This window comes from Thunnus thynnus, chromosome 12 (assembly GCF_963924715.1).
Source record: "Thunnus thynnus chromosome 12, fThuThy2.1, whole genome shotgun sequence".
Lineage (NCBI taxonomy): Eukaryota > Metazoa > Chordata > Actinopteri > Scombriformes > Scombridae > Thunnus > Thunnus thynnus.
Window position 1 is genome coordinate 17149174 of NC_089528.1, and position 144179 is coordinate 17293352.

General features: G+C 39.6%; 1 protein-coding gene across 1 annotated transcript; it reads right to left on the reverse strand.

Annotated features, from left to right (window-relative positions):
• Positions 1-35915: 35915 nt before the first annotated feature.
• cdh2 (cadherin 2, type 1, N-cadherin (neuronal)) lies at positions 35916-95980 on the reverse strand. The gene is made up of 16 exons (XM_067605962.1): positions 95651-95980; positions 93799-93907; positions 57949-58169; positions 53720-53887; positions 52338-52493; positions 51029-51173; positions 50473-50645; positions 48874-49011; positions 48224-48409; positions 47247-47500; positions 46294-46436; positions 44989-45222; positions 43798-44031; positions 43426-43565; positions 38995-39159; positions 35916-36283 (listed from the first exon to the last, which is right to left on the reverse strand). Exons 1-16 carry the CDS (start codon positions 95708-95710, stop codon positions 36077-36079), a joined length of 2733 nt encoding a protein of 910 aa, XP_067462063.1. The 5' UTR covers positions 95711-95980; the 3' UTR covers positions 35916-36076.
• Between the last annotated feature and the right edge of the window lie 48199 nt (positions 95981-144179).

A 144179-nucleotide genomic window follows, 5' to 3' on the forward strand; every position in this document is an offset into this window, starting at 1 on the left:
GTCACAATGTTCTTGAATTTCAGACTAAGATTAATAGTGAAAATGGTCTGCAGAAGGATCGATAATGAAAATAAATGTCAACTGCAGCCATAGGAAGAAGTAGGCATAATCAATGACAAAACTCAATATACTTAAACTGCATTGAAAATCAATCTTCAAAGACAGATGAAGACCTCGAACAATGTGATCAAATTTTGGGATTGTGGGATTTTGGGGCTGTATTACATACTTTGATTTTCATCTTTGTAAACCAATGCCTACCAAACTATATATCATTTTCCTGAAAATGTTGCTTATAGTCTTAATTGCTTGTTGTTGATGCCTACAAATGTTGACTGACACATAAAATAATTGGATGGATAAGGGAAAGAAGAAGAAAGGAAGACAAACTTAAAAAATTGGATATAAACAGTACATTTTTAGGAGCATATCTAGGTTACAAAATGCATTACTAGAGTGCAGACTGAGACATATGGGGAAACCAATTCACACAGAACACTGAAAGGTTTTGATCTCCTTCAAGAGCCATTTTCTCTGAACCTCCTACTTAATGTTTTGACACTGTTATCCATGTAAATGCTCAGCGCAGTGCTTATGAATACTGAGAGTGCTCTTTTGCACATGAATTGTCAGTGGTTGGAGATCATTTAATTCTTAGGAGATGGTGATTAACACATGCATTCATTTCAGGTTATGCACCTCTTTGATGCCAGAGGAGGGAGGGAGACCAAAAGAGGAAGAAGGGGAAGATAGGGTGGGAGAGAGAGGAGGAGGAGGAGAGAGGAAAAGAGGGGATGGGAGGAAAAGATGAAAGAAAGAAATACAAAGAGACAGAATGAAAGCCACGCAGGGATGGGGGAGGCAAATCCCTCATAACCATGTATTACTGATGTGTGGCAATGCGCAGGAAAGAGTCTTCATTAACACTGCTGATACTAAGCACACTCGCATTCAAAAGCACAAAGAGCACTTTGCATTGGCAGACATTATCAGCAATTCTCTTAGCTCAACAAAGACCAGAATCAGAAAAGGCAACCATACATCGTACAATAAAAGCTGCCAGTAATTACGGTACAATGTCCTCTTTAACAGCATTGTCACTCATTGACATAATGTTCAATTAAAGCAACATTTCTGCACATTTCTATGCAATCAATGCGGTATTTGTGATGGGTGCCTGAGTGTGTGTTGGGGGAGGGGTCATTTTTAATCATACGTGGTTGTGATGAGAAATGAGCGAGAGTTGATGTACGGAGGGATGATCAATGAGGGACAGATGAGAAGTTTGATGGTGGCTTTGCAATACAATGATAAGATTTAACCATTTACAGGGGTATTGAGACAGTCATTATCTTCATCATAAAGGTTTCAACCAATCTGAATGGAGATATTTTCATCGCTTCACCACTGATAATATGCCAACACCTTCCTTTGGGTAAATATCTCATTGTTTTTAAAGGTCATGTCCCAAATACTGATTCATAGCTCATGCAAAAGGGCAGATGTTCTTGAATGAAACCACAGCACAGTCATTTCCACAGAGCAACATCCACCCATATACTGCATCTGTTATCTATAATCTTCCAACCATCCATACATCTTATCTGTACGTCATCACTATGGATTAGCAGCTCACAGCAGCCTGATTCCAGCAAAGCACTTGAGTTATGTTTTCAACTGCAATAGACAAAACCGGACTTTATTCATTATTTAGTCTCTTGCTCTAGATCTCCACTGGTTACATTTTATTTATTGTGCTAGGCATACAATTGTGTGCAATGTGCTCTTGTTCATTTGTTATTGTGATCTCTTCAGCTTTAGTCTAAATGGTACCATTACCTCAGTTGTGCCTGCAAAATGAAACTTTGAAAATGATGAATGTATTTAAATATTCAGCCTTTATAATGAGTCACTATTTTATGAAAAAAAGTTTTATAGGGAGCCTGTTTATGACTAATGCACAGAAAACGACAATATGGGTAAGAGAGAAATACTCTGGTAGGTCTGGTTTTTGTCCTCTCACAGTATATATTTTAAGCAGAAGTAGGGTTCAGCATTTAAAATGACCAAAGCCAAATATAGATATTACTGTACATTATTGGATAGCTTTTTTCAAAGTTTGTAAAAAGTCTTTCACAAAACATTAACACAAGGCTTAGTTCCAAATCTCTTACGCCCATCATAAAGCAACAAATTGGAGTCACCTAATAAAAAGTCTGCTGAAAAGGACACTGACTTTATAGAGAATGTGGTAGAGTTTTAGTCTATAGATATAACATTTCTACTTCACAATATTATGGGTGTAAAACCTCAAACTGTCTAAAAACTATTGTTTTATCAGAACTTCAAAAAAGTCGCCCCTAGTTTTGTTTGAAGAACCTGGCAGTGAATCTTCCCCTTGAATGACTCACATAAAATAATTTACATACAGTATTAATTTATTTTTTTGCTCTAAATTTTTCTGTCATAGTTGGAGTCTGCTGGGTTAATTGCAATAATTGTTGGCCTGTGCCACAGACAAATACTATGATATATGCTTTTTGTAAAAGGAAACACACACTTCCAACCTTGTACATTTTGATCTGGGTCAAGAAATGAGATTAAACCATTTATGATGCCGCTGAGACATGTTGGCTTTCACCACATAAAGTTATAACCATTCACTCGAATTTGTCCCATCCTCTGCATTCAGAAGAATGCTTTCACCGCTGTGTATCTCTTTTCCAAAGGTTGTGTACATTTACAGAAAAAAAAAGTATTGCACTGTTTAGTGAGAAACCTATTTATATTTTACAAGAGTACTTTCTTTCACCAACAGCAGTCTTTATAAATCAAATTACATTGTGTCCTTGAATGTTGACGGTAGCGTTTACAGAGAGGGAAGAATGTAAAATGAATGCCAAAAAATGTCTGTGGGCGTTAAAATGTAGCACTAATTTAAGTGTTTATTTGCAAAAGAAATCCACGCTGAATAGTTTTATTATTTTGGAAGACAGAGGATGCAATTTCCTTTCATCAGTTGCACTCTGCTGTATTTGTATGTGATAGTATATTGAGGAAATGAGATAGTGATCGGGGACCTGGGGAACAGGAGGAAGAGGTGATGGTGCTTGTATCATCATGGCTGGCCTGTCACTACGTGTGGACAAACTGGGTGGGGATGATGGGGGACAAAGGAGGCGATTAGTTGGACAGAGCACTCGTAATACACTCTCAGGGGACCAGTAAGTCAGGCAGCTCAATGCTGCAGCCAGGTTCACTGAGCAATTAAGAGAGCTGGGAGAGTCAAAGTGGCTTAGCCTGATGCTCTGTAGCTCTGCGCCAGTGTTGAGAGCAGGGGGTCACTTTCAACCCCTATCAGTCCACCTGTGTGTCTTAATGCACCCATCCACACTGGCTAGAGGAGCTGAGAACAGAGCCAAAGGGACAAGTGGGGCCATAGCAGTACATGGGAGGAATTATTCTTCCCTTTCCCCATAACTGTGTCTGACATATCCTTTGGCTTCACTCCCAGATAACTAGCAATACATATATTTTTCTTTATACCCTTGTTATCCCCGGCTCCTTAATGAATTATTTATAGTGGGGAGAGTGAGGGGGTAGAGAGCATTTCCCTCTGAGTAAACATACCAATAAAGGGAGAGATGACTGCAATAAAATGTTATGGAAGGCATCATTTGCCCTTTTACCAAAATGGGTTTCAAAGTATTATGAGCTACGCACCATTTTTGAGCTTAAAACCATACTCGAAAAGAGCCAAACTCATTAACAACACAATTCTCCAGAAACACACAAGTTCTGAGTGAAACTGTAGAAACCTTGAATTAAAAGGGCCAGATTAGTATTGCAGACGCCCTTGTTATAAACTCCATCATAATTAATTTGTGATGCACAAACAATTGATCTGAACTGTAATAATCCTTGCTTCTGCATGAACTGAATTGATTAAATCCTCTTAAATATTCCATTTTCTAATGCAATTTGACCTCCATGTTGGAGTAAGTGCAAACATAGTCATCAAATTGTTACTGCCATCGCAGGTTTTTCCCCAATTTTGGATGAGTGTCAAATATTACCCATTACTACTTGGCAATCAGCAAACCCAATAAAAAAAACCTTACTGTACTGGAAGCAACAGTAAGGCCCCTGGACAATCCTCAATCCTCAAAAGTGTATTTTTGATTTGCTTTTTTTCCCATCACCAGACTGCAAGACAAGCAAGATTACAAGAATGAAGGCAGTGATGCCTTGAGGGGAACAATTTCCAACTTACCAGCAGCACATTCATGAGCACTCTCACCTAGGGGTCCTCAGAGAAATCTGTGCTCCAATTTACGGCTTCCACAAGAATGTGAGAATGACTGTCCTGAAATGAGGAATCAAGCTCTTTGTTACATTTCATTAATTTGAAGGAGAAACTGTCTGCTCATAGAAAGATCACAGGGCCAAAATTGAACAGCACCCAAAGGCCTTCCGCCTAAGCATGTATATGTCCTGAAGTCTCAATTTACAGCTACTCTTGTTCATTCTTAAGCCTCTGAATGAGATTCACACATGTGAAAGTGGATTATTCTCCCACATATGAATCAGCAATCCACAAGTTTTCACTCACAGAGACACACACTTGCTAGCAGAGTTCCAGTGTTTCAGAATTGCAGGAGAGGGCGGCGATAGGTCAAAGCAGAGAGCCTGTTAATTGAAGTTGTACATAATAAAAGACGGGGGGAGAGTGGAGGGGGGATCTGTTCATTAATAATTGATCAAAGAGCCGTTAAATTGAAATGTGTTTGCATCAATTAATCATCCCCCCAGATGCCACTAATCAGCATTTTCCATCGCATCATCATAGCAATACTGCAGACTACACCAGTTGTGCTGAGCCTAAGCCATCATTCATCATGTCTTAGTGTGCTCTTAAAGCTAGCCTCAAGTCTGTGACAGAGTGATTAAAACACTATTGCCATTGAGCGCTGCAGGCTTTATTCACAATCTCCTCTGAAAATTGGTTGCAGTCTATACTGTGTATGGCGTGAAACTTGATTACCATGTTTCTACGAGTTATTGATATTCTTTGAACTTCAACAGGATGGTGAGCTGTTCTGCAGCAGTCTGTGGTGACAGTTTCAGCTCTCAAAATGTTCAGTTTGATCATTGTCAGGCTCTGCAATCACGTGGTTTGTTGTGGGGCTGTTTGTGATTCTGCAAAGTAAAATGTACAGAAATGCAGCGATGTTATGTGTGATTTAATTATAGCTCATGGTTAGGGTTAGTATTACTATACCTTAGCAGGTAAAAAAGGTTGCATCAGTCCAACTATATTCATATTTAGCCATCCCTTTTTTGCAGTCAACAAGGTAAAAAAGGCCTTTTCACAAATATCCGAAATGCTCATGTGTTGGTGTCTTTGTTTGATTGACAGCAGCTTGTAGGCTGAGCTCTGCCAGCACCGGTAGGGGAATGAGAGACAAAGTAAGCAAACTTGCCCTGTAGCCTACAAGTTATGGGCAGACAGTGTTTTTTTAGCAGTGGTATTAAAAAGTAAGGACCACAACAGCATCTAAATGGACCAGTGTGACATTTACATGCTATTTAATGTGCTGCAGCTGAGCAGCTGATTAGCAATCTAGCCTGCAAACTGACGTTAGCGGTGCACTTTTCCCTGCTGAATGTTTCATTCGGCGGCTCATTCAACAAGCTAAGGTGCAGAGCAAGATGTATGTTAATGTTTGTAAGTTAGAAAAGAAGGAGACTAGCTAGAAAGCTAATGTGAGCTGTTGTGCTGTATAACAGGATGTTCACACAGGCTGCTCAGCCTACCATAGGCTGCTGATGTTACTGCAAACATTTGATTGGCTATATATATATATACATATTGCCTCCATCTAAAACGGAGCACCATTCTGTAGTATTCCATCAAATTAATGCAAAAAAAGGTGGCACCATCATGAAACCAAAAAATATAAAACATACATTTCATAATTTTGGTTTATATTTTTCTCTCAAAGTGAAACACAGCACAAGTGATTGAAAGAGCAGAGATGTATGCAGTAGCACACACACGCATGCAAATTCATTTCAGTTGGACTTTCATTCATCGTTAATGCTCTTATCAATGAGCATGCTAAGTGACCCAAATTGAACACACCTACTGTACAACTGTGCAGCCAACAGGTGCTTGCAATGTAAAATTGCTCGTTAGAAGAGGAAGACAGAGTGTTATTTGGAGCACAACATTTGAAAAATTAATAGACTGGATTCTTTTTTTTCAAAAATTGAAGCTGGACATAGAGCAGAGCAGATTGTGGAGGACATGCCTGGTGCCTTGTTGTGTGAAGCTCACAGAAAGTCATGCATATAGGTGCATTTACTACATTATTACTACATCATTATTTAGCCACTGGTGAGTTGCAAACCTGCTCTCCAGAATATCAACAACCACTGCAACATAACATTATGTGTGCACTACAGGCACCCTCTTTGTTTCACCGTGTTTGTGGGCTGCTCCTGCTGTGGTGTTGTTATGTGAACACTGCTGGTGATGCTCTGCTCTGTTCTGCAGTATATGTTATTTGATCAATGTATTTATACATGTGGCATATTAACTGTTGTTTAATGGCATGAGTTTTTTTGCTCTTTTTGCATTAAGTCTAGTGAGGCTAAAATGAAGAAGGTGGTTGCATCTTTATAATTGGTATTTTGTTGTATGCATAAGCTGCACAGTCACAAACTATATAAAAGGATTTAATATTTAATTTGGACAAATGGCACTGTGGTGCAGTTTGCAAAGCATGACATTGTTCCTCTATAGCCCACATACAGAGAGATTAACACATCAAACAGCAAGAATCATTATTGTTGTTTTCATGCATGTCTTTTTTTTATCAGATATGTATTTTATGTCTTACCTAAGTTATCTGAAAAGAAGGTCATGACAAATGTGATGTGTTCCAAAGAGTCACCTCCATCTAATCTCTGTGAAATCAGAGCCCCCATCTTTAATTAAGATGAAAGCACAAACTGATGCCTTTTTATATTTACTACATCAGTGAACATCCAGGTTAATCCAAGAAGGGATTATCTTCACTGACTGAGAGTGACCACTCATGTAATAAACTCACAGGTAAGGTGACTCACTTTCAGAGGGCCTGTGGAGTTGCAGGATGGCCCAGCCACAAGTCATGATAGTCATTCCACTAGACGCCATGTTTGGAAATGTCTCCATCATATTTATTTAAAGTTTAATATCTCCAGGCTGTGTCTTGGGCCCAATGCTGTTGACATAAAAATGATCAATGACAGTAGATCAGCCCCATGGGAAGTGCAAGATACACATCACATGATTAATGGCTTTGCCAGCTGTCATGAACTATACTGGACCAATACAGTGAAGGCTTCATAAATCATAAGTGTTCTGACACATGAAATTTTTGCGCTTTATAAAAGCCAACATTTGATGCGTTTTCATTTTTCTCCCTTTTGATTTCTGCAGTACTCTCCGGAACATAATCGGATCAATTTTGCTTCCAATTGTGTGTGTTTATCGTAACTATTTTTTTGTTGACAGTATTCCTATTGCAAAATGCCTCCAGTCTAACGATGAATTAAACATGAAATTTAAGAGTACAAATGAGATGTCCCTCAGGATAGTCTGTCATGCGCTGTCATGCGCTAATGAATGTCTCTTAAACCTGCATTAAGTGTTTACCACTAGAGAGAAGAAAGACTCCAAAACAAATTCATAGCAGCAGAGCCCTTTTATACCATCAGCTTATCAAGTGCTTAGGGCTGCAGTATTAGGAGAAAATTGGCTGCTTAGACATCCAGCAGACACAGAGCAATATGGGCATCCCATCAGAGTCTTTTTTTTTTTTCTTTCTACCTGTCAAATAAAAGCCGAATATTCACTCACATTTCAGCCTTGGTTTGGACTGTGAATCCCTGAGAAAAATATCTGGATTTCTTTTGTTTGCTTCAGCAGATGTTTTTTCATATAAATTAGCTTAAAGGGGCTGAAAGCTTCAAAAAACTATAGATCTACAGGTGTTGATTTTTAACTTGATTAGCATTACAACCCTTTCACCTTTCAGGAAGTCATTTGATTCAGTGTAATAAAAAGAAATCACTTACAGGAGCTTTAAATAGTCTGTAATGTTTCATCGGTTGTCAGTTGTATTCCTTCAAAGTGCATGGTGTTAGTTCTCCAAATCTTACAGGTGATAATAAGTTTCTGGACCCAACTTTTTGCATTATTTTGTGTGTCTATGTGTAATAAACATTTCCTACTGCTCATTATATTTAACTTGAGATGCTCTTCTGTTCCATTTTTGCACATTTGCATTCCACACGAATCATTATGCTGCCATGTGGTCACAATAACTCTCCTTAATAGCCGTATTAGTAAGACAGGTCACCAGGGGTACATCTTGGGAATGATTACACATCCACCCTCCCACCACCTACACATACTGTGTGTCCACAAGTTCATTACTCAAACATGCATGTGTGTGCCCAGTCTGCACAGACACCAAGAGGCAACAGAAGGAGGTGATGTTGAGAGAGGGAATAAGGAAGGAGAGAGAGGTAGAGGTCAGAATTAATAGAACACTGAACCTTTAATAACACTGTACAATGGAGAGGCCATTACGATTATAATTATACTCATTAGCCTAATATCTCCTCCTCCATCCTGTCCAGGGTGATATGCAACTCCATTGAGATCCATCATCTTCATTCCCGTTGGGACTCAACGAACATATGGTGAATTTAACAATGTGAGGGAAAAACAAAAATAAATTAAAAAATAACTTCACATAAATCTAAAATAATTGTTTACTTGACCATGCCTTCAAGAATGTTCAGCATTTCTATGAACACTGAGAAATATAAAGAAATTAACTTTGGATTTAACAGCAAGCACAGATACTTTATTAAGTCTTTATAGTGCACATTCAATCTTCACAGTAAAAGACAAGGATGCTTGTTTCAGCATGGGATTGTAAAAGATTGAGGGAATCCTATTGATAGGATGTTTTCTAGTTTTCAAGCGTTCGATGAGAATTGTGTCTTAGTGCTGAAAGATTAGTCCTCAAACCATCTTTTCCGCTACCTACTCAATCCAAACAACATCTTGTGTGAAATTACCATTGCCTCAGTTTTAATCTGACATGGCAAGGTCAACACACAATGAAGAGCAGCCACTACTATCACTGAGCAGATCTGCAAAGAGGCAGAAAAAAAACAAAGCAAAACAAAAAACACTGGGAAGACATCACAACTTAAAAAAAAAAAAAAAAAGCCAAAAGCTAAATCCAGTTTTTTATGACTTGGTAAATGTAAAAGGGAAGCTTCAAATGCTGTATGCTATGTTATATTTTTAGACAGTATGGCAACCTATTCAGGATATACCCTGCCAGCCCCTTGAGACTCTATAAGCTGGTATAGAAAGTGGATGGATAGTTGCAATGGAGTCTCCCAGGAGAGAAGATGTGTCCTCTCTGTTATGAGAATGGCAGGCAATCTGTTATTAGAGCTACAGTCATGCCCGTACATAAACAATGCATGTTTGTTATGTACTGTTGGAAGGGTGGAAAGAGACGGTTGGGTGGCAGTTAGTTATTTGGGGCTTATCTTGAGATGCCTTTTAGGTAGCAGCTAGCACAGCATACCTTTAAAGTGGAAATTAGCAGCAAGCAGACACCAAGATAGCACTGTTGGTACGTTACTGATATTGGCAGCTAAGACAATGGCACGTGCATGTTAGCACAAGCAGGAAATAGTTTTGTGAAGAGAAGTGGGCATGGTGATGTGAAACAGTGATCCCTGGCTTCTTATTAGAGACCCATAGGGGAGTTGCGTTGATCTCTAATTGCCACACCATGCAGAGGAAAACTTCTGGCGTGAAAACAATCCTTTCTTTCTTTTACAAAGCCACCTGAAGTGACATGATTGGAGTCATAGCTGGTAAGCTTTCTTATAGAAAAGCAACATGAGGAGTAAGAGGTAGCAGCAAGTATTTATGTGTAACAGCAGACAATTAAGCAGTGCAGCCCAACATCCTGAAAGCCTAAGCAGACCACCCAGCAAGAAAAAAATGTGCCTTGGATGTATATTTCAGCTAGTGGAGTAAGTCATGAATGAGTGTGGCAGCGCAATTTAACCCTTACATACTTTTCAATTCCATTTTGACATTTGAAAGCAATAAAAACACTCTGAATGTCAGTCTGTAAGCCTGAAATTTTATGACTTTTCCTAAAGTGGCCCAGAACATATAAAAATGGAAATATTTCAAAAAAAGTTATTTTTGTGCAGCCGGTATAAATATTTGCACATAGAGGATGTTCCAAGTGAAATTTGACCCATATTTATTCAAGGGGGATTTTATAGTCACTAGATGGGGTCAAATCAAGGTAAGGAGTGGTTATTTGGAATCTTAAAACAGTGAAACTATAAACTGGCATGTCTGTGTAGTTGTCATTGGGACAGTGAGGACAGCTCTCAAGGGGGACCTTGACACTGTCACAAGAACTGCTTGTGTTCCCACCCTATTGCTATATTTGCTAGGGTTCCCACCTAAGTGGGCCTTTGCGCCTGCAAACAAGCCTATACAAAGTCACAAATCAAACCCATCAATTCCCACACAACCAACATAGTGGTTGCCCATTCCTCCCTGTAGTGGAGGGCAGCTTTCATAGGACTATAAAAAGTACCTGAGCCCCTATTTCACTGATTATTCCAAGATGAAAAAGGAGACAGTGAGTTGAAGAGAAAGTATTAGAAGAGGACAACATAGAGAAAATGGAGGAAAAGACATTATGACTTTTCTCATGCAAAGGCAAAGCCACCTTCACCACATGCCAGCCACAGCAGCTGCAGCAGCACAGTAGTCCGGATCTTGTCTCGATCAGTCTGCAGGCCCACAGTCACTTGGCACAAGAGGACAAAAGAGAGGGAGATGCAACTTCTGCACAACAAAAACGACTGTAAAAATAATGTTTTTGTGGTTTTGTTTGTTTGAAATGTGCAAACCAGTTTGTTGTTTTGTTTTCTGACTAATACACCCAATGCAGAGTTGATTGTGTACAACTGACAGAAAAGGAGGGCATGTGGTTTGTGGGCAGTTTTGATTGATGGTTATAATGAAACCTACCATTTAAAAATGCTGTTGCATCCATCACTTTCAATAAAATTCATAGAAATAATTATGGCTGTTTTGTTCTCCTGTTTTAAATTAAACATGGGATCATAAGATAGTGTGATTGTGAGTGTTTTTTCTCTTTGAACGATTATTGTCAAACCAAAAGAAAACACTCTGCTCTCTGAAACATTAATGAAGGATTAATCTTCATTTATTAATAAAAATACATTTGTGGTTCAAAATTTGGTATAGGAAATAATTATAAAGGGATAATTGAGCTGGGTCAAAAATGACCTGCCCCATACAAAGGGTCAGGATATGAACAGTATGTAAGGGGTAAACTGTCTGAACCTGAATTGCCTTGCAGATTTCTCAACTGATATAAAAACCAAAAATGGAATGGTTCCAGTTTTTGGAAAAAAGACAGATTTGATGTGACTATAGGCATATTTATTTCCCATGAGTCACAAACATGCCTTACTATTCTGTTAGTTAGCGACTGTGTATGTTGTCCACATTCCAGACACAAACCACTACCAAGAAACCATGTTCTAGATGATCCTAAATTACTGGCTTTGTTGTTAAAGTGATCAGTGTATCCACAGGAGGTTTGATATTATAAACATAAAGAACAGCACAACCACACTAACAATTATATTGAAACACCACTTACTACAGGAATGTCTAGGTATTTAGACTCAGCTTTCTAACAATGAAAGGTCGTATTATCAAAGAAAACGTGAAAATAAAATGCTGTAATCAGCTCAACTATATGTCCAGTTGCAGACATAGAAGACAGTGTGACTGAGGGAGCCAGAAAACAACATCCTCATTAAATGTTGCGTCTCAGGCTGTGAACAGAAGGCCTGACCCTTTGATTACAGCCGAGCCGGGGACAAAGGCAATCCAAAAAACCTCCCTCGCCACTATGATTAATACTGCAGGAGGCAAGGCTTCCCTGTGCTTTTTTGATCATTTCAGATAATGTCTGTCATCGTGGCTTCCAAAATAAATAAATCAATAAAACAGAAAATGAAAATATAAAAACACTGTGAACCCCATTAGGCAACATGGGAGGAAGGGAGAGCAATCTCTTCAGATGAAGCAACTCTCAACAACAATGGACACTTGACTTTGTGAAATCTGCAGGCAATGGGCTTACAATGAACACATCTTATAGCATATTATATAAGATATCATATCATATACCGTATCATATCATTCTACAGGAACTGTGTGTGTTAATCAATATTGCTAGCTATGTATTAAAATGCACCACAAAGATGATATACTAAACTATCACATTAAATATTAAAAGTCCACATGACATTAACACATCTGAAACATATACAATAAAAATAGATTAGACTAAAGTCCGTAGCTGGATATGTTTGTTAAGGCACATTTTCTTTGTCCATGCTGTGTATGATATTCTGTTCTGGTGGCACCTGGAAGCTGCTTGGCGTCCTCTTCATCACATTCTTCATATATATTATAAATCCTTTATAATTTTGTTATCATGCTCAATGCTGTGTTCTGTAATTTGTGTTCTGTTCTGTACACACAACATCTATTGCACGTCTGTCCTGTAAGAGGGATCCCATTAAAGGTTTTTTTTAATTAGGGAGTCTTTCCTTATTCAAAACAAGGGTCTAAGGACAGAGGATATTGTATTGCTGTACAGACTGTAAAGCCCCCTGAGGCATATTTGTGATTTGTGATATTGGGCTATACAAATAAAACTTGCCTTGATTCTGTTGCTGGCAGATGAATGAATGAACAGGAATTGACCACGAAAGAAAAGTAGTGGCAGAAGTGCAACTATTGCAGAGATGAAAGCAGTGAGGAGTTAAAGGAAATGCAAAACAATGCACAAAAGAGCCATTTTGAGGAGTAACTATGAGCTTTAGTCCCACAAGAACAAAATGGATATACAGTACAATATAAATATTTTACATGTCTACCATATATACCAGATATGGATATATAATAAAAGGCTGAAGAAGAAATTTACCCTCCATGGTTGAACATTTTTGAAAAGGATTTATTAAAAACTCTTACATTTTCTCACATACCTACAGTATAATTAAATCTAAATGTTTTTTCTAAATGTATTCATTTTTCCCTTGTTTATGCTTCTAGGCTCATGCTTGCTTTTGCTAGCTATAAATTATTAGCTTGATTCATTAAAAGCATAGACTGAGGCAACTGTCATGAAGCGTGACAGTTGAATCTTGCCCTCTTATTATACAGCTGGATACTGGAAAGCAAGTGACCAATGCAGCCTGTTACAAAGATGATGAACACAACAGTCAAGAGATAATACAGAACTGAGATTAATTTTGTTATTGCAAGAAGGGTCCTGGCACATCAAGTCATACTGAAGAAAGATTCTATATTAAACAAAAAGTGAGAAGTTGGAATTGAAATTTGGGTCAAAACAAAACTTCAAATACACATTTAGCAGAGTTTAATTTAGTTTTAAATTCTGAAAGTGTGGTGATTGGTTTACATTAATAGATAACGGAGAAAAATAACCATTAAGCTAATGTCCAGTACTTTCAGTCAGATGAAATGTCCATGTAGGAACAAGCTATTATGCCTGAGAAGCAAGTAACAACAGAGAAAATTGTAGATAGTAAATATTCAAATATTTGAACAGATGTTTGGGCTGCTCAAAAATGGACAGCAATCAAATACAGAGGTGCTAAGAGCCTTTGTAAACATGGCTGTGTTCACAAAGTAGGTCTTGCCCTTATCTTCAAGCTCACAAATTGTCCATTATTTTCCTCTGGTTTAAGGAAATAAACAGTTCGTATTGAAATGGTCTCTCAAAGACAAAGAAATATATGTATTTGAAGCAATATCTGCTACTACATGTGTATGTTATTCACCTCTGAATACAAACTGATAATGGGTACAAAGATTAATGATATTTTAGCATTAAGGTGTCTTCTCCACAAATGAAGACAGGAGCAGCATGTCATTAACAATGCATGTCAGTGCTGAAACCAAAGTGCCAGAAAAGTGCAATATCTTCAATTTGTCTAGTTGCTATACTTAAATACTAATTCACAAACCCAAAGTTCTATTAAATAAATAATATAAAGTATTTCTGTTCATGGTAAATGAGCTAAATAATGTAAAGTTCTCAAACTAGACTTAAAAATACAAATTATTAATTGAAAAATTACTAAACAAATAAAGTTATTCCTGAATTCATCATTAGAATTTTTATTTAAACAGCATTTCTCAATGCAGTTATTCAAACCGTAGCATGAATGGGACTTTAGCTTTTCTATTTTTTAGCTTTTGCTGTGGTTTTGTGAAAATATGTACCACTGTTTCATCAAATAAAGCAGCCTCAATAGTAACTCCACTGTTGCAATTGATTATTGCATAGTTGTCCTCTGATCTAACCATGCTGCATCCGTGACACCTATTTGATCATTCCCTTCGGTATCCTCCTTGCACTAAAGAGACGTTATATAGAATATCATTTGTCTATTCATTACGGCGTACACTGCACTGAAAAGTCACAGAAAGAGAGTTCATGCAGGCAGCCCTGTACGGATGTGGTCAGGTAATTTCTATCCACAGAGGGTGAGCCACAGGAATGAAAGGGGGGAAACTGCTTCAGTTCATTGCAATGAAAAATTATCTGTGAACATTCCTCTGAAAGCAGACAAACAAAATTAGATCAAACTGATGGAAAAGGTGTCAAGGCTAATGCTTTCGGTTGTTAACACTGCTGATTTTGGTGACCAGACTCTGCCCCCGGTACACATGTGGCTATGATTATAAGAGGGCTTGTGGTTTTTGTAAAGCAATGACCCTAACTGCTTAAAAGCTGTTCTGAATCAGGGGCGAGGAAATATCCTTCCCATAATGTTTACTTTGCCTTTCCTCTGCTGCCTGCTCTGAAATATCTTAATATGGTCATCAAGATGCTCTGAAACCCACACAGCATATGCAATTACTGAATAGATTAGTGTGCAACATCTGGAATCATTAAATTTCACCTTTTTTGGTGTTTGGTGAAAGAGTTGTTAAAGTAAGCAGTGTGGTATAAAACTTGAAATAAGTTGGCAGGTGGATGTGACATGATATGTATGCTAATGACTCATCCACTGTGAAACCTGAATGAATGTGAAATATAAATATGTAGGAGTTCTATGCACGCCTGCTGTTTCAGGACACCTGGCCATTACACTGCAACATAGCTTCAAGTTAGAGTAAAAGTTTCTTCAAGGTTGCTTCTTGTCCTTACAGGCTGCACATCTTTATTTAGCATTTAACATTACTGAAGCTTTTACCTTGTACAATATAAAGAGCGTCTATCAGAGGATGATGCTCAGGTCTGAGATGTGAAAACATCCCAAGTAAAAAGCACATATCACTCACGGCAATCCATTTTCAGAGAGTGATATGTTCATTATACAACACAGAAATAAATACCTTTTTTTTTTATAAACACAGCCCAGCAGCAGCTGAAAAAAAGAGGAAAATAGATTTTTATACATTTTGCTTGATTAAGAATTGTCTCAGGGGAGCTGTACAGCTTCTCACTATCCATCATTAAACAGGCGAGCGGTGAGAGGATCAGAGGAGTTAGAATGAAAGCTAAAGTCTTGGAATAATTATCATCATTCTGTAACTTTTAAGTTTCTGCAGCAAGGCTCAGACTTGTCAGCATCTCCCCACATACACAAGAGCAGCTTAGTATATGCAGAAGACAGCTGTACTCTATGCAACGCACTGTATGGCCACCTAGTTATTTACTGGTTCCTATAATCTCTTCAGTATCTTAATCACTGTCTAAATACACAGAGAGAGTATTTTATTTGGAGGAGAAATCATTTGATGATGTGAATTGTTAATCAAGAGACTAGCAACCATTTTGGCTGGATTTAGACACTACAGAACTAACAGTGCGTTCGCCAGGACAATAGAAGCACAGATGCACATGAATGCACTCAAAACAAATGCACACACAATGCAGATGTAGGAAATAGGGACCATGGAGGCGTCCAAACACCCCACTAATCCTGGTGGAATATTTTGTCATTAGTGTGTGAGTGAGGATGCTGGAATGCAGCATCCAGTAAGTGGTGCCCTATAGCCAACACTGGGAGAGCCCCTGCCAGCCCAATGTGTTCTGCTAGCAATCACAGCCCACTGAGTCACAGGCCAGTGGAAAATGTCAGATAAACATCACACTGGGAATGAGCTTCCTCCCTCTCCCCTTCTCTCTGGCAGTATAAGTGGTTTAAGAATAGCACTAGAGATGGAGCTGCTTATTTTAAATGACACCATGAGAGTCAAAAGGTCAAATGAAATATACAAGGTTAGAGCAGGCGAATACGGTGCTAAGTAGATCAAATGACCGAAGTACACGCCAGGGTATGTTGTGGGTTTCGCTCTGATTCAAACGCTATGCCGCATGTTATTCCGTCTCACCAACATCTCTGCTGTCATCCTGTATTATGTAGTATCCAATAAAGGAGAGATTCTGTAGGAAACAGAGAGGAGCTGAAACCTGAGTCAGGGCTCAGAGTTCTGCTGCAGAAATACTGCATTAGGACTAAGCTCAGACTTGGCTCATTTTCAGCCATCCAATTCACACCTTCGCACAAACATTCACAAAAGCTTGTCGTAATTTCCTGTGAGACCTTAGAAAACACAGTCAGGAACAGCTCTCACTGCAGGCTGGTATTGTAAATCACACGAGGGCAGCTCTGATATTTCATTTTTGCTGAACATTTCTCTGCTTATCGACCGGTGGGAGAAAGTAGCCTATGAAACATCTCTTCCAGTTTCATGACGTATTGCACTAACTCTGTGCTGCACTGCAAGTGGGACTTACACTATCTAATAATTTTGTCAGGTGTAACAGCCTTTTACTTTTTAAAGTATTGGATATTAAAAATAAAAAAAATCCATGACTTTTAAGGTGGTGGAAAGTAAGTGCATTAACTCAAGTACTGTGCTTAAGCACAATTTTTAAGTACTTTGCTGGATTTTATTTCATGCTGCTTTTTACCTCTACTACACTACATTTCAGAGGGAATTTAATTTAACTTCATTCTGTGGGTTTGGATTTACGTACAAAACCTATATGATGGCTTGTTTAATATGATGCCCTGTGATAGATTATGCTGCTAGCAGTACATAAAGTAGTTAAAATGTAGCTCCACTTCACCACAATATTTAAATGCTGCTCACACATTGATGAATCAGAATAATAACCCAGTAATATAATATAGAATAATGTAATACTCTAAAAAGGATCATTCTTTATAATAAATATTTTTACTTTTTTTACTGTATAATTCTGCACTGTTATTTAGTTTTGAATGCAAGACTTTTACTTGTAATTGAGTACTTTTACATTGTGCTATAGCTACTTTTATATAAGCCCTTAGTGAAATTTTCCCCTTAAGCAGCTTTAATGTTGGAAAAATAACCTTTCTGACAATATCACATATATATTATTTATCCGCTCCATTGAAACTATATGGTGATTTCACCATGTCAAAACATTTTTTTTTAAATTCAGCCTGACGTGGTTGGTATTTTGGAAACTAAAATAAAGTACCATGAATTTGAACAATGGGTGGCACGTTTATAGGTTAAATGGGTTGAATGAAAAATGGCACATTATGAGGGTTCTATTAATTTGGCTTAATAATTATATCCTCTTTTCTGAACTTTAAAAGACTTGGCAAAGCCACGTGTGAGGTTCATCATCCCTAATAATTACTTATAAGGTCTTAAATCATTCTTTTCCAGTAGCAGAGAAAAAGCGAAGGTTTTGGTCCATGTCTTCATGATTACTCCATTGCTGTGCTGACCGAGTGCTGCCCGGTCCTTTACTGTATAGCTGCTGGGCAGGGATGAGCTACTCCTCCTCCTCCCTGGCATTCACTTGCAGTGGCAGCCGGTGATCATGGTGACGGCAGGGCCAGTCAGGTCTAGACTGGTCCAAGTTGCAGTAGTGTGCTGGCTGCAGTGCTAAGGAGCTGTGTTTAATTAGGCCCATCCTGCTGAGCTGCTGCTGTTTATTTCCCCTGTGACACTCCGCTGATCTCCGCTGAGAGAGGAAGACAGAGAATCATTATGCATACACGTCTGCGCAAAAGCACCTACACACTATATAGGCACATAAGATAACTCACACATACACATTTACACCCAAACACACAGAACAGCAATTCACTCATCAACCTGACTATACTTTGCTATATACACATTCATTTTCTGTAAAATTTCATTCTGTGCACACACGACCAGTTCGGAGAGACAGTATAGCAGCTCATAGTGCTCAGCCAGTGATCCTCTGATCTTAGTGTACATTCCCACATTATCACACTGCAGCAATGAACTAGAACTCACACATCTCTAAAACCAAAATGGTGTTGAGCCAATATTGTGTATGATTGATTATTTAGACATATGATCAGTCAAATGAATGAATTAATTGTGTGAAAGAAGTTGCAAGGCAGGGACTCCAGGAATTAACTGCCCCTGGCCAAGAAATAGTCCAGCACATAACCCTCCAAAGAACGTCAACGTGCCATTTTTACACATCAGTTTTTGTACAGAAATAAACAAGACATGTTGTGTAGTGAGCTTTAGATGTGCTGGTAGGTGGATTTTGTTACCTTTGGACAGAGGCTGGCTGTTTTCCTCCTGTTTCCACTCTTTGTGCTAAGCTAAGCTCATATTTACCATATAAATATAAGTGTTATTGATCTTCTAACTCTCAGCAAGAATTGAAATAAGCATATTTTTATTCCTTTACTTTGGCAGAGACATCCTATTTTATCACCTTTTGATCTGAACTTTTTGAAAAAATGTTCATGTAAAAAAAGAAAACATACACACACACACACATACACACACACACACACCAGACACACCACTCTCTGTCTCACATACACACATTTGAAAATAGAGTACATGTTATATGGGGGAAAGGGCAGCAGCCGTGTCTCACTGGTACAAAAATCAATCCAACAAAAAAACAAAAAAAGCAGTAGCCCTGACAGAAGTTAAGTTGGACCTGTGAGTTTCTCTGGATCCCTGCAGGGCAGCAACTCCACTGAGTTCTTTTAAACATTAGCTGTTTAATTTAAGTGTGGGTCCAGTGAACTGGAAGAGAATTACTGTTTATCTCTACTGGGTCTCCATGTGGCAGGGAGAAGCATCAGGTCAGCACAACGCTGCAGCCAAATGGATAGACAGAGATGGATGGATTGTCAGAATACCTCGGTACCAAACAATTCATACTATAGGACACGTTTTCCCTACATGCAATTTAAGCTGCTTCGCTAAACAAATCTGAAGCCAAGACAGACAAACAGGATAATGTGTCCACACATTTTGTTTCCTCCCTTTTGCTTTCCTTGTTGTGTTTCAGTAGCTGCAAATTGAGAACAATTGGAACACATGGTGTGTTAGAAAATCAGTTTGACTACTCTGGCACCTCCTATTGTGAAAGTAGGACTGGCAGAGCAACCATACGCTCTGTGCCAGGTCCTTCTTATTACACAAACACAACTGAACACTCTTCAGGAGAAATATGACTGATTTCCTACTTTAAGATATGATATGCCCTGTAGTTTTAATGTCAATCAAACATACAGCTCAATATGAAATGACAAACATATAGATGACAGTACCCAGGTTGCTCTTCTCACAGTTATAGTAACATAATATCAATATTTAGGTCATTCAGATGTTTGAGTTCAGATGAGTAGCTTATGAACCTACTGTATATATAGCTCCTGGAGTTAAATTATCATGCCATTCCAAATCATATTTATGTTTTCATGGTCTGCCAGAGACCATAAAAACATAAATATTCTGCTCTTATCTTTTGGGCCACGTTGGTCCAGAAGATAAGAGAAGAATATTTTCCTTGTTAAATGGAACAATTTTTCCTCTTTAGGCTAAATATATGTGAAGAATAATTCATGAGACACACTTGTATAGTATCTACATTGGGTTGTAATTCATCGGCCACATGGTGTCATTGTGTCTGGATGATAAAGTGACTGAATGCAGCAAAATGGACATCCAGGAATTCTTTTGAAGTGCACAGCTGTGCTCATATCAGTTGTGTATGAAGTATAATGAGGGACCTCCTTGTCACTGTCACCTGTGATAGACTCATCAGACTCCAAATCACAATGCTAATGGAGAGATCGCCCAGTGGGATACAAAGGAGAGATATTGTTGTACGAGGTTACAGTGGCGCCTGAGTATTGAAATGGGATGCATAATGGCAGATTTATTTATGGTGTTAATGTATTTTAGAGGAGCTCATTTGTCTGTCACTGTGTATACTTGACTGGAAAGGATGGAGATTAGCAGTGAAGTCACTATGACCTTTCTGTCTGTCATTCCTCTTCCCTTCACACCGTCTGTTGCACCCAGTTTTGGTATTTTTTCTCAAACTGTACGAGGGAGTGACCGTGAACTTGGATTAGGAAAGGTCCTTGGCAGCAGCAGCATTTCTGTTGGATGACAAAGAGCAATCTGAAAAGAGAAAGTGTTTCTTGATCCAGTGCCTTGGACTAAAATGTTTGGAGAATGCCTCCAGGAAGGAGATGATTGGTGCTGATGTTTACTTAACCTGATTAAAAATGCACTTATCATTGCACAGGCATATGAAAGCAGTTACAATTTGGAAAATGTGAATCTTGCTCTTGGAGTATTCGTTTGCTTTCGCCTGTCACCCCTAAATGTAATAAATATAGTGCAGATAAGATGAAATGAGACTAAAATTGGACTCTGGAAAGGCTCACGCTTTAAATGATCAGAAATAAAAATGATAAATAATGTTATATCATGATGCAAACTTTTATTACATCCAATTTTTCAGTGTTTACAATACTGGTTGAGATTTGTTTGGTGCCTAGACAAGCATCAGAATATGAGGCCAAAACAGATTCATAGCACAAAACCTTCTTGCCAAATGTTTGTAAAGATTAGCCACAGTCTAACTGGCAGTTTAATTATTTTTGATTGCACATTATTAGCAACTCCCTCAGTACACATTTATGTGTCTCTTGTCTGGCAAATGAGGCTCATTGTTGATTCCCTTTTTCTCCATGTCATCAGAGTTCAGGACAACATCATGTTGGCATTGAGAATGATTGGGAGAAGAGAAAAAAAAAGAGCAGTGACAGGCTTGAGCAAACAATCTCAGCATGATCAAAGCTGCTGAGTGGAAGAGAACACTGTGTACAATGACTGGAGAGGGGCGGGAGGAAGGCACTGTAGTGAAACCGATCACCTCGACACAAAGTTTCTCTGACACTGCAGTTCATGGGATGGAATAGAAGTGCAGTTACAATCCATTAATCATAACTACCATACTAATGTCAAGCCTATACGCTGACTTGTTGTATAACTTTACAGCAAGCAGTTGTGTCTGTAACTGCATCCTAATTAGACTGTAGCCTTTATCTCGCAAGTTATTGTACTATTACCTGAGGTGTGACAACAGACAGCAACAATAACAACAAAACAGTTGTCAGAATGTAAGGTCCGGTCATCACTCTACCTTGCAATCAAACTGACAAGGTAACAACCTCCATTCTGTATCACATTCACAATCTGCCTACTTGTACATAATTACCACATTTCTCCCCTGCAGTGAGCATTGCCGGTAGGAGCGGCATCCCCGTTGAGCCAGAAAGACGTGTGACACCCATACCCACCGAGCACAGTCATTAGACACTGAGTGGAGGCAAAGTTCAGCAGATTAGGTCTAATGGTCGCACATTGGGATGAGGAGCTGAACTGGGGACAGGGCAAGTAAAAATGTGTAATGGGGGGGTGGGGGGAGGTGGAATTAAATGGAGGCACTGTTCGCTGAATGTGATTTGGATGTTAGTCGGATTGTGTTTTGTGAGACTGCAAAGCTGTAAATAATGTTTCAATCAATTTCAATCATGTGATGTCATTCCTCTTCCTCTACAGCAGCTTGAGGCTTTTCTGATATTACACAAGCACCAGATTTGCTTTTTTCCCTCACATCAATTAATGTTTGACTGATATGATTTTTGTTAAAGGCATCATTTGTGGTTAAATGTAAATACTGTAAATTTCAAAAGAATGGATCTTACTATTATTCCAGAATTGACAGGTGAATTAACACAATAGACAACAACAAAATCTCAGTTATTGATATTTTCCAGTGGTGCTAAAAAAGTGTTTACATCAGTAATGTTCATATAGGACTGAAATAGACTTTTATTTTCAATTGTGATGTGCTAAGGCATTTTAAAGCTAAGATTAGAAAAGTAAAGGAAAAACAATCTGATGAGAGTTTAAGAGATAAGATAAGATAAGACTTTATTGATCCCTAGAGGGAAAATTTGCATGTTACAGCAGTGCAGGGAACAAGGAATCAGATAGGGTTCAGTATTGACCTGAAAATTCACCTGAGGTTTGGCAAAGTGGAAAACCTAAAATAATAGCAACAACAGTAATTGAAAAACATGAATGCATGCTCATTATTGTGCAATAAATATTCACAACATCACAAATCAGGAAATTGCATATTGATTTTTGACACTTTTTTCAGTGAATGCCAACTCTAAGTAATATGTCTGAAGCCTGTTGACTAAGTTTAAATTCGACTGAGAATTATGTGCTGTATCTTAGTGTGTGTTTGTGTGTGTGTGAATATATCATCCTGTATTCTTTACATATATGCATATAAGCCTGTATTCAGCGGACACTTCTGGGTCATTTCCTTGGCAAGATCCTAATCCAATCTGTTCCCTCAATGTACAATTAAAATACTGCTCAGCAATACTGCACTGCACTGTGTCCCAATTATATTTCTCCAAATGTTCCCAGCAACACTGCAACACTGCAGCGTGAGCTCCACTCCCACTCCTCCCACTTCTAAGTTTGGGTGACAGGCATCTGAAATACCTGGTTTGTCTGTAGAGCTTTTCACAATGCCCCAGATCCATCATTGCGGGGCCATTGAGGCTCATTGTGTGCATCCATTAACTGTATCTATGGTGGAACCTTACAAAGGGCCAGCTTGAAGAGGGTCATTGGTGCGTGGGCCCCCACTATCATAAATCTGGTGCAGTCTGGAGCTGAACCTCCCCTGTGCTCAACTAATGGTGCTGTAATCGCTGGTACTGCTTCTTGGGTGGGATGGAGGGGTGTGTGTGCGTGTGTGTGTGGTGGGGGGTCGGGGGCTTACGAGGGGACGGGGTGTATAAAGCATTACTCATTTGTTTCCAAGCTCCGAGACCAATGAGCCCTAACTAATCACCCGGCTTTTTGTCTTTTCCATAAAAGTGTTTCTGAAGAGCACAAATTGGCCAACTGTTTTAGAGACACTTTCTTTGTCAAGATACTGATATTAATCATTGTCTTTATCCTCAATCCAGCACAGTGTTAATATCCATATGAATAAAATATAGACTGCTCATAAGGGATGGTCAAACCCTTTCCCTCGTTTGCTTTCGGATGGATCTCATTGTTCCTCATTATTGAAGTGGGTCAGTGCCTCCTCACCTCTCTGCTCACCTGTAGAAAAAAAAACATATGAGTTTAGAGAGACCTGCAATATTAATGCCCCCATAAAGTAGGGGGGACCTTCTCCACAACCATATCCTACCATAAATATAACTTTAGGTTTTGTTTCTGCACCAGCCATGTAAACTATTCCTATTCTAGTGGATGTAGACAAGGGTTTAACAGCATTATAGGATTGTTGGTCCATATTTTGATGAACAATGTGCAATGATTATCACTAATCATCAAAATTATAAGAAATTTTTAGCATGATATGTAATATATTGCAGTCTTATACCCCAAGGCTCTTCATAATTAGGAGAATTTGGAAATATATTCATATAGCAAACAAATGCTCAAGGAAAATAGGCTTTTCAGAACTATTTTTCACTCTCTTTCACCGAAGAAAGCTGTGTCAATGTGTCAAAACTGGAATTTGTACCAAAGTCACAAATTGTTAGCTTGTTTAATGTGTTCCCCTGCGCTCTGAATGCTGAGTAGTACCCCTGTAAGCATTGCCATGCAGGTACAAGTGTCCACTAATTTGCCTGCAGGGGCCTGGGAACGACCATTTCCCACGTGCTATATAACATCATCTAAATTGGGTTATTTTGACAAAGCTATGCAGGATATGAACACATTCTTTAACGCCCAGTAGCCCACACTTCTTCTTCTTCTCTCCACCTCCAGCTTTGTAGGCAGCTCAGTCAGAACATCTCCCACTAGAGTCTGTGGGTGTCCTCTCAAGTAAGAGGAGCTCCTATTGGTTTTGCTCTTGCATCCTACCCACGCACTTCCAAAGGTTCCCTTTTCTTAGCCAACCAATCTCTGCAATTCCTGGCAGCTATCAGAGTGTCTGAAACACAAAGAAACCTGTCCACCTCAATCCTGTCCCTTAGTGCCGGGAGATGCAGAGTGTTGGTGTTGGCAAAAAGAGTGAGAGTGGCTCTGCTTAAGGGCCCCGAGTCCTCCTCTCTCCTTCATATGGTGGATGATCAAGCCTCAGAGGAAGATTCGAGTCGAGTGCTTAGAGTACAATGGCTCTTTCCTGCCAAACACTGCAGGGTTACCGATGGAATACAGCCAGTCATATTTTCACATCAATTACACCATTTAGACCAATAGACTGTGTCCAGTGCTTGATGTCCAATCATGGTATTTACTTATGGAGCCCCAAAGTGTTCAATAAATAAATGATTGTTATTAAACACTGTAGAAGAAGTGATAATTCTAATCGTTTAGTCATAATTTATGAAAGATTTGCTGAAATGTTTCTTTTGTTGCTGCAATACCATCATTAGCATCAACAATCTGAGTGATCTTTTATGATTCAGCCCTCATGCCACGGGTAGTGGGCGTCTCCATATGGTTAATTGTAAACCATATGGAGACATTTTAACCCTAAACTAACATTTACTGTTTGGAAAATGCATTTCTCTGCTGCACACATGGTATGCATCTACATAATAGCAGTTTCTTTTTTTTTTTTTTTTACATGCAAATCATAACTAAAAGCATTTTTAATGGTGCATTCTTTTCTTTCGTCCTTGTGAAATTGTGTCATAAGGTTTAAGGAAATGCTTTCTCTGATGTAATCCATAGTAGTAACACTTTATTATCACTGAGGTATATGGAGCCATATCAGATATTCATCCGAGGTCATTTCCAATGTGTAAATATGAATGTCATCCTTGATAAGGTTGCATCCAATAGTCCAGTGATGATGATAGATGGTCAGTGATCCACCCGTGTGTTATTCAACGCTCTTCCAGACATGCTCATCAACTGCAGGGATTAGCATTCTGCTCAGGTCCTTCTTCTCTATGTGCCAGGACAAAAAGCAGAGGCGCTGCAAAAATGTTAAATAGATATGCCAACAAACAAGCGAGCAAATAGATAACTAAAGAGAAATATTCATGCCTACCTGTTGGATGTTGTTTGGTAATGATTTTGAGATCATTCATGCATACAATGTGTTTTATTAAATGGAATTCCTACAGAGCACTTAAAGGAATCTCACTGTGTGCATTCAGTTGAAGATAAGATTATCCGTGGTGTTGTACAATGGTTCATTTTAGAGCTGGTGTAGATTTTGTCAAAAAAAGATTATGTGATTATCAAGGTAATCCTTTTTTCTTGGTTTCTCTGCTTGTGTAAAATACACTGAATATACATTATATACACATTCCAAAAGATTTGACACATTCAGGAGAGAAAATGCACCCACGTTAGGAAACCATAATTTAAATTTATCTCTCACATTGTGGTTTTCAGTTATACTCAACTGGACAGATAAGTTAAAATGATATTTTGATGTTTTATAAAATATTTGAACACCCCTATTACTTTCTGTCTTGATATTCACAATTTTTCTTCAAAATTTGCTGAGTGTCCTTCTTTCCCTCCAAGCTCTCATTAGTACAAAATCTAAGTGACCTGCCATTGGAAGCTGGGTCTGAAGAGTTACACTGTGACAGGTTGCTCCAGGTCTCAAAATGACAGCAGCATCTCCATAAAAAAAAGATCCACGACAGTCTCAGAAATGTGGGCTAAGAAATATCGACTCTCTGCTAAAACCCACTGCAGTACAATGAAGCAATAAAAAGCAGCCGTATGTGTCAGGAAGCAGACAAGGAGAATAGAACCGAGACAGGTAAAAAAGAGGGAATCGGGTGAAGGACTGGGACAAGCTTCGCCTCTTTCTTATTATAAGGTGTGATTGATCACAGTATCATGCCATTAATGGTGTTGGAGCTCACATCGAGACGCTGGGATAACAAGGTCATGCTACCACATTATTGTGCAGTGCTGTTCTTTGACAGGGTGGCAATATCCTCCACTTCTGACTCACACTTCCAAATCTTTTCATTCAGTTTGACTCGTGTTACTATTACAAATTTGGATCCTTTACTATATAATAATGTTGATAGAATTCTTGTGAAAGGCTGTTTTGCATATGAATGTTTAATGACTTGTTCCCAGCCAACTTTAACCGAGGAATTATTGGCTTTGCATAGTCATTTCATGACTAATGTGTCTTAATGACATCTCTATGGTTCCTATTTAAGACACTAATGGGCAGTAACACATCTCAAACTGTGGTGTGTTATATTAAATTAATTATTGATCTTGGCTTCATATGCAATTGATGTCTCAGTCCTTGGATACCTTGTTATTGATGTAGTTTTGCTGAGGTTGTAAAGCGTGTCTGAAGCCACAATGCATCGCACTGTGCCATGGAGCTTCATCCAGACTCACATCAACATGTGCAGAGATTTTCAGCATCGATGCAATTTGCACTCCGTATTAAAATTAGGGAAATCAATGAAAAATGCACATTTATTTACAGAATCTACAATGATTCATGGCTCAGCAATGTTGTCAATAGATGGGGATAATGAGCTGAAATTATTATGTCCTGGCTTTATTAACACCAAACATCATTTCTGTCATATTTTTTGCACTTAATTAGAATTAATTTGTGTTATTGTTGCAACATTTGCCGTCTAATTGAATTTGGATTTCTGGATGTAAAAGGATTCACAAGGTCATATGACATCATGTGAATGATGTCACAAATACACTGGATTTCTGAGGTAGAGAATTGAATGAATATGTTCACTCATCTGCATTAAACCAATTCCATTCACTTTGTTATTGTTTGTACATCTGACCAGAACCACTACCAGTGTGTTCTACATACTGATAATAATAATGTGGTTTTGTAGTTCTAAGTTCTGTTTGGAGCTTTAAAGCCGTGAAGATGATTTATCCATCTTGGCAAGCATTCATTTCTGCTTGTTTATAAACTGAAGAGTTTATGGGCTTCTTAGCTTTGGCTCTGCTGTCTTCATCTGTCTTTTGCTACTGCTTTTCCTTTAAAGAGGAAATAGTCTTTACTGCAGGAGAAAACAAACCTAAACGTTGTATCTTAAAGTCCTGTGTTTAAGGGCTTTACAATGCAACCTGACCTGAGCTTGCAAAGTTGCAGTTTTTTTCTTACATACACTATGAAGACTCTGTAAAAAAACAAATAGGCTAATACAATGTATTAATACAGATAACCGACCAGAGTGTGAAGGTATTGATATTGACAGTAAACTGGGTAAATGTTGTCATATCATGACTATTCTGGGGCTACAATCATTTCAGCTACAGCATCACACTGCACACCTATCTCAGCATTGTGGGATTGGGCAGCATCTGGCCCGTCTGTGTATTTGTTTGCCCATAATGCAATTCTCCCGCGTTATAAACAAGTCGAGTGAGGCAGTCCACTCACTGGTTTTGGTTGAGGATTTGTCTTTGTGCCGCTACCGTCAGTCTTGTTCTTTTTTTAGAGCTAAAAATACTTGCAGGGACAAACAGAAAACAAAACAAAGGAGAAAGAAACACATATTACGTAGACCAAGAACGGTTTTGAAATATTCAAAACTGTGGAGCAGCCACAGTCTTATTTCTGTCCTCATACATCCTACAGAGTAGGAGTCAGTAAGGCATTATTATAGCCTTAATAAAATAGAGAGCGGACTGTATACCAACATTAATCAACCTCTAAAGATTTCATCGAGTGCAGCAATAACTGGATGTATGTTTTTTATCTCTTCCATCCACAGGAGACATGCAAATGAGCCAGGTTAGCAATAAGACCCACAATGTGACACTTCCGAAATCCCCCTCTGAGTAAAATCTGTGCTTGGACTTTGGACTTCTAAAGGACACAGCTTGTAAAAACTTTCTGTGACAGAGAGCGAACACGATCCCCAGCATAAGCCGCCCTGCTTTTGAAGCTCCTCTCCACTTAGAATTGAGGGTAAAGGGTCAAATCAGGAGAAGGAGGCATTTGTGGAAAAAAAAACAAAAAAAAAAAAACGACGGCCTGAAGAGAGATTAGTAAGCGTAGGGTGAAAACTCATTCAACATGATCCAGTTGCCATGTAAATCTGTTTTACACCTTTTGAGAGTAGCTGGGGCAACGTCATATTAGGAAGAAACACCAGTATGAGCTATTTATTACAACATAGGAATTTTGTCAATTGAGTTTAAAGTGTAAAAGGATTAAAGGAAGCTTATAATCTCTGTGTTTATCACTACTTAGCCAATCACAGTGGATGGTTTGACACATATGTCAGTTGACTAATGATTTTGAGTCACTAATTCATTGCTATGTTACAGTAATGAGCTGTAATTCATGTAATAACTGACATTTTACAGATGTCAAGCAAATAAAAGGCTTATTAATACATACTTGAATTGAATCTCGCATCACATCTAGCATTCTTTGACAAAGTGTGAATGAAAGCTGATGTTCTTTAGACTGACTGTGCTCCAGAGTTTTGTTCCTGCCTGGCTGATGGCTTGTCACTGTAGCCTTTGGCTATCCATACGAATGGGTGACTACAATAGAGTCAGTAGACAGGAAAGACTGGCCTACCCAGTGGCCTCTTTTCTCCTCCATATAGACAATAATATAATGACCCCGTTGTACAATCAGCAGCACATTGATCTCAGGCAGTCTAGCCTTCCACACATTTATTAGCCACTGATCATGAAGTCCCTCGCAAGATAGTGTAAGACCAGAGTAACATGTTTGTTCTCATTGCAAGAAATTATCCACTTATTGTGTGAATGTGACCAAGAGACATAAAGCCTTAATGACGAGAGGGTGATGGAATGTCAAGTGTTTAAAAGCATGAATAAATCTAAAGGCTCTTAAGGGAGTCTTTGTTTCCTGTCTTTATTTTTGTTCTTCTTTGCCATTCTTTCTCCTTCCTCTATTTTTTGCATATTTTATTTCACATGAGAATAAAAAAAAAAAGAAAATCTAAAATATTTCTCTGGAGTGCAAAGTTGCCATTTGCTTTGGCTTAATGTAATTGTTTTTTCAAGTCGTGATAAAGAAGGTAAGTGCTTGTGTATGTGTGTGTGTGTGTGTGTGTGTGTGTGTGTGTGAGAGAGAGAGAGAGAATCAGAGAGACAAAGAGAAAGAGATGGCCTGGGTGTCTGTAAGTGTGTGTGCATGGTTTATGATTACATGTCCTTTGTGGAGCACATCAACCATTCATGCAAGAGGAACCACAGCGAGATGAGAAATGCCTTCCGCGCACTCGCAGGCAGCAGAAAGTGACATTGAACGTTCATATACAAGCTGAGAATCTCATGCTCAGCCGATATGCATCTTATGAAAGAAACAGCGTTCATCATTTTCGTCTCAATGCGCCCCCCCAACCCCCACCCCCAACACCCTCTCCCTCCCTCCCTCCCCCCCCAATTCTGCGACCACGGTGTCACGGTTGCGTGTGGACTGAGAATAGGCCCTAATAATGGCAGGATGGGGCCTGATAAATGGGACCTGATGAATCAGTATCGCAAACAGCGGCCGAACAATATCTGCTGAAACAGAGGGTGAGCCATTCGAGAGATATCTGCTTGCAGTCGGTGAGAACACGAGGAGCTGTAGATCAAGAGTGGAAGTCGGTGTGATCGCCGTGCAAAACCTGAGACTCAAGAACATGTGCCTTCCGCTCCCTGAAGCTGAAGAAATGCAAACAAATTGATCTAATATTATACTTAGAGGGCAACAGAGTAGAAATGAAATTGATTGATCCCACGCAAGTGACTAGGCCTATACACAAATACATTAAAGACTGCATGTGCCCTGTATGCATGCTCTATGTCATCCAGCCTGCTTACTTATTCATTCGATGGTAGCATGCAGGGGCTGGGAAACCATAAGAAATATGCTCTTGCTGCTGCAGGCCAGAAATTTCTATCGATAGCCTGGGTAGCATCCATCTTCCCAAAGTCCACCAAAGGTCAGGAGCAGCATAACTTAGAAGCTGGTTTGCATTGGATTCTAGTCTGTATTCTGCATGTTTACTGACAGTCCCCCCATGGAGACTGGGTGACGCTGTGACACTCTTGCTCAGCCATCCACACATACCAAGCCGAGGATGGCTGTCTTGTAAATCTGAGATGGCGAGGGGGTGTCAGTGAAAGCATTGTTTCACAGTCAATAAAAGGGGCCCTGGGTTGCTCATAAGAACAGCAATCTGCAGCCATTTTCCGAAGAGAACCTCTCGGGAGTACTTGGGAGGTTATAAGTTGAGTTCCTCCTTGTATTTGGAGTTAATATCTCGAATAAAAACTAAAACAATAATCAGCCCAGCACATATTCCAGTATCTAATGGGAAAAGATATGGAGTCAATGGAATACAGTGTGCATATGAGAGCCAGATTTCACTCCAGGAACGACAACAAAGCCCACACTGCTAGCCAACAAATGATATCACGTTCATTATTTATTTATCGCTTTGTATTCCTGAGGTGTTTGCTTTTTTTTTATGTGCATTTTGTATGTCAAAGACATTCACATAAACTGGCAGATAAAACCGATGTCATTCCCATCCAACTTAATTAGCTTTGCAAATAATTTCCTGCATATTTAAATTCCCTTGCATTACTATTTTTAATCCGTTTGTCAGCTGGCTAAAATGTGCAAATGAGATACTGTTTTGAGCAATTATTTCACCCATCCTTGCTGGACCATATGGCAAATAAATGATGAAAATATGCTTCTCACACAATAGTCATTCCAATTACTGTTCAGTCAGTCAATGTCAGTGATTATAATCCTCCAAATATATTGTCCTTTAATTTCCCATATAATAGGTCTATATTCCATCATCTCTCAAACTGAAGCATACTATTTTCCTTGCATTGTTCCGCAGTCTCTAACACGACATGTCTATAAAGAACTGTATGTTTTTTGGGTGTGGAGTGAAGGAGCCGTGTAGCTGCTGCCTTTATGTCCTGTGCTCTCTTAGATTGCAAGCGTTCCTTCGGGGATAATCCATGTTGTGAAATTGAAGTGCAGTGCTGGAATACAAGTTCTCCCCACTCCACCCCCACCCTCCTCTCCCTGCTGAGGGTTAAAAAATGAAACGGGACTTGACAGCTTGGTGGATATGACCCTGTTGGAGTAATCTGAACATCAAGATGACAGTAGTGGGAGGCACTGGCGCCAGAATAGGGGGGGCAGCAAGACTTTTTGTCCCCCCACTTTCAGGTGTTATGGTAAGAAGGTGGTAACGTCTAAGCCCGGTATTACAGTCAACGTCTTAGCCTACTCAAACATGTTGGACCTTTAAATACAATTATAATCAACTGTTGTGTAATTCAAATGAAATCAGAGTGAAAAACATAAGAATCTGTATCAACAGGAGCCAGAATGCTCCCCCACTTCAATATATAATTTGTGTATTTTATACTATATTTTACATTTTTCTTCTATTGTAAATTCTTTTTTCTTTTATATTATTTAAGATTTCTTAATCTTGTGTGTATTTTTGACTGCTACGCACCACAACAACACCAAGACAAATTCCTTGTATGTAACATGAGCTGTGTTCTGACCTGGAGCACAAGAAAAGCTAAAATGATGGGGACGTAGACAAAAAAAAAAGACATACTGGTCCTTTAAAGCTGTAAAAAAAACTTTTTGTACATTTCATGTACACTAAATTATATTATATAGGGATGTCTCCACAAGTGTTAACCAAGGAAAATAAGCCAAATCCATGCTTGACTAATGTGAGTTTTTACAATTCCTTATGACAATGAATTATTTTCCACCACGTAAGTAATTCAGTTAATGTACTGTAAGCCTAACATTGATACACACTCTTCTCTTGAGTATCTAGCAGCAGTTATAGCCTAGAGATTCTAAGTGGACACAAAACCTTTTTTGTACTCCACGTAGATGATGAATATAAAAACGACTCATTGAAATCGGTTGAGAAATGTAAACATTATAGAGCTTTTTATCCAGAAAAACCACAGCCCCCCTGGTTATTTGTATTTGTTTACAGGAAGTCTTGCCCGATTCAATATGGTGGACAATATGGCGACACTGACGTATGATCCAGCAGCCAATGCGGTGTCTACATATATATGTCTCGCAAAAAATGCAAAAAGCCCTCTTTAGAACCAGTGTTTGGTTTGTCCATTCTGGGTTACTATAGAAACATGGCGACATGCAACATGATGGGCTCTGTGGAAGAGGACCTGCTCCCTATGTAGATATAAAGGGCTCATCCTAAATTGACAAAAACAAAACAATTCTTATTTTCACGGGATTATACACTAATGATATTATACTTATGAATACTACACTCCATTTCTGCCAATAAATCCCTAAATCTTACATACTGGTCCTTTAAAGCTGTGGCAGGGGCAGTGTAAGTTACAGTGTTGCACTATGCTGCAGCTGCGCTATTCGTCTTTTGACATATTGCCGCAATTTGGGAAACACACTTATTTGCTCTCTGGTGGAGAGTTAGATGAAAAGATCAATCCTACTTTCTCGCTGTCAGTTATATATATGGCTACAACCAGGAGCTGGTTAGCTTAACAGCTAGCATAAAGACTGGAGACATGGGGGAACTGCTAGCCGGGCTCAGTCTGAAGATACCAAAATCTATCTAATAACACCTCTAAAACTAACATGTATCTCATTTGTTTAATCTAACCGAAGTTAAAAAAAAAAAAAAAGACACTGTAGCCTTATATTTCATGTACAAATATGAGAGTGGTATTGATCTTCCTGTCTAAGAAAGTGAATAAGCACATTCCGCAAAATATCTATCTGACTATCTTTTAATGGTGTAAAATCTCCCTTTGAAAATGTCCTGCTTGGCCGCACAGTTGTTAACTCTGGGAACATCTAAAGCCATAAAAAGGATTTGATGAAGCCCTTCAGAGATGTCGAGTCACTAACCACATCTGTGCATGCTCAAGATCAAAGCAAAGAAAGTAGTTAGGCAAAGGTTTAAGTGGAGTAACCCTTCTGTTAGGAACGCAGAAACAAAAGGAAATACATTAAAACCAGCCGTCTGGTTTGAAAACCTCAAAGTTAAAGGAAGTGATTTGGCAAAACAAATCTGACTCGGTTGCAGTTGAAACAACACCTCGAGGTCAGACATTTTGTTGTTTAACATTTCATCCGACTGCGCACCGTAAAATTTCATGTTGCTTCTGGCAAATGAAGTGCATAGCTATGCATACTCTGAGATAAGTGATACACACCAGGCAAGGTCATTTAAAAACAGCTCTGTGAGAATAACTTCTCCTGTGTATGAAAACTACTGGTGTTCTTAAGGGGTACAGGATGTGGAACTGATTAACACAGAGCAGCTACACTGATTACACCAGCTGAAAAACAAAAGGCAAGTACGGTTCAGTGATTATTCTCTAATGGACATTCATTGGGTTTTGTGTGAGGACTACAAAACCAAACTGGCTAATTTGGTTGAATTAATAAGCCATGTCTGCATCTATTCAACTGGGTGCAAGCGGTGGCTCTGTGAATTACAAGTCCCACAGTAATAGAGGAAAGAGGAAAGGAAGGGCAGGTGAAGGCTAAATGGCTGACGTTCCGTGACTTTCATCATCCAAAGACAGCACGCACGTGACAGCTGAACAGATCGTTACAGCTGCACCAATCCCACCGCCGCTATGCACATACAGTACACACACACACACACACACACACATATCATTCTTGTCTTCATCCTTCCACAAGTCCCAAGGGTCCACATACACGCAGTGTCCCTAGAGGCAGTTTTTGGAGGGGTTCTTCATTTTGAGGTCAAGCACAATCTGACCTACAGTACTTTACAGTACAAACCCCTGCGAGCACACAGGTACTGGATGGATTTGGTGTTTTTCATGAGCTTCTGACCTTGACTTGGTATAGGGACACATAGATAGTGTTATAGAAATTAGCTTATTGTTTTCATCTTAGCCTGCGAGGTACACAATTTATCATCTATGGTCTGGTATGGGCCATTAGCATTTTGCTTTACACAATGTGTGCAACCAACAAATAAGTAAGGGTGTAAATGATTTATTCTCCCCTGTGGTAAAATACTGTACAATGAACTACTTTTTGTTTAAAGCTTTTGTCCTTTGAGATAGATTGCACAATTCGCTATCTAATTAAGCCTCTGCAACAATGCTGAACTTAAGTAAAACAAATAAATAAAGAGGCAGTTTTTAGCTCCAAAATTAGCATTTTATTTCGATGGTTGGGGTCAGAGATGTATAATTTGTTTTCCAGTACATATGGTTATCCACACGGCTTAAGTCCAAAACCTTTTCCAGTCTTAAAGCTGATTCAGTAATTAGTGCCTAGCATGTCATGCCACCCCACCCCACCCCCCTTTTTGGTACAAATTCAACAGTTGTGCTGACAAGATCACTACTTTTTAATTTTTATCAATGTGTTTTTTTCATGTTTTATACAAAAAACTCTCTTAGCTTCTACACATTTAATGTCACCCAGATTTTTATTTTTTTTTTTCACTTTGTAAATAAATTTGGGAAACAACATTTGTCATTTTTGTTGTCATGAAAAGATAAAAACATGCAAAAAAATTTGAATTTGTAGTCCAAATTATACATTTACAAGTTTGGAACTTTTTGCACTTCTTCATATACTACATCAAAAGAAAAGATAAAGAAAAAAACATTATGTACACACATCTTTTTACAGTGAAGTAAAACTTGAAAATATCAGATGATGACTAAGGCAAATGAAGTGTACATAGATTAGACCAAAACAGTTTTTTTTTGTTGTTTTTGTAAAATACTACATCACTTCAGAAAAAAAAAGAAAACAAAAATCTGCTACAAAAGTATGATTCATAACTCCCTTTATTTGCAACCAGCTGCATAATTTTAATTTTTTAGTGAAAAAGTCTAGAAGTCTAGCGTACTGTACAGTGCTGCTCTTAATTGTTTTTCTTTCCAACCAAGCTAACAGATGATCCTTCATTTCTTCGTCTTTGTAGTTTATTTAAATAATCTTCAACAAACAGGAGCATTGTGTAACCAAAGAAAAAAAGCATGTAGAAGCATACCAGAGTGTAACATACTTTGTTTGAAATCACTCCAAAAGTCAGTACCATTAAAGCCTTGAACATAAAACTAATCATTTAGATCCAAAAAAATGTACAAAAAGGCACATTATATCCCAGTGCTTCTGTACTGTGAAATTCAAGTGTAACTGAGCGCATTCAATACCAACAGTCCAAGTGGTGACAGTCCACCAGTGTTCCCTCCCATATTCTCCATAACTGGAGCACAGCCTATGCCTAAGCTTTCAACAAGCATATGTATGCGTAGACTACAACAATAAGCCTAGGTTGGTTGTTTTTGAAAAAAATTCAGAATCAATGTAATTTTTGTTTCTTTTCTGTCACAGTTCCGTAACTCTCTTAGGGAATATCAGTATGTCAGAACCTGTCCGTGTCCATCAACAGGAAATCTTTCCTTTTCTTCATTTTTTTTTTCATCTTTTCATCCTTCAAGGAGTGGCTGTGTGTCCTACTCATCACTTCCACCGTACATGTCTGCCAGTTTTCTAAAGCGAGGGCCCCAGTCGTTGAGGTAATCGTAGTCCTGGTCGCCCCCGCTGCTGGAGGAGTTGAGGGAGCTTAGGGAGCCAGCTGTGGAGCCGCTGCCCTCGTAGTCGAACACTAGCAGGGAGTCGTAGGGAGGAGCGGTGGGGTCGTTGTCTGCTGCCTTAAGTCCCTGTACAGAAGGGAATAAAACCACGGTTAGATGAAAAGATTAAAACACTGCTTGCAACAAGGAGTGAGCCGCATCAACACAGCTCCCCCTCCCCCCCTACTGCTGCACACAAACAGGCTAATCTATCCTAAAACCAGTTGGTGCTTCTCCCTCCACTTGTTCAGGAAATCAGGTTCTTGTCCGGATTAATCAGGCTCTGGTGTTCATGTGAGTTTCCTCTGTGTTTTGGTTGGGATTCTCCTGATGTTTCTGGGTTGTAGGATTATCCAGTGCTTGATCAAAAGCCAATATTGAGCATGACCAGCAGCCTCAGACGACTGGAATCATCCTCCCTTCCCCCACTGACCCTTGTGCCAGCCCCCACCCTCCCTCTCTCTTCAAGAGCCTTGATACTGTGGCACTGATACTCCTATAATCATCTACAGATAGCAGTATCTTTCATATTTCATATTTATCTGTCTCCCGCCTAAACAGTAGCAGTATGCGCTGAGCTCATCTGTGGCAGAGGTGAGGCGATAATGTGTGTGTGCCACGCATGTGTTATCTAGGCGGCTCATGGTGCTGCAGGTGGGAGTGGTTCTATTTTGAAGATTGCGCTCAACATTCCCAGAAATCCTCATAGCATCATGAGAGGTCCTTATGGATTGTTATTGATTTTCAGCCTCATTCCCTAACAGGACTCTGGAGACTTGATGGATTGCTAATCTAGGAGTTGAGATGTGCTTTGACCATGAACCACTTTGGATCCAAGCCTGGTTTCTCCTCTCTTATTGCCACAACTGAAGACACCTAACAAATAATAAATGAATTAAGTGGAGCAACATAACACAGAGAAACGAGACCTCAGCTCACTGGGAACTTGTCAAAGATTTATGGTATCCTCTGCGCTGCCATTATGGCGCTGAAATGCTCTCAAATAAAAAGATGGATTGAATTAAAGTGCCTGGGCACTTAGTGATTATTTTCCACTTGTTAGCTTTCGTTAAGTATTTGCTCAGGGCTGTGGTGCTGATAATTTGGTGGGAAATATGACAGATGGATCGTTCATTACAATTACAACCATAATCGCTCTGCTGGTTATAGCCCCCTCCATCTACAACCAAAACCCCACTGGCAGTTTCATAAGGTTAGTCAATCACACAACTCAGCCCCGTAATTTCATTATAACTGAGTCATCCACTGTGCTGCAGACAATCACGACTCTCAGTGAAATGGTGTAGTGTCCTCACATTTCGGAGTCACTCTGTCCTGTAGATAACAAAAGAAATGTGTAATCAAACTGACTGGTATTTCTATTCACAGCAGACAACCTTGGCGAGGCTGAAACGAGGCACTATGCAAAAACAATGACTGCAATCACTTCAGCTTTGTCTCCCTCTGAGGCACTGTGTCCACCTGTGACCAACAGAGGTCACGTCAAGTTGGTGCTAATGTATTTAATGTTACCCCTCCCCCCTCTGTGGGAACTGACCAGGAGTTGACTAATAGACCTTTGTTTGTCTGACTGTAGGGTTAAAGTCCTTATGCTAAATCTACGCCTAATTTTTTTGTCCCTCTAATTTAATTAAGAGCCACAAGCTCCCGGGGCATGTGCACTTTTCAGGATGGAGATCAGACCCGCTACCCCCCTCCCCCCTCCTCCTCCTCTCCGCCTCCCTGCTCCGCTGGCAGCAAGCCCTTATCAGTTAGGTCAGATTCCAGCTCCATGTGAGCGCTGGAGCTACCATGACTGAGCTTTAGCAACAGTCAAATCTGAGACTAAAAACAGATCAACATTGCCTGGTTGCAGCGAGCGTTTCTGGGTCAGGACTTGAAACGGCTCTGAGGTCTGAGAATGTTAAAATAACGTGTAAAAACAAGTGTGTTGAAGAACGGTGTGCACTGTCAAGACTTTTCTTTATTGAACAGTGCAAGACATTACTTTTCACCCAATATCAACTGTTACAACAAGTGTATTAGGTGTATTCATGACACACGGCGAGAGTGAAAATGAGTGGTGCCAGGGTAAAAGGATCTGAGAGATAGATGGTTCAGGGAGCAGCGCTGAAAGATCAAGTTCTAATCTAAAAACATGGGCGCCATCCAAAAACTAGGAGAGAACTCCATTTGTAATGCTGTGAAACTCTTGTCTGTTGGAGATTGTGAAAAATACATGACTGCTCTTTTCATTTTACATTCTCCCTTCATGCTGGAGTCAATGATGGCCTCAGGCAAACGAGGGCACTCTGAACAGTGCACGCCAATAGAAAGCCAATGTATTGCTTCTCACATCTCCCATTTCTATGCTGACACATCTGTAGCTCTACTTTGGCAGAAAGAGAGGAGAAAAACAATTATATCTAAGTGAGTTAGCATCATGTACTTTTCTGGCTTTATACATGTCTGAACAGATATGTGTGAGATGAGAAAAGTTTCTACTTTCTGCTGGGAAAAGATGAAAACAATTCAAATAATTTATTCTGTTTTGAGTGTTTCTCTATTCCAGCTGGTGTGCAACTGTATGATAGTCATATGAACCAAAATGTTTATTTAGATACAAGTTTATTATAAGAAAATCATTGGACTTGAAAACTAAATTCAAGCTTTGCGACGGCACTGATCCTTTCGTTTCAGCTCTTTCTGTGGGATTTGATTTCACCATGTGGTAAAACAATCCCAGTTTTCAATAACTCCATATGCTGTGGTGCTGTAGCTGGCCTGTGTCTTTTTACCTCACTGATGAAGTCTCCGATATCTCCAGGGTGGGGTGCTGCTGATCTCATGGGGTACTGTGGCTCGGGGTGGAGGGGTCTCTCGTCTAGACGGCGGATCCCCACAGGCTTGATGGCATCAGGCTCTATCGTGTCTGGCTGCTGGAGCTGACTCAGGTCGTAATCCTGGGGAACACAGACAGACAGACAGATGGGAGTTACTGAGCAGCACTATGAGACCCCAACTTGAGCGTGGTGATTCAAATAGGTAAACACATCTTGTGCTGCGCAGAGAAAGAGAAGTTCAGCTGAGTGGAGGGAAGATTTTTTTAAAAGTTAGACTGCGGCGAGGAGAGTTGAGGGAACACGAGGGAAACTTTAATCTTCTTGTCTGTGAAGCACAAGCCCAGGGACAATTTGACACATTAAAAGAGCCAGCACTGAGGGGGTCCAAACTGAGGACCACATCATACGCTGCAGAGTGTTTGTACTTGTGCGGTATGCTGCAGGAAGGATGTGCAGGCGACTGTTTTGCTCTAATCAATGCCCAGACACGGGATGGTGGATATGCATAAGCCATTGCTAATCCTATTAACATTACCAAGGCAACCTGAATGGCTCGCAGTTTGTGCAAAGTCATGGGCAGGGAAGGAGGAGGAGAAAGAGTGAGGACAGGGAGAAAAAAAAAAAAAAAAAGAGGTAGGAGAGAAAGAGCTGTGGTGAAGAGCAGAGTAAAGCTGAGCTGAATAACTGGATGGTATCACAGTGACAGCAGATATGATAGAGAAAATGCCATTTGAGAATCAGGGTGTGTGCCTAATAAGCGTGCATGATGGATTGTCCCTCTTTAGAAGATTTTCGGTAATCCATCCATCTCTAATATCCCCCTTCAAAATTGTCTTTGCTCAGTTGCACATGTACCGACACACACACACAGACACTTGCTTGCTGACTCCCAGGGAAAAAAAAAGAAGGGCTGCAGACGCTCCAATGTAAAAAAAAAGAAAGAAAAAAAAAAGAAACATGAGAATAAATATAAACCTTGTGATGATGGGCAAACAACACAGATATATAAACGCGACAAAGCAATCGTGCATTTGACAAACACCAACTTCACTCCGCGCTAATAAGTTTCATCTCAGATGTAAAACAAACACATTGATTATTCATGTGTAATTTGATTTCATGGGCCATGACAGTAACCCTGAGGCTAGCTGGATAAGAACAATGGTCATCACACATCACGCAGTAACACCATCCATCATCTTTGGTCCATTTCAGTCTGACTCCTGTTTGACCTTCTTTGAGGTCATATACCGGAGGGGTCAGGAGTTGGTGACAGGAATTGCAACAGAGCCATATAATGGCTGAACTAAGCAGGAAGGTCTAATGGCATACCGGGCCCTTCAGGGAATTGATTCCTTACACACGTACAGTGGCCGGGTGAAATGGCTGCCCCTGGCACTAATGACCCACATTCAAACATGGGAGACTGAACACTGCTACGCCTTTCACACTTTATTGTTTGTGAGACGCAGCGCAGCAATTTAAAGCAGAAGTGAGATTATTTATAATCATGCCAAGGCAGCGGTTGGAGTCCAAAATCTCCCTTAAAATATAAAGTGAAGCTTAAAAGGAACATTTTGGCTTAATTTTTTTGTAGTTTTGGCCGTCATCCTTACTGGTAACAGTAACACTGTACACACTAGAATGTTTGGTGAGATCTAGGAAGGCAACTTTACTAACAATAGCTGTATTATAATACAGGTTTTAAACAAACTCAGTGTCAAACTTCTTTGGAATTAAAACAGAGACAAAACACTTATGAAAAGATCCATCATGGTTTACAGACCAACAAACTGGTCTATGTACGGTACCAGTCAAAAGTTTGGACACACCTTCCCGTTGACTTTAATGAGAAAGTGTGTCTAAACTGTTGACTGGTATTGTATGTAGTCTTATATCTGACTGCTCATGTTTCTTGTTTTTGACTTTCTGGTAGCGATGTCACAGTGATCCTCAGCAATAACGCTGGACAATACAATATCATTGTAAATGTAGGAAATGATTGCTTAAACTGCAACTCCTGACATATTATAAACTGAAATGACCCTTTAAGAGACCTCACAACTTCTCTTTATCTCAGCTGACAAATAAGTGAGGCAGTTATAGTATCTGCATAAACAGGTCTGATTCGTTTTGTTTCACTGACTGTATAGGATTGAAAAACAAATCAAAACAGTTTCTTCAAAGCCACACTTGCTAAGGTTAATGTGCATCAAATCACTCGGAGGTCATCTGAAGAAGCAGATGACTCATCTCTCTTTTACTTTTTTCACGCAAACATGTGCAGAACAACTTCTCAATTTGCTATTATTTCTGTATTATTTTTTCCACGTCTGGGGAGCACAGCCCGATCAGCTGTCTGCCTTTGATGAAATGAGTGTTTCACAAACCAATACAAACCAGGGCAATGGCAGCAGCAGCTAAAATCATATACTCTGAGAGCGCCCAATGGTCTGACACTTCAATTTCCTCCCCAGCGGGAGATAGGGAGAACAGAGGTGGGCATTATAAGACCACATCGCTGGGAAAGTCAGGTCCATTTTTTACCCAACACTGACTCCCTCGATTCCACAGACAAGACCATTTTCTCCTGGCGCCCTGCCCTCCCCTGCGCCACTCAAAATGGAAGCTTGTTTTCCCTCAATAAATCGCTGCTCTCGCTCGTTTGCCTTTGAGGGGTGTTATATCATGCAACAGTTTCCTTTTCAACATGTTCTGGTCCACAAGTTTGTGCATTTTGTGTGTGAAAGTGAGGATGTGAATACACAAGTGGGTACACTCCCTCCTGCCTAATAACTGGCAGATGTGTAATGGCTTTCCAGTCATATTGTTACCTTAGACAGAGCTTCATTATTGCGCCACAGCAGATGCCTGTCTCTAAATGACATCAGCTTACCAATTACAAGTCTCCAAGGCTAATTTGGCACTGTGCTGGGTCAGACCGGGGTCTCCCGCTTATTTCTGCTATACCTAAGCCACCGGAGCACTTCAGCCAGCAGCAAGAAAATAGCCCATTTGGTATATTACTGCCTTTTTTATGAAATGATTCCGTTCTGCTAACAAGGGGTCATTAGGACAATTGAATTTGTGTCTGTGCATGCCTGATCAGTGCAGGGGGATGCAGAGATGTGACTTTATTGATGCCTGTGGCATTGCTTTTTTATTATGTGGAATTTGTGTGTGTTTGGATTGTGAAGTTAGAACCAGTTCCAGTTGAGAAAACATTTCCAATATTTTCAGAACCAATTGGATCAAAATGTGTTTCCCTTATTGATTCCAAGTTTTGATTCTCTTTTCGAGCTCCTTTCTGCTCTTCCGTAGAAAGAAGTACTATTTCTGCTTTTCAATGAAACTGTGTTACTCCAGTATGAAACACTGTGAGGTGTATTCTAGAGAAGCATAATGAGCAGGACTAACATTAAAAAGGAAGGCATTGTAAGTATATGTATGCTTACAGAAAGTGTCTAGGTGGTCCTGTTTGTCATCATGCTGCTACATGCTTTAATTATACAGACTGCTACTAACAAAGACCAAACACTTGCCTTATGTCACCCTTGTATATGCTGTACAACTGTAGAGTGTGCATGGCTAGGTGTTTGGAATTTTTTGATACTGGTGCCGATATCATAGCTGAGTTTCATTACAGATTCAGATACAGAAGTTACACTTATTGAGATACTGTAATTTCCTGTGTTTAATAGAACACAATTAGAAAAATATATTGTTGATGACTTTTTCTAGTACATTTTCTGCCCACGAATAAAAAACAAATGATAATGTGAAAGACAGACAAATGGACAAATGAATTAATAACTGTTTCAATGCAGAGTGTTATTTAACAACCTGCAAGCATCTGTGGAATCACACACTAGAGCCATAGCTCCTGATTAGTAAACCATTATCCTCTGCTGCACAAAAATATCTGTTAAATATACACTATTTCTCTGTCATTAATGAAAAAACAGATTTATGGGCTAAATCCATCTACAGTTCACTCCCAATTAGACAAGAGGAGGCAACAAAACAGTTGTGACAAACTACAAAAACATGCAGACTAGTATGCTGATATTTATCAAAAGATAAGCTAATGTAACCTTATCAATGGCAAGTGAATGTAATGTTATGGCTATCTTTTGTGTTGCTATCAGAAGGAATAAGCAAGATCCTAATTCCAGGATTCAAATTCATATGTTGCTAAATCCTGATTGGTGCATGGAAGTATGTGACATCACCTTTTCTCAACAAGCCACGCCCACTTCAACACAGTGAGAAGACAGCACAGACACAAATCTTTCAACTGAAATAACCAAAAGTCTTCTAACTTTGGTAAAAAAACAAAAAAAACAAAAAAAACAAAACAAAGCTTGTGTATCACATCATTCTTACCTGATCCTCCTCTCCTCCACCTTCTTCATCATACTTGAGAATGTTGTCTCTCACATCGTCCTCAGGATCAATGAGGAGCTGCTTGGCCTGACGCTCTTTGTCGCGGCGCTTCATCCACACAACAAACAGCAGCACAAGAACTGACAGACAGACAGAGAGGGATCTCATATTACAAAACATAATAACTTACATATTTTCATACAAATGTAATCGGATCTGATGTTTTAGAGCCTGGATGGGGGCCTGATCAAGGCTATCTTTTTGATAATCCTACAGTAATCTAGTGGTATCTCGGATAATATTTAGCTGTCTTTATAATCCCCGTGTGTGTTAGTGTGACGAGCTATTTGAGAGGGGCACTGAGACACTCACTGAGGAGGATGATGATGCAGAGGAGGATGGAAATGATGGCGCCTGTGCCCAGACCGGCGGCCATGATGTGTTGCTGGTCAGTGCAGTCTCCGTTGATGTCGCACTGGCACACTTTAATCCGCAGGTAGGAGGTGTTGGACATGGGCAGGTTGCCCGAGTCTGTGATTATGATGGGGAGCTCATAGATACCACTTTCAAGAAAGCCGATCTTTAGGCTCAGCTGAGCGTAGTCACCTGCAAGACAAAGAAGAGAAACGACAGAAAGAGTGAATGAGTGATACACGATGGCTCTGTGTTTCATACAAAATATATTTGGAGTGGCAAGTGCAGAGATTAAGTGAATGTAAGTAAGTATAAGAATAAAATAACACCCTATTTCTTAAGCAAAGAAGTCATTCAGGTGGGATTAAATCAAAACTCTGAATAGTCACTTGTATAGACCATGTTCACACTACGATTAAACTCTTATTACCACAAACATGCAGCGTAAATTCCTACCTGGAAGTTGCATCAGCATATCTAATCCAAAACATGGCCAGGATTTAGATTTGGAGCTTACAAATCTACTGAATACCTTTTGATAATGCTGCTTAGGCTAAATTCCCAGCTGCGATAATCCATATGCCATTATCCTATTAAGATATATTCACTGTGTTTCAACTCACACTATCTAACAGCTAACACACAACAAATGAATTCTTCCACTCATATCTTTGCTTCAAATTAGCATAAACAATTAATGGCTGCGTGTTAAGGCTAACATTAAGGCTAATATTGTATTGCTGGTCACAGCTCTAGAGTACCTGCCCCCTCTGCAGCATGCTGTTCACACACATTTCCTAAGTGTTGCTCAGAAGAATCACACATCAGTGTCAAGCTTTAATTACAAAATAACAGACTGATGAATGTTGTACATATTGTTAGATATTCTACAGTTTTCTAATTAATTAATAAGTGCCACTAATTGAAAAATGATTGAAAAATGAATCAGCTCTTCTTTTATTTTCCAGTGATGAATACAAATGTGGGCCATAGCAGGCAAAATGACGATTAGGTGCATTTCATTCTCTTAAAAATAGCCCAGTAAAATGAATGCATAAAAAAAGATTTGCGCCGCTTGAATGCAGTGTATAAACAGCCTAATATGAATCTGTTTAGAGTCACTGATGTGATATGTACTCTGTGTCTTACCACTGATTCTTGTGATGGTCCAGTTTCTCCTAACATCAGAGGGCCGGTGGGCTAACTCAAAGGCGAACGGTCCAGCGTTGGGGTTCAGGTCTCCATCAATCGCAGTGATGTTGATGGCATTTGGCTCTGGCTTTTCGCATATCTCCGCCTCCTGGGGAAACACCCTAGGAGCATTGTCATTGATATCCAGCAGGAAGATCTGGAGAGTACCTGTACCACTTGCTGGAGGTATGCCTGCATGGGTCATTAAAAAAGACACACACAATCAGCACATACATATTTATGAGAAAAGGGATTATTAAAAATTACATATGGATGGGAGTATATACTATTGAAATGCCATCTCTCATTCTGCAATCATTATGCAGTCGACAGAGAAAAGTAAAGTATGAAGTTTATTCTTGGGGTCTCATGCTATAATAAGACACTCTAAACAGCTATTTACTCTAGTAGGAGAGGACCCATCCAAACTGCATACTGATCTGAGAATCTAATCTCAAGTGAGGAGGCAGACAGAAAGAGGGAGATATCAGAACATTTGGGTAGTGTGTGAGTGTGAGTGTGAGTGTGTGTGTGTGTCTGAAGAATGTCTTCCTGACGAAGGACACGGGATGGGAATACTAAAGTAGACAAACAGAGCCCACTGTCGTTCCTCTCAGGCTCCTCTATGTATTCACTCAGCTAAGAGGCTTTTTTACCATTCAGGCCACGCTCAAAGGAGCTAGTCATCCAATCCTGACCCATTAATGCTGAGAAACCTCTTTATTGATAGAGTTTTTAAGCCTATTGGCCTAAGCTATGCTCCGTAGAACAGGGTAAACCTGAACAGAGGTAAATCCCGCCAGTGCAGGGAAGAGGTGAATGTATCCACATGCTGGATGGTTCTAGGGATTGCTAGCACATTAACCTTCAACTAAGGTGGTCAGTGTTCCAGACATGCCAAGTGCCTGGTACAAGCTTGACCTTCAAACATGGAAGATGTCTTTGTGGCTGTAACTGAGATAGTTTTCCCTCAGCAGATATGGTGCGTTTGTGCACTGGCTTCAGGTGAAAAACATCACAGAGGTGGTCAAAGTGATACTAGGTGGAAGATTGACCTTTGAGAGGTAGGCTACATTAGACATCCGCTAGGCTTCCTTTTGAAAAGGCAGCATTATCTCCTCCTGAATGCTCTAACAATAATGGCCTAGAATAGAGTGCTTGTGTAACAGCCTGGCTAAAACACCTAGACCATGTAACCAGTGCATCAAAGGATCTCAACAAGGTATTTTTGGGAACTGCAGTGCCACTTGAATGGTTACATACCGTTGTCAGTAGCCAGGAATGTTGCATTGTACAAACTGTTCTTCACAAAGGGTGATTCTCGGTCCAAAATGGCAATTGTTGTGATTTGACCGGTGACAGAGTCAATCCTTAGCCAGTTGGCTGGATCTGACAGTTTGGAGTATCTGAGGAAAGACAAAAAAAAGAGTGATTCATAATCCTTACTATTCACATTATCCTTAATTTCAAGTCAGCAATTATCTCTTTTTTTTAAGTAGTCAGAAAGTTTAAAGGGTTCAATCTTATCTTCTGCAGAAGGAAATCTTGTTTTAAACCTTGGTGAATATAGTCTCCAATTCCAGTTTGGGATCTCTTTCTTCTAAAAATGCTTTTGTTTTTGTTTGTTTACATGGAATAAATATTTTAGCTGTCATGCATTTTGCATAATTATTCAAACTTTTGAGAACAGTCTCACAGGGGAGACCAAACTGGCTTGTTGTCATCAGTAGCTCAAATTAATTTGTAGGACAAACTGTGGAATTACAAAACTAGCTTATTTCACATGGACTGTTTTCAGGCAGATAAACTCTTCCACTGCCAAACAGCTGTGAGGCTGAGTAAGGCAAGGAATCTGAGGATGAAAAGGGGAAAAAAATTGGCCTTGTTCAACAAGAATGAGAAGGAGACGTGCTGACAGTGTAGTGTTATTTGAGGAGGATTGATGGCCAGAGTGAACAGTCAACTCAACCAATCATGTCACTCCAGTTTCACACATAGCCTACTAGTGTCCTCATTGCTGTGTTGATAAAACATGTGGGATTTAAACATCTGGCACAGATGTTTAAGAGAGAACAGACATTGCAGGATATGAAACTAACTTTAAATGCCAGAGGAATTCTTCAAATTTTCCACATTTGTGGACTGGACTTGATTTCTTTGAAGATGTGTGAAGTTTCAATCAGGCAGCTCTGCTTCTTTTTTAGTGTAAAATCTACCTGATGGTTTGCTGCATGAAACGATCAGGATCCTGTGCAGTGAAGGTAGTCAGCGCTGACTCAGGCAACACTCCCTCTTCCAGTTTAATGAGTTTGGGGTTGGGCTCGAAGTAGGGGCTCTCATTGACGTCTATCACTCTGATGGAGACTGTGGCAGTGGACTGACGAGGAGAGTGGATGCCTCTGGCAAGGGGAACCTCGTTCCTCGCTTCCACTGTCAGTACATACGTCCTACTGATTTCATAGTCAATAGGCTGGAAAAACAAAGAAGATATATATAGTCACACATCACAATTCAAAAAAAATTTAACAGAAAGAAATCACATTACTTTGTTGGTTATGTGAAACTAGTGAGAGAGCATTTAAAGAGTTAAAGTATTTTCTTCCTCTTGCCTGAAAATGGTATTGTGAAAGCTCACAACAGACAGTGAGATCTGATAGAGAAAATATGTTATTCTGTGGTCAGATGAAGGAAACAACAGAAAGCAAGCTGGTGTTAGAGTTGTGCAACCAATCAATTTAATTTGAAATGTCTTCTGAATTTAAAAATTATGTTCTGTGCTTGAAATATGTTTATTGCAAATATAAACATAATTCAAGCTGAGAATACAGGACTCAAATTAATTTGGCTGATAGCACAGCTCTTGGTATCTTACTAGTCATTATCAGTAAATTAAACTTCAGAAGAGGCTTCACACAAAATGCTTCAACTTCTTTACACAACAGGACAGTTGCATTGTTAATTGTGTTGTTTCTTGTGTTCATTAATTGTGAGCTATGATTCATAACATTCAAGACATATTCTATCAAACAAAAAACAAAAACTTAGAATAATTCCTGAAATAACATAAACCTAAACACAAAAATACAACACAGCTAACTGAATATCGTATCTACCACATTATAATGCAGAGCCAACCATCCCCAAACGTCATATAGTACAAGATAAGGGGTAGAGTTTGAAGAGGAGGCCTCACCTTGACTACTGTTACCAGGCCCTCGTTAGTGGTTGGATCAGTGGGCACAGAGAACCTGCCGGTGGGGTCGCCTCCGGTGATTTTGTAGACAGCATTCCAGGCCGGCGTGTTGGGCTGGTCCTTGTCAGTCACCGTCAGGTTGGCCACGATGACATTCACACGGTTTTCAGGCACCTCGCCGAAAAACTGCATGAATAAACCATGAACGTACACAGCAGCTAGCTGTTAGTGATACTGCTGTGGCAGCAGAAAATACACTGATCCCTGCCTCACACAGCACAGCAGGACCAATCTTGGGTAAATAGACATCTAAGGTAACTTATCATGTCGTCATGGTCATCTCATTCCCTGTCCTCCCCTGATAGCACAACAGTAGCATTACAAATTTCAGTGATTCACGAGCACATTAAGTGCCTCTTTCAGTCGGGCAGACATCCCCGTAGTTGCATGTGTCAACATTTGGAGGGGAATATAACACTTTACGCATGGCTGACTACTTGTGTATCTGTATGGTTTCTGAAATGCTGGGCAAGCAGAACCAGGTAAGTGAGCAGGACTGACGGTTGAGTGCATATATCTACATTGGGGTGAAATGAGGGTCCTTGCGGTGCTTAATGTGTGGATGTATCGGATATGAGTTTGTTTCTTACCGTCTCAGCAGTGAACTCTGGCGGATTGTCATTAATGTCAATGACTCTGATGACAGCAGTGGCTGTGTTGGAGAGGCCATACATGGGGTTGCCCTCCATGTCAGTGGCCTGGATGATCAACGTGTACTGAGGCACTTTCTGGAGAGGCAGGGAAGAGAGACAAAGATTAAAACAACAGATCTTTGAAAATAATACAACAATAATGTAGCCATGTTCGACTGTGGATATTATATTTATTAGGTGCATCTGTGTAATCAAATGAAATCCAATACAATAATCCAGTAATAATAATAAAAATAATCAATTTTTATCTATCATAACTTTAACTCTGGTATTTTTTAAGACTGTAGTTAATAGTTATGTTGTTTTCATCTGCATTATATTAAGAAGTGTTTCCTAACATTCTGCCCCCTCATGTGTGTTAATGAGGACAAAGGATTAAAAAAAAAACATTCAATATAATACAGGTAATTACAACACTATGATACTCTACAGCCTCCAAAATTATAATAAAGTTGAATTAACACCTTTCCACCAGTGTCAAAGAAACCTGAACTTTATAAGCTTCATTAATTTAAGATGCATGTTGCATGATACAGATTTTATAGGTGTCCCTAATAAGATGGTAACTTACTCTACATCAGTATTTATGTGTTTAACTCAAATGAAACAGATCTGATCTGGCTAGCTTCTTAATTATGATGACTAATGGTGGCTTTTTATATAAATCTGATTTATTCCCTATGGGGGAGGTGCGTTTGCGAGTGCATGTGTGAAACTTACACCTCTGCTATGTACACCATCGTGAAGCTAACAAATGACTCTTTTCACATTAAAAGCCACTCAGGTGATGGACCAGTTGCTAGGTAATGAGAATCGGGCAAATTACTTTCATGGTGGCAACTGGCGGACATAAAACGGCGGCCCCAGGGTGGAAGTGATTGAGCAGCCACCTAGCCAGATTGCCCTCACTAGAATTGCACCAACTGGCTCGAGCTTCATATATTATTTTATTTATTTTCTCACACAGCCATGCGATTCAATTAAATGAAAGAGTGCTAAAATTTACAGCACAGGAAAGAGAGAGATAGAAAGAAAATTTAAGGAAAGGTTTCTGCTTTAGAAACAGAAAGACAGAGAGAGAGAAAGTGAGGGAAGGGAAACATTTAGCTGCGCAGTGATGCGTGCTACCTCCTTGTAATAGTAAATAAGTGTGAAAAGGCCAAGTCCATTTTTACTTCACATTTAGTTGGTAATCAGCAAAATTCACTTTGGCTCATTAGTTCTAAGACAGCCTGGATATTAGCAAAGATACTCAGGCTGTGTTTTGTCTTCATATTTTAAAAATGCACAGCTCATTTATATAAAAGATAGAAAATGAATACAATGATAAACATCTACAGCAAGGCATTAAATGCAATATGAAAATGTATTAATATCATGGAAGGCCTTGCAAATGAAAGTCTTAAATACCAATGCAATCATTTTATAATATGTCTAGAAATAAAGAGTGGAGTTGCAACAACATTACTGTCTATGAAATAAAGACAAAGAAAGCTAAGTCATAAATAAAATAAATAAAGAAAAAGCATCAGTCACCTCTCGGTCCAGGCCTGCCGCCACTGTAATGATGCCTCCTGTTTTATTGTTGATGGTGAACATATTGGAGGTTGGAGTCTCGGGATTCTGAGACAGGATCTTGTAACGCAGCATCCCATTAGCTGTTTTGGGGTCATCTTTGTCAACAGCTGTTACTGTCATAACAAACGTTCCTATTGGATGGAAAGACAGAAACATATAACCATATAAATACTTTCATTTCATCTTTCTATGTTACTTCTATTTTGACTTAACTTTAGTAATCCTCACTGGCAATCAAAAGACATTAGAAGTCAACAGTACTGTGCTGTATTAAACACTACTAGATTTGCAGTGTTGTAATATAGAGTCCAGTGTTCTTCCTTGTGATCTTAAAACACTACTGATCACTTTAATACAGCAGAAGCAAAGTTAATAAAGTGGCCACCCCAGGAATGTCATCAATGCTGTTTGATCTGCTAACAGTATGGCAGCATGTGAAGTCGGGGGCTCAGACTACAGCCGATCGGTTGCTCATACAGTTTGATGCTGCGCTTGGCTTTATACGGTACATTACCTGGCTTGGAACCCTCTGGAACAGTGCCATTCCAGACCTGATGGGTGAACTCGGGTCTGTTGTCGTTCATGTCGATCACATTGATCACAATGTCAATAGGGTTTTCTACCTGGTTGCCGTTCAGGTCCACTGCATGAGCTCTCAGCTGGAAGGAAACATAAACATATCTGGGCTGTAGCAAGCAAATTTGGCATTCCCAACACGCACAAGGATGATCCTTGACTGTGCAAACAATATATTGGGACAAACCACAAACCATTCACTCAATGTCGTCCGTTAAACTGCTGTGATGATTAACTCCACTAACAATCACTAAAAGTCTTTTACTATATGTAGCAGACCAAAAAGTTCAGAATATCTTTTTTTCAGACAAGCGTGACCAAGGGAGGAATTTTGTTTTTGGTAAAGAACAAGTCTTTCCCACAACTAGCTCTACCATGTGCAGGGCAAAAGAGAAACAGATGTTTAGATTTAGTCAGATACCTGCCACAGAGTCGACAATACAAGCATTTCAGCTGCATTTTTATGGTTGTCTCTTGAAACAGATACGCTTTTTTTCCTGATTTTATTCAGTACTGTTGCCTACACTGGGTCAGTACAAGTTCAGTTCTGTTTTACAAAAACAGCTCTGATCTGCTGTGTTTTTTTTTCCTACAGACACATAACTGCAAGGTTGGTGCCTCAAACAGGTTTTCAATTCATGGATACATCTAAATTTTGATCCCACAGATTCATGCGCTAGAATAAATATAAAACAATACAGAATGTATTCAAAATTTACCTGTACATATGTACAATGTACATATACATACTATAGACCTAGTAGGTATTACCATAAAGTCTAGTTCCTATTAGATATGGGATATGTTTAACTCTAACTATCATTTAGCTTTACGTGCAACCCTGATTGATGTCTACCAGTTTGTGTTAAAACACATGAAAAACTAGTATTAAGCAGTAAGCTCTATAATTCAAAGACTAATGAATAAAGTAACTCTAGAAAGAGCCAGAGGTTTCCTTAATGTATCTAACACACACACACTCACTTCACTCAAAAACATCACGTTAAATCCTCTAAATTCTCAGACGGATAAGTCAGATTCCCTGGAGACCTTCATCACGCCCCAGTCTTTATTGAGTCTGAGAAGACTGCTTAAGCTACACATGACCACTGAGCACGTACCAATTGGCAGGAATGTACAGCAGCACCAGAGAAAACACTTTTCATTTCAGGCTGGAAAATCTTTCTTTCAAATCATAGGGAAATCATTAAAGAACTTTTATTTTTTAACTGTTATGTCTGACTTACATGGAAGTTGGAAATGTGCTCTCGGTCCAGGGGTGTGTTGACAGATAGCTCTCCAGAGATTGGGTCAATGATGAAGATGCCAGTGGGGGGCTGGTCAGCGCCGGGGCCTGTCACACTGTATCTTAGGGACCGGTTTTTGTCATGGTCCGATCGGATCTGTGGGTGTAAAGATTTGTTAATGATAGCTTCAGAACGGTACTAAATATAGTGTGAATGACACTGGATTTTTGAGGCTGATTCGGATATCACAGTTACATTTTTTTTTTAACATTTTTACATTAAAACATAAAATAGAGATTTTTAATAAGGATCTCTTATCGGCTGGCATATATGCTTATATGGATATAAGGATATATGGATATGTTTATAGTCAAAAAAAGTTTGTAAAGTCAATAGGGATGTCTTCAGATCACTTGTTCTTATCAACTGTCAAATCTGAACGTTTTCAGGTTCTAATTATAAAAAGAGAAAAGCAAATCCAACATTTTAGAAACGATGCCCAGCAAATCTTTGTTATTCAATTATTTATTATAATTGCTAGTGACTTTCTGTAGATTGACTGACTAAGACTTATCATTTCAGTACCAATCACAGTGTTGTTTTTAAAATAGGTTGCTGTGTGAGTAAAAGAGTGCATATAAAAGAGTGTGTGTCTATGTAGTATTGAAGTTCTGTCTTGGATGTGCTGTCTATGCTGTTTGCCGTGTAATCTGAGACCCACTGTGCCTACACCCTGGATCCATGCTGAGCAAGCAGAGTATTTCCTCATCCCGTTATCATCCACTAAAGCCCAGACACATCCCTTCTAATATGGTTGGATTAAATATAGTACATACAAATAACATGTACAAGACTTAACACTCGGTAAGGAAGTCAGCTTAATGTGCTGAAAAAGGATCTACTTCTTAACTGTCCAGAGTATTGTTTGTCCTCTGTCAGCCACCCACAATGAGCCCTGACCAGAGAATTGTCGCAAATGATTAGGGCCAAATGTGTCCTTCCGCCATGATAAAAGGGTTGTAATATCTCAACAGGTAACTGAGGAACAATTGAGCTGGTGAGCACTTCAGATTTCTCACTCCTTCTAAATAATGCCAGGTTACATTGGTACTGACTGTCCCCTGAAACAAAAGATAAATAATACAGCGGAAAAAAGAGCCCTGGCCTTTAGCAAAGCGCTGTAAATATGAAGCATTTTGTTGAAGGCACAAGTCTCATGTGTGTGACCCTCTGACTAGGAGCCCGGGGCATTGAGAACCTAGAAGGTTGTCATATCAAGCAAAAGGCATTTTCTTTGAAGTTGAGAGAAGGCTTCGTTTGTGTGTGTGCGTGCGCATATGTGTGCATGCATTCATGCATGTGCTTTGGGTGTGCAATGTTACCCGGACAAGCTCTTGTGGGAATGGGCCTCGTGAGTTCTCTGGAACATTGATTGGGGGGATGACCCAGTCTCTCTTCATCCGTTTCAGTTGGCTGTCCATGTTTCGTGATGGAAACACTATTTCCTTCAAATCCTTCGACATGACTGGAGGGACATCAACTTCCTTGACCTGGAAAAAGGAAATTATTTAGTTAAAGAGTTGGGTGATCACATCTATGCAGTAAACATGAGTACATACGTTTTTAGCCATGCATGGCCATACGGATGGCAATGTTGGTCGGTCGTTGGGTCCAACCCTTTTGCACTGCATATATGTATATATACTGTATATATTGTACATACCTATATTTAACTATGGAGGGACTGCCATTAAGTTAAATAGAGACATTCATGTTTCCCAGAGGATGAATCTTACTGACTTTGGTGTTCCCTGACCCTTTCCCCTTTACCTCAAGCACCTCCAAGAGGATGACAATTTGTGGTTTGGGGTGAAATGTCTCAACAAATATTGGATTACAACAGCCAGATTTCATTTTGGCCTGCCATCAAGTTACTCACAGAATTAACATTAATTAGCAACAGCTAATGTGATTTGCAGCCAGTGACGTAATTTTACAATTCTGGAAAGATATAGCTTTGCAGGTCTGAAAAGGAGCACCTTAAAATATGTTGCATGAGACTAAACACACATTTTTCAGCTGTGCCACTTTTCTTCCATTTTACTGGCACAAAACCTTGGTGCAGCCTTTTAATAAATAAGGACAAACGCAATCAGGCTGTTTAGTGCCTAAAAAGGGGCTGCAAATCCCTTGTAAATATCCCCACTAGGCCGTACTCAGACCGACATTAGCCCTGCGTGAAAAAACACAGCCCTCTCATTCATTTGAATGGAGCCAGTCTGGCGGGCAGCACAGCAGGGGTGCTAACACTGAGGGCTTAGGCAAAAAACGCAGGGTCAACCTGCAAAAAAGTTGGCTGGCTCAACATGTGCCGTAACGTGACATCATACAGCAAGGCGTCGCTTTGGCCAATCACATACATGCAAGCCATACATGAATTACTTTGTAACATGAGCATCTTATTTCTACTGTTTACCTTGCAACAGTCATGACAAAAGATAAAATAATTGCCGCTGTGATAACTTTACAGAGTTGCAAAATCCAGTATGTGAGCATTACCAACAGTTGTCCAGTGTTCTGGCACCCGATAAGCCTTCAAACGGATTTATCTATTACTCATCCTGGACTTGTACCTTAAACAACACACCACCACCCACGCGGCACCCTGCCTTGTTTAAACACAGGGCTGAATGTCTAGTCTTGTTATTATGTTTATCCCATAGAAATAAAAGCCTTAATCATGTAAACATTAAGCTATAATCAACAGCAGCACATGCTAATCCACTAACTGAAATGACACCTTACTATCTAGTGGTATTGAAGGCTGACCGATGACCTTTCCCTTTTTGTGTAAAAAAGGAAACAGGCTGCCATTTTCTACAACACTTAATACACTCTTCCAAATACCTACTCTAAATGTGTGTTCAATCAAACAATCAATTATTTTATGACTTTCTTTGTAGCTTAAAATATGTACAGTACAACATGTGACAATATGCCTTGAAACACTTTGGTGTGGAAACGGCAACCGCACACCACCAGCTCTGGTTTGCTTTAAATGGCACACCTCTTCTTATGTGCTGATAAAATGCACCCACACAGACATACCAGCTTCCATAATGGATCTGCCATCCTCCCTCGGCTGTAATGAATGAGATTTGAAACAAAGGAGGATGGTACCTGCAAGCCAGACACTAAACACACAGATGGCTCAAATTGCCTATGCTGCTCCAGAGACTGAGGAGACTGAAGTAGTGCCAGAAAAAGTTAAAATAACCTTGAACAAAACAAGGTAGGAAGGAAAACAGAAAAACAATATGTAAAATCCTTCTATGTCAATGAATGATAGCTGGGATTTCAATGGAACTGTCAGGTCCCTTGAAGAATCTTCCCTACTGCTGCCTGTAATTATTTGAATGTTGTTTGGTCCTACAAACTACTAAAAAGTGCCCTATGCAAACACAGAAATTAATTACCACTTTGCCACCTTATAACGTGACTCATATCCCGCACTCCCCCTCCTCTAACATCTGGGGAGCTGTTGGAGAGCTTCCACTAATCATGTTTGAAATCCGATTATACTGCTTTCACACATTGGAAATGCAGAGAGGCAAGCGGACAGATAGCGAAGGAGCATGCTTCAGAAATATCTATTACCCTATTAAAATGGGCACGAGTGAGAGCAGTAATTATTTGCAACCTGTGTCTGGAATGATGAATGGCATGGTGGGTTTGTTCAGCCCAATACGCATCTATCTCTTGTGTGCTGGAGGTCTGCACCCGTCCACAGTTTCCGAACCCCTTCCATCTTCTGACTAGGAGACTACTTCCCGAGTCCAGGAGAGTGTTAGGTTGAGTGATGGCCTGAGTGTTTGTGAGTGTCTGGGAAGGATTTTGCTTATGTGTGTATTTGCCCTTTTAGAAAAAAAATCCCTCTTTCAGATTCTGAAATGTTTTCTCTTCATGGACTGCTGTGGAGCTGAGGTTCTAATGAAGGTGGATACAGTGGGTGAGGACACTCTCATGTTAATGAGGATATTGTTTGGTTGTCATTGATTAAAATGTTTCCCCAAGGCTGTCGCATTCATGGCACTAATAAAAAAATGTAATCACTGATGTGATTAAGAGATGTGTGATGGCCGTCCATGACCTCATAAATGTGCAAGATACGGGAAAGTCAATCCCTGATTTCATTACGGACAAATCAGAGCAAACCCAACAGCTCTCAACAGATACAGATCAGAGTGTAGCTGCTGATGATACAGTTGATTATTTTTTTATACGTGTACAGTATACAGGGGTCATGGTGAGATTATGGCTCCTATTTAAAATCTAAAAAAACAGCAGAAAGTCTATGTTTACCTGTGTGGGAAAAGTATGCATTTGCCTTTGACCAACCAACAACAATGACTAATGGTATCATTAAAATCACATACCTGCAGGAGTCTCTATGGTAAATGAGTGTCAGTGGCTAACGACGGCATTTTGAAAAGCCATGAAATCATTACTGGCTACAAGTTTAATTTCGGCCCAGCAGACCCAACACCCGCAGCACTGACAGTAACTACACATAACTGTCAGCATTTAGTTTTAATCTGCACCCACATAAAGTACGATGCCTGCCTTTCCTGAGATTATCTGTGGTGCTGCACATTTAGAAATGTCCACTTACGGCCATTTGTTTAAGTATATTACAGGGATTAAAAAGAAAAGCACATTGGTCTTTGTAAAACAAACACGATTATTACATTTGGGGGTGCTCATTAAGACAACAGAAGGCTAATGATCAAAGATCTTGCAGCAATGATTATTAACATATGCACATATATGCTAAATTATAACCCTATAGAACGGGTCAGGATAGAGAGTAGGACACAGAGTTGAAAGTAGCATATGTGTGTCTATTTGTGCAGAGCGTCATTCCTGTAAGTTTAAGGCAACAGATATTATCTAATTGAGCAGGATCACATAATCCTCTGGCACTGAAGTTAAAACCTCTACAATAACACAGCCTTTAGAGCTTCCTTTCATTTCCTGGTTACAAGGCAGACGGATCGGGCATGTGCAGTTCTTTTTTGTGCACCTCCTCTGATCCTGGGCCAACGGCAATGTTGACATATGAGCACATGGTCATTCTAACTAATCGCAGATGACTGCACAACACGTCCAGCGGAACGGTTAAAACGACACTCTACAGCTCAGACAGATGCTTCCTGTCTTCCAAAACATTGAAAGAGTTGCGTCCCCTTTTGGATGATAAGGTAATAACCTCACAATCACGAGACACACAAGATATGCTCACTGAAATCAACTTTATGAGGAGCTATTTTGCATCTGCTCTTGCTACCCACTGACCATGTTCAGTATATGTTTGTGCTCCTAGTAAATTGACACATTAAATTTTAATTAGCAAGCATCCATCCAGTCTCTCGGAACACCTGCTACAATTTAGGGAACTAATCATCTGTGAATGTGCAGTGTGCCTGTTAAGCTTAAGTTATTTGATGCAAGGGCAGAATTGATCATTCCACATTTCTACTGCAGTAACACTAGTCAGACAATCAACAAACAAGTCAGAAATGTTATAGAAAAGTTATTGAGGTTTATTCACCTGCTGGCTGGAGGGTGCAGAGGGTGTCACCTGGACTTGGGTCACCCATTGCTGCTGAGTGGTGTCGTCACTGGCCTTGATCAGCAACGGTGACACTTGGAGCCCAGAGAGCTGAAGACTCCTGGCAGCATAAACTACTCCGTCGGCCTCTATCCGGAAGTCAGATGGATTACTGCATTCAAAGCGCACCAGACCACCTCGGCCACAGTCGAAAAACCTCACTGTAAGAGACAAGAGACAGATGGATTTAAGTTAAAAATTAGCCCAACAGTGAAAAAGAAACCTAAAAAAACCCCAAAAAACTAAAGATAGAGACGAAGGAGGTGGAAGACAGACAGCCAGACAAACACACAGACAGACAGAAGGTCCACAAAGGTTTTCTGATTCTCTCTCTCGCTCATACATTATTCACTTCAAGCTGTGCCCCAAAGGTATTGCTCAAAACAGGTGCAGTGGAGGAGAGAGTTGGAAGGAGAGAAAACTAAAGAAAAAAGAGAAGAGTACCCCTTAAGGGCTATTAAAGAAAACCCCAAAAAACATTTCATTTAAAATCTGATGTGTAAATTAGTCTGTCTAAAGTTGAAGTATATGGGATTAAGAAAACAGAATAGGAACTAGAAAGTATGTATAAAAACGCTAAATTCTCCTAGACTGTGAGTCTTCTTTTATTTCCAGCTAAGGCCATCGCATGCTAGCTTTGTCCCCCATGACATACAGGGATGCCTTCCGTGGATGACTACCGATCCTCAGCTCCTCAAGAGACACAAGTGAGTGCATGTGATGTTTATTTCATCAGCATGTGCACACAGAAAACACAGAAACTCACGCACGCATAAAGACACTGCAGACAGGTGGCTCATGGGGGCTCGAGTCCCACAGGTGCCTCAGTGGCAGTGGTACAACGCCGGTTCATGTTACAAGTGACTGACAGTATAACACAGCCTATGTACCTCCTACGAACACACACACACACACACACACCTAGGAGCTTCATTGTGTGATCTTTTTGTGTGTATGTTTCCCTGGCAGGCCCCCCTCATGTTTATAGCACACAAAAAGGCATAAAGGGAAAGATAAAAATTCCTCCCGGCCAGAGAGATCACAACGTTACCATATATCGTTTGTGTGGAGGCTCTGCTGGTGCTGCTTTGAATTATTAAAGCAGATGTGGAATTACTTAACAAAAGCCTTGAAGGAGGGTACCTAATCTTCCTTTGTGCTGCTACCTTGGGGACCCAGTGGTGTCTTCAGAGTATCTCATAGCCCATCTGATTCCTCTGGGTTTGAGGAGAGGATGCAGTAGATCAGCTTGGGGTCTAAAGGAAGTCATAAGTTTAACCTACAGGCCTAATTTAATAGTATCACCCAAACACTTGCAATCAATTCTCCCAAAGTGCACCACACCATAACACTAATAAATCTTTCAGTAATAACAGGAGAGAACTTATTACTTTTTTGCTGCTTGTAACAGCAGACAAGGCAGATGTTTTTAGGTAGATGCCCTTGGTCTCCACACTGACAAAGCTGTACCTGTTCAAGGTTCTCTCAGTGAGCAACAAAAGGCAGAATTCCAGAAAGCAACACTGCAGCGGAAAAGAGAGGGTAAATGTTCCTTTAAAAAAAAAAAACACTATTATTGAAAAGTGAATTTAGTGAAAGAAAAGTGAAAATACAAATACCTGAGCAGGCATCCTACACAAACTAAGATGTTTTGGATTGAGAGAAGTTGAATGCAAGTGAAAAAGAGAGAATCCAAAATGTGAGGTTGCCTACGTAAAGTTTAGAAAATGACATGCAGTGTAATCACAATGTATTCATCCTGATGAATGAAAATGCAATCTTGCTCTACTTTATCAAAACCCAAACAGGGGGAACAAATCATCTGCAAGGACCATATGCTGCATTCCATTCCACCCCGCTAAAAGATTTAAAAACTGACAAAACAAGAAATCTGCACTGCAAGCTGGAGTTTTTTTTTTTTTTTTTAAACCATAAGACTTGCCATTCATCTAAATTTTGCTCAACAGCACACAAGGTGAAAATGCATTGTAGGAGGGCCAGCAGTTCCAATAATGAAGATAGAAGATGACAAAGTCTTTCTTCTATACTGGAATTCACTTGATATTGACCATCTCTTTCCTGGCTGCTTTTGTGCAATTACCCTTGACCAATTAGTTTTTTTTCTGTTTGAACCTGGCAAAGCTGACATCAGATAGATGACCTTCTCTCTCTGAAGGTTTTTCCTTAAAGCCAGCCGCCTGTAAACTCAAAGCCTTCAGGCAATCACCAGCCAGCCCAAGTCAGCAAGATACTCAAACAGAGGTGGAATACAGAGAAAGGCTCTGTCAAAATAACTCACAATACAGCAGAAGACAGTCTGTAGATTTAAGAAGCTTCTCAAGTCAGTGAAGTCTAACTCACACTATTCTTAGTGAGATACTTGGATTAAGAATATTGTACAATGTTATTCAGAAAATGTAACCAGAGCTGAAACGATTAGTTGCTTAATCTTTTGAAAGAAAATGAATGCAACTATTTCGATAATGGATTAGTTGTTAAAGTCATTGTTCAAGCAAATATGCCAATCACTGATGGTTCCAGCTTCTCAAATATGAAGATTTGATTTTTGTAAATTAAATATTTTGGGGTTTTGGATTGTTGGTCTGACAAACCAAGCAATTTGAAGGCATCAACTTTGGCTCTAGGAAATTGTGATGGATGTTTTTCACAGATTTCTGATGTTTTATTGACCAAACTTAACATTAAAATAGAAGATAACCCACACTCTAATTGGTAGCGCTAATTGGTAGCGCTTGCTCGACTCACTTCTTTACTCACTAATTTAAACCATCCCTGAATGCGTTCAAGTGTCTCGCACTCTGCCAATTTTTGTTTTCACAGATATCCTCATCCTTCCCCTTGCGGCTGCAGCCAATGTGTTTTTCTTCTGTCCTACTGGCGCTTTTGACTATACATTTTTGTGAATGTGTTTAGCGGTTCACTTGACAGCAGTGTTCCCCCTGTGAGATTTTTTTAGCCCAAGCTTCTTGTTGAGCTGAGCTCTAGCTCTTTAACATTGTCTGAAATTTGGCCATCAGGACACCTCTGAGAGGCCCTTCAACAGTCAGCCCCCATTGCAATCACTGCACAAACTCCCAGCAGGCATGACCATTTCCAATGATAATGAATGGGAATGTCCCACATGTGTCTATTCATTTATCAGACACACTCTGGTGGCTTATAAAACCGCAGAAATGTGTAGTGTGTCCCCGCTTAAAACCCGGCTGCTGCAACTTATCTATATCTAGATGTATTGGCTCCCCAAGGTAAAGGGCTAAAAGAAATCTTGGCTGCCACGCCCTATCAGACATGTCGTCATGGGCACAACGATAAAGGCCTTTGGTTTGCACAGAAATGCCGATGCAGCAGGGGGACTGGGGGTTGGGGGTTAAAAAAAAAGAGGGGGAGAGAGAGAGGGAGGGAGAAACAGGCCTGTCAGCAGAAAGGCCTGTCCAACTAATGCCCTGCACCGGGGCCCAAAATTACCTCCGACTCAATGATCCTATTCACAGTTTAGATGCCCCCCTCACTGACAAGCAACACAAAAACCCCGGCTAACCTCTCCGAAGTGCGAGAGTGCCTCTCTATTGTCTGCTCCATCACGTGATAACTCTGACTCAGACAGACACAAATAGTTAGAGAGAGATAGAGAGAGGCAGAGAGAGAGAGAGAGATACATTTAATTTGGAACATGGAATGCGGAGTCCGTGACTTCACGGAGGCAAAGAAAATGTTCCACAGTCTCAGCTTTTATGCCTGCCTGCCAAATACACTGGCTGCAAGTGAGCAGGCTGAAAGTCCCTCTAATGTGCTGTAAATGTGACAAGACTGAAACCTCTCATGTGAGATCATCCCAATATACCATCATTCATTTCTGGGAAGTGAGTTTACTGACAGTTGAGAAATACTCAGCATAGGTGTTTCATCTGTAGCTGCTGATAAATGCAGACCCAGGCAAATACCCCAGTGGCCTCTCCCTGGCAAACGGTACAACACCCCTGACAAAATGCATTATTCACAAATGAATGTGACCAGGTTTAGTAGAGTGGCCCGCACTGGCAATGAGACAATGCAATATGAAGCAGAGGCTCCCACTGAATGTGCTGCGTGAGACATCCATGCCAGCACCACTGTTTATAAGATCCTGTTAAGCCCCAGTGGAGCTCGCACTTTGGTACCTCAATTCAAACTGCTGTGATATGAAATTCTAATCCCATCCAAAATTGGGGAGAACATGTTAAATTAAGGTCAGCATTCTCTAACAACGTACAGACTTTGTGCCAAACCACAAAAATATCCTTCACAGCATATTCTTTAATTGCCCAATTATTGCAAAAACTGCTAAAAGCAAAATACACTAATGTTTTTTTTTTTAAAATAAGATGGCTGCTTGCTATGCATAATTGCACATTCATATGTTATCCTTTTTAACTGTATTTTTTTTCTAATGCTATTTTTGAGAATGCATATTCTACAGCTTCAAGGCTGCTAAGTTAAAAAGAAACCAAAAAAAACCCTGTGATTGCACAACTTATTACATCATATTCTTCCCAATTATGGGTATTTGAATGTAGATCTGTCAAATGTGAAAACTACTGTTTGTGAGTAAATCTTCAAATGGAAAAGAACTGTTCTGTTGCTCTATGATTTTGCAGTAAAGATGCGGATCCATTTTTTGTACAAATATATAAACTATGCACATTTAAATGAATAAAACTACAATAAATTGCGTCAAAGATCAAGCAAATAAATCTGTGAGAAAACATCATCGATCCTTCACAGCACTGGTAGAGGGGCAATTGTGGCAATCAAGGTGATGCTATGTTCTGCTACTTGACTGAATCAAAACATTTCCAAATATCTATTTATTCAAAAGGAGCTGAGATGCAGACATAAGACTTTCGGTACATTTCTGTTTTCAGAAAATAGTGTATTCTTCAGAGAAAGTAAACTGTTTGTAGCTGAAGCTTGGATCTGGGAATGATGATACTGCCTTTTGCCAGACTAAGCCCTTGAAGGCGTTTTACTAATGCACTGCACTTCAAACGCGCAAAGCATTCCATGCATTTATAGCTGGGCCTAAAATATGTAAGGGATTTGCATGAAAAAAACATGCAGTGTTTGTAGTCTGTTCAGTGTCTAGCAATTAAGAAAACTAAAGAGGAATTGCATCAGAGCATACCCACATTTAACAAGCAGCTGGCTCATTTTCCTAGCTTGATTGCAGTGACCATTCCCCCAGCACTTGGTTTGTGTAGTTTGTGCATATTGTTGGAGCTATTTTCCTTCATAAAACTGCTGCCTCAATTGGAGAATTATGAGGGGACACACAATAAGTCTATTGACACCACCTTCTCTTATCACAGACACCCACATTGGTATACACACTGACAAACGTAAGCTCAAAGTGTACCATGAACGTTTGAGTGGCCGTAAGAGCTTGCTTTTTCTCAAACATAGACGTTTTTTTTAAGCTGCCTTGATCTAGCAAACTAGCCCTTAGGAGAGGGAAACAATTTTCAATCATCTTTCACATTTATTTTCTTTTTACACTTGCATTTATATCACATTAGCACATGGTCATTTGTTCTCCTCGAGCACAGCAAGTCTGTTTAACAATTATTGTACTCACTAAGACAATTACAAGGTGAAAATACTCCCCACCAGACCAAGAGTCACCTCCATTTCCTTTTAAGTGCCAAAGCATCTCCCTGTATCTGTCGGGTACAAAGGCTGTGTTTTGTCTCGACACTGATTAGCCACAACGAAACTACCATTAGCCCTCTCCACTGGTAGTCTAATGCCTACACATCAACTGCATGCTTGGTAGATACCTGCTGTTCTGACTGTGCAAAAAAGGTAGCTGAAAGCAACCAGCCTCTGTGAGCTTCCTAAACTGACATTTAACGAGAGCCTCTTATTCCAGAGGCAAAACAGGTTTATCTGCAAAGAATAAATATGTGGTGGCAGTTGAGCTCTTTTGAATAAATAATATTTGGCCTTTGAAAATTAGCAATCTCTATGGGTTAGTAGTGAAGGAGAAGCACAGGGGGACATCACAATTATTCTCAGGCCTTTGTTGGGTAAATGAAATGATTCTGTGTTTTCCAGTACAATGACAGCCAAGCATTGTGTGGATTACTGTGTCACTGGAGACAAGAGCTGATAAGGCTAAGCTACATCCTTCTGCAGTTATCAGCGCATAGCTACTGGGATTTTGTTCTGTGAGTTATTGAGACGAGCGGCTTGATACAGAGGCTTTAGTGGGGTATTAAACTGACCACATTACCGGGATGTCAAACGCTCTTACTTTTTATGATGCCTTTCAGAAAAGCTATGTGAACGCTGAAAATGCATGCAGGTGAAGCTCATTATAGAAAGCATCACATTAATATGCTGAAAAATAAAACAGATACAATTATGAAAGCTGATAGCTTTATAGATTGCAGGGGGGGGGGGGTATTCAGGAAAATGCATATCCTTTCTCCTTCAGGTTCAAATGACGAACATTGATACTTTTAAAATAATGACACTAAAAGGTAAATGTAACCATGTAATACCAATATAGCCTCCTGTCTTTTAATCACAATGCCTAGTCTACAAAGCCCAGGTGGCAGAACCTCTCAGATGTAAATCAAAATTATATGAAATGAGGTGCTGACTTCATGTCCATTACAGCTATTCATTGACCCTGGCATAAAAGGTCATAGGTCTTTAATTGTTCTCCATACCCTAATTCACCTTATAGCTGTTGGCATTGGTCACTTTGTTCAGCCTACAAAGAGATGAAGAACAAAAGCAGGTAGGGTTAAAACAAAGCAATCTGTGTGAGGTTGGAGGGCAGAAGCAGGTTGAGACACTGAGATGCCTTTTAAAAATCAGACTGTGAATAATAAGCCATTTCAGGTGTCCACATGCATCACTTTTTATTGTTCCTGTGTAACAGAGGTCATTCTCTGGTGACCATACACTGCAGTAACACACATTTTAAGAAATGCTCCACTGCACCGTGCATCCATCTCTGCTGTGCCATGTCGCTGTTACAGTGCTACTACATCTGAGGCATTTCCAACAGGAGAGACAGTTAACCCATTTCTGAGGCTCTTATTGGGTGAGAAATAACCATTAATAAATAAATAAAGAAATAAATAAATTAGTATAGCACTTTTCACACCAGGAGCACAAAGTGCTTTTTATAGACAGCACAAAAGAAACAATCACAAATAAAAAGAAAAACACAAGAAACAGCTAAATACAAGCACACAATTAAAAGACTGTATAAAAGAAATTTGCGAATAAATCATCCAAAATGTAAAACAAATTAAACTATTACAACAAACTTAAAATCAGCTCAACAGACAAAGATGTATTATGTAAACAAATAAAAATAGTTGTCAGACAAAAAGGCAAGTCTGTAAAAATATGTCTTAAGACAGGATTTAAAAGCTGAAACAGTGTCAGCAGATCGAAAACTAACTGTTTCAAAGCTGAGATGCCAGTACAGCAAAAGCTCAATCACCCTTTGACCTTAACCTGGACTCTGGAACAGCTAGCAGGCCTAACCCAGCAAATCTCAGAGGCCTTTTTGTACAGTAAGGAGTTAAGAGTTCACTGATGTACTCTGGCGCCTGGCCATGTAAAGCTTCGTAAGTCATGAGAAAGATTTTAAAATGGATTCTAAAAGAAATCGGTAACCAGTGCAAAGAGGCTAAAACTGGGGTGATGTGAGAAGAGTGTTTGGTCTTCAGAAGTCTGGCTGCAGAGTTCTGCACAGTCTGAAGTAGAGCTACAGCTTGTGCACTGAGGCAGGTAAACAAGGCAATAGTCAAGGTTTGAGGAAAAAAGCACAAATATTTTTCTCTGTATTGCTAAAAGATAACATCGCTCTGATCTTGAAAATATTCTTGAGTTGGTAGTAACATGATTGTACCAATTTCTTTGTGTTTTGTTCAAAGCTTAGCTCGCTGTCGAAGATAACCCCCAGGTTCTTAGTGGTGCCCTTAATATTTGGGATGAGGGGACCGAGCAGTGGCTAGACTTGATTACGGAGGTGCTCAGGGCCGATGATAAGCATCTCCATTTTGTCAGAGTTTAACTGCAAAAAATGTTCTGACATCCAGTCTCTCACATCAGCTAAGCAGCTTTGAAGTGTTGCCAGCTTGTTATATTCCGAGAGTTTAATGGAGAGATATAACTGTGTATCATCTGCATAACAGTGAAACATCAGATATTGATCACTTTCATTTATTATGCATCTACTGTAATTAAAGACGCTACTTAAAAGTAAGAGCTCTGGTATTATGCACTGTCAGATTTGCTCAGTATGAAAATGACATCCGTTCCATTACTTGTGTGTATTGTTATATGTAATGTCAGCTTGGGAGACAGTTCAAATGCAAGTGTTGAAAAAGGATAAGCCTATATATAGTGAGCAGTTTGCTTGGATTCTTTGAAATGGCTGATGGTATACATGTTAATCTCTTTAAATATTTTTGGTGGTTCAAGTTCAAATAGAGTCCAAAAGAAACGACAAGCATAAAAGTAAAGAATGTAGCCAATAGCTACAGCAGCTGATAACTATGAGCTGCTACGCCTCTGGTTTCAAGCTGACCTGATATTTTCTGAAGAGGCTGTTCACGAGGGCCGAGCACTAAAACTGCCTGAGTGCAACCTGTAATGTGACATTATTAGGTCCTTTTGATCTCAAAAGCACAGGCTCAAAACTATTTAGTTCTACCCCTTGATCATTTCTGTCAAAATACCAACATAAAAAATCAAAGAGACAAAGAAGGAGGCAGTGACCAGAGATGAGGTAACATCCACTGGCATGTTCACAGGGTCTTATAAGACTTTTTATTTAATCACACTAGCATAGTAGTTCCTGGTCTGATTTGTTGCTGAGAGAGGAAACCCAGAAATATATCTATCTGCCCAGAACTGTACCAATCATTGTTCCACAAATACAATCATTATCCAGGGCTTACATTTTAGAAAAAGCCTGATTTGTGTTCACAATAGAAATGGTAATGAATTGAGTTGAAGAAATAAGGATTTTATGTTAAATATAATCGCAAATACAATTTTATCTTTCATCTCTTGCATAAAGCAGATTATACATTGGATATGTTCCAAGACAGTGAAGAGACAGACAGGACCTTTACTCAGAGACAACAAACCACACAGTTCATTAAAACTTTGATTTCCACTGGACAAAGGTTGTGTGTTCAAGAGGACAAAGCCATTTCCCCAGAGATTGACCACCGGGGAAGCTATTTGTACATTATCAATTTTGATAAAATTAGCATGGATGTCTATAAGGACATGATTAAATTCTGACAAATTGTCCAACCTCCTGTGTCATTGCTTGACATGCAGTTCGTTTAATGCTGCAAGAAAGCAGATCCAGCCACCGTAAATAATAACCATCATGCGTGACTGGGGTAGGTGCCTTCTCTCCATATGTGATATGCTCCACACATTGCTATACGGCAGCCCGTGGTTAGTACTGATCCTCATGTGTTGGGAGTGCTTTGTGTCTAGTGATAAATGTAATCATCATGATTGCCTCACTATATTTAAACGCATTTAAACTTTCATTTAAATGCATGGTGCTGAATAAGCCACACAAATGACCAGCCAGAACATACACAATAGCAAGGACATCATGTGATATTCAAGGCAATGTAAAAGAATAATATGAATAATATACTAATTTACATGCACTACTACCCACTATCTGTTTAGTGAGTCACATTCACAGGTGAATGGAAGTTAAGGCAGTTTATTACAATGGGTGTAAAAACAACATCCTGTATATAAGACTATACAAAGAAAAGAAAGTAGAAGGTCACAGCAAAGCAAAATTTGAAGCCAATTCTATTTCTATTAATCATGTGTGTACATATCGCATAAAAATGTGTTTTGAGGTTCTTTTTCTGCTTGATTCTACCTCCTTTTAGGATTGTCTGAGTGTCTTTAGTGTGTGATTGAGTGATACTCCCTGATTCTCCTGTTTTAGTTTAGCGGTTGTTAGGGTGGACTTTATGATTCTTGGGAGTACATTAAGTTTGATAACATCAGCAAATTTATGGAAACCTCCCCCTATGTTCAACCTGAGATGAGATCTAATCTGGCAAAATAAACTAAAACAGTCGAGTAGATGGACCATGGCTGGACGGGGTTATTATGCCTTTATGTAAATGAAATGTTCTTAGTAATAATGACTCAATACTAATTAACAAGAAAGTGATAACTAATGCAAACAGCATGGTTTCTGCATTCTCTCTACCTTTATAGGGATATTACTTGTGCCTGCTTTGCATAGCTCTGTTGTCAATCAAACCCATGCAAATGACTGGCTCAGGTAAAGACTGAAACGGTCCACTGCATCCAATTACAAACCTAACCACACACACAAACATGTCGTTTCTGTTCACTTTTTTTTTTCTTTCTTTTTAACATGCACACTTGGATGTGTGCACACACACACACTGACACACATATACAGTTTCTTTTTATTCCACTGTATGCTCAAAACAGAAAAGTGCAGCAATTTGAGGCAGATTCAAAACGTGAGGGATTTTTATACGACACAGACTGCCTGCAAAAAAAAAAAAGTCGAATGTGATACACTCACCTAAAGTATAAGATGTACAATAAAAGCTGTAATAAATGCACGGGGATCTGAGACCAGTTCTGGGGGCATTATGTCATGTATAGCACAGTCACAAGTTCATGCAGAGTTTTTGAGAACAAAGCTAATGGAATTCCTGCTTCTCTACCTTTTCCTTTGGAGAAGCGGGGGCACAGGGAGAAACAAGGAGAAGGCATGTGAATCTTCTTTGGCTGGGAAACAAAGCAGCAGACAAAGGAAGATGAGGCTGACAGCCTCTGGAGAAGGCTATTATACTGTAAGATAGGGGCTGTTTCTGCTTCTCTACAAGTAAAGAAAAAATGATTTACTAAGTCATTTGCGCACAAACAAAAAATGTATACTCATTTATTCTGCATACGTCTATATTCTACACTAACTTCTGTAAAATGTACATATGGTAATCAGTTTTCAAAAATCCTTGAGGGATTGATTTAGCGAAAAATATTTAAATTTCAAGGCAAAAAATATTAAGGAAAGAAAAGATCAGCCTCTTACGGAAAAGGCCATGAGGACATTGAAATTCCTCTTTTTCAAGCTAAACAAAGCAAATGAGTCATTGTGGTGAGCAGACCATTACAGTCACAGCTACCAACCATTATCCTCATTTTACTCACTTGCCCTATGCCACACATCACGAGATTCTGGGAAATCTTTCTCCAAAAACCTTTCATAAGAGCAAAACAAACCAACATACAGAAAACACATGGCTGCGGAGTCACAGGGTTCAAAAACCTGCCTCCTGTGAAAGGTTGAGGGAAGAAAAAAATGTTTTAAAAAAAAAAATCCATCCTCAAAACAATGACAGCAAGGAAAGAGAAGCTTCTTCAAAGAGAGGGATTAGGGCAGCTGCCAATACACAGGGTGTGTGCATTTGCCATTGCACGTTTGAATCAATACGTGTCAAATTCCGCTTGAAACGCAATTAGCCCGTGCTTAAAGAAAAAGATGAATATACAGAAGGAAGATTAGAGACAAGCCCAATGTTCCCCTAAAAAGCTTTCAAAATCCAACACATACACAGCTTTTCAGATGCATGACAGCTTGTTATGTGCTGCTCCAGTCGAAGAAAGCAAACAGAGAGGGAAGCATGCATTTGTGTGAATTTACAACTGCTGTCTTAATATGTCAGCCGAGTTTATCCCTTTGTACTGTGTTGGTTCCTGGAGTTATCAAGCTACAACCGAGATGCCGAGAGCATCTTGCTACTAATCTACTTTGACCTGTTTGACCCTCCCCCCACACATAGTTTGAGCTCAGAACAGATCATCTGAGTGGCACAGAACAGAAAAGGGGGGGGAGGGAATTTATTCTATGGAAGGATGGTAGTCCAACATCCATCTGTGCAAAGTAATTAATATCTGTATGCTGAATGAATCATATTTTCAATCTGATAGCACAAACTTGTCTACTTGCAGTAGACAAAGAAATCCATTTAAAAGCTTTTTCGAACGCTGCCAGTTTGTAGCCTCTGAAAACTTGAGTTGTTTATCGGAGTTGGAGGGAAAGTTGGTGCGTCGTTTGATATAAACATCTCGAGCACAATTCAGAGTTCTTATTGATCCCCGTACACTGTTTTTTGTCTTTAATGCAGAGGTTGAGCCTTTGACACTGAATGCAGCATCAATTTGTAAGAGAGACACATCTTTCTATTAGGGCTGCTCACTTTCATATGCATGACTTCTTTTTTATTTCTGAGCAGAAGCAATTTAACACAATCCAACCTGCCAAATTGACATACTGCATTGGAGTCTCACCTTCACATAATGCAGTGTGAGCAGCATTAAAACTACACCAACTATTTGATAATTCAAAAAGTTTTCCATATCAAAAAGCTTGTAGATTGAAAAATGTGTGAGACGAACCTCTGCAATCTGCAAAAGCTAAAATATGAATTTTAATAGTTCATGTAGATAGAGAGAGGACATATTTTTACTTATTTGAGCAAAGTCTGTGCTAGAAATCATGAACGGAAATTGATATAACATTTGCTCTACTGTAACAGTTGCCCAGTGCAACTGCAACATCAGGTGTGAACAATTAGTCTTGGCATCTGTCCAGCACAAGGAAGTGTTTCCTCTCACATGCATTATCTGTGTCAAGGGAATAGTGGAGCATTACCATGTGGGGAGCGAGGCTGTGTGACTGGACTCTGTGAGAGGGGAGCCCTCTTACTCCCATGTAATCAGCTGAACTGAGTGGGTTCAGAGAAGGATCTGTGCAGCTGTGCTTTATTACAGACACAATGAGTCCCAGATTAGGGGGAACTAGAAGGAGGGAGGAAGGGAATAGAGGATCATGGGGGAGGAGGAAGGGGGAGTGAAAATGACTCCAAACACATCTGTCCTCAGTTTGTCTGCAGCTATAACACCAAACCACAAGCATGGCCATGTACAAATCTGTCTCCGCTTGGAAAGGCCGCCTGTGGAAATGTTTCCAGACCTTGGGTTTTTAAAATGTGAAGACTCGTGGGAATAGTCTGTCGCCTCGCAGTGATAGCAGTGATCGTCAGGGTCACACTAACATCGACAGTGGTGGCACGGACAAGCAGGTGGCACAAACATGTGAATCACGGTAGACAGATCTGGTGTTATTGTGTGGTCTCTGCATGTGTCTCTTGGAAACAATCAGAAGTGTTTTTCCAATCGTGACTCTTCTTTTTTTTTTTTTTTAAACGTATGGTGAATGATGTGTGCTGTTTTCCTGCTGTTTCCATTTGTCTGCTGCTTTGTTTTAAAATGTCAGAAAAACAGCCTCTTCTGACATTAAGCAGCGTAATTGTTGTCCAATTATACAAGATTTTTGGCCGGGCTTGACAGCGCATCCGCTTTCCGAAGTGGGCTTTCAAACTTAAAACACCCCAGCAATCATGATGCCACCACCTGTGTCATCCTAACCGACCCAGACAGAGCGACGGAGACAGATGAGAGGGAGGAAAGTGAGGTGCTGTGTTTGGTCTGAGCTGTCCTATCATTCTGCTTCAGTGGAAACTCTCAGGCAAACAAAAATGCAAGTTCACAGTGTGTTATGCCAACAGAGGCAAGACTCACCAGGAAGACATCCCACTACCATTAGAGCTTACTGAAAAGCCTTTCTATCCCCCTTAGAACAGCTTACGCATAAGGAGTGATTAAACATCAAACCAAACTGTTGCACCCTAATCCACCACCCAGTTCCTGATATGCCTCCCTGTTTGTCTTGCTTTCTTCCTTCACATATACATAACTAGAAAACTGAGAATTCATTCCTAACGCTATTCAGAATTAATCCCACAACAAGATGTTGTGTGGCAGTAAGATTTTCTTACATAGTTTAGAAGATTTTCCTTTGTTACAGTTTATTGACTAACAACAAAAGCTAAAACCAATTTAATGAAGAATTAGACTTTGGCCTTGATTAATATGAATCTGCTTTTTCATTACTGAGGAAATGCCAAAGGTGGAGGAATTTGTAGTTGGCAACAACTGGCCAGCAGGCACATGACACAGACAGGGTATGGTGCAGTTCTTTGTTGGAAATAGCCTACTTGGAGGATTAAATTGTTCCAGGTGGGGCCCTATTTTCTTTAAAACTCATCTGTGAGGCCTCCAGGTATAAGAATAGCTATTTCTGAGACTTGAATTGAACCTACTTTTTAAGAGTATGAACAAACCGCCAGGAATGATAGGGCAGCATCGCTTGGTCTGTGGCTAGTTTTATTACTTACACTGCTTCTCATCTCCGGCTTTTCTCCCCACTTATCCTCATGCCTCTGATTCACTGGAGTGGGCACAGGAATTATGTTTTTTTTTTTTTTTTTTTAACTAGCCTAATCTCATTACTTTCATTGGCTGATAAAACCCTGTGCTAAAAGTAAGCTTATTATTTATTGTTTTGAACAAAGTGTCTTGGCACCAGGTGTGTGAGCATGCTCAGATGGATGTAGGGATTCAGACCAGCAGTCCAGGAGCGGTAATAACAAAAATAATTATAGTAATAATAACATTTTATTTTTTGTTCATATCTTCAGTGGTCAGGGTAGGACACAGCTGCTTATTAACCAATATGATCTCCTCCGCTACTCTATTTCCTCCAGGACCACATCAGATGGATTCGGCAATACACACGGACATTCAAGATGTACGGCCTAATAACTCACATTATATGAATTCAATAACATGTCTATAGCCCTGCATGGTTGTTGATGGGAACAGTAAAACAAACTTTAATATCACAGTGTGTTAGAACTGTTAATGACCAGTGCTGAGGCCAGTTAGGCTGTAACTCGCTGTCCATGGCCACCTCACTGCTGAGGCAGACTGTAATTCTCATGCAAACACTGTACGTGAGTGTTGAATAGATGCGCCTCCAAAACAGGCACACACAGCATCCATAAATAACATTCAGTTGACGTTTTTACAGGCGTACCAGCTCTGTGACGTCAGCACTGAACTGAACCACCAGCTCCTTTTGTTTTCTCAGGAAAGCATGACACTGACCACTTTTGAAGGTTATTCATCAGCATGTGATTTGGCATCTGAGGGCAAATAATTAGTTTGCAGAGGTAGGGCTTTGGCAAGGCTGACGAGTACAGCAAAATATGGCATACATGGCATGCTATGAGATCACAGACTGCCGGCCAGCTGTGTCTGTTGATTCTGTGGAACCCTTTCAAGCCTCTTCAACATATGGTTTGAATCAAGTACAAGAGATTCATACTAGGTTTTAAAAACAAGCAAAGGTCCCATGTATGCGAATGCTGGATTAATTAGAAACGCTGGAAAACACATAATAAAATGCATCTTGACATACAGAAATGCTGACACAGTGTTTATGTGGCCACATAATTCAAAAGCACAATTAAAAAGGGGGGGGAAAAAATGGGTCAACTGTTTCAGTGTGATCCAGCAACTGTTTTAAATTACATTTTGAACAGCATTTGATAGTGAGGCTCACTGTAACATTTAAAATCAAGGATTTAACCCTATTATGTTGCACCGAAGGTTCGAGACACATTCTTTCCACCAATAAAAATGTTGTTCAGGTAGGAAATATTCTAAACATCAAAGCTGTTTAAATTAAATACAGCTATCACAGCCCATTTTTATCAACACAGGAAATGGTTGTGATTATAAGACCTTGCAGTGTTCGACTACAAGCTGTTAAGAGTAAAAAAAGAAAAACCAACCCACCACCACCTCCTGCACATGTACAGACATTAGTCACACATTATCAAACAGCTTCCAATCATGCAAAACTAAACCTTCACTGCATCCTTAGTTTATTGAGTTTGAAGGCCGTCCTTTTCTCAAAAGCATAATTCCATTCTAAAGTAGGCTACATCAATGTACTGAGGAAAATCAACATAAAAGCAGGAGAAAGGTGTAAAGAGACAATTCTGAATACTGAGAGCCATTAAGTCCAGCTGCGCACTTACCGAAATTATCGAAAAAAGTGTCAAACAGGGTGCTGGTATATTCATGAACCCTACACTCAAAGGCAGGAGAAGACAGGTTTTCGGTCTTTGGTCGAAGCAAACAGGCCAAAGTAGTAAACTTGCTTTACTTGCTTTTCTTGGAACCATGTTTAAAACTCATGAGTCACTGAATGGAGACTACAGTCCCTGTGACCCTCAAACCCAGAGTATGAAACGGATACTTAACACTAGTTCAACCCACATACACCCACTGCACCATTTCAGTCACCACACATCACTTCTGTACAACATGTAACACCTTTTATATGTCTATGTGCTTTACAGGGTTGGCACCTCACCACATTAGTTAAAGTGGTTGAGTTTTGACATGGAGGCAGTGTGATCAATCTGATGTGACTAGGATTTATTTCCTTTGTGGTTGACAAGAATAGAAACTTCCACTGCTGTATACTGTAGTGAGGGTATAATAACTTGCAGCTTATTATAGTAACCATACTGTAACACTGTAGTGGCTATTGTTGCACAATAACCTGTGTTGAACCCTTTCTCACTAAAGTAGGACTGACATGAAACCTTCGTGAGCAAGTAGTAGCCTATATGAACCCAGGCCAGAAAACTCACGTTGAACCCATTCAAACTAATGACGCATCCATTATTTTCCTAGATTGTGTCTTTGGAGTAAAATCAAATGTAAAACTTCTTAGACCAGAAATAGTCAGTTGATACACTCAGATACAGACTGGGAAAGGGCGTTGTCCATGAACCTCAGTGTGTTGCTCCATCTTATATTACACATCCCCCCATCCTTTGTGCACAGGGACAATAACAGCGTTTGGGAGGGGGGGGACTGACGGGGGGGGATTTGGTTACCTTCCCAACCACCGAGGAATCTCAGTTACATGACAACAGGTCCGTCTTCCTATATTTCTCTCTACCCTGTTTAGATGCCTCAGGACACTGTTTTTTAAGCAGGAAACGCAGTACATGCAGTAGAGATAGGCAGCATGTTAAGATGGGAGTATTGTAGAAACACAACTGAAATTACGCTGAGACATAATGACTAAAACAAATGTGATGTTGGCTTCAACCACTTTATTCTCACAAATAACAACACACACTTATTCAAAATAAACCCAGTGTGGGTGTAGGAAAATAATTGTATCATCCCTCTCTTTTGTATACTAATTTACATTATGTGGGCGTAGAGGGGTCAAAGATCATCCCCATCCCAAATCCCTTTGAGTGAGGACTCACAATGGGCAGGAGCTGAATGCTTTTAGCCTAGCGGCAAAGGGTAGATTGGCTCCTCCCCCGTTGCTATTCCTCCATCCCCGTACCCAAACCTCTGCTACATCACGTTATTCACTGAGTTTACCATTTGAAAAGAATCTTACAGCCTGCACTGTAACCTGAAGCAGTCTATTGCATATCCGTTTTTGACCAAGAGAAAGGAGAGCTGCAAAAGAGAGGAGATGGAACAGCATAAAGCAGAAAAAAAAAAACCTTGTGAAACAAAGAGAAAGGGGAGGGGGTAAAAGAAGAGCTCGACTAGTAGCTGTTTTATTGTATCCTGGTCCGTGGTGAAAACTGTGGGGCTTCTTTCAGTTGTCACATTAAAAGACCCATCCGTCAGAAACAGAGCTCAGTGCAGTCCCTACAGACTGGCTAAGAGGGGACACTTTCCACTGTGCTGGCCAACGCTCCTAAACTCAGCTAGTGTAAATAAGATTTCCATTGGCACTCATTATGACCAGCATACAAACAAGGCTCTAACATTCCACAGAGGAGAAAACAATGAAATTAAAGACATGGTGGGAGGGAGGATTTTTGCACACTAACCAAGCATAGCTAAGCAGAGTTTACTACCTTTTACCCTGAACAGCATTCGGAGTGTACATTATCTAAAAATGTGTAGTTCATATGAAGTTCATTCAGCATTAATAGGAGAGTGTAGCATTATGAGGGCATTAAATCAGATTAATTCCTTGAAAACTATGCCTGTTGTTTTCCGGATGGGACTTGAGCCTCAAAGAGGGCTATTGTGCCGGAAGCCTAATGATTAAGTATGCAGGCTTCTGTCAAAATAACAGCAGATATCTTCAAGTATCTGCAGCTGGGATGCTAGTAGATATTGTGTTGCATTCTGAGCTTGAAGGTTTTGGGCAGGAAGGGGATAACATGACAGTTGTGGCGACCAGGGATACCAGGAAGACCTGGAAGCACAAACATTTGCCTTTCTGCCTCACTGGAATCCACATTAGGAGGTCATTGACATTACAGAAAACCCCCAGACGTGCCCCCATGGCAGCTGTGCACATACTTTTACGGCCCAAACACAAACAAGAGATAGTGTTCGGAGAGGGATGGGTGCTGCCATGCATGCACAGTATGACACAGACACACTATCCCTGTGCCAGGAGTTAATTAAATTATCATTTCATGACAGACAATTCCACGGAACCAAGTGCACATTCACATATATTTACTGAGTAAGAGGGGATAAGGATGAGAAATGAGACGAGTGGAAACATGAGAACCCCCATTTGCATCATAAATCAATCAGGATAACATCACCGGGGTCATGTGATCTTACACCAAATACTGAAATGTTTGATGTTGTCCTTGCATATGTCCCACTCAATCAGGCTAAGATCTTCTGCTCAAGTAGACCAGTGGGAGCCAAGCTTTTAAGATCAATGTAGCATATGGAACACACCAAACTGAGAGGGAGTGACGCCCAGGGGTTAGATTTAAATACAGACGGACAGCTGGTGCCGTGAGCTATGACAGCAGAGAATTCTTATGGAATTCAATTCCCTTTTTTACAGCTGTAGAATTGTGGGCAAATTGTGAAGCTTCTCTGGTAAGAACATTAAAGGGATTTTTATGGGTCTGCTAGCAGAGAGCAGGTCACTTTAATGAGGGACAATGTCCAGCCCATGCTCCTCCTCACTTAAACTACATGCTGCCTCAAAGCCCATGATGGACCCCTCAGCCACATTAGGGACATCTGGCCCCTCCATCTACAAACATGGCCCTTAATGGCCAATTACAAAGTCCAGGGCCTGGGAATGTGCTTCGATTTATAATTCCGATGTATCCAAACCCAGAATCCTCTGTCTATCATGGCCACATTAGGTTATATGAGACAGGAGGCCCATCAGACCTAATAAGCCTTATCCTTTCCAGAGGATGGCCATTAAACTCCCCCCTACCATGCCAGCCCAGCCATCAGCTCCCAGTCTAGTAAATTAAACAAATGAATGGCGTCCTCAGTATTACAATTAAAGCATAGAATAACATGAAACTATGACGCTCATTAAAGTTGGACTCCATCTACACTCCAAGCAGAGCCCGGGAAAACTCAATTATAAATCATTTATAAGGCAGACATCCAATGTGGGTATTTAGTTTCACCCTTTCAATGTCAGGCTCGTATTCAGTCCTACTATATGCCTGCATCTGAGCTTTCTTGAAGGGAGGGTGAGAGAGAGGCAGGTTACACCGAGAAATTTTAGTTGCCCCTGACAACCCATGGCTTTTGCCAAGTTGAGCCCTCTTCATTTTAGTTCCTTCTTCTTTATTTCATTCTTCCTTACTCTTTTTTTTCTAGCTGGGGTTCTCCTGCTTTTATTAAGTCCCCTCCCCCTTTCGTTACAAACACAACTGTGTCATCCATGTCAAATCCATTGGAGACAGCCTCAGGAAGTCAATATGGAGCCAATAGATTCTCTGCTTTCACTGTGGAACTCCTAAGGCAAGGAAGGCAAACACAGTTGAAACTATCACAGACAGCTCAAAACAACTAACATTTTTTTTTTAATCTAAGGCAAAAATATATATATATTTTTAGGCAAAAACCTGGTATTTTCACAAAACAATTCAACTGCTACTTCTACACACATTCAGTCAAGATTAGTTTAGGTGTGACAGAGATGCTCCAGTAAATTGTTTTTCTTCCTTGCAATGTACAAGTAAATGAAAAAAAAAAAAAACACATAGCTGGACATGTGAGAAAAAAGAATGAACCTCTTTTCAAAGTGTTAGTAAGCTAAGAGCAACTGAAAAGAGGAATTTTTTTTTTTTTGTATAAACACGTTAATCTGTGTACTTCATTGAAGTGTGTGAGTGAAGAGGGAAAAAAAAAACAAATGCAAGGCAGATACAGGGCAGAACAATCCTTTGTGACATACTTCATTCCTTCCATTTAGCAGTAGATGCAAAAATAAATCTAAAATTATTCTTAGCCGTTCCAAATATCAGCTCAGGAGAGAGCGAACTACACTACTACAAAAGTATAGTATCATGCCTTGTTGTCTGCAGTCTTTTTTAGCAATTAACACCTGCCAACAGCCTTTCACCCTCCTGTCCTGAGCCGCAGGTGTGAGGAGACCAATGTGTGACCTGATGAAAGACACGCTGCCACTGTAGTGCCAAACAGTCATTTCCCTTCACTGATAGGCCATTCTTTATTTAGCATAGCCTAAGGAGGTGTGCTTAGCCACCATGCAGACTAACACACACCGGCACCGACACTAAAAATAAACCATTACCACCAGCACAGCCCACTGGTCACACATTAACAACAGCAACCTAGCTATTCCCTGCCTGATAACGTAGTGGTTGGAATTAAACACATGAGACACAAAACATGAGAGGGAAAAAAGGGTGAACATGGCATCACAGGTGAAAGTATGAATCACCACCTGTACAGCGCTATTTCTCACACTCTTCCGTCTGCTCACCCAATGGCCGGAACTCTAGAAGTCAAGTGACAGTGAATACTAACAACGCCAGCCAGTGTCTCCTGGGCCCTCTGTACAGCAGGCACGGCGTGGAATCATAAATGAGTGACTTTGACAGAAAACACACAGGCTTATGGGGGAAAAAAAAGGGGGTGAAGGATGAGCAGCAGAGGAGGCAATGAATTTAGAGGTTGGGGGATTTTCGATATGATAGGGGGTAGTTATTTGCTGGCAGCAGCGAGCCCTTTACCAACAAAGGGCCTTTCATATTTCCTGTGAACAGAGACAGAGACTCCCATTAATCCCGGAGGGAGGGCTCATCTCAGGCTTCTCCTCCGCACATAAATTACTCTTCTTATGCCCTTCCTCCCATTACCGCTCAGCGTTTACAGCATAAAGAGTAAGAAAGAAAGTAGAGGAGCCAGCCACACATCTTTAATGTGTTAGGCCACTCTTAAAAACAGTTATGTCGGTGCTAACTCATAACACATGTGCCAACATTTGCTTTGCTCGAAGCCACAGTCAGGAAGCTGTGGCAACCCTGCTCTCCACGTCCCTCCTCTCATGCTGTCTCTCTATGTCTCATTTCTGTCTGTCTTTCTCATATGGGAGGAGTGAAAAAGCTCTGCCCAGCTGTCGCATTTTTGAGCAGATGAAACCCACTCTGACGGGCAGAGAACATGCCAATCCCCACTTATCCCGCACAGAATGGAGTTTAACAGTGGTGCACAGCTGCCTGTGTACACATGCTTAGACCCCTTGGTGGTCTGGTGGAAGGCATGATAAGCGGCTAAGGAACCATCGTCTCGCCTGTGTGGCACGCTGAGAATGGATTTGGGAGAAGTGGAGGGGAGAGAGAGGGAGAGAGAGAGGGACGGAAATGGACAGAGAATGAGAGAGGAAAAGAATGAAAAAAAAAAAAAAGAAAATAACTCCTACTTATGCATGTGCCCAGTGTCTGGACCTCCTTATTTCAAACAGACACAAATCAATGGTGGTGCAATTGCATTTTCCAAGCGCACTGCAGACGGACCAATAAATGAAGGCCGGGGATCAGAGGATAGGCTGAGGGGAGGCTAGACACTGTATTGGCTGTGGCCAAGTTTCATAGAATAGTGTTCCAGCTGTCAGCAGGCTCCAACACCTACTGCTGCACACACACCCACACACCCTTTAATGTCTGCAATAGCCCTGTTCATAAAGGTGCTCAGCATGAGAGGACTCTGGTTGTTAGTTTGTCTACCATTAAAAAGTAACAACAGCCATACTGTTTGCTTGTGAGATTGTACTCATTATAATAGCAAATGGCACGATAATGTGAATGAATCATCTTCATAATGGGATGATTTGTCCATGTTATAACTCAGGATATCCGTTTATGCAGTTATATTTTAGTACTGGCCCCTGGATTCAACATTATGAATAAATAGTAATATCCAAGTCTGAAGTCATAAAAATGTGGCAACATTGCATGCTTGCATGTATATCTGTAGCCTAAAAATTTAAAAACACAAAAGTGGATTTTATTGTATTCCATCTTGTATCATCAAATATCTATTACTGAAAAGCCACAGATCTCTTCCACACATCATATGTAACCTACTATGGGTCATGAATCTTTTCTGCTTAGGCTGTTTTATGTATGTTTTATGTCTGTGAAAATAGAATAGCATAACTTATATTGCAATTAAGAAGACAAGAATGTGTGACTATCTTGGCAGCTGGAAATAAATAGCTAAATTAATATACAGCATTACAGCTCATGAATAAAAATTCACTTTCTACTGGTAAACTAGTCAATCTTTCAACAGATGTATAAAAGAACAATGTGTGCCAGTGTTGTCCAGTACAGTCACTCTACACACAGAATAAGCCTGGTAAATGCAGAACAAAGCCTTGTTTGTGTCTTTTGACCTCAGCTCTCCTAGACAACACATTCTTGGTGGGACAGAGGGGAAACATTCAAACGGGTTCACCACAGTTTTTTTTTTCCCCGCTATTTATCCAATAAGATCCCCTTTAAAAGACAAGCTGTGTGCGTGCGTGTTAAGGGTGGGGGCTACTCTAAACAAACACTAAATACTAAAGCAATAATGCCATGTAAACCTGATGGTTTATGTTTTTGGCAAATCATCCACAGCATACTTTGTTTTCTCGACTGAAGTAGTTCTTTGTCAACTCGTCATTGGATTTCCTATGTTGATCTATAACTTGATTACTTGTCAAAATGTTTTTACAACATTATTGTCTCTAAAAAGGTTGCCCTAAATTCCAGTGATTACTAAAGACTAATTTCTAATTTTCCATAAAAATAGACAAAATTGTCTTAATTGAGTGAAACCCTAATGACTAATGGATGGTGGGGGTTTGACATCTCTATCAACCACTGACAGGGATTTTAAATTACATACTACATCAGAGCAGAGTATGATGAGTATAAAGAGGTAAACAGAATAAATGTCTTTATCCATTACTAACACCTGTAACCACAGCAAAGTTGGTTAGGGTTGGACCGATGTAAAAATTTTCAAGCCGGTTTGATAAATACCAGACTGGTAATACTGAATTTTACCATTAAGTGAGTGGAACATAATGAGCCCATGAACGAGAGTGTAATGGCACCACAATCAGGACAATGAGTGACACATTGTGTTTTTATTTCTCACGACAACCATTCAACTTAACTTTTCTTTTTTATAAAGTTTAACATCAAAATAATAAATGAAATAATGTGGTAACTACCTCGGTGCACTCCTTCCATCTAGCACCGTCTCGTTTGTATTTCGAGCCCTTGGTAAACCGACCCGACCCTAACATTAGTACAGATCAGAAATGGTGGCTCCACCAGCTTTATGAACAGATTTTTTTTTTTTTTTCAGCGTGGGGCGATTGCTCAAACAACCAAAGGTGTGATTTTATCCATTAGCTAGTGATAAAGCGTCAGTGACTTCATGTGCTTTGCCCCCCGACAGATTTAGTACCTTTAAGGAAATTGCTTGGTGTAAAGTGCAGCATTTGGACCCAGACCACAAAATGGTCCATGATGGGAGCAACTTCAGTTGGAGTAAAGGTGGCTTCTTTGTTGAAAATGTGAGGATGTTACATCTTTATCACAATGAGTAGCCAAGGTGGCATTTTGCATAAAAAAAATATGCCTCTCACACCTCAAAGAGGATGCAGAAGAGTGTAAAAAAAAACACACTATAACTATGATCATGCTGACTTCTAGTAGTCCCATGTGATTTTTGCTACACATTGCATAAATCAACCATGTATATAGCCTACACACTGAAATTTTGCTGGATATTTCAAGCAGTCACTTCTTTCACTTCATCAATTCACTTCTTTCTCAGAACATGGTGATCATGCTCTTTAACTGAACTGTATGTGAACTTCAAATTTAGAGTAACAACCATATTTAGCTGCAGTGTGAACATACCCTGAGTGTGTGTTTTCTCCATCAGCTGGCACCCACTTCCCTGCTCGAGGTATAAGCTTTTGCGATATGGAGCTTTTCAGGTCCAAAATAGCCCTCCCACTCATATGTACCCCTGCTAGCCACAGGCAAAGATAACATTTTTTCCATTTTGTACATACTGTATTTGATAAGTAGTCCACCTGAACACGCAAATAAGTCCCCCCCCCCCTCTCCCTAAACACAAAAGTATGCATTGCATTCAGAAATAGCACACTCAAGCACCCAAAATCCTTATGCGTTAGTCCTTTTACCTCATCCTCTGGCTATCTCGCTGCAAATAAACAAACACTTGAAAAATTCAACAAGCTCCTCTAAATTAATACTACAGGGGGCGGCTGAAGCAGCATCAGTGATTCCATCTCTGCTCTCGCTCCCTAATTAAGGTTATAGTGAAGCCCACTTGTAATATCTGAGGTATATGTATGAACGGAACAAATGTACAATATTAAAAATGTCCTTTAAGTTGGACCACAGCAGGGATATCCTCTAATAACAAAAACACATTCATGGCACAAGTTCTCTGTTATTATCCATTGCTTATTTCCACTGGGATGTGATTGTGGTCCTATGTACAAACAATGCATCGGGCAGAGATAAGCTTCTCCAGAGTCAATAAAAATGGTTTTAGTTGAACCCCATCAGGGACCAGGTATGATTATAAACACAAGTAGTGGAGCTGGAAAAATAACATCATAGCATGTTGATCCAATATAAATGCATGCTTCCCTTGCCTCCCACCAGGTTTTACAGACTGGGAGATCTGAAGGAGGACAGGGCTGAAATAACATGCTCAATCTTCTCTATCCATGGCTCTGTTTCTCTGCAGTCTGCACAACATTCTTTACATGCTTCATTTTATTCAAATGGTTTTCTGCCTGTTCAGCTTTCCTCCTTTGTCTTACAGCTACAAATGTACAAGTAAATCACAAGCATAGACCCACAAATACAAAAATAATTTGTGATTAAAATAAAACTGCAAAGCCAGTCTAGCAGTTCAAATCGCCTTTGCAGAAAAAAAAAAAACTTTGATTAGTGATTCCGAATCCACAAAATCCCTCATCTGATAATAATGACCTCAGTTCAAGATGTGCTGCTGTAATATGTTTTGTGCTCCAAGTGTTAATCCTTCAGGCAGTTCACGCATCGCACCCTGATCTTTCATAGACACATTCAGGGGGGTATTATGATTCAGTGTAACTCCTGCTGTATGCGCTCTCAATTTCTACTTTAGCAGAAGACAATTGGTCAAACAGTGTAAAAAAGTAATGACTTCAATGAAAAAAGAAAACCGAAGAATAAAGTTGCCTCCTAGGTTTGATTCAAAGCCCAGCTCCTTAATAAGCCCAATTCATTTTCCCTCTGGATCTGGCTCCCTCTATCACTAGTGACAGGCGTGAAAGGTCAATAACCTTGGCTCATAGCCCTCATATGGTTAGCAATGCCATAAATTAATGGTTGAGGCCGTTATTCCAAACTCTTCAAGTCAGCTGGAGGAAGCTTATCTTCTACAAAGGTCACAGTGCTTAAAACACTTAGTGTAAGAGTGAAGGGTTGACAGAGGACCTGTAGGAGATTGAGTGTATTGCAATAAGGTGGACTGAGATGTAGGTAGATGGGATTGCTGCAAAGCATCTGGAAACTTACGTTACCGTTGCCTAGGTTACAAACGGAGTGCGCACTGCGTTTGAGACAAAACACATCAATCAATAGGCAGGACTTTGACATTTCTGTCAATTTTCAGAATAAAATGTTATTTTTGTTCGGTATTTTTGATATCAATATTAAGTTTTGTTTACTTTTTCTCCTCCAAACACCAGGAGACTAGACCCTCGAGGCAGCAGGGATTTTTGGGTAGTCTTAATCTTTTTTTTTTTCTTTTTTTTTGGTGTTACCCTCCAGAGTTGCAACTTTGATTTGCTTGCTATATGTTTTTGACTGTCATCATTACTGACTGTGCATAAAGATGGATGACATGTCTCCACTTCCTGCTACAATACAAAGTGAAGCCAAAACATCTCCTTTCCAGGAGCTGCCATCTTGCTTGTGTGACATCATTTGGAGCCAGAGTCTGTGCAGTAGAGTTGGGCAGCGGGACGATGGCCTGTGGGACACGCCCCCCTCAGCCGTCCTGCCACCTGACGGAGGTTTGAGAGCAGCTGTCACAGATGTCAATTATGATATCACACCCCCTTTTTATGTTGTCAAATAACTAATTAAAAACAAACTTATCAGAAAAATGAGCATTTAGACAAACATCAACGTGAGAAGAACTACCTAAACTGACAGAATCCATCTGTGGGAAAATGTATTTAACATGTACTTTGATTTTTTAGTTTGACTCATGTCCCATCTACTAACATGGAGGGGGCAGGACTTATAACCTATACTGCAGCCAGCCACCAGGGACTGATCAAGATATATTGGCTTCATTTTTGGTGAGTTGCCATGAAGTTCATATTTATATACAGTCAATAGTCCTCATCCGTTGGCTAGAAAAGTGCCATGAAACAGAATTTGGCCTTTATTCTGGTCCAAACATATTTTTTTTGTCAGAACTGATGCTGGATACATTTGATTTCTCTTCCTCACCAACACCAGCCAGATGTCCTTTTTGCTGGCTCATTTGATTTAAATTTGCAATTTAGTTAGACTTTAGCTGTGTTTAGCCTTATACGACTTATCTCCTACTAATCTAAATCATTGTCACCTACGGATGAGATTGCATACAATTATGAATTTAAGTATTGATTTTAATGCAATTAAATGAGCAGCCCTAATGGGCAGCTGCTCTGAGATCACAACCTCACACAGGCAGACTCCACATGCCCAGCACAAAATGGCTGAGAGCCAAAGAAAACAAGTGACTAGTGAGAAAAATTAAACATCTAGCAAGGCAAAGAGACAGATATTTTATTATACAGATAATGGAACAAACTAGAGATTTAAAAAAACAGAGAATATTGGACATACAGCGTGAAGGAGGACTCCGTTAGGTTGTTTCAACTTTTGCTAGATGTATATAAAATTTTAGCTAAGATGCTGGCAATTAGAGCAGACTTAGTATAAAAGTATAAAAATTGTTTTGATTTGTTTGTTTTGAATCTCTCTGACCCTTAACACTCCACAATTTCGTTTATAATGCTCACAACTTGAGACAGAACATAATTTACAATGACAGAAATCAGAAAATAACATGCCTTTATCTTAGCCACCTCAATGGCACATAGCACACGAGTTATTTTATGCAAGTCAGACTCAACGTGTTTGTTGAAATTAGCAGATGTTCAGCTTGTAGCAGCAGTTACACCCTTCACTAAGAATCTACCCCCCTGCAGCCCCTGTCCTGCTGAGCAGGCAGTGCCACAGGAAATAAAGTGGTGACATGCTGCACGCTCTTTAATGCCTCAGTAAATATCGACAGAGGCAGAGATAATATAAACTCAGACAACTCGGGCTGCGGAGCGATATGTTGCTCGCTGCCATAGTGTACGCTCAAATGGAGACTAGAAATTGCTGCAGGTCAATCATAATATCCGTGTTGTGATAGCAGACACTGGTGTCAGCAAGGCCTGGTAACAGTAGATCACTAGAGACTAGTATTATGGTGGGTTACATATGCTCATATGCTGAGCCGACAGTTTGGGAAGGGTAATGTTCACGATCACCAATCCAATCAAGATTAAACAAAAATATGTTTTTGCTATAAATAAAAGTAACGGCGTTCTTTATTTTGTAAGACAAACAAAACATCCCACATGTCCCTGTGATGATATGATCAATCTATAGTGAATGTGAATCAGATTTATTCATATCCTGCCTTCCAACAGGCTCAGACACACAGCACTATTTAGTGTAAAAAAAAGAACACTTGCTGTAAGGAACTACCAAAAAAAAACACCAGCTTCACAAAATCTCAAACAGCAATCTATCAAAAATATTACCAACACCACTAAAATTGGACATCACACTCATGACTGAAGCCATGAAGCAAGCAAGGTCACCCTAAGAAACAAACTCAGTTGTAGAATAAAGGACTAAATGCTTCAGTACTGTCCTTGCATTACTCAATTAAGTCACATCAATCACTGTAAAGACTAGAGCCAGGGGAGCTCCTCCATCTTAAAACGTGTGGCGGGGGAAGGGAAGGGAAGGGAAGGGAGTGGTAGATAAAAGGAGGATGCATGGAGAATGTCACGAGACACAACCTAGCGAGTCATCAGAGGCTAGTGTCCAGAGACGCGCTGGTGCGTTGAAATTGATGCCTCTGCCGGAACACAATAGTTGGCGTGGCCCGCAGGAGGTAGTCGCCTCTTCTCGGGCAGGATATTGGCCTTTGTGAACATGGTTACAGTATCTGGGTCAATTAATGTGTCCCTGCTTCAAATTTCTCTTTTGTTGTCAGAGAAATAATAGTGAGCCAATTCATGTAGCCTCTTGAACACAGCGTGAGGTTTGAAAATGTGAGCTATGTGTGTCACCCGCATACAGAAAAAGGTTGAACACAGGGCTAGTCCTTTTTTTTTCTTCTATTTTCTACATTTGTGCAAACTCTCTCATTAATATATTCATTTGAGTATTAGCTTCCCTGTTTGACCCTGCAGACAAAGACACTGTGCCTGCCTGCTGTCTGACATTTATAGATAAATGAGTCAGGTAATGCTGTTGAATCTACATCTGGGCAGCCGGTGAAAGCACTCTTGTCCCAAAGCGACAAAGCTGAAGCTAAAACGTGTTGCCTTACGAACAAAAGATTTAACGAGACAAAAAGTAGTGGGGAATGGGAGTGGCTTCCCTTCACATGCTTGCCAATGGAAAACGTGAGGACAAGGCTCTGTATACTCTCAACTAGCTTGACATAATGAGAAAAACAAGTACGGCAGAGAGAGAGAGAAACTGAGGGCAAAATCGAACGGGGGTATTGCACAATGAACAGCTGGGGCAACACGGCGAACAGAGCGTTCTTTGTAGAGACAGGATCTGTGAAAGAGATATGGAGTTGTTTGCTCTACCAGCCAAAAAAAGGCAGCAGTGAAATCCACAAATCAGTCCCTTGAAGAGTAAACAATTAAATCCATAGCGCTGATGTATTGTCTTCTAGGTGCGAACGGGCGTTTTGTTTTCCACAATTTTTCTAGTATTTCACTGGTGAAAAATAACACTAGCCTAGTTATATGAAGGCATATATGCAGAAAGTCAGGTCAATACAGCTATTTATACACGGCCTCATTACATAGCGGGGTCATCTCATGCACTTCCTGGGTGTTCTTCACATTAAAATACAACCCACGGTGAAGAATGATTTCCAGCTCCTTCTCATGTCATGACCGACCGCAAAAAAGGATTGTTTTTAGTGGAATAAATAAATCTTTACTCTTTTGACAGTCTTTTAGATGGAAGCGCACGCATCAATTTTAAAACCTTTGCAATACGGTGTCACGGCTGGTGGGGCCCAGGTGTGATCTCAAACCAAATAACATATAAACCGCCCTACCCCCCCATAACCTTCACATGACTGTGCAAAAGGAGCAATTCAATGAAAGGCCTTCTTCTCAACTCTGTATATCAAATTATAATAAACAATGAAATTTTGATTTGGCAAATGTAGTTATATGCAACCTTGTGAGAGACAAACGACAATCTGTGTTTAACCAGACAGATAATACAGCATTGTTCTCACTGCTGATTTTCAGTCAAATGTTCAACCTTGTGTTGATCGAGGTGATCTAGGTCAAATAGCCTTTACCAACCCCCCAGTCATAGAAGTCACTATTTCTGCCACCTACCCCTCTAGACCACCACCAAGAACTGACTGGGTTGAACAAGCTAATTATATGTCAAGGACAAACCCCCACATTCTCAAAGGCATGAGAGAAGCCTCTGTTATACAGAGATCCTACAATATTGACGTAAAGAAGACTCATCATTATGCTGGCTTTGCTTTTTTACACGGAACCAAACAAAGCCGGCATAATGCCGCCCTCGTGTGTGATTTTAGATAGTATGCCGGCGTTCCGGAACCAGAGGCGTGACGTGTAACACAACAGTGTCGGCGTCCAGTGTGTGTAGTCCCGCCACGCTGGCTGTCCCGTTATACACAGATGTAGATCCAGCAATGTGACTACAACAAGCCCCCCCTCCCATTTCGTGTTTGTACCCTTTATACAGAACGGCGAGGTGGAATAAAAGTGCAACATTCCCACCTTGAACAAGCTGTGTAAAACGGGCTAGAGGGACACATTAACTACTGCCCAATGTCAGAGGCACACTGTTAGGTGCCAATAGCAGAGGGCAGGGCCTGTAGCTGATAAGAGTGATATGAACAGAGGTGATGAAAAGCCATCAAGGCAATGTCAGCCCTCTACAAAATACTTTATCAGTATTAAGGCATAGTCTGCCACCAAATATGGAGGGAATATTTTCAGACTACCTTTGGTTAAGTGAGAATTTGGAGCATAAAAAGGTCAGAAATAAATAAAATATGTCCTATCCTGTCATGCCACCTAGCAGGCTCAGAAAGCACACCCACAAATTAGCCACAGATGGCTGCACTGCCTTTAATACGCTAACATTATTATCATTTCATCTTTACAATATTGCCTTAGGACTGCAATGGAGCTGTGATCATCTGTGGAGCTGTGGTGGGCCTACCACTAGCACTTGACTAGAGCTTCCTTCTCTGTTTCCTTGTTATATTGTAAGCAAACTGCATCAAAGGTTACTTTCCAAAACCATATACTGCCAAGATTCAATCTGCCGTCACAATATGTGGTGGTTATCTAGGCCATGGTGCTCCCAGGGAAAAAAAAAAAAAAGACATAGTGAAGGGAGCTGAAAATAAATTTATGCAGGCTGATAACAATAAAGAATAAAACAAATTCAAACCCAACCCACCAGTGATGCTTTAGCTGGGAATTGGAGCGCAGCCTTCATTACAACATATTGATCACTGCAAACAAAGACCCTGAATTTATTGATCCACTTCCAGACAAAAAAAAAGAAGGGGGTTGGGGCAATGAACTGCTCTTACAAACAAACTTACAGTAAAACTGCCGCCTGTGTCTACACAAATGAAGAAGAGCTGAGGTTGGACCCCAGAAGGAGAAGGATAGTCGGTCATGGGGTTGCTTTTGATGTCCCATAATAACAAAGAAAATATGTCAAACATGCAGCAGCCACTATGCTATTAAAAAGGAAGAGCCTCATTGTGTCTCATGTTGCTCTTCATGTTACTCATCTGCTGCATGATGGCTCCTCTGTGCTTATGGATCTCATCTCGAACAGGGATTTGAGTATTAAGAAAGTCATGTTTGACTATTGAATTATTCAGCATTGGAACAGACATCGATGTGGACCTCATGCACCTCAAACACAAAGATCTCAACAGCAGACTCCTTTTCTGACACTGTGGGCTTCACAAAATACTCTTCCAGGCTATTCCTCAAAGTCATCAACCTGTAATGAATATTTTAATAAACAACAGAGCTCCATCATAGATTAAAAAAAAAAAAAAAACCTATATAAAATTTACATTCAGCAGTGTTCCAGAGATAGGCCCTTATAGTCCTTGGCCCATACCACAAGGGCCATAATAATTATTTACTATCCATCATGCAGTTGGACGACAAACACTGATTTATAATTTATAATTTGCTATCCAGACTGCCTGCAAACCCCAGGTTTTTAAATCTCGCTGCGTCTCTAAGTGATAAACAATCAACTTCGTAGGTCAGAACAACATTAGGTAGGGGTGCCATGCATTTGGGGCCTCCCTGGTGAAGGGTCAGGACCTTGTTGCCTGGTCTTCTATTCATCTAGACCTTACCAGGAAACCCCACTAACCTGTTCCCCAGCCTATGAGCAGGAGAAAAGGGTTGAATATGTTGCTGAGCACTTGGCCCAGTTTACAAGAGAGGGTCGAGCAGGGTCACATCTCACCAAACACTGGGGCCCCTTAAACACATCTGAGTGGCCCCAGCTGTACCCTGGGCCATCAGAATCTCAACAGAGCGCAGAGAACCAGAACAACATAAAAATGGGCTCAGTCAGTGCAAAATTGAGGATTTCGCATATATGATGTTTTTCTTGTCAAAAGGGTGAAATTTCGGTTTGTTTAAATGGTTTGCTTTAAGTAAGCACAGCAAAGAGAGGTAATTACACCTAATGATAGATTAACAGAAAATTCTCATATATTTAGCCCGTGAGAGCTTTCCAGTTCATGTTCCCACTGCTGACGTTGACGCTAATTGTTTCAATCACATTACTAAGCTGGTCAACTGTAAATCCCCCCCCCCCCCCCAACTCATCTGTGGAGCTGGCTCACTGGACCCTCTTGACACGCTCACATTCAAAGCACTTGAACCCCGGCTAAGGAAGACTATAAACATACATCTCTTTCATCGCCAGAGCTTGCATAATTGTCAAGAAAAGAAGTAAAACACAGAGCTGAGGGGTGGAGGAAAGAAAAATGAAAGCAGAATAGATGGTTGGGGGTAGGGATGGCAGAACAGCAGCATAAAAGAGTGTATTAAGCTCAATTAGGCTTTTGGGCTTTTCATTAACCCAGTTTTTAGGGAGGGAAACCTCTGCTGAATAATGCTCCGACTGACTCACATCGCAACCCTGCTTTAAAGGCCTCATCTGGAAAAAGCGGCACAATGTGTGTCAGCTCTCCAAAGCCACTAGAATTCCATTACCCAGAGGCAAACCACCCGCAGCCTACCTGAAATTAAATGCAATTTAGTAAAACAAGTCGCTTTATCAAGCAACTAAACAAGATAGGAGAAAAAAAACTGCACAAATGTTTAAACATTTAAGCTGCATGATGGTCTGATAATAAATAACTACGTCTCGTCATTTCTCGCCACTCACTATCAGGCCAGAGCAAATATTCCAGCCTTAAAAAACAAGGTCATATGGGCCCCAGAGGATAGACAGTGAGTAGCCTCCTAATCTTGATGTGGTTTTGTATCTGCAAACAATGAAGGCAACCTCCCTTCAATGGATCATTGGAGAGGAGTTCTCATAGAAGAATAATTGTCCTTCCTGGCTTTTCTCTTTGCTGCTCTGCCAAGCAACTTTGAAGAAATGCATTTTAACAATTCTATTGAAAATCAATGGGGCATCACTTGGCCAGCTAACAGTTAAAGTCTAGTAGACGCCCCCAGGAATGTGATTAAATCTTACAATCAAATAGCTATGTTAACTGACGCCCCCAGGATTGTGATTAAATCTTACAATCAAATAGCTATGTTAACTGGCTGGCCACAATTGCCATCATCAAATCCACAGGATGTCTTCAATTTAGCGCATACAATGTCAGCTGTTTACATGTGAACTGCCGTCATTTCAAGGTTTTACAGACCTCAGGGTGTGTATTCTCTTAATCAATAACAAAGAAGAGACTGCAACTAGATGCGACAAAGATATCTAACAGCACACCCCTGCTGCATCTCATGCATACGTGGGGTCAACAGCAATACAATATGTGCAAAAGAGTCATGTTACTGACACCTAACAAAGCATACTGATAGTATTACACTGATATTCAAGCAGATCCCATTTCAAATAAGCAAAGCACCAAAACAGAAAACTTAAGAAGTTGTTTATGCACAGTGGAATTAGCTGACTAAGTTATTTTTAAGACAACAAGGCCTATGCGTTCTGTTGTAGCGTGCCAGAAGCTCTCGGGGTTGTTTAATAAAAATGCCTCCAAACAACAACTGCTCAATGCTTTTCCATTCATTACTTAAGGCCTTTCAGGTCACAATTGACAAAGTTAATGAAATGCAAGGAAATATAAAGCATAAGCCTGCTACATGCGGCTATAGAAGAAAAAAACCCTCAGCTCCAGGTCAAGAACAATATTGCAAACCAGCATGGTGAAAGCAAAGTTGAAAAACTTGGCCCTACTCTCCACACTGTGGGGGCTTTGTCTTTCAGAACATGCCACAGGAGCTTTTCATTAGAGAATGCAGTTTCATTAACATCATCCCACGCTGGTGAGCCCTGCTGCATTACAATGACACAGGAGTGCCCCTCTCTGTCAAGGAAATCTCCACAGAGCAACAACTCGCTGGGGGAGGGGGAAGGCAGAGAAAATAGGAGAGGGGGTTGTGCGGAGGGGGGGGAGGGGGGCAAACAAAAGGGAACCTGATTACCCCCGGTCACGGCTCATCCACAAACCAAAAGAAGGAAATCCATCACCTGCAGGATCAAACGGAAACTTGTGTACAAGGTAAAGCCCAGTGAAAGCTGTACCCACCCATCTAAGCACTCTCTTCTCTCTCTCCTTTCCTCTCTCGTCATTGCCACCTCTCCCTCCACCTCTCTGACTCACACCAACGGCAGCATGCAAGTTTTAGGCATACACTGTGAAATCCTACACAAGTGAGAATGTTTTCTGGTCCAAATGACCTCCAGGCTCTAACCTGCCTAATGACACACTGGTGATATATTCCAGTTTTTATTACAGTTTGTAGACCTACACTACGTACCGTTTCACGGTAGCTGCATCCTCATTTTTCCAATATTAAACTCCAAAGAGGCAGTATTGGTCATGCCTTCTGCAATGTAATGGACTACTGAAAAAAAATCATTATTTTTTCACTTTCTTGTTTGCACCAGGTTATATGTATATTGAGGAGAAAAATCTAAACTTACTAGGGCTGAATTCGTGACAGAAGGACTATTGCTGTAACAAACAATTTGAAAGATACTTAAATTACTGTTATTACCGCCATTGAGTGGGCTTAGCGGTATAACACTGCAGTTGGACACATTACCATATGATTCAAGCAGGAACCTTGAGGCGTAAAAGTGTTTAAAGTAACAGACAAAATATTCACTGCATGCAGTTTAAATCTGCACTGAGGTGCTGTTTAATTAGGACAAGACAAATGCAAAATAATGGCAGATGATAATTAAAATAATTCAAAGTACCAGCACAAGGCATGGGATGTTTAATAGCTAGGTTATTTGTTTGATTAATGTTGCAAAAGTATTCAAATCTGTATGTAATTGATTTTTATTCACTGCAACAAGAAGTGTCCCCAGTGAAATCTACAAAGTTTTCCCACTTTTAATAACAAAGCCAGCAGTTAAAAACCGTCTCAGGAAAATGCAAAAAAATGCAAATTGCAAAGACTGTCTGGCCACAAAGTATGATCTAGCATTTAAGTTACGATCCATATACGTGTGCGTCTCCTCTCAAAGAAAAAGCTGCATGTAAGCAAAATGGATAGGAGCCATATAAAGTTGAACCACATTTGAGCTGGTTTACAAGGCAAACTACAAGACTTGCAGTACCACACAACTACACCGAAGCTAATTGTTTAAATATGTCAGGCTCATTCTGATCCTCCCTGAAATGTAACACATGGAGGCAAACACGCACAATTGATGCTCATGCCGAGACACACACACACACACACACACACTCAATCAAAGACAGACATAACAAGCATCCAGCACGGAACAGCACTAGGAAAATTTCACCACTCACCGTTGAAAAGGGGCTGTCCTTTCTCTGTGATATCTGGCACCACAACCTTGTATACATCTTCAGAGAAGCCTGGCCTGCATGGTGGGGTGCCCCTGCACTCTGCTGCAATCTGTGATGGAGGGGTGAGAGAGCAACAGAGGAGGGGGGTGAGCAAAAATGAGTCATAAATCAACCTTCAAAAATGCACTCTGTTGCCCCCAAAACCTCTTGGTCACGTTCTGGAGTCCCCACAGTTGTACAAAAGCATCTGTTGTTTTTATAGCAGGAACCGCAATTAGGATAATGAGGCCAAAAGGGTTAAGCATTAGCCAAAAAGCATGACTAGGCAAGAACAAGCTCCATTTGTCCCCCTGGAGGGGCCCAGGCACAGCGTAGGGTTATAGCCAATGCTCTCGGTCGGCCCCTCTGATCAGCACACAACTCTGGACAAACACTCCACTTTGAAGTACAAGAACAAGGGAATGAAAAGTAAATGCTAACGACCCACTGTTGTGGGAATAAACATGTATGTGCAACTGTCTGAATAAACCAGAAATAACAACAGCTGATTCTCAAGAAACTGAGAGCCTATAACTGTGATCAATAGCCCTTTTTTTTACTGGATTTTAAAAAGGAAAACTCTGTGCTTAGGCTGCCAACACAAAATATATCAGATATCTGGGTTTATGGGGAATTTGGAAGGAAATAAAATATCTGAGAATCGCTGGGACTGGCGTTTCTGAAAAGTATGAATTTCGCAAGAAGGAAATAAATCACAAAAGGTTAAAAAACAAGTCTCTGGTGTCCAAGCGTGTCCAAATATACTCCATCACACAACCTCAGCATTGATTCAGCTCCTAGACTAGAAGGCCTGGCTTCTATTTCTTTACATGCACTCTCTAAAGAATGTAAAACGAGAGGAGTCCTGCTGAAAAAGAGCATTGTGGTATCCGTGCCACTTGCCATTCTTAATCAGAGGAATTTAAACGGAAAATGCTTGCAGAGGGATAGGGGGGGAGGAGGGGAGCAGAGCTGGATTTCTAGCACATTACAACAACGGCACCAGGATGTGAAATTCTGGATGTAACACTGTGGTGTTAAACACAGACGCCAGTGCTTTGCAACAACTATTTCAACTGCCAAAAAACTGCATTGTTTAGCTATGTGACGACTGCTCTTCTCTGTTGCCCAGGGGACTCAATTTTGTCAAAGTGGCCACATAGTAAAGAAAACAAATTCCCACTAAAACACCCAATTACACCGACACTCTCTAGCAATCATTATCCCATCACTGTTGCGTGTAGCTAGGCTATACATAATGTACTTCCATTAAATTTTACAGGAGGCTACTTTTCATTGTTGCTCATAACGGCTTTTACCAGAGAGGCAATTAACTCGCCGGGGGGACAGGGACACGCTGCAGCAATCTACATAAATATTAAACCTAAACTAAATATAACCTAGCGAAAACTAGGTTAATGTGGGCCTGTGTCGCCCCAACTTCCAGACAATAAAGATTCAGCAGATATGAACTCTTGAATTAAGCTACGTCATTGCGAATTTGAATTATTTTAACTCAAATACGCCAAATTAATTTAAAGGTTCGTAGTTTTTCAAATGACACATCACCTCGTGAGCATACAATAAAGATGACCGTTAGCCGGTAATTACAGCGCGAGCTAGACCTACTTTATGGTGAATTTTATGCTATGTACACAGCATTGTTTTACAAACTACACGCCAGGCGAAGTGCTTGCTGTGAGGCCAGCTGCTCCGCCGGGCTCGTAACTCAACAAACAGTATCGCTTCTGAAAAACAAGCACCTAAACTGTCCGGTGTAACTCCGCTAGAAACCGCTCCGAGACTACATTACCTGCAGTCCTGCCAAGACCGCCAGCAGAAGCAGACCGCTGCCCTCGTGTAGTGAGTACATTTGTGCGCTCGTGACTGCCTTATTTCCACTTCGGAATCCGTGTAAAAAAATAAGAAGAAATTAGAAAAATTGAAAAAAAAGAATATCCCTCTGGCTCAAAATGTAGCCGCGGTGAAAAAAGTCCCTCTACGACAAAGGCAGGAGCAGCAGCAGCAGGAGCGGTGGTGGCGGCGGCATGTAGCAGCCTCCTCCTCTGTCTATCCAGTCAGTAGTGAGAGACAGCAGTGCCTGGTACTGAGGCTGCTGCTCCCTCCCATCCAGTCCAACACAAAAACAAAAAGAGCCCCGGCCACTAGACTATAAACCGCCCATCTCACTGTCTCTCCCTGCTGGTCACGAAGCCAATTTCACTGTTGGGACGGACGGAGCGGGCTCTCCCGTGTTAACCACCACCCCAAATGACAGGGTGAAGGTCTATTATAATATTCACATACAGCCTAATAGTTGTGATCATTCACAGCGTGTGGAAGTCATTGGCGAGTATGGTGGCTTTAGCTTACATTATTGTAAATGTATTCTTTTTTTTTCTGTTGAAGCCTACATTTTGAATCTGTTCTCAAAGTGCGGTCCGGGGACCCCCAGGGGTCTTTTAGGGGGTTCCAGGGGGTCCCCAGCAAAAAGGGGAGCAATTTATTTTCACTATAATTACATCCATAAGTAAGACAATGGCAGAATGTGTGACTATTTTGGTCATGGGTTTCATACACTTTCTGTAATAAAACATGTAAAAACAAAAATCTTATCAAATGGGGGACCCCTGGACAAAATCAAACAGGGATCTGTGGTATAATTTGTGTCAGTTTAGGGGTCCTTGGTGTGAAAAGGTTTGGGAACCACTTTGTTAGGCTGAGTAAAATGTGGCTGTGATAGGATACTTAAAAACATTATGTCTGTAGTTAATTTTCTTTAGAACTGCCAACCTTAAGGAAGGTAAATGCAAAACTGCTGATAAGGCTTTCATATCCTTATTTGAACTATACAAAATACCAACCAATTATAATATGGCTCTTCTTGATACCACCAAGCTGACCTTTCTGTTCAAATTATTGCTCTCATACCCTGAAAGACAATACCTTACCATTTCAGGCTACAACACCCTACAGTAGTTCAACAACAAGGTCAATTTGAGGTCACTTTTTATTTGCTTACTGGCTAGTTTCACTCACTCATGCACATTATATTTATATTTGACTCTCACTTGGAACAGATAGTGCTGTAAAGTGAATATCTGACAACTTATAATATAATAATATAATATCTAAATATAAAACCTAGAATCAGGTGAAATCAGGGAAGGCAGTGCGATAAAAGTACATTTTCAGCTCAGATTTAAAAGAAGCCAGTGACTCAGCCTGCCTTATTTCCTTCTTTATCTTTATGTATGAAGTTTTTCCTACCATCACAGGGGATGGTCGTTCTTTTAGTGTAACATTTTTAAAGTTAACTTATTAACTGGTAGTGGAATATTTTTGCCATTGGATGGTACGTGTGTCTATATATTTTTAAATTCCTAGGCTTATTAGCGACAAACTCATCTGAGACGCATGTTTCAAGGTTGTTTCTCAACCTGCTTAAAAAGTAGCCCAGAATCTATTGATCATTAGGTGGTAGATTTTGATCACATTGCCCCTAGATAATTGCTGTTTACTGCACATTTGATCTTAAGGATTATTAATTGTCAATGCTTTGGTGCTAAATCTGTGTGTGTGTGTGTGTATTCCTCGCTTTTCCTTCCCTCTCTCTCTCTCTCACACACACACACACACACACACCGTCTCCCCCATATCTGCCTAATAAGCTCACTGTTTCACAAATGACTCGATCACTATGGAATTTTGAATTTTGCATTCTATCTAAGTAAAGCTTTTTTCATGTTCCGCTAAAATATGCAATGAATAATTCCCTTACATTATCTTCTCATGTGGTACAGCCTGATGAAGGTTAAATTACCTCGGTTGTGCTGCTGACACCTAATTAACTATCAAGAGGTGACTCTATGGAATAGATTGCATCTGTGACACAGAGATGTTTCAGTTTGGTAGAGGAGTAAATACTTATTCCATCTCCAAATAATAAACAAAGTCTGACTTTTGGTTCACCTACTCTAGGGTAATCTGTTGTTTTCCAAGTTATTGGCATTTTGAGGTACATGGGAGTATGTGATGGGAGTAATTCCTGCTCTTCTCCTCCCACAAATCAAACCATCCGCTCCTGAGAGTGTGTTGTAATCCTAAACAAACAGTAAGCACTATCACGTCCTACTTACAGTCAGCACACACACTCACAGGCACAGGAACTGAGAGCTGGATAGTTTTTCAAAGTGTTCACTTCTTGTAATAAATGACACATGTCACTTCACACTCTTGTCAGTGATTGACATGCCTGATCATGTATGTTTTAAGGAAGTTAGTGTTTCTTTGGTGGGAATGAATGCATTTGAAAGCAGAAATAAAGTAAGATAATTCACTTAGCATATTAGAGGAAGACTATTGTGGCCGTAGTTCCCACAGCCAGTTTTACTCACACTATTAATAAACATGACAAAGTCACATTTTTTTCCAAAGGCAGTCATATTCAGTGTGCAGTTCCTCTTTTTTTTTGCTGTGGCAGATTTGGGCAAGAGATCAAACTGAATGACCTGTTGATAATTGATATCACGTTTTGTACAAATTGTTAAATTTATGTAATCTAATCTAATTGAGAGTGGGATCAAAATGCTCCATCTCTTTGATTAATGCAGAGGCGGTTATCTTTCATCAGTACTTGTCTAGGCAGGGAGGGGAGGAGGCGTTAGTGGGAATCCAATTTGGTCTTGGTGCATTCAATCAAACAATATCATGTTGCATGTTTCATAAAACTGATTTGGGACCCCGGGAACTCTGTGTGCAGCAAATACCTGAATTTGGCATGGTATAAAATGTGCAATCAAAGGAGAAATATACCATCAAGGTCGCTGTGCAGTCTATGTTTAATATATTCTCAGGCCTGTGCTGTCTGTGTGTAGACAGATAACGTTGTTTCCCAGGCATCTTTGAGGCAGCTGTATGATGCATGTTGGTCGTGGTGCTGACACTGCGGTTGACTCTCATAAGTGTAGGTGTCCGAGGGCTGGTGGCCTGGAGGGGCCCCTGATTCCACACTTTTTACTCTGCACAATTGGATGCAGCGTGGAGCATTGCAGCACAGTGGCCTTGATGGCACTGGAAGAAAAATGGACGAGGTCAGCAGCACTTTCACGTCCGCGGCACTTCTTCATGCTGACTTTGTGTTGATACAGGAATATCACACGGTTCACCCTCCACTCCCACATGGTGTAATGCAGAGCTCAGTCATTTCTACTGGAAGCCAAATATAGATAAACTTCTGTAACACGCATACACACATCCTCTTTCTTTTTAATGTGCTGGCTGCTTATGTAAATTGACAGAGACACAGATGCAGTGTTTTGAGATGACACTATGCTTAAGCTTTCAGTCAGTAAGGGAGAATGTATTCTCTTTTGGTATAAACACACATATTTTGACCCCTCTCTGCAGTTGGCTAATTACCTATTGGCAATCCCATGCATGTCAAAGGTTGCTTTGGAACAAATTAGTGAGTGGAAAGGAGCAACCTAGTCCTCAAAGCCATTATCAATTCCAATCAAGCTTCATTGTTATGCATTCAATAAAGGATCTCTAAGGACCACAGTAATGCTCTGATTATTCTCCTGTCGTGCCAAATCGTCTCATTCAATCTTTTATGCCATTTGAACAATAGAGCCAAATAGAGTTGTGCATGTATTAGGGGGAACATTCGCACGTACGTGTAAAATTATTGTGGCATTCTGCACTTTATGTGTGTGTGTGTGTGTGTGTCTTGGCTTTTTGAAGCTGTTTCTGGCTTTCAAAAGTATTTTATAGCAAGGTCACAGCATGTCAAGCTCCACGAATATAATTCATGACATGTGTTTAAGAGAAAAAATATAGCGCAATTTCTTCGCTATTTGTACTCTTAAAAAAGATCTGCTTTTATTGTATTGTATGCAAAGTGACAAACAGCGTCAGGGACATGCACACACATTTCCACTGAGTGTTTTCTCTGTAATTTTTTGTGAAAAGACATGTCAGTAAAGCAGCTTGGTGCCACCCCCTTGTCGACAAATAAAGGCAAAATGCTGCTTTGCGAGCTCTGGCAGCTCTGAGTCACAGCGCTCATACAAGTGTGTGTCTGCCCCAATTTAGGGATTGTAGATTTTGCTAGGGGCCACATCTGCCTGTTGTGTGCTAGTGTGGCACACAGATCTAATAATGATTGATTGCCTGATTAAGGCAAATTGTGTTGAACTCCAGAGCAACCGAAAGAGAGAAGAAAGCATCTTTAGTTAGTGATTCAAAAAGTGCAGCTATTGATTTATATTGGCACAATGTGCAAAAAGGCAGTTGTCTCAATTATTTATTACTCACTTTATTTTCTTTCAATCAAACTATGTTATATTGCATGTTAATTATTTCTTGTTCATTTATTTATAATTTCAATGGCAGAGTGTATAAATAATATTGATTATTATTATCAATTAATTATTTTAAATAATTAAAAAAATTATCTCTGAATTTGTTAGAACAAAAACAGCATGTTACAGTTTATTCAGCTGGACAAAGTATGTACCGACATACTAAAAAAGAGAAATTATATGGCAGTGTGCGCTAAAAGAACTGAAGCTGTTTTGTCTTAACAAGACTGAGAGTCTATCCCTTCCTGTGGTTCTGTGAGGCTGTATTTTGGCACAGCTGTGCTTTAAGCTAAATGCTAATGTCAGCATGCTAACATGCTCACAATGAAAATGCTATTACGCTGATGTTTAGCCGGTATAATGTTCACCACCATTTTAGTTTAGAGTGTTAGCATGCTAACATTTGCTAAATAGCACTAAGCACAATGTTGGTGATGGGAATGTCATTAGTTTTGCAGGTATTTGGTCATAAACCAAAGTAAATATAAAATTTGAGACACTAAAGTGATTGCAATTCATCCTGAGGAAGGTATGAATGTCCACACCAATATTTTTAGCAATCCACCTGATATTTCAAGACCTTTTACTTAAAACCAAAAATGTCAACCTCATGGTGGCTCTGGAGGAAAAGTCAGGGAATCACCAAAGTCATAGGATGCATTGTGTCTGTACAAAATATAATAAAAATCCATCCAAGAGTTGTTGAGATATTTCTGTCTGGCCCAATGTGGTGAACTGACCAACAGACATATATTGCCATCCATGAAGCCACGCCTTTAGCATGACTAAAAAGGTTTACCATATCAATTACTATGACTTTAAAGATACGAAAGACATGAGAGAAAAGCAGCTGAGCATATTTTTTTCCACTCTTCAGCACAGAATGAGAAAATAATAAATGGCTGTGATGTTGTTATCTAAGGTTTTGGTTTAATAGATAGTTTTATCTTCTATACATGACAGGTCAGTGAGTCAATTGCTTGCACAAACACACACATACGTCAGTTGCACTTACTAGGACACAAGTAAACATTTAAGAATTAGTTTTTTTATCACTTGCTTTGAGTCAAAGCCATATTCCATATTACATAAAACAAGAACAACAAAATAATGTGCATAAGAAGACAGCCTCACCTTAATGACAAGCTCATCTCATGCAGGGAGACAATCATTTTCAAAGTGACGCATTACAGTTTGTTTCAGTCTCCCCTTGCTGTTATCCTCAGCATGAACAAAATTGACCAAATCATCATCACAGCTTCCTGTGTGTAAATATCCCAACTATAGCATTCAAAAAATTCAGTAAACATGCCTAGCTTTAGAGTGCGTCTTTGGTGTCTTTGGTTTTTCCAGCTTGAAATTTATTTCCCCTTATCACTATTGATCTGCAAGGAGACAAGGTCTCTGGTCGTGACAGCCTGGTCTGCCTGATTTAGGAGTGGACCAACAGCCTGTCTGAGCACAGGAGCCTGGATGGATTTATATGATGACTTTTGCTGCAGCTGATCCACCTCTGTGCTTGCCTCTGTCTCACACTGGGCTTTCTTATCAAGACCTTAATTTTAGAGGCAGTCGGGGGAGTGAGACACTGTTTTTTGTAATCACAGAGGTAATGAGATTAGACGTTACTTCAATAAATGTGTGCGTGATTTTTTTTTTTTTTTGTTATCTTAATGTTTTCAGCTGGGAGAGTTTAGTTTTCACATTTTTTAGATTGCTTTCATGCAAATGGCAGAGAAGCCTGATTACAAAAATGAGTTAATAATTACTGTGGGCTTAAGAAGGTGGCAAAGGGCTGGCTTGCTCTCTAAGTTCGTCAGATTACATAAAGAGCTACAGTGTGTTCATTAAAAGGATTAAAATCATGATGAAACATATGATAAAAAGCAAACTAGTTAATATGCCACCATAATAAACATAACAGGGAGTATTAAGACGCCTTATTATTGTAAGTTCCCTTCGTCGTGGTGGCATATAGCCAGTTTATGTGAAATATATGAAATTACAATACAACATTTAAATCATCATGTAGATGAAGAGCTCCTAATAGACAACACGTAAATTAAGAACATTATGCTTTTTACAGTAGACAGTATCACTGATTTGACACAATATATTGTGTTTTAATGAGATTAAAACATGATCCTAATTCATCTTTATTGCCATGGTACCTATTCCAACACACTTAGCCTGTGGGTATTAGTATCTATTTTTTTCCTGTCAATGTGAACAGGATTATTATCTGGTGCATAATGCTATCTCCACAGCTCATTAGCAGTCAGCAGGTTATCAAGTGCTTAAGATGCATTTTTTTCTTTCATTAATTCAGAAAATAATTTCATCATTTTTCATCTGAATCAGATAGCTGCTGAAAAATAAAACACCACAGTAATTTACAGTGCATTGTTGCCTTTTGTAGTGATCCTGTCTGCATTGCACTCGGAGTTAGACTTTCCACTGCTGACTTGTCTTCACGTTCGGTAATTAGTAGTAAAGCAAGGTCCTGCCATCCAGTAGAATTAAAAAAAAAGATGGATTATTTGTAATAAGCATGTTTTATTTGAAGTTTTTTTATCCTTGTTCCACAAACAATGGTTTGAACCAATGAGCAGACAGGATTTATACAACTTAGAGGGGCATTTGCGGCCAAAGCAGCAGATGTTAGTGGCAGGTTGCTCAGAGCGAAGGGTGCCTCATTTGGCTCGCTCAGGAGGTGATCATGAGACATATTGCTTTTACTCTCGCCCTCCACACACCCTCCACCCGCTGCGGAATTCAGCAAGACTGGAATATCAAAGGGTCAGTTGACACAGGCAAAAAAATCTGAAGAGAACAGTTTTTAGTTACAACATTTTAGGTATTTCCCATTTAGGTTTTTTTTTTGTTTTAATGAAAACTGAAAAGTTCCTCATATGAGGCAGAGCTCTATTTGGTTAAAGTTGAACAGAATGATGCATAAATGTGACTCACACCGTCCACACTTCTCCAAAGCATGCCCCGTTCAATACCTTAGAAACACCCACATATCATGAGTCATCTGATTTGTCTTTTTTGATATCAGGTTCAGCACAGTCAAACATAAAAAAGCACTCACATATGTCAGTTTGGCAAAGATGTTTAATTTACTCTCAGGTATTTTCACAAAACAGTCTTGAGGATCACTTTTTTTTGTCTCAGTCTGCGCTTTTTTAGCTGCTCAGTTCCTCTCTCACCTTTCTTGGTGTCTAATTGGGTTTCATTGATTTACTCCTTCATGATGCTGGCTTGGCCAAGTCTCTGCTGACCCTGCAGAAAAATATCAGCCGGGCCGTCTAACAGGCACTGTTCCTGCTACACACACACACACACACACCCACACGCACACACACACACACGCATCCAGCACTCCCAATACAAGCAGTGAATGATTGTGTCAGTGAGCTGGAAGTGAGTCAACCTGCCGCTCCTGTGGCTCTCACAGCAGAACCATAGATTAGCGTCTCACTGAAACAACAAAAGGTTCTGGGGGGGTGTGTGTGTACCCACTGCTCAGGGACTCTTAGGGGAAAAAGTGAGGGGGCCAACTGGCGGTCATCAAAAAGCCCGGGGACACAGCCACTCATCTGTGCCTGAGCAACCATGTGTCACCTTGAGCTCTCTGGAGGAGGTGTCCGGACACAAACCTGCTGGGCCAGACGGGGTGTGAAGAAGGAGGCAGGATGAAGGGAGACAGGAAGTAGAGCTGGCTATCCAGCTTTCCATATGTGACAACTGTGACTCAGTGGATGAGCTAAGCAATAACTTGAAGGAAATCCGAGCGGAGAGTGAAAATTAAAAAAAAAAAAAAACCCACACCTTTTCAATTCTCTGTACAGCAATAGAGAGGATAAGAAGAAAAGGATATAATACAGACGGAGCTTTGATACCAACTGTGTCCTCATTTCCTCCTCTCGACTCTTGTCCCCCTTCTGCCATGCATTATAAACGGCTGATTATGACAGTGACAGCTCCTCAGGTGTGCAGTATGCTAGATTTGTTATTCAGCTCACAGGCATTGCTGTCCCTCCCTCTTACCACCTGCACAGGCACACAAACACGCAGCCACACACACACACACACAGACACACACACACACACACACACACACCCACGCACGTACGTATTGCTCACAGCTGCTGTGTCAGCGGGACTCTGGAGCCAGAGAGAGGGGGATATTACATGAATCAGCCTCACACAACTGTTGTGTTCACAGTGCTATGATCCAAACTCAAAATTTAAATTGGGCTTTTATTGTTTGATTTATATTTTCATGGCCCACTGGTGTTTTGGACGTGGATTTGTTTGATTTGAGATATATTATTACATTTTAGTGGACAAAATGGGAAGATTTTCATTTCTGGAGCACATTACAAAAATAGCCAAATACCAAAGAGTTTATAGCAATAACCTTTTCATCCATAAGAGCACCAAGGCACCACAAGGCAAGTCAAGTGACTTAATTCACTCCAGTATGATTTAAATGGCAAAATTTCCTCATATCATCATATTCCGCTTTTAAGAAAATTTGTGAATATGCACTCAGTATAACATCTTGCATACATCACATGCAAGGTATCATTTGACTAAAGCTGCACCAATGAGTATTTTTGTATGGATCAAATGCCTATGTGTAATGTGAAAGAGGTCTTTTGTAGTGATGAACCCGGCTGTGTAGTTTCCCCTCAGCTCTATGGAATGTTTTAACATCTTTCAGCTTATTGTTTTGGCCTGCAACTTAACTATTTTGGTTCACTCTCACTGCACTCATCAACCTTGTGTCCAGCCTGAACAAGTTGGGGAAAGCCGGTATGAAAGTAACATGGGATGAAACATGAAACAAACAACATACAAGTCTGATATATCTAACTATATCAGCACATACAGCACACAACACTTACCAGAACCTCGAAAAATCACGTGGATACATCATGATATCGTGGAGTTTGACCCAAAAAGCTGTTTTCAACTGCTGTAAGTAAATTTCACTCAAGTGGTAAATTTTTTTGAATGACAAGTTGTGTTTATTGTTTCATTCATCATAGTCATGATCATTTGACATATTATTCAGTACTTCAACACACCCTGAAGTTTGCCTCGTCAGTTTTTCAATACAGAAGCAAGTCAGGTTTAACTGTCAGGAGTCATTGTTGGGATGACTTTAACAGTTGTTTCTTTCGTCCCATCACTAATGCTGTCACTCTGTATGTGTTACAGCAGGCTCCACTCTAATCAAACCACTGTACCTACAGTTTCCCAGGACAAGGATAAGGAATGTCATGTGTGTGGGGAGACATTCAGCTCATCCTTGCCTGGGGAAGTGTGAGTGCAGTGTCTCTTTTGTCTGTACTGGTCCCACGAGGCATGTACTGAGAGTGCAGAGCACTATATCTGTCACAACTGTGACAAGGAATAAAAAAAGAGAATTTATGTTGGTAATACAGCAAACGAAATGTGTTATTTTTACACTGTTATACTGTTAAATTTTCTTTAAAAGTTATATTGTTCTTACTGTCGTTATAAAACATTGATTGATTGATGAAATTTGAAATTGAAAAATAAAATTTAATAATTTTTTATTAAAATAAAGGACAAAATATGTTTGCAATTGCATATTAACAAGGACATGCCAGACATTTTTGATAAAAACAAGAATAATGTAAACAATTCAAGTTCATACTGTTGTGTTACTTTTGACCTGCCTGTGTGTTACTCACGTCGAAAGTAACAATGCACAAACCTCCACACAAAGTCAAATTATACTGAAGTTGTTCCACATTTGTAGAAAATAGCATCTGGTAATGATAGATCACACACATGAGTTGCTGATCACAATGCAAATTAATCTCTGTCTGTAATGTTATCTTTTAAAATGACATTCTGAAAAGTGTTACTTTCATCTCCTAACTATTTACAATGAAAAACCTCTCATACGCTATCTGTCCAGCACCAAATGGCTTCCAGACAAAGTTAGCAACTAGTTGGTGAACATAGTGGAGCATTTAGTATCTAAGTGCCACATATTTCCCTCTTGAGTTGGTGGAGACCAAACCGGAGGTAAAAGCAGAGTGAATATTTGACAATACGTTCATCAGGTGGAAAGAGACATGACTCTAAAGGAATGCTAATATTCCTTTGTCTTTGTTGGATGTGCCCAAATAATAATAATAATAACAATAACAATAATAATAATAATAATAATAATAATAATAATAATAATAATAATAATAATAATAATAATAATGCTTTAAGCTCAACTATTTACGGTCAAAGGAAAATCCACCCAAAAATGCAGTTTCTGGGACTATCACTTGGTGTTGTATTTGTGTTATTGTGGACAACTGCCCAACTATAAACAATGAAGTGAGTGAGCTGACCTTGAGAATTTTTCAGAATGGGCACATTTTTTGGTAGTGGAAATGCATCATAGCAGAAATTCCTCATTAAAAACATCACTGGGAAACATTTTGCTGTCAGACCTTCCAAATGAGAAAGCATAGATATCTGGACATTTTTGGTCTACTGAGAGTGAAGATGGTGAAAAGATGTGGCATAAAACAAACATTATTTCAGGGCATGTTATGAAAAAAAATTACTTTCCTGAGGTGTTGATTTTGAGAAGTCTCCTCACTTGGCATTTCTTGAAGTGCCTGTTATTTCTGCAGAGCCCACGGCTGAGCTCTCTAATTTGCTCCAGCTCTGGCTTCACTCTACCATGTAAATGCAATCAAGTTGCTGACAAAGTATTTCTGTTGGCAGAGCTGCCGTCTGCCTTCTACATAAAAAAAGTAATAAATAAGTAGGAAACTGATCTAAAATTAGAAAGATTAACCACTTTGCCAGGCCTGACTGTGGGAAGCAGTAAGTTACAGAGGGTTATGGCTTCACCTTTTAAAGTCCCATCAATTTCATTGAGGAGTTGGTTATATTTGTGTTGCTGTATTTGCCACAAGTATTTTAACCTAATCTAACTTGACAAGGTTAATTTTGTGAGGCCCGGTGTATAGTAAGATGGACTGCTGACCTTTCGACATACAGATTCGTAGTCAACTTTTATTTAGGTTCCATGCTCAGTTCATTACTTTGCTTTTCTAATGCAGGCAGATTGCAAATGGCAGATGTATTAGATGTGATGTAACCTGAGTAGGTTAACTGAGCATTGCACCCCTTGCATTAATGCTGATTGCCCAACCTTACACGTGAAAAGGTTACATCAACCTTCAATTAAAAACCCGCTTCACATTTCTCATACTATGAGGAGAACAGTAATGTAAATGTTAGTATAATGGTGGCAAGGTCAAGAGCTGAAATGTTAATGCCCTTGTGCTTAATTTACTTTGTTTCCTTGAGGGCCAGAAATTACGTCTTATAAATGCATCATTACACCTTTATTTCTGTTCTGCCTTTAGGGCCAAATTAGACAGACGTCACCTTGATTAGAGGTTGCTGTTTCAGCTCCATAGGCCATTAATACTTGTAGCAGGAATAAATGTGCTATTATATTGCATGTGCTGATGTATATAAATGATCCTAATTCTATAAGCACCACTCTCAACATATGCAAAAGAAACACTGAAGGTATTTGTTTCAAAATGACGTCTTACATCAGGGACAAACGTAAACATACATAGGAAATGTAGATGTTATGTTATGGATATGACCAGCTGTTAGTCTGGACCAGGGGCACTCTTGGCTTACTCAATGGCAATGAACCTCGGGGACATTCCTTGAGCATCTGTTGGTGAGAATGCCAGGGCTCAGACCCTTTTACAATCAGACTGAAATTGATACTGACAGAGAAGCTCTTATGAATGTCACGGGCTCCTGAATGTGATGACAAATTGTATTGTGGGTAGAGTTTAGGATTCTGGTGACAAAGTGTCATCTTGCATTAGCTTGCCGAAGATTGGCGGATCAGGCTAAACAAGGTGGCAGTGAGGTGGAGAGAGGCAATCAGCAGATGAGACTGTTCACTCCTGACATGGCTTACACTATTCAAGCACAGAGAGGAAGAACCTGGTGTAGCGGAGTGATTTTAAAGTCTCAGGGGTTTTTTTTGCACTGCTCAGTATGAAATATATGATTTCCCATTTCACAAGTGCCTTTTTTTAAAAGTTTTTTATAGATACAAACAGTCAAATGCTTTTAAAATCCAAAAACATGTTCTTAAACTAACTCAGAGTGCCTTTATGTCACACAGAAACAATCAGATGAAAGTGAACTGCTCCTGGGCTTACCGAACCTCCCTATCCACAGTATAAACTTGGAACAGGTCTAATATCCAGTCTCCCCCAGGCATCATGTTAGAATCACAAAATGTAGTGGTAGAATAGAGAAAGGGACCCAGCTGAGATTTACTACTTCCCATTACCTGCATTTTATTTTTAGCAATTTCTTTGATCAATTCTGGATCCAGGAAAGCAAGGTGACTATGTTTTCACACTTTTTGCACCTAAACTGTGGAATCTCCATATTGTCTATTCCATTTTGTGCCAGCTTTTATGGCATTGACAGCCAACGTACATGTAAAATTGCATTATTTAGAAATACTTCTTAAGTATACTGCAATTTATCTTCTGAGCTGAGTAAATTGCATTTGATTACATTTTATTTTTAGTTCATTTTATGCTATTCAGTTTTATTCCACTGAAATGCTGCTCTATATACTCTTAATTACCTTGTTACGACCTGTATTATTATTTACAGGATTAAAATGATATTTTTCAAAGGCATGTTATTTCTGATGCCTAATCCACTGAAAGCTATTTCTATGGTTTACTGTTGCACTACAATTATGAGATGACGCCTCTCACTCAGACAGGCAGAGCAGCAACTATGTGCCTCCCAGTCCTCATCTGGCTACTGCCAAAGCTTTGTTCTGAAAAGCTGGACATCTTTATTGGGAGTTTGGACAAAGTAGTCCAAAAAATGTGGCTGTCAATTTGCTGAATCTATTGTGAAAATCCACTTTATTCAATATGTAATACTGTGCCTCTTCAACTTCTCAAACGCATCATCAGAGATGTGTTCAGCTGTAAGCATTGACTTCAACTCTGCCGCCGGGTAAAAACAACAAATGCTATGAATAGGATGCTGAAAATTGTCCTTGCAATATTATGATGTTAATTTAATTTGTATTCCCACTTTAGGATTTGAAAGGACAATGTGACATCTCCCTGCATGCAAAGTAGGAAAAAAATGTGTTATCTTATAACAGCTAATTAGATTTCCTATGTGTATACTGACATGTTAAACAGGCTTCTCCTACCAGTGTCCTTCATGGGGCATACTCATGTTTATGATTATCATTAATCCTGCTAACAGAATGAAAACATCTCGCTGTCTTCATATTGCCATAGAGCTCCAAAATGATATCAAAAGTAATTTGTTGTGTTGACAGATCTATTGATGTTGAGCATTTGGGTGGAAGTTATTTACCAGTGAAGACTGATTTTCTTTCTTCCAGTAGCAGACAGAGCTGTTTGTTAAACTAGAAACTATTAGTAAATGCCTATTGGTATTAAATATTGTCCATATACAGCACCATTAATTAACACTTTCCTATTGTCATGGAGGGTTAACTATTTATTTAAGAACTGTACAATAATATAAATGTTAGTAAACTGCAGGATCTTACTGTTGCACTTCTTTAAAGTCTGTCTTTAAACGTACAGATTTTTGTAGAAATCCTGCCTCTAATCTCCATTAACCAGCATTTCATCATAAGATAAATCTTCCACAGCCATCACTGCCAAAAGTCTGAGCACAGAGTGACAGAACGTATGAGGCAAACTGAAAAATTTGTTGTCAGCAGTATTGATTTGTCAACATCTCTGGAATCGACCCACAGCCTAGTCCATGCACTTCCTCTTAACTTATGCAATTATTGTTTTTCAGGGTTGCAGGTTGCAGCAAGAACATACATTTTATGGGCAAATTAATGTGTCCTTGTTAGTAGAAATGTGACTCACATGCCATCAACATCCCGTTGATCTGTTGATGATCCTGTCCAGTGGGAGCACACTCACAGTTTGTGGTTGTTTTTTTTTTTTTTAATTTTATTTTGCACCTCCCTACCGCTTTGTTAAATGGGATATCTCTAATGCTGGCACAATAACACATTACCCGGTCAATTTGCATACTGTAGTTGCAGCTAACATCACTGCTTCCAATAATCACCCATGATTTGCGAATGGACCTCTATTATAGCATCTCTTCATATTTTCGCAATTATTTGTGGTCATTGGATTGAGACATTATGAAAGCATAATTGACAGGCACACAATCAATTTGCTTAATCTATTTATTTGATGAAAATTCACACAGTCATGACGCCTACAATATGTTTGTTTTTTTAAACTGAAAGTGAGAAATAATACAAATGTTTGTTTATGAATGACTTTAACCTCTGCTGGATATGACTCACCAGCAGAATTTTTTCTGCATGCTGCAAACAGAGAAAGTAGGTTGCCCAATGCCCAGCCTCTTTTAGCCCACACGTCTGCCCTAAGATGGAGCATTACTGTTAACTGCGCAGCAAACTTCCAGGTGATTATTTCCTAGTTGGGAATAATAATAGCCAGGCTCAGACTTCACAGGCTATTAGCAATCAAACAAATTAAACACTGCATAGCAATATTTTCCATTCTTTTGTTTAAATGGAAAGTTGAAAAGACCGCTTACGCTATAATAGACTAGAAGTGGAAGATAAGCATATAAATAGAGATACCGTAAGCACATTCCTTTGTCGCATTACTGTTCTGCAGTTGCATTCACAAGTTCCAGATGTCAATAGCTGATAAAAGTCTCACATTGCCCTTTGTTTCCCTGAAATGGTGGCGCTTTCGGGTATATGTAATAAAACAAACATCTCAGTAAGTATACTGAGTAGTCAGATAGGTTGAATAAATACTTGACACATTCAACACCTTACTGGCCTAACTTTGTTGAGATTTCTCTCAAGTTCCGCCCGAAACTACTTCAGTGACTGTGAGACTTCTCTGTGGAGTTGGCAGTGCTTCAGTTTCACCCAGAGATACAGTATCTCTACAGGCCTTGACCTGAGTGCCTTTACTGAAAATGCCTTGGACCAGCAGTGACGCATCCTCCCTGACCTGGCACAACCCCTGCTAACAGTCACATGTGTTTTAGCTCAGCGTGATGACAGTAGGGGAGTGCAAACAAGATAAATAAGCAGTCAAAGTACAGTAATACAGCTCAGAATGCATTAAAGGAGTAAAGGAGACTCGTTTATCTTTAAATGATGGATCAACACAAGTGATGTTCTTTGGAAAAATATTCAGAAATTACATTCTTTTTAGATAGCTAATGTTCAAACCATTAGGACAAAAAGCAGATGTTTAACAAGGTGTACGTGCCAAGACTCATCCAAATGAAGTCTGTGCCTCCCAAAAATAATTAATCACTAGAGTGAAAAATTGGTACCTAAGCATCATGTATTAAAAAAAAAAAAACAACAAAAAAAAACACTTAATGCACATTTTCAATGCATAAAATTATCAATTAATTATTTGGGGCGGAACTCCAGATTGGCAGATTTGTCAGCTGGGATGATACATGTAATTAATGTGACAGGAGGTGGAACACATGAAATATGTGCCAAAATTAACTAGCGAGCAAATATCAAAATTGACATTAGAAAATGGTTTCTTGCGAACAAAAGTGAGTACACCCAGTGTACAGAAACCAGGCAGCAGGAGTAAATTCAGGCTGAAGCAAGTGCAACAAGTGAGGACATTCAGCCAGGGTCAGAGACAGACACCTCTCCCCGCAAAGCTAAAACCTCACAAGGTGGCGTCGGTTAAGTGCAGCCCGTTAGCCCCCTCTGCAATAAATGCTAGATTGGATCAGACGGAGGGACGCAAGTGTAGTTAGGGTTAAGGTTAAAGTTAAGGTTAGTGTACAAATCTCACGAGAGTTTTACAAATTGTCCCTCTGGCTGCTTCAATCTAGCACCAAGCTTCCTCAATATTTGGTGCTAGATTGAATCAAATGGAGGGACAATTTGTGAAACTCTCACAAGATTTTAACCCTAACCTTGCAAGAGTTCGTTCCTCCGGTTGATCCAACCTAGCATCCTCAATCCCTGCGGGCTACTTCAGCTGCTTTACTGGGACTGCTGCCTGCCATCACAGGTATTGGATGATTTGGGGACCAATAAACCCAAACTAAGTTTATTCATAGCGTTAACCAACACCTTTATGCAAAGACAGATAGCGTTGAGAGATTTGTGAAAGCATAAGGATAGAGACACTTTATAACAGAGATGCTACATATTGTTTTCTTTGCCCTCACTATATTTTCTACATTAAAGAACATTTTCACCAAACACTGATGCACACTCAAGAAGGAGCAGATATAGTGGCCTTATGGAGAGCCTTGCTGGCCTTGAAGAGAGACTTTAACTGCCAAGTGCACTAATGACTGGATGGATATTTATCCTGAACATTTCAACACCGACCGGCGCACCCTTCATTTTATGCTAATGGTGAGTAAAAGTTTGTTTTTCCACTTCAACTATTGTGCATTTGGTATGTTTTCTCAACATTGTTGCTTCTCCATGGTGGTGACAGGTGTGTCAGGTATGCACAGTGTCCTCTTCTCTGTTGTGTACTCTTGCTCGATTTCATTGTGTATTCACTAATGTTAGTGCTAGTTTGGTCTCATTGACTTTGAATGCACCGCTGTTATAATTTCTGCTTGTTTAACAGTCTTCTTGCAGCTCATGCAGTTGTTTTGTGCGTTACACCTGATACTGTACCTGTGTGGTGTATTTCTACAGACCATAACCCATAACCTTAACCAAAGATTAATGTCAATCCAAATGTATTTATTAACCCCCACTGGAATATCTATAGACAATATTTTACATAATCATGAGAAACTGGAACCTCACCCGGAACTCTGCTGCAGCAATTAGTCGATTTATCGATTTGTTGCCAACTATTCAATTAATCACCAACTATTTTGATAATCAATTAATCGTTTTGAGTCATTTTTTTAAAGGAGAAAATTTCCAAATTCTCTGATTCCAGCTTCTCAAAAAATGCTTTTCTGGTTTCTTCGGTTTTCTATGATAGTAAACTGAATATCTTTGGGTTGTGGACTGTTGGTCTGGACAAAAGAGGACATTTGAGGACTCACTCTGCGCTTTGGGAACCAGTGATCGACATTTTTCACAAATTATGACATTTTATAGACCAAACAACTGATTAATTAAATAAGAAAATAGTCAACAGGTTAATCAATAATAAAAATAATCAGAATAAGAATCATGCTACAGATTATAGTAATCTGATAGATAATGTAGTACCAACATTGGACTATTCAAATGATGTAACCAACATTACACCTCAGAATAGATGAAATAGTAAACATCAAAAACCCTATGTAAAATACTGTATTTATATAATCAAAGCAGCAATGGTTTAAAAAAACAACATAAAATCCAATATACAGGCAGTCGTGTTTTCTGAAGAATTTTCCATTTAAGGATTACATGAAAATGCCTTACTTCTGTTCTCACGCTGAACATTATCCTCATTACCCTCAAATGACAACAAAACAACTAGAAGAAACTAATTAACAAATCCGTAGAGTTTTGCATTTGATCCCTTGTATTAATTTTTATGCTGCAATGGGGATCATGACCTCTCATTTCTCAGGGTAAAGATTATGTTTAAATACAGTTTTCACAAAGAGTTGACTGGGGTTAATAAAATGTCACAGTACTCGTAATGGATTAGACCTAAAATGAATGCTGGCCACCCTTGGATACAAGATATATACAAGACACCTCCAGCTTATTGCAGTTAATGGGAGCAGCAAAACATTTTGATGCCTAAATTTAGTTGAGCATGATTATCATCAAAGCCATTCTGATATTGGAAACAAAAAACAATAGAGTGATTGTAGATAAGGACTTTTTGATAAGAAAAACAAAGCGTCTTTTGGTGTCAAACTGTCACTGAACAGCCCTGATTAAGGTGTTACAAAAAAAAAAACGATGTCCTCAAACTAAAATGTGGATACCGGTGGTGTTGTCATATGCAATGACAGTTGGAATCTAGAGGGAGCTTTCATGAAAAGGATATTGTTGTTCAACTGACATGGGAAGTGTACTCACCTAATAAACGATGTGATTAAATTTACTAAAAGAAGATGCATTCAATCAAGAAATGCATTTCTAGGAAATAAAGGTTCCCACTAACCTCTCCAAAACAATGAACAATAAGTTTCTGTCTCATCAAAAAGGTGGAGCTGCATTTTGCAGGTATTTAACATTGAGCAGATGGCAGATAAAGGCGGATTAATCTGGACTGCTTTGTTTTTGTGCAAAAAAAAAAAAAAAAAAAATGTTATAACACTAAAAGGATGGTAGGCATTTTACTTTTTTTCACCCGGGGATAAAATGGGGCACAAGAGTGAAAATTGTGCTTTAGATGCTATTGTTTTTCTGCTGATAGATTTAGATGAATTTACCCTGAAATATAACATAATTAGCCCACAAGGGTTTTTGCAAATTCATTGCAGTCAGGGTGTTTCTCTCTGTAGGGACACTAACTGTGCATCATTTACCACTTATTGTATCTGTGTGTTAAGACCACTGAAATCAGATATTATAATGGTACTGTGCAGGAGGCCAGGGAGGTTTTTTAGACTGCTGTTGCAGAATTAAGTACAGTAATTGCATAGACAAATCACTTGAGCTTATCCTTATTGTGGGAAGTTGGAAAACCAGTTTGAAGACATTAAAGGATTCAGAGTTTCAGTAGAAATGTTGCATGTAAATATCTCAGCTAGATAAAGTGCTGTTGGAGAATATGCTATGGTATTATAAGATATTATAGATGTTTATTTAATTAATCAATTCTGTATGTCTCTGGTAGCTTAATGATTTATTTGTATGGTGCAGTAAAATATGTGGACAACTGTCATGTAGGACATTTTTTTACTCTGTACTGTCCTTCAACTAATATATGCATCACATTCATTAGAGCATAATCAACTTGGACACTTTTCTCATATTCAAACACAAGTACAGCTGTGAGCGTCACTTCGTTCTTGAACAGAGAGAAAGAGCCAAGAGGTTGAAAAGAATGATGTGCATTCTCTTTGGTATGCAACAACACAGCCAGCAATAGCTTTTGAATACTGTATTTTAAAATGTTTGGTTAAATCGAGCAATTTCACGGTAAATTGACTGTAAAAACACTAAAATTAAGGGGTTAATCAGACAGCAGGCCAGTGTAAACCACAGTACTCAAAGCTGCTTTAAAGACAGTGCAGGATTCCCCCGCTTGAAATAGCATTAGCCTAAATTATCCTACTCAATCATTACCTATGGACCCCCTGGCACTTTGTTTCAGCTTGTGGGTCTGTGGAGACCCTGCACTCCGCCAATACTTTTTCCTTATTTTCTTCTTATTACCCCCACCAAGGACGCCATTTTATCAGTCCTATTTGTTTGTTTGTGAGAGAGATATTTTAAAAACTTGTCAACAGATTTCAATGACATTTTGTGAATTTTCTATTATTAAAATACATTTTGTACAGGATTATGCAGCCTTGAGAAAATTTGTGCTCTTTGAGTGCTTTTTGGTTATTATTGTTATTATTTCAGGATTTTCAGGACATTTCTGCAACACTTGCAACCAATGCCACTACTTATGAAAGAAAATGTGCAACACTTTTTTTGAAGCAAGGTTAAATTTTGACTAAGGCTTTCCATGTTTTATGGTAAGCCTGTACCTCTCACCAAAATATGAGATAGCCTGAATAATAGGTTGGTAAAATCCTTCACTCAAAATATTTTTGTAAAGCTTTGTGGTTTCTCCTTCTTTTTCATGTCTTGGATATTCATCATCCTTTTTGTGTAACTCAACTGACATTTGAAGCTAAAACACGGAATTATACAGTGAAGACATAAAGCAGCTATAATCAACGTTTTTGTAATAATGTATCAAATGACAATGTGTAATGTCAGAGGTGTCGGTCTAAGAGATGAACCTACAGAAAATTATTACCTATGTCTGCACCTCCCCTCGGCTTTACAGAGCTTTATAACAAGTTTTAGCTGTTTTAGTTCACTCTCATCATTCTCATAGCATCAAACCATTATATGAGACATGACAGGCCATAAGATACTTTACAAAAACTGACCAAAATTATGTCAAAATATGAGGTTTAGGAGAATTTCATTAAAAAATACCTCACTTGGACTCTATGTTTATGAAATTGGGCACAACCACAAAGTCAATCCTTGGTTCATCCTTGGGCAGAGGGTTTCCATTGTTGCCAGTCGATGTGTCCTGGAAGATTTGAATGTCCCAGACAAATGGGTGAAATTATCTGTGTTTATTGAGCTTAAAAACAATTGATAGGCAGGCTATATAAAGAATCACACCATCAAGGCATGTAGATTTATAATAATTTTTTATTGAAAAGTAGGCTACTTTTGTTTATACATTATATTCTAAATAAAATAAGCCCGGCAATAGACTCACACGTATAACGCTATTTTAAAAATAAATAAATAAATATTATGCTAGCCTACATTTGTTGGGGCAACAAGCAAATACAAAGAATTCCCTTCAGCCTTAGGCCTATTTATTCTCAGATAAAATAAAATAGAATAAAAACTGTTTGCAAACAAACAAAAAAATAAATGTTGGCCTATCTGGCTCATAAGATTTTAATCACGCTGTGCCGCTACCAACTTGAAATTCACTGGAATCCCTGATTAGGACTTCACAGGCTGTTGGGAAATTCAAGCCTCCATAACTGCGGAGCGCTGTCACTGGACATTATGACCAAAGAGATTTAAATGTGTCAATAGATTTTCCCGTTAAAAATGGCTATTACTGGATAACGGAAACCCAGTTTGGACAGAAAACAGATTTGGCTGGGGCCAAATAATTTTTGCAGTTTTGGTGTCCAGAGGCACAATCCTGACACAGCACGGCAATATTGAAAAGGGGGCTGTAGCCGGATGATGCTTATAAGCAGGGACAGGTGGTTCATTAAGGACGCTGGGGCACCACCACTCCTGCAATTCCAATTATGAAATAAATACAGTATTTTAATGAAAAAGCGTTTTTTGTTATTGTTGTGTTGTGTGTGTGTATAAATTTCAGTTGTTACTCTCACATAAATCATACATAATCATCATATAATCATACAGAAACGTGCAATGACTAATGAAAAAGCATTGCCTACAATCTTTGTCTGTGTGCCGAAGGGTGTACTTTTCTCCACCTGACGTTGGTATGTGTCTAATATATTCAGCTTTTCTTGGTGGCCCCTGATTGGTTGACATTGCATGCTCAAAATAACTAGATCTGGGGCAGAAAATCTTATGCCAAAGAAATGTTACCAGATTGGGCGATTTTCTGCCCAATTGCTGCTTCCTTATTAGATAACATTTACCCCCCTGAAGGCAGGCAAAACATGCACGGATCATTGTGGTACTGTGGTGATAAATGTAAAGTGAAAGCAGTTGCTAATTGGCCACCAAAAGATACTTTTTTAAACTTTAGAAACTGTTAACCTAGCCGCTAGCTGCTAGCAACTGGCACTCTGCTACATCGTATGACACATGCTCACAACCAAAATACACAGAGCTAACTAGGGCCAAAGCCCCACCTAATGGAAAAAACACACCACGCCACTGCTTATTAGACAGAATACATCAAGAGTTAGAGCTGGACTGTGTTTCAGTAATAGCCATTAAAACCAACTCCTCTCAAATCCTTCACAATCAGCTGAGAGTAGTCTTGTCTGGAAGATGCAGACTCCCAAAGTACAAAGAGCCCCAAATATGACTTAGCATCTCAAAATATGTTACCTAGGGCAAATGAACATCATGGGCACATGAATTCTGCTCTTTGCAAGGTAATTCTCTGTGTTTGGAAAGAAGCTATTTATTGCAGCACTGGTGGCACTGGTTCCATTTGTTATGCTAGTGGAAACCTATCAAGCAAATCACTCACTACAGTGAAATATAAAGGGAAACTTCATCTTACCCTGACATAATGCATAGGAGGTTAACTGAACTGTGCATGTGTGATTGACAGGCAGTAAGCAGTTCTGTCCAAGGAGGCGTGCAGTTCTAATGTCAAGAGAATTTCACCAGATATTTTAAATAAGGAGGATAGACATTTCCAGGACCCCTATTAAATGCATAGTGCTGAGACGTGTTTCAGTTTATGCATTTTTGGGCTTGATTTCCTATGAAATTACCTTTACAATGAACAGAAGGCTTGTACATTATAGATCAAATACAAGAATTAGAGGTCATGACATTTGTCAATTGAAAGCAGCTATATAAGGTGGACTAAAATTACTACAATTTACTAAATTACATACTTTACCTCCTACTGCTAAATTGACATTTACATGAATTGAAAAAGGAGTAAATCTTGGTAAGTAGAAGAAACAGCAGCATCTTACATTACAAAATGTTACCTTATTGTTGTAGCAGTGTGTTGATATTTTTATTCTTTCTTACTGTAGGATTGTAGATTTTTTGCTCCGCACTGTACACTCATGGTAAAAATTGATGATAAATTTTTTATATGGCTTGGAGAGTTCAGCCAATATGTCCTTGCTGTTCAAGAACCTTGGTTTATCGTTTGAAGTATGGCGCACCATCAGCAAATACCTCACTGAAATTCAAATGTGGTGAAATGCAGTTATCTTTTTATGGGGATTTGGATGGAGCTGTTTGGAGTTGGGGCTTCCTATTCATTTATTCTGTCACCATCGAGCCATTCAGCTGTATTACTGGATTGATGCAGTGCGACAGTCTTAAGCTATTTTTATCTGCTTTCTCCATCGTGTTGAGAAATTACAGCTGATATACTGTAGAAAAGTCATGGATTTCCAACCGACACCGAACTTGATATAGCTCATAACACCATCTAAGCCTGCGTATTGAGTTTTGTTCCTCTGTGACCTGTAGATCAAAGTAATGGACTATTGGAGGCTATGCACTCAAAACTACAGAGGCTTGAGCTACTGAGCAGTTTAATGGTTTTGGGCAGGTTCTTAATTATAGGACACTTTTCCCCTGAGTGATCCCTCTTTTATGTCGGAGCGAGGCAATTGTGCATTTTCAACTGATCAATACAATGAGGATGTTTAATAAAAGGTACATGAACAGGCTCTATCAAATCAATTAAGACACAATTATTCAGACAGGCAGCAGTGCTATACATTAGCTTAATATGAAAGTACCGATAAAACACAGTCGACTGATAAAACTATTCAATCCAGAGCTGAATTTTTTAAAACTTGCAGTGATTCTCCTCTGACATGAGCGTAATTGTTGTCACTTTTTCAATACAATTGCCTTCTAATTAAATTACATGTATTATCCTTGCTATCACATTACAATATATAACGATATTAAGAGGTCAGTGTTCTTAGCTGGCTGCCAGCAACATTTCTTTAGTTCCAAGTGTAGTCTGTGTCCTCAACTAGCAACTTTTGAAGGTCTGTCCTTGTTCTCTCTGCTGTTGTGGGCATCTCGCACGAATGCCCCGATAATGGTCTGATGACTTTTTGTTCCAACAAGTTCAGCAGGTCAGACGTGTCATCCATTTTACTTTGGTCAGTGCTGGTATTGATCTCTCCTAAGTGTAGCTTCTTTTTCTCTCTTAGCAGGGATTTCTGTAGCAGTGAGGGGAAAATACTACTCTCCTTACGTATCTGGGCCACACTTGCCACACATCTTACAAGCAGACAAGCTGTAAACATTGATATGTTACAGCAGAAGGGTGAAAAGCTGATGCATTGCAAGTAAATGTTTTTGCAGCATGGTACCACAGTGAAATAACATCGCCTGTATTTCATAATTCAAAGGTGAATTGCTAAAAATTACTGTCTTTTCAAAAGCCATACATTTCTTGCTCTTGCAGTCACTGTGGAGTTATGAGATCTTAAAGAATACTATTATTATTTGTAAGTAGTAGTAGTAGTAGTAGTAGTAGTAGTAGTAGTGGAATTGCAAATTTACATAAAAATATGAATAAAATGACAATGAATGTATCTTATGTTGTCAAGACCATAGATATTATTACTTGGGTATTGTTTACAATCGCTACTATTGGCAGCAACTATGGATGTTGGCTGTGCAGCACATAACTGTTTTACCAAAAGGACCAAAGAGACACTGGCTACATCAGTGATCAATTGCTCCCACTGGCTACCATTTTTTGGAGTCACACTCTCTTGGCAGCATGGTGGGCTATGAGCAATGAGCAATTTCTCAGTCCTTCACGGCCTCTAATCATTATGTACACAGTGTTTTGTGTCCTCTTTTGAATACCTATTTCTTTCTCACACTTTCAGGCGCACATTTTTCCAAAACAGAATGAATAATTTAGTTCTTAAGTGGGACTGCCCTAAAATCAAAGAGCGAGCTTGTCTGCGGTGTTGAAGTGACTTCTGTATGACCATGTTACAACAGCTTTCTGTCAAGTATGGTGTAGTGTGCTTAAAAGTCATTTTGCAAGCGTTTCATCAGTCATGCATAACTTTTCTTTGATGCACATGGCTGACAACGGTGAGTAGTGTTAGCCTGAATTTAATGTCGGATCACTGAGTGGGTCGCAAGGTTTTTCTTAGCCTGCAGACACCGCAGGTAGACAGCCTTCTAGCTTTTGAATTGCCTTATTATTATTATTTTATTTTTTATTTTTTTTGTACCATGTCCTCCAGTTTATCTTATCATATTTTGACTGTTAAATGAGAAGAGACATGAGTAAGATAAATAAATAAAATAGGAGCAAAGATACGTCTTTACATGTAGATGGCACATTGCTTGAATCTGTTTTTTTGCTCCCTGAATGCGTTTGATATGTTAAATTCAAGCATATCATTATGTTAAGCAAGAACTTCAAGCATTTTCAGTACCATGGGAAGAAAAGATATGTTGCTGTCACCACGCTCAGAGGTGAGCTAGTTGAGACAGTCAGCTCACTCTATGACTTTGTGAAGTTCTACAAGACCTCATCCAGTCACGCTCTGGACTAAGCTGGATGTGAACGATTCGAGGCAGACAGAGATATCATCCATCAGCCACTTCACCTGGGCCTAATGGTTTGCCGCAGACAGGCATGTTTGACTGTGTGTTTGATGTGTGCATACAACATACCCACCTACTCTTTTTATGTCAGAATATCAGCAGGCAGCACAGTGTCGGGGCTCACAAATGGATTTTCTAATCCACTTGTTTGCTAGAAGTTCTTTCAACCCCCGGTTTTGAAGCCCAAGCCAAAAATGTACTTAAACACAAGCATTCCGTTAGACTCCTGTCTGTCTCAACCCCCTCCCCCCTCCCCCCCCAGCTGTCATTGTGTGTTTTGACTGACTAAAACATTTCCGTGGCAGGGAGAAAGAGATGCATGCAGGAAAGGCGAAGGACATCAGGAAAGCTCAAATAATGAGATGTCAAGCAGGGCAGACCATAATTGTTAATTACATTTATTCCAGTGCTTTTGGAATGCCGCCACGATGCTTTCAGGAATATAAAGTGGTGTCCTCAACATGTTCCAGGTTCAGCCTCTGAGTGATCAGTCTTGAAATTCAATAAATAGAGCCCTATTCCAATCTACAGGCAGGCTACACGTGGTCATATAAGCAACAAAGACAGATGTTTAAAAGCAAGATTGATATAGTCTCAACAGCATTACACTAAGTGAAACACCGGCTTAGTTAAAATGGCTGCTGACCTGCCAATGTGCTATTTGTCTACTCTCACATACACAAATATGTTTCTCTGTCAGAAAAGAATTTGAGATCCATGGCTCACCAGAACAGGGTGTAAAAGTTTGACATAGTGTACATCAGACTAAACAGCTCTATGTAAACTGGAAATCACTCCCAGGATGTTTGGTTTGACTAAGCCATGTTTGCTTGTTCTTCTCTTTAATTGACAGATTAAGTGACCTTTAAGGAACTTTTTACCTCCACTTGAACTTGTGCTGCAGGCAGCGACGGTCACTTTCCACAGCATCTGACAGCAATTAGAGATACGGTGGACAAGACCAGTTTGCGAAGTTTACTCTAAAGTTCATGAGTATCCCATCCTGTTGGCAGTCTGTGATTCTGTAATGTCTCTTCTCTCATCTCCTATCTGAATAATAGAATAGGGTTTCGTGTTTGAGCTGGATGAACATCCTGCCAGCCCAGTTCCGAGAAGCTGTCAGTCATTCTACTTTCCTGTCACTTCCATGCATTGTTGTTGCAATAAAGACACAAGAGAAGAACAAGTAAGACTCTGTTTGGAATCTTCTTGCACACATGCACAAGCACAGCCTCTGACGTACATATACCTTCCCGGTTTTACTTGCCACCCCCAAACCATCTGCTGTCAGACATTGGTAATTGGTTTTATGGTGTTCTTGGCAGCCAGAGTATGGCTTCACGATAATTACCCTTTTATTGTTTGGTATTCTGTTGTTAATGTTGTTGTTGTTTCGTGGCTTGTCCTAATTAAAAGTTTGGAGCTTCGCAGAATTAACACAGCCTGCCCTTTTTGTCCTTCTAAATTGCTTATCCTTCAAAGCTAACATTAAAGGATATGATGGATTGACCGAGTGACTAGAGCAGATATGGTGTGGGACAGTAAGGCATCTCGAATACAATAGACTAAATCCTCTGGACTACAATGCACAAGAGTTTCTTTTACCACAAGCTATATGAGGTTTCCAGGTTGCTGGCACTTTTCTCTCAGAGTAGAAACGATCATTACTATTTTTCTCCAAAAGTCTTGTCTTACAACTCACCAAAGTAATTCATTTGGTGGGAACAACCGGTGTCTCCCGTCTTCAGATTTCTTTGACATTGCTCTATTTCCTTCATCTCTGCCATCCCCTGCGGATAGTACAAGTCAATATTCTCCCTGCATCTCTCACCGCGCTGTTTGTTTTAATGGCTTTTAAGTTGACAGTTGGTCAGTGCTGGCTTTCTCAGGGACCTAAAATGCGTTGTTTGAGTGGTCTCCGGTGCTGAAGTTTCGTCATCGTCGCAGCCGAATCCACTTACACACAACCCAATAAGCTCTCACATTCAACAGTGCGCATTAACCTGAAATAAAAGCTCTCTAGATCAAATGGAAGACTTGACTGAGAGAGGAAAAACTGACTCCATCTGCCATCAACAGACATCAGACCCATCTTGATCCTTTTTGAAATACAAAACTTCATTGTTCATACAGATTTAATCAGTCAAATGTATAAGTTTTACATTTCTCTTTGGCGTTACATTGTGAGAATGTTCGAGATAATGTGGTTACATTGTTTCTAATAGTGAGGCACCGTGCAAGAACTGTTTATGTTTGGGTTTGGGATAACCTTGTTTAATTTAAAGCAGTGATGATGTTTACTTCTAACTTATATTGATTACATTTTCTTTTTCTGCAGAAGTGGAAGAATGATTTTACATTGTACAACACAGTATGTCACTGAGAAGCATTTGCCAGAACTGTATTTTTCCTTGATTATTATATCATAGAATCCAGAGAAATGTTATTTCTGTTTTGCTCTCAGCCTTTTTTTTTTTTTACAATTGCATGCTATCAGCAGTATGCTGTGAAGCAGTAAGGGGTATGTGTGATACAGCCTGAATGGATGATTACTAGATCTTTTTAGTCTCAGTTTAAACAGAAGTTTGTGAAAGCAATCACAACATTTTTTAAAGTTTTCATTTCTTTCTATCTCCCTCCCATTGTTCTGTAATTTTTTCTGTGGAGCTGAGTGAAAATTTATTCTTTAGACTGTATATGAACCATGCAACAACATGTCTATAACAAAAAATGCAATTTTCCCTGATGTAAAAAGGACAGAATGGTTTTTTGTATGTACATATGATGTGCAGGAAATATTAAAGCTCTATCTTTACTCAGATATACAGCCCTGTCCTCTAGAAATTACGTTTATGTACTACTAATTTGTTTTTCCCAGTACGCGGAAATGTAATTGCCGCCATGGATTATGTTCCCTGGCAATGTTTTTAGTACCGAAGGAACCGCTACATTTATGTACCAAATGAGAGTCGCAGGGACGTGACTTTAAAACCAGAGACTTGTGTGGTTCACATTCTGACTACTGCATGTGGTTATGTTTAGCCAACTAAAGCATTTTGGTAAAGGTTAAGAAAAGGTTGTGGTTTCTCTTAAATGTTAATAAAGTAAGCATGTTATGTCACTTACTTAATGTCACTTTTGTCTTTTTTAATATTTAACCAAGACCACAGCCATTTCCTTACTTTAACCAAATATACTTTTTAATCAACAACGTTTCCTCATGTTATTAGAAAACATGATCCAGGCAGCATTGTATTTCTTTTAAAACTCATTTGCTGCTGCAGATTTTGAGGAGACAGGGTGAAAACACTTCATCATTTTTTTCTTTATGAATTTTTTGCGATCCATGTTTTTTTAACCATGACATCCAGTACATGATCGAGGCAGTCAGCTGTCACTTATACTTACATCTGAATGCCAGGACAACTGTGGTGATCCTGCTGGCATTAAAATATTTATCTTTTTAAAAAAGTGTCCTCCACATTTCAGTTTCTAAAATATTTAAATGAATAATGCATACTTAAAGTAGCTATAGGGGTGTATACCAATGTATGAATAGCAACTACATACAAATGTCCAGTGAAAAACCACAAAGTATACAATAAATGTTATAACTGATTACTGACCATGGTCCATTATCTAAATAATTAACTACATACTGTGAATCCTGATTGACCCTCTGTGAATTTGATTATACATTGCAGATCCTTAATACAGATTTATTAGAAAGATGGTTATTTCTAAAGGTTATTACTGAATTTGGTTTGACTCTTCTCTCTCTATTGAACAGGAACATATAAAGTTATTTGATCATTTTCATTTAATCTCCCCACATTTCTCTTTTGTCCTCATTACCCAAGTTTAGGTTTTCTTTTTCATTGCCCCTTATTTCTTATCCTTAATGTCACAGCATTACATATTTATACTGGCTAATGACCTGTACTGACAAGAGAGAGGTGGCATCTCTTTATTTAACACACGGAGAGTAATGATTTGCACTCAGAGGGGGTTCTGGTGAGGGCCGGACATCTCAGTCCGTGTCCTTTAATGGGGCCTGTCTCTAGTGATTAGGGATTGTTGACAGGGGAAGTTGTAGTGCCTAGCACCAGACGGAGCGCTCAGTTTCTTTTTCCCATTTATTACCACCTGCCCGATCTCTGCCTGTACTAGAAAGAAAGTACCAGCCTGCACACACATGCACAAATGGAAACACACACACACACACACATACTTCTGCTCATTATGTCAAATATCAGATGGTGAAACAAACCTTGTCAAGTCATGGGGGAGAGCTCGGCCGCCTTTCCGCCCACCCTTTCCGAAAACTTCTGGGTCTCAGGGCCACACTGGCAATCACACTCCAGCTCTCTCATCATTATAGTCTGGTTCATAGCACTGCATCAGTACTTTCTATCCTGAACCAGGCTTGAACCAAACTAATTAGCCTGTCATCTCATTTCTCTTGTCTTTGAGGCTGCTGTATTTTCTGTGATAGTTTGTTCTATGTCATTTCTAAAATGGCTCATAGGCCGCAAACTCTTTTCTGTCTAAATTAATCAACAGTGTCCTTTCTTCCACTGGTAAAAAAGGCCAGACCTTGAGCTAATTTGTAAAGGGATGGCTCTGTCTCAAAGTCTTTCCTACCAATAGACAAAGAGGCCTAAGTCCTTTTTTTGGAGCACTTGCCTGTCTCTGACAGTCAGTTCCTCTTTTCCAGTCTTCCTTGCGCCACTAGAGATCAAACCTAGGTTCACCAAAGTCTTATAACACTTGACCACCGGAGGCTATAATTGATCTACACCTTTGACATGTGCTTGAACACAAACTGTACAATCATACTATATCAGGCAATGCATACTGAGTGGCTATGTCTCTGTCTGGGTGCTGAAGGCTAAATTAATTTGTATGAAAGTCAAGGATAACTAATGGACAGTCTGGACAAATAATACAATAAGATCCCTCTTATTCCACAGTAATTCAAACACACAAGGCCTATTTGATTATATATTCCCTCCAAATGCATACTCATCCCCATATGCAAAAGGGGACCTAATGGCATACTAATGGACAGTGTTAGCCATTATGCACGAACCGTTTCAGCCTAAGCTACCATGAAAGCCAATCAAACCATAGCCCTCCAAATTCCACAGTGTGCCTCATTTTTCAGAACAGTATATTCTTCTGAAATCAGCAATTAATTGCATAGACTTAATTGCAGAATGAACTGCAGATGACCTCTACTGCTCTGCTGCTGCAGTGTTTATACCCTGAGTGTAATAAGTGCATGTGGGGATGCGCTCAGAGAATTAGTCGAGGATCTCTTGTGGCAACTAGAGCTGGCATGTGATTTTGACGAGAACACCTGACCAAAATAAAGAAAAGCTACCAAAAACATATTCCGAAGCTACATTTGTCAGTATGGACAGAAGTTAAGCCTCACTCTTCAAAGTCATTCTAAGCTCTGGAAATTTGACCCAGCTTTGTCACTATCCATCATACATGGTCATTAACCTGTGACACATGGCAACCATCTACCAATCATCTCTCGTCATAAATCACGTCGTCCCATGAAACAATACCATTTCTACACCTTACAATGCAATCCCACCCGGGAGCAAAGAAACTAAAGCAGGCGGTCACATTGCCCTGTGAAAAGGGCCAAAGAACTGCTGCTCGTCACATGTGATGATGGTTGCATAGCCAGCTCCAGTGTTTGAGCCCACATTACTTGATATGGGCTGTCCACGTGCGTGCAAGCTCCGGCCTTAATCGGCTATGATTATAACTAATGGCTATAATGATGTACATTTTCTCCCCAGCAGGACAGTGCAATTAGGATCAAGCGAATTCAGTATCTCCTCAGGCAGTCCCCAAACCCTCTTTCTCTCACAGTCTATTTGGTCAAACCAGTGCACGTGGGCGCATGTATGTGTATGTGTGTGAGAGAGAGTCTTTATCACAATGTGTCAGACATAACATGCTAGCTTAACATGGAAGGGTATCTTGGGGAATCTTGTGTTTTGTTTCAAATCAGATTCTTGGTGTGCGATTCAGAATAGATTCTTGATTCAAGACTAATTTTTGTTTAGGGCACTGGATTCAGTTACAATGTTAAGTTACAATATGAGACATACTGTAACTGGTAACTAAGTGAACTGGTCTTTATTAAAGTCACTGTCTGACAAACAGAAAAGAGCACAGAGAATTGTTGTGCAGTCTTCATCTCTTTTCTCTATGAGAATAATGAAATGCAAGTATGATTTATAAGTGTAATTTCCTGTCCAACACAACTAAATATGTTTTGGAAAAACAGAAGCTGGTATGTGTTTTGGAGAAAGGGGAAAAAAACAGGCTTTGCTGTGTTGTATCTAATTTTCTGTCTCAGCCAGTAGAGAGTATCTTCACTGCTGCATGAAACCCATCGTTATCCACATCTCTGTTCAAGCCCATGAGATGAAACAAACTGTCAACTGAGTTTTTGCTTCATCCTAAAGTTCTGTAGTTTTAACAAAGTGCTTCACTTTTGTCTCTAATAAATTAATTAAGTTATTAAATTAAAAAAATGTGCCCAACTTCACGTCTTCTTTGAAGATGAAGTACAAATAACTCTCTTAATGACAAACATACAAAAATCCATATTTGGAACCGGAATCGATTCAGAATTGTAGGACATAAGAATCGCAATTCTTAGGAGAATTGATTCTTTTTCCCCAACTCTATAACTTAACAACTTGAAAAAAACAAATTTGCCACTACCAACATTTATACCAGCTTTTTATCAGTATTGATTGATTGATTCAACTCTGTGGTAATTGTTTGAGGTTATTATGTTTTTGTATTGGATTATCATTTTTCTTACATTTCGTTTCCCCATGTTTGAAAATGGTGGTGGACAACATTTCAGAAACACTTTTGAACTAGCACATATAGCCCTATCATATTAACATCACGCATGAGAAACATCTGTCAACAGAATCTTTTGCTTGTTGATCATAGATGACTGAATTATTCAACAAACAAGACTTGCCTCAGGTAAAATTCTACACCCTGCAGCTTTTCAAGTTGTTATTTTTGTTTGTAAAAAAAAAAAAAAGCACTGAAAACCTCTATTACTTAAAATCACATCTGACTTTCCAGACACTATATATCGCCCTGGGCAATACAATCTGATTTAAATTGTGTTTAATTTCAATCAATGGTTTTGGTAAATACTTTAACAAGACAAGCTTCAATTTTAGAGTTGACACGTTGCCTTCAACATGAAAAGTATATGGATTTGTCTCTTATGCATCTGGTTGCCATGTCCTAACGTCTTCATTGAGGATGTGCATTTTAATTTAAGAAAAGGTCTTGGGTTTTACTTTCAGCTGTATATCTTTTGTAATACAGACTTCTGTGCAAATCAAAGTGTGCACACACACACACACACACACACACACACACACACAAACACGTTCTCACATGCACACATTGTGCTCGTCAAATCAAGCCACGTCTCCATGGAAACTAGAGTTGAATAAAGAGATTGCCTTAATCACATGATAAGTAGTACAAACTCTGCTCTCATCTGGCCGAAAACATTCACTTTCCCATTTGGTCTCAAGTTCAGTATGTAAAATATGTGGGGACATTTCTTCCTATTACCCAGAGTTATACATGGTGACATGGGACAGCTCTCCAATATGCTGTACTTGAGGTTAATTAAAAATGTAATGGTCAAGTCTATATTTCTAATAGAGCTGACAGGAGGTCATAATTCATTCAGACTGATTAGTTATTAAACCAGGGTCTGGATTACCAATAGTTAGAGATCACTATATGGAACAATCATTCCTGATTCAGTGCTGATAATGCCCAGTGCTCTGATTGAGACATGGATGGAAATCTAAGAACAGGAGCTTGTTGAATCCTCAACTCTTATTCATTATTCACTCTTCGACTACAGTGGCACAGATTTTTCTTTCTTTGTGATCAGTGTAGTGGATGACTTATTGTCTGACTGGCAGTGTGTGTGTTTGCAGCACATAATTAGTGCATTATTGTCTGATTCACCTTTTACCTACTAAATGAGTGTGCAAGTGTTCTTTTATATAGTATGTAATATAATATATAATATAGATATCTATCTTCTAAACCTTAATACAGAGGTTTCACTTGAGAGAATAAAAGACACTGCAAGCTGTTACGGGTGAAGTTCTAAGTTATAATAAAGGCTGAACAAGAAAGAATATGTAATTGTGATTTATCTGAACAATACTTGCAAATTAAAGTGCAATTATTTTCTTTATTTGTGTCTACATAGTGATCAACAAGATACTATTGCACCAAGCACTACCACAAGGTCATCTTGTTTCTACATGATAGCAATAATACAGAAACAAGAACATCAGTTGCTAGGGCTGTCTGTAATGATCAATTTGAATTCACAATTCACAGTTAGTTTATAAGCACAACACATTATTTCTTGTACTCTAGCAGGGGGCATTTGTAAAATGCACTGTACTTTTGAGCCATTGCCTGCCTCTTGCCTGATCGTTAAACAAGGCTATTGTGGTTCTCAACACCAATGCAGAAATTGAGAAAACTAGCAAGCAAGTTTTCCTTTGAAAAAACACAAGACAGAAACCAAAAGGAGAAATATATATATATATACATATACATATACATATATATATATATATATATATATATATATATTTGGTTTCATGAAGGCACCCCCTACTTTTGCATTAATTCAACAAAATACTATTAGTTCTCCTTCTACGTAGATGGAGAACTGGTTTCCATACAGCCAATCAAATCTTTGCATAAAGCAGTAATGTCATCTGTCAATCATATGCAGAGCAGACCAGCATCCAGACAGCAGCCTGCTACAAAACACAAATATGAACACACGTCTTGTCCTGCACCTTAGCTCATTGAACAAGCCACCAAATAAACCAGCAAGAAGTGTACTGCTAAAGTCAAGTTTGCAGGTTAGGTAGCTAATTAGCTCCTCAGCTGGAGCATATTAAACAGCATGTAAAGATGCATGTGTGGTCCTTACTCTTTAATGCCACTGCTAACAACACATTGTTTGCACATGACAAGTAGGCTACAGTAGTTTGTAATAATATAATTATGGTAATATACGTATCAAATTAAAAAGTACTGTTTATTGATTACAACTAAGTTGGACAGTTATGGTAGTAATGAAAAACTGTTGTTGGGTTAAGTCACATCTAAGAATATCTTTATATCAGACTGATGACCCCTAATGACACTGCTGGCAGCTCTGCTCTGCAGCTGCTTAAGATAACGTTTGCTTCACAGACTGACAAGACAGACTACTCCACAGCCCTGAATAACAATTGCACTCTTTCAAGATAATTTAACGAGTTATTGAATTTACATTGTACTGTTATAATACTGCTAATTGCTCTCTGCAATTAGAGAAAAATATTACATTTCCAAATACTTACTGTGAAAAATCACCACTTAGACGCTGGTGATCTTTTCCTTAATATTGTTAGTATACAAGCATGGAATCTGTCTCTCATGGGAAGGTAACAAATGTGATTTACTGCTTTATATTGGTGCACAAAAAAAACAAGCCATGATTGATGTGCCAGCTTTCTACCCATCTCTAAAAGAACTACACAGGCTCTATCTGTGTTTCCCATCCACGTCCCCTGAGGCAGCGCTCTGATGTGGATGAAGTGAAGAATTATCACTGTGGGAAGAGATGGGCACCTGCCTACTGTACCTGGATTTCATTGCATTTCTTTTTTTTTTATTCTGGTAGTTTATCTGCATTAAAAGAGCAAAAAAAGAACAGTTAGAAATAGCAGATTTTTTTTCTCACTTGAACCGAGCTCTCATAGCCTTGTAAGAAATGGATAAAGAGGTTGACACAAACTTAGCACCAATCCAACAGACACACAACAGCTCACATGAAGGCTTAGATGATTCTGGTTAAGCTTAGATGATATGGTTTCACACTTGTTCTCCTTTATTAATTATAACACATTTGAAACTTGAATGCAAATATGTAGCATACAGCATCCATTTTACTTACTGTATTTTGTGTGTAAATTACAATACATTCTTAAGCACATTTTCTTACGTTCTAATTGTGCTGTGAAAAGGTTGTTCATCATGGGTTACTTCAATCAGACCATCAGGCTACTATTAATTCTCCTCTAAAGATTAAGATTTCTTTTCTTAAAGGTAAATGAGAAAAGATCATTTGTGTCACGTAAACACCGCTGAACACATTTCCCTCTGTGTCACAATAAGTTAGTCACGGAGGTTGAACACTCTAAATGAGTGAATTCTGTTGCTACTAAACCATCTTCAGTCAAATCTAACTTTGGTGAAAAGTATCATTTCCCACAGTCCAATCCTTGGAATCAAAGAGAGAAAAATATCAGAGATAAACATGTAAGCAACCTTAGTTAACCCATATCTAATGACAATGAGGTTACAGTGCTGTAGCTCCTCGGTCATTGGTCTTGAAGCAGAGGAGCTCCTTAAAAAAACACACACACATTTTACATCATTTTCTACCAGTAAAAACACAGTTAGGAGTGGACAAATGTGGCGACAGACATGGCAGTTTCCGAGAAATTAAAATAAAAGCTGTCATTCAATCAAGAACTGAAATACATCTGCAGCACTTGAGTTGTAAATGCTGATATCTGAAGAAGACAGAAGAGGAAGCACTCCTGCCAATTTGCTGTATCTTATGAATAACAAATTAATACAGGAAATAAATTATGCAAATAAATGAATCCGCCTGTCTTCATCTAGAGACATGACATGAGAACATCAGAAAGAAAAAAGATCTGATTTTCAGCTAAAAAGCTTAAGAGGTGATACTTTTGGCTTATGGAAAGTCTTATTGTCGTGAATAAATTAATGCACTAATGAATAAATTCATTAATTAAAGCAGGGATTATATGCTATTCTGTCTTTTTCAACAATCTGCCCAGTGCTGTATTTTATGCAACCCTGCACAACATCTTGCTTGTTTTTTCTCTCTGCATTGTTGTTTGTTTGACTAAGTTATTTGCTGCATCCAATGATATTAATGGAACAGAACATTTTGAATGCAGTTTTGTGATGGATGACTTTTAACAGTCCACATACTGTACTGTGTGTTTTATTGCCACACACTACTAGATCAGGTTTATACATGTTGATGAAGGAAGGTGAATTAGAGTGTTGCCGTTATATAAACATTTCTCCTGGCGGTCTTAGACTGAATTAGATTCAACTTTAACAATCCCTGCAGGGAAATTGAGAGTATGTTGCATAATGTGACCTAAATACTAATTTGTAGGATGAATAAAGAAACTGTTGATGGTGTAAGTGTTTTTCTCACTTTGATATACACACACACAAACACACACAATTACTTATATTGTGATTAAGGGAAATTAAATTGTAACACACTCTAATTGCAAATAATTTACAAAAGATACTTTTCTCTGTTGAAACTAAAGTAGTCAGATATATTAAGAAGATACACAGCTGGATTTTGAAGTCTAAAAGAATAAATGTGTTTTTATTTTAGTTGTAAAGATAATCATTCCTAATTAAACAATAATAATATAATTCATAAAGATTGATTTATTAAGATAACAAGATATTGTTAAGTAGTTTGTTTCACTTTAAATGTCCCTTAATAGGAAACTTATCTTACACCATTAAGCAACAAAACTGCACTTCCATAACACAAAAGACACACTGCAGGACCTGTTGCTGGTCACTACAGGAGCAGCAACCCCAGCATTAAGAGCCCAAGATAACCAGATGAAAAATATATGAGCCAACCACAGCGTATCTGGGTATCCAAGAGATAATTGATCGTTGAACTTGTGTCAGTTCCCCCAAGAAAAAAACACAACATATCTAATGTTACTAAAAATATAATCCACTCCCAGAGGCTTTTCAAGGTCTGAATTGCACTCTGAAGATTTTAAGAGCGTTTTTGGATATTTTTGCTTGTCTAAAAATACAAGCAAATGCAGTCAACTGACGGATGTTTTTCTCCACACATTAAGAAAAAACACTTGAAATGTGAAGGTCAGCAAAAACAAGCTTTTCAGAACACAGCTGTAATATTTATATTTTATACTCATGTTTACTTATTTATTATGTCAATAACCAAAACTCCTAAAATTTGTACAATTTTGATATAGAACGTTCTCTCTGTTGTATCACAGCATAACTCACTATAGTATCTGATAAATGCTTAAATCCAGAGCACACGTCAGCAGCATGAGAAATCACATTTTAGTGAGTGGCCACCAAAGTGCCACAAAGTCACTGTAGAAGCGTCAGGCACATAAATGTGGCTCTAGATGCTATGATGTTCCCATATAGTCAGGTTTTTAAATGTATCAAATGTGTAATAAACAGAAAAGCATGTAATGGAGAATACATTATATCTTGTCTTTTCTCTTGCAAGTGTGTAGTGGGCAGAATAATTGTTATGAAACACAATTAATAGAATATTTTTAAAGAGATGGGAATTATGCAAGCCTCAAGGCACACACACAAGGGCTTTAATACCTCCCTTGTTTCTCTTGTTTCACCCATATATGTTTTCATACCCAACGTGTCAAGATAATTACAATAAGTACATGAAACATTAACGCATTACACTGTTATTTGTGCAATATGCGCTGTATAATAATGGTCAACATCCTTGTAATGAAGAGTATAACATATCCTGCACTAGTGTATATGGAGGTAGAATTTTTACATGCTTAGATGCTTATTCATGTCAGAGTTGCCTGAATATTGTACATGTTCTGAAGCCTTCCAGTTACTTGTATCTGTATGCAATTTTGATATGCAGCTGTCTTGAGGGTCTTTCCCCCAAACCACTCTCTCTGCATTGCCTTGAGCAGAGATGGGTTTGACATTTCCCTCAGCAAGTTGAGAGGCAGGAAATATAAAATAATATTTTAATAGTTTATCTGTATGTTAGTGCATTACAGACCTCTTGATACACAGCCCTGCACCAACCTGTGCAGAATGTGTGAATGTGTGTTGTTCATCAACAAAAGCCACTGCTGTGAAGTGATAGGAAAACATTTTATTAACCTCCTTGACAAATGTAATGACATAAACCTGGCTACCATTAACCTGAACTCCTTGGCAGCCTTGTCTGAATACCTTTATTCTGTGGAATTTCAGTCAAATTCAGTCTCCTTAGTAGGCCACAACAACGCCTAGAGACTGAGGTTATACGTCAACTCGACACTTGGTTGTTTTGATTGGTATTAGTCCAACAGCGCTGTCAGGCTCAAAGATATAAAAGAGAATCAGAAATCATAATCCCACTCTTACAAGAGTTTAAGTTGTTGAAAGTCCTAGTGATTCTATAAACTTTCCTCACATGCAGACACCTCTGTGGATGCGGAATGTGCTGGGCCTCTAGAGCACTCACCACAGGGCTTTAACAGCCTGTGCTTTGATGTGTGGTTAGACGGGTAGACATAGACAGAGGGGAGAAAGAGACGGAGAGAAAAAGACAGAGAGAATGAGTATTAGGTTCAAGGCCAAGTTAGTTTGAATTTCCACTCGAGAGCAACATTTCAAAGAACAACACTGAAGAAAAGGCATTGAATATTACATCTGTATTGAGAAGGACCAATCACGCCAAAGGTCGTTTTTATAAACCTTCAATTATTGATGTTTAGTAAGTAACACTGAACACAATGAAAACAATGCCAGTCTCATGGTTATTGCAAATGTAAATCACACAAGGAGGTTCTTGTCAGTGTTTTGTTGGGATGTTTGTGACAGTATATTGATAGAGTTTCATGTTGTGGAAGACATCAAAAAGCAGTAGTAGAAATCTTTATTTTAAAAAAGTCATGAGCAAATGAATATATCTTCCATGCATCTACTTAAAAACATAAATAGTAAAAGTAAATTGGACAGTAGGCAGTGCGAGATATTCTCTAGTACTTCAGCCATATTTTGAGAACAAAATGTAGTCTGTAATAGAAATAGGGTTAGATATAAAATAGTTTTTATTACCAAAAACATATGGTATATACTCACATATACCATTAAGAGATACTGCATGAGCAATGTAGACAGCAACCAATGCCTTCCCTACTTTGCAAAAAGTGAGACATATGTTCCACTCACTCACATTTGTAGCAATATGTCACTACTATCAGAAGGACGGAGCTTGCCAAGCTCCCCAGATAGGAAATATGAGGAGGGTGATTTTATTTAACAGCTCATTTAGCATTCATGTATAGTACCTTTAGCCCAGGTTCCTAATGGCCTGTATCCCCCAAAATTTGTCAGAAGATGTATGAAAATGCAAATATATCAGCAGGAAGTGCACCCAGCTCTCTCGGCATGAAGACAGATTTCATAGAATGGCAGTAAAAATTCTGACTCAAGTGGGAGTCTTGAGCTGGTTTTTAACAGTGAACCGTTGGGTAACACTTGACTTAAAGAGGCGTGCATAAGGCTGCCACAACACTGTCGTCACTGTGTCATTAAAAGCGACATCATCATTAATTAAACTTATTCATGAAGTGCTATTTGTCTCTTTCGATGAAAAGTTAATACTGCTCTGAGACAGATCAGTGATAACAGTTTAACATTAGTTGAGAAGGCGTAGTCTGTCATGGCAGGCTTTACCAGTAACATGCTATTAAACGGTCAAACGTGGTCATGATGGTGTCAGTAACAGTGTCATTGAATTAATGTAAAAAGGTAGATTTTTAAAGCTTTATAAAGCAATACTAACATGTCACTGGTCTGTATTAGCATCACTAATATAGTCTAATGTAATCCAGAAATACCTGAAATAACTCACCACTGCGAATTTAGGCACCATTATTGAAATATTAATTGATTTATACAGGTGTGGTTTTAATACATTTTTGTTTACACTTAGCCACATGCTTCTCCTTTCATTTAGACAGTTTACAAATCTGACTGCATCCATCTTGGTTTTCCTGGGCTACATGCAAATCCTACCAGTCCAGAGAGTGGCGGTAATGTACCTGAAGCAACTTGTGTACTTTATTAGTTTTGTTATCAATAACAGTTTAGCTAGGAAGCCTCCTGCTGTCTGTGGATATTCATAAAGTAACACAAACATGTGTATGAACATTTTGTTCGCTTTCACAGGTTCCCACTCACTTACAGCCACTGTACATACTTACACCAATTTCAATCTGTCTCTAAGGGCTGGGTTATGCTTGAAAAGGGGTAGTTCGTATGATGTGTCGTCCAACCTCGTTAGAAATCAAATGTGTTTGTAGTTGTTCCAAACAGCTGCACTCAATGGCATAGAGACGGAGAAAGACGTGATATCGCTAAAATACGGGGATGACGGCACACGTTCTCAAACTGTCACTCCTGGAATGCATTCATGGTGTTATGTAAAGAATGAAGTGCTTGAGACAGAAGTTCAAACTCTGGCTTCTTTCTCGCCTTGGCACACCTGGCCAATTGCGATGTTCAGTAGGTATGAATGTTGGATCATCAGTTTCGGAAAGACATTGACGGACACAGCTCCCCCTTATCTGACATTGGAAAGGTGTGGTGGGAGGTGGTTTAACTTTCCAGCAAGGTTTTCTGACGGAGTATACGCTAGCCTTAATGCTTCCTGTTTGCATTTACATATATTTTTTTAATATCAGATAGCTATTTGTTATGCCCAAGACACATGAAGTGGTTAAGTGTAAATATGGTATTAAATACACACTGATGTTGCGGTTACTACATTCCTGTTGCTTTTTCCAAACTTGTCAATTGGCTCTTTGAAGTCCACTGTATGGCTACTTACTTAACTTGTCATCATTGTGCAAGAATTGACAGAAATTGACTTTTTCTTTCATTTTCTTGAGATTAAAGTGCATGTTTGTGTATATTTTCATGGAAAGTCACATTGTACCTTTTTCCCAGAGAACTTTTAATCACAGATTATTGTATCATCCTTTCAGAGTCAATAAATCCCCGAACCTATGCATAAGCGCATGTATTAACACATGCACAGCCGCATCCTCCCCATTCAGAGGCAGTCAATAAATCAACAAACCTGAACATACATTGTTCCTTCCTTCACTTTTTTGCATCCACAGCACTCCACTTAATTACATCTCTGCCCCCGTAATGTCCTTTCTGTCACCTGGCTGTGTATTTGAAGGAGTAAAGCTTCATGGCTATCCTTCGCCTGTGTAGTGTTGGCTGCGCACATACAACTGAACACACACACACACACACACATGCTCACACACAGGTGGAAGAGAAAACTCAGCCAATCCCATTAGGAGTGAACTCCTCCAGGGCACTGCCCCTCAATCAGACAATTAGTTACCAATGGCTCCTAATGGATTTACAACAATGTATTGCCTGGCACCATCCTATTCTGGTTACCCTCTCCAGCTCTCCTCAGAAATAACACAAACCACACCGGTTTATTCTGGGCAGCTAACACTGAGGGAGAAAAACACTCCTGGACTTTTATCATCTGCTGTAACGTGCCATCAGTAAGTGTTGGTGCGTAATGTGTGGAAGTCCACTGTCAGCTCCAGTCTCCTTGTCAGCAGATGTCAGCTGGATCACTGCCAAGCAGACCTCCGACAAGTGTTTTTCCATTTTATTGTAACGTCACCGTACAGAGCAGCACTGCTGTACTGTATGTGTGCTCGTACTTATAGGCTAAGCTTCCACTTTTGACAATTCCACCTGTATAATCGTATTTGTTTAAGGCCTGTTGTACATACCACTTCTGGCAGGATGACAGTTTCCAATGTCATGTTAGCATTAGTATCTCTCCTGCCACTGCCCTTGACCAAAGCACAGGCCTCAGGACTGGAATTGGTGCAACGTGTCTGCCCGCTGCCCCTAAATAGTTGGTTCAAATATGATAGTTCAAATGCAGAGGAACAATTTTCTCAAAGGGATTAATATGTTGCAGTTCAGTCACATTGCAAATTACAAATTCTCACAGCCAAGTAACTTTGTTTGACACAGTTCGAAATGCAAAAAGCATCTACATAGCACTTGACGGAATTGGTGAGGTTCCCACGGTTCTCACTAGCTGTCTGATAAATGAAAGCACACTGTGGGAGGTATATTAATCACTAAAGCTTTGTATTGTAGTGGCAATACCGGCACACAAAATCCTCTTTTGCTTTTATACTGAGCCCACCTGGTTAGTTTTTATAAGACTAAGGGTCAGTCCTTGGTAACACAAGGAGTTTCATTGCTGCTGTGCACAAAGGATGTGTGTATATATGTGTGTGTGTGTGTGTGTATGTGCTTCTGTTTGTGTAAAGTTCAGGCTGTGCCTCAGCGTCAGGAGTTAAAACTTCTCTCTTCTTGTGCACTGAGAAGCAAAATCTCTAGATATATAAACACCTTCCTTCCTGACAGACCACACATTTTGTATCGTGCCCTCAGTTCTTAAAGTGAAAGCTACTAAGAAGAGATGAAAAGTGTGATGATGTTTAACAGCTCATTTAGCATTCGTGTAAAAGACAGTTTATGTTGAAGTTTAGCTGCCTCACGGACAGAACAGAACCACCCCCGGCCAACACTTTAACATTTGAGCAGAACTCTGCTGGAAGTAGTCCGATGTTAACAAGGCAAATTAACTTCTCACCACAGAAACTAATCTCCACATCTTGTATGATTCCAAATATGGTTATGATTGCTCAGATGTAGATCCCAGCAGGGTCAAAACTGACAACTTTTGGTTGCTGCATAAAACGTTCACAGCTGTATAGGCTGTTCTAAAAATAACCCATCTGCTCCTTTTTTTCTGTTTCTTTTTTCCCCCCTCTCCTCCACTTGTTTTGTCAAGTGGGAGGACCTTTACTTTTTTTTTCCAATGCCTGAGCTTGGCCTCTAAGTTGGGAGCTTGCTCAACTTGATCCGCTTTTTTCATTCCCACTGCTTGCCAATTTTCCTGACAACTGAAGCAGAATGCAGACAGAGAGGGAGAAAGGCGGGGGGGTTTAAGGCTGACGCAAAAGCATGACAGTCCGTTTCTGCCCTTTGTAATGGCTGTGCTCACCCTTTAAGTGCCCCCCCTAGTCCCCACCCCCTCCTCTACCCATACCCCCCAGCCTTACCAGAACAGGGTTTATCATCTGTGATAAAGTACCCATAGTCTGGGAGGAATCAGCCCTGGATGTTTATTACATTAGGTCAGCATGTACTAATGGAGAAACTCCTACAGACCATGTCATCGCCACAGGGCAACAGAGTAGCGGATACAAAACAGTATTACTCCTTCCTCCTTTCTCTTTCTCTCTCTCTCTCTCTCTCTCTCTCTCTCTCTCTCTCTCTTTCTCTCTCTCTGTTGCTCTTTTCTTTTTCATGCAGACAAAAACACACCCACACAGGAAAGGTCATACTTGATTAGAAAGCTTATTATAGTCTTTAGCATATGCAATTTATTTGACTCTATGTAATTTGAAAATAAATAAGCAATTATACATTTTCCCGTCTGCTCGTGTAAAGAGCTCAGTCAGATTCCATTTATTTGTCAGAAAGAAATCAGTTGACAAAATGGTTTCAAATGGTGTTCAGCTTATGTTGTGTGTATGTGTACGCCATGAAGACACACCTGCATATGTGGATTTAGCATATGAAGTTCCTATACACCATATGCCTTTAGTGTAACATATTGTAGGTACAAACATTTTGTCACAGTCTGCTGTCACACAGTTATTTTTAAAATCTGACCGTAAAATTATATTCACTTTTTATCACTTCATGTCCACACTTGGCCTGAAAATTGCTACAGTGTATGTACTGTTGTTGTTGTTTTTTTTTTTTTGCCTTGATTGTGTTTCCCTCTCTCCCTTTTAATATTTATTTCAATACACTGCGGCAGTCAGCTGAAAATATTCACTATAACAAGACATTTAAGAGCCATTGAGAAATTAGTTTGAAGACTTGTTTTCAGTAAAAAACAAAAACAAAAAAAGGTTTTTATATGGCATATAATTCCACCAGAATCAAGACCATGTTAATCCATGGAGGGATGTACTCAGATAAATAAAATGATATCACCCCACTGACACCTTTTTCAATTAATAGTGAACACTCAACGGGAGATAAAATGAGCTGTCAAAATGAATATTTTTGCAGGTTCGTGACAGGTGTAACCATGGTTACACACTGATAAGACGTACAGAAACTGTGATGGTTTCTGACACACTCATCTGCTTTAAGATTACATGATGTTCAAATCATAAATAAGTAAGCTCCATTTTCCATTCAGCTGTAGACTGGTTTAAGTTTGCATTTGAAGCTGGTAAGTTCTACTCCAACACACTGATGATGACTTCACTCTGACACGTGCTGTTCAGGTGTCTGAGAAAGCATCAGCTGCCAACTCACCTGAGGCCCACAATTAGCGTTGAGCAGCTGCTAAGCTATCTGTGCCATAACTATTCACACTCTATGGACACAGACTGTCAGCGATGCAAGATCAGCCACATGGTGATAAGCCTGTCTTCTTTCCTTCTCCGTTTCAGCTGTTCACACTTTGTCCTGGATTTGTGAATGTATGCAAAGAGGCAATACACCTTCCTTTTTGAAGCAAGCCAGACATTAAAGTGATGCTCATTCATTTTCATCAGTGTGGATTGAAACAGTACTTCAATTTCAACTGCTTATTGACCCCCTGCGGAAAGCAGGCAGGCAACTGGCCCATAGGTAACCCCAGCCAGTGCAACATCAGTGGCTGTGGTGGCAACATTAATGAGAGACACTAGCTGTGTGTGATGTGAATCACAGGCAGTTCTGTAGCGTTCCCATGCTGTGCCGGGTACACTGTGTTTTATTGATTATTAGGAGAGTCAGAGAAGGCATGGACAACAAATGGTTTCTCTTGAGGCGTTCCCTGTTACAAGCAACTGTCACGAGTGGAACCAATTACGTTATATTATCTACTCTACTCTAACCGCCCCAAAATTGTCATCATTATAAAAATGCAGAATGGCGGATAGGAAAGGTAGATAAATGTTTCTCCTGCTGAATTCAACTTTAGCTTTTATGATATCTGACATTCATCTGAGAAGTGTGGATCCATTTAGAAAGCATTCGGCTTAGCTACTGGGGTCACTACTGCTACGACTCAAGTCAGATAATTGACTGTCCCTATTAGCATCCTGTTATGCCCTTTCTAAATCCAGTATTAGTAATATTCTACTATTAATATATTGTTAATAAATCCATTTGTATGGTGGAAAAGAACATTTATAATGGTTTGAGATGCTCTTCATACTCTGCTATTGAGAAATGTTGATCAGTTTCTTTGGCTGTGCCTGTCTTGGTTGACAATGACAATGAAGTCTAATCATAACAGCTAGTACACTAGAAGTGACACCTTTCCAACCATGTTTGTATTCTCTTGCATCAAAATAAGCTGCATGACGCCAGTAATAACATACTTTGCTAACTGGTGCATTTTTCTTTCTTTCTTTCTTTCTTTTTTTCTTGCCATGGCTGATTTAAATAAACAGGAGGCTTCCACACAACCATCCAAAACAAGTAGAGCTCAACAATTCAAACATTATTTTAATTACCTGTCATCACAGGAGAATGTGTTGAGCATGGATTTAAGCTCATACCCTGCTTTATTTTTGCATGCGTTTTTGCAAGTGTAGTAAGTGTAGTGCACCAAATACTATATACACATCGATATACTGTGTGAACATGGATGCAGACATGAATGAACATAAGGGACATGCAGGTACACACTCAAATCCATGTACAACATAGTCAGTCACATCCTGAATGCACGTGCAAATACACCACATACACAATGTAATAACCTCCAGTCCCGCGGTCTTAGCTTCTTAGCTCCTAGGATGTGCAGGTATAGTCGTATTTTGTGTTTGTGCTGTATAATCATACAGCAGGTGTTACAGTACGAATCAATGTTCACATAAATGAAGGTGGGAAAATGCCTTCAAAGCAGAGCTGACAAAGGAGCACCAAAGGTGTTATGTACTGTATCTGCCAGTGAAAAATCCTTCCTGGAAGCAGTGCTGCTACCTGCTTCAGCGCCTCTCTTCTTCTCTTTCTGTGAAAATGTTTTTCTTTCGAGGGAGTGAAGGTGCGTATCTGCTCAGAAAAAGAAACATGTTGCTACTGTACCAAAACAAACAGGATAAATCTCACCAGCAGAGGCAGTGGTGCAGAGACAAGCCTGACAACAGCCGCAGGGCCCAGCAACTACTGCACTCTGCCTAATCAAGCAGCCTTTTGAAAACAATGGGCCTCATGCAAGAACATTTTCACATTTTTATCCTAAAACTCTCTGACTTTTCTGTGAGGTTTGCTTGTACAAGTGTTCCAAGTCAGATTCAACAAACTCTCTTAACTGCCCAGACGTGTCCTAAATCGCTCGTTTCAGCCTGAATGCCACCTGCTCCTGAGGAGATGCGCATTTGTGAGATGTGATCATTAGCATAATCCACGCCCCTAAAATTGCCATACAGGGCTCCATGTTCTGCTCCGTTTGTGGGCGAGTAAGAAATCAGAAGATAAACACATAACAAATTTAGGAATGACAGTAGCGACCCAAAACAATAATAAAAAAATATGAATCCAGCTGCTGTGTCATCAGAGCAGCTCTGCACTGTGACAGAATTAAAAAGAGGGAATGCTTTGACATTGAAGTTAGATGCTAAAAAACATTTTTCTAAAGCAAAGTGCTCCGTGATGGAAGGCAGTCAGAGGATGTGACAGTCACATATATATTAGAGGAGAATATTATAGTCTACAAGTGATGTTACACTGTCAGCTGCTAAACAAGATGATACTGGACAGACACCTGCAGATGTTTCCAACAATTACTGAAATGTCCAAAATATGGCCATAAAAATCATAAAATCTAAAAAAACCCTTTCAGTAAATTGGCAGCCATAATGATGAAAATACGGTAAATGGAATGTAATTTTTTCATTAAGTCTGTTTTACCGAGACATTAATTTTTTTGTTAATTTTGGTATCATATATAAACTCAGAATTCATTCAAATTAGGACATTTTAAGTCAAAGTGTTTCTCCCCAGTGAGGAAAGGCAGAGATGATCTATTCATTCAATCCAATTTCATTGTACCTAAGAGAAATCATCAATCAAATCTCAGCAAAAAGAGGAGGGTGAAAGTAGGGGTTTCAGGTGGCATTTGAAACAAGGGGAAGACAAAAGAGGAGTAAGATTTATTTCTATGCTTTTTTTTTGAGTAGCCATTCTTCAGGTGTTGTGGAAAAGCATGTGGAAGAGGAACAAAATACATCAGAGCAGGGTGCGTAGGAAGCCGGGGTACAGGCTATCTTACAGGATTTGAATCATCGCTATGACCATCTAAGCAACCGCTAAGTGATCCAAGGTGAACGCTGACTGTTTTCACTTTGTCAGAACCTTTATTTAGATTTTTTATAAATGTTTTCTACTGAACATGGCCATGTTGGCACTGAACAGGCAATAAACAGTGGCTCTGTCTGACCTTGGAAAGGAAAAACACTTCACTGAGGAGCTCAGTTATGATGGACTCATCACCACTCGACCCTCCGTGTAAAATCGAACTGGTGAGAAATCAGCAACAAGTATTATGTGAAAATTCAAAGCAAACTTGGGTGGCCAAATATCTGACAAATCTGACATGTTTTTATTTTCACCAAACAATACCTTGTAATTATGATCTTTTAAATCAAAGCAGAACTTCTTATGATCATGGTCAGACATTCCTTTCTCCTCTCTGCAAACAAGAAAAAAGATTAAACCTTCCAACCAGACTACATAAATCCTCATCCTCAACATAAGAAAATATTTTACCATTACTTTCTCTCATCTGATCT

Excerpts from the sequence above, each read along its gene's own strand:
- cdh2 (XM_067605962.1), bottom strand. The coding sequence starts at position 95,710 with ATGTACTCACTACACGAGGGCAGCGGTCTGCTTCTGCTGGCGGTCTTG. Across the intron at positions 58,170-93,798 it reads AGGACAGCCCCTTTTCAACG|TGAGGTTTTTCGACTGTGGC; the intron begins GTGAGTGGTGAA and ends TGTCTCTTACAG. Across the intron at positions 44,032-44,988 it reads GACCATCACAAGAATCAGTG|GTGACTACGCTCAGCTGAGC; the intron begins GTAAGACACAGA and ends TTTGTCTTGCAG.